Consider the following 119,756-nt stretch of genomic DNA (forward strand, 5'->3'; position numbering starts at 1 on the left):
GGTCCTCTGCAAGAGGACACAGTGCTCCTGTTCTGACAGCTTCCCTCAGCAGCCCAGCGCTGAAATGCTTTGTGCAAGTTTTCCTCTGAGCAAGCTGCTGAGGACAGAGGCAGTCACATCAGCTGCCTGTACATTAACTGGGAGATGTTTCTGTGTTCATCCCTGGTCAACGCCACAGAGGGTTCTTTCTTTAACATCCTTATTATACCTTTGAAACTGAATATAACTGTTTTCTAAAAAGGTTCTCAGCACTACAAACGATGACATTCAAAGCATCTATATGGAATATAGATATTCCAAATGAATTAAAATTAAAAAGAGAGAGAGAGGGAGAGAGAGAGAGAGAGAGACAGGAAGGAAGGAAGGAAGGAAGGAAGGAAGGAAGGAAGGAAGGAAGGAAGGAAGGAAGGAAGGAAGGAAGGAAGGAAGGAAGGAAGGAAGGAAGGAAGGAAGGAAGGAAGGAAGGTGCTTCCTTCAAAAGTCAGAGTATTCTGACAAGGAGAAAACAGCAAAAGTAAGCCTGCCATCACCACGTCATTGCCATCAGAGCTCAAACTTGTTTGTGCCATCCTGGGGCACTAACCCTGCTGGGACAAAATCCTCAGAAGGAGAACAAAGATCTGAAGAGCTATGCCCCGATACCACAGCCCGACACAGATGGATAAGCTGCTTCATTAGCAAGTCCAGCTTTTACAGAGGGGCTGGCAGCAACTGTGCTGTTGTTCACCTGCAGTCAGGAATGTCACACTGCCTTTTTTTCAACCCACATTTACTCTTTCACAAAAGAGCATCAACTTCTGATATTTGTTCTGCAAACTGGGGAAGAGTAACCCGCAGAATGCTAACTGCTGCAGAGGACAGGTTGGAAGACAGCCGCTCCACACGCCCATCGTGCTACGGCAGCTCCTTGCTGGATGTGCCTGGCATAACTGGTTGGCTCCTGACAGCAATCCCTCACAGTGGGGAGGAAAGCAGCACTTGCACAGCTGGTTTTAAGAGCGCTAACCAAGCTCAGCTAAAACGCTCAAGGGAGACTGTCTACAAGCACGGTCACAGGATGTGTTTGTTATACTGAGGACTAAAGGAGATCACTTCAGATTGACATCAGGGAGGAACGGGGTAAAATTCCCCGCTGGCCCACACTGCAGGATTTGTGGCACGTTTTTCTGCTCAGTTGCTGTTTCTAAAGTTGGAAAGAGGCAGTAAAATATGCATGGAAAGAGTTGAGGAGTCAGAGTCTCCACAGCTACAGAAAGATGTTGGATGCCTTCTTTCTGTGGGAACGTTTGTGGAAAAGTGCCTTTACATAGTTTAAATCTCTGTCTTGTGACACAGGAGCAAAATGGAGCCAGGAATGTATTCTTACTTCCATAATAAGAGCGTCAGAAGGAAACACTCTGAGACTTGTTGTAGGGGTGTCCGTCTGCTGTCTGCCAAAAACCAGTCGGGGGAAAGGCACGAGAGGGGTGTGCTCTGCTAGCTCCAGGTCTTAAGACCTTAGAAACCCGGTCTCTCTCAAACAGCTGAGGGTGTTCCATTCTTAGAGCTCAGCCCTGAAGTCTTGCTGGTTCAATTCCTCTCAACGACGCATCTAAAAGATGCAGTGCAGGCGAGCAAAGCTCCACAGCTGTACAGCACAGCATCTAAGGGACAGCTCTTATTGAGCCGGCAGGTGTAACTGCTTCCCGAGGAGCTGTGCAGCCATAAAGGCATTCCAAAGCACCTCTTAGTCTTACATTAACGCATCATTGGCCTCATCTCACTGCCGTGCTGAATTTCCAGTGCTGACAGGTTTGTCCAGCAGCTCTGCTTAGAGAAGCACGATTTGTTTCAGGCACGTGTCCCGAAATCTGGAAAACCCCGCTGTTTCCAGGTGCAGGCAGTGCAGGCAAGGACAGACATCAGATGGCTTTGCACACTTGTGACGGCCTGCCTGAAAAGGAAGGAACGGTACCACGGCGTGGCTAAACTGAGCCCATCGAGCACGTGTGTGTTAGCTGAGTCCTCAGAGTCCAAAGAGAGGGAATTCACTGCAACACTTCAAGCACGATTAGAGCAACAGTTTCAGCGAGTTTAGCATCAGTGAGAGCTTCCTGCCCCAGCAAGTCTACCGAGCACCTGTGTTTTCTTACACCCCTGCACCACGCCGTGCTGCTCAGTGAGTCCAGCGCAGCTCTGCAGGACCCGGGGGACTACAGAACACGTGCCAGCGGTGAGCTGAGCTCGTTCTTCAGGTCCTGCTCCGGGCTGTGCCCTTCTCACGTCCCGTGCACCGAGCCCGGCCGGGCCACCGCTCAGCTCTTCCTTGGAGGAGAAAGCCACCAGAGATGCCGCCGCAGGAGCTGGGAGAGAACCGGGCAGAGATGCGCGCTCGGCTTTCAAGAAGTGCCGGGAGCTCGGGATCGGCCTGGAGAAAGCGATTCTGGGGAAGCCGGAGACACCGCAGGTCTCAACGCAGATCCCGCAGGAGTGGTGCCATTAAATGGTGTTGCCATGGTGACGGCGCGCCCTCCCTCCTCACAGCGCACACAGCCGTCCCCACGGCGATGGCGCATGCGTGACTATGGGGAGATGTTTCCCACAACAGGTTGGGGACCCCATTTTTCAATGATAACTACTAGTACATAATAGGGAGGTCCCACAAATCCTGGAATTTGCCCTGGAATCATTTTATCTAGGGGGGTAGCATTTTCCACCTTGACCCATTTATAGAAATTCCAGAGAAAGGACATGATGTAAATTTTAGTATATTTGACTTGCCTGGCTCGCCAAGTGTATAATCAAAGAATATTAAGATGTTATAATAATGAAATAAACAGGAGAGTTAGGCAAAGCAAGACAAAGGGAACAAATAGGACACTTACCTGTATCCTGGGCTCGCTCAGGAAACTCCAGCGGAGTGAGTCACCAGAAGAGATCCTTCCCCATTGGTAGTCAGCTCTTAAATAGATCTAGGAGAGGTGCAGCCAAAGGTGCAGAGACGTGCAGCCCCTCCAATGGCTGACTCATTGCTCGCCTCAGGTGATCAATCAGAGGTTCAGGCCGTGACTCAGCAGTTCCCATACACCTACCCACACTTAACTCCGGGTGTTTCTCACACTTTACTCTGGGTGTTTCTCACAATTTGCATGGCATTTATTCACTGTTTTCTCCGGGTTTTACACACACTTTGCACTAGGCTTGCACACACTTTGCTCCTGGATTTCTCTTACTCTACTCCGGATGGACTCACATCTTACTCTGCTTTTACTCACCATTTACTCCACGTTTACCTTACAATTTATTCCAGATTTCCCCTCACTTGACTTGGTGTTGCCTCATGCTTTACTCCAAGTTTCCTCTCACTTTACTCTGGGTTTACGCACACTTGACTTGGTGTTACCTCACGCTTTAGTCCATGTTTACTCACACATTACTGTAGGTTTACTTACACTTCTTTTTGGAGTGTCTTTGACTCACTCTTTACTCAAGGTGGACTCCAACTTTGCACCTACTTTACTCACACTTTTCTCCTGGTTTTACTGACACCCTACGCCATGTGTTCGCACTCTCTTCCTGCCCTACCCACACTTTACTCTAGGTGTTTCTCATAGTTTCCTCTGAGGTTATTCACTGTTTTCTCCGGGTTTTACTCACACTTTCCACTACACTTGCACACTCTTTGTTCTGCAATTACTCTTTCCCTACTCCAGGTGGACTCACACCTTACTCTGCTTTTACTCACCATTTACTCCACGTTTACCTTACACTTTAAACTGGGTTTCCCCTCACTTGACTTGGTGTTAACTCCAAGGTTACTCGTTCTTTACTCCAATTTTACTCACACTTTTTTTGGGGGGTGTTTTTGACTCACACTTTACTTGAGCTGAACTCCAACTTTACTCACACTTTACTCCTGCTTTACTCACACTTTTCTCCTGGTTTTACTGACACCCTTCCCCATGCATTTTCGCTCTTCCTTCCTGCCCTACCCACTTTTTACTCCGGGTGTTTCTCACAATTTACTCTGCGTTTATTCACTGTTTTATCCAGGTTTTACTCACACTTTCCACTACACTTGCACACTCTTTGTTCTGCAATTACTCTTTCCCTACTCCAGGTGGACTCACACCTTACTCTGATTTTACTCACCATTTACTCCACGTTTACCTTACAATTTACTCCAGATTTCCCCTCACTTGACTTGGTGTTACCTCATGCTTAACTCCAAGGTTACTCATTCTTTACTCTGGTTTTACTCACACTTCTTTTTTGGTGTGTTTTTGACTTACACTTTACTCAAGGTGGACTCCAACTTTGCTCCTACTTTACTCACACTTTACTCCTGATTTACTCACACTTTTATCCTGGTTTTACTGACACCCTTCTCCGAGTGTGTTTGCTCTGTCTTCCGGGCCTAGCCTCTCTTTACTCCGGGTTGTTAACCCTAATTGTCCAATTGTATGTCTAAAAAGTTGGTCTATCTCCAGCCTCTTTGTTCCTTTCAAAACCTAGAAGACTGCAATGAGGTCCACTGGAGCCTTCCTTCTCTAAGCTAAACCATCCCAGCATCCTTAACCTTTCATCAGAGGAGAGGTACTTCAGACCTCTGAAAATCTTTGTAGCACTCCTCTGTACCCGCTCCAACAGCTCCATGCCTTCCTTGTGCAGGGACTCCAGGCCTGATCTTGATTTTCAGTACGAATACAGACAGTGAAAGCGGGGCCTCACGATCCTTTTGGCTTTTTAGTGCTCCAGATGGCACCTTACAAAGGCAGAGGAGAGGGGAAAATCACCTCCCTCTCATTGCTAGACACCCCTGTGTTGGTGCAGCCCAGGATACCATTGGCCATCCAAGCGAAAGAGCGCAGTGCTGGCTCATGGCCAGCTCTTCATCCATCAGGACCCCCAACCGAATCCACTTTCCACAGTGGAGAACCTCTGAGCAATAGAAAATATCTTCTCGTTGTGTCAAACACAGATTTCACGACCCCCCAAAACACTCACTGCCCATGTACTTTCATTGCTGCTGTTTCATCTCTGACACAGTGAGGCGTATGCTGAAATCTCAAGTTCCATAGAATCAAGGAGGGAAAAGAAGAGACAAATGGAAAGTATTGGAGGGGAACAGAAGAAGCACAAGTAGTTAGAAAATGTTACAGATGTATTAAAGGAAAAAACATACTAATGGAAAACAACCAAGCACAACCTTAGAATGGGACACATTAGAGGTCTCCTGGGGAGAGAGATGGAATCATTACGGTTACTGAAAAACATCCACAATAGCAGTTTCCAAATGGCATCCCTCAGTGCTTGGTTCCTCACGCTGTAGATGAGGGGGTTCACTGCTGGAGGCACCACCGAGTACAGAATTGCCACCGCCACATCCACAGCTGGGGAGGAGATGGACTGAGGCTTCAGGGAGGTAAAGAAGCCAGTGCTGATAAAGAGGGAGACCACAGCCAGGTGAGGGACGCACGTGGAAAAGGCTTTGTGCCGTCCCTGCACAGAGGGCATCCACAGCACGCACTGAAGATCTGCACATAAGAAAGCAGAATGAAAACAAAACAACCAAAAAAGAAAGAACCACTAAACGTTATAAGACTGAGATTCTTGAGGTAGGAGTATGAACAAGAGAGCTTGAGAATGTGAGGAATTTCACAGAAGAACTGGTGCACAGTGTTGCCTCGGCAGAGTGGAAGTGGTATTGGCAGTGTGCAGCAGAGCATGGAGAAGCCCAGTGCCCCAGGCAGCTGCTGCCATGCTGGCACAAGCTCTGCCATCCAGGAGGATGCTGCAGTGCAGGGGCTTGCAGATGGCAACGTAGCGGTCATAGGACAGTGAGAAGGTAAAATTTGGCTGACAACAGGAATGAAAACAGACAGACCTGGGCAGCACATGCAGTGTAGGAGATGGCCCTGGTGTCCCAGAGGGCATTGGCCATGGCTTTGGGGAGAGTGGTGGAGATGCAGCCCAGGTCGAGGAGGGCGAGGTTGAGGAGGAAGAAGTCCATGGGGGCGTGCAGGCGGTGGTGACAGGCTATGCCTGTGCTGATGAGGCCGTTGCCAAGGAGGGCAGCCAGGTAGATGCCCAGTAGGAGCCAGAAGTGCAGGAGCTGCAGCTGCCGCGTGTCTGCCAGCGTCAGGAGGAGGAACTCGCTGATGGAGCTGCTGATGGGCATCTGCTGCTCCTGGACATGGATAATCATCAAAGGAGAAACAAAAGGCAAGTTAGGTGAGACTTCTCTTGGCAACAACCTGTACCATTCCTTGGTGACCTTCCCACTGCTGTATAATCCAATGCGTTTTCTTTCTCTGAGGGAAATGATTGTTCAGATCCAGGACTTGAGACTATTTTCATGAATTTGAATACATAAGGAAGAGGAGAGGCTTCTGCCCGTGGGCTCTTGAGAAAGCAATCCTTACCCACCCAGGTGGGTACTTTGCTAAGAGGCAGGAGTGCTTGGTTTTCCTTGTAGAATGTGACATCTCTCTTTGCATCTCCCCACTTCATCTCCCTGGGCTTTCAGGTATGTGGAGAGCATGATTGAGACCTGGCTTGCTGAGAAAGGCCACATAGACAGTATTCAGCTGATGAGGCGAGAGTAAACAAGACAAGGACACGGCGCCCTTGAGCAATGTAACAGAATGAGAAAAGAAGGGAGCAGAATGTATAGATGAGAAAGACAAATAGCATGGTCTACAAGTAGCTGAAGAGCCTATCAGGAGCTCGGGCTTTGCAATATGTATGAGCTTCATTAGCGCCAACATAAATGCACGCAACCTTCTGATTAAAGTTGAGACTTTCTGATCAATTTTGTGGTCGTGTGTTTGTCTTCCGCTGGGCTCCGACACAGGTAAGGCTTTCAGGGAAAGATTTGCATCCTGCAGGGCAGCTCACAGCTTGGAAAGGCATCTGTCTTAGAGAGAGAGCCAAGTGCCCTAGTGATGGCATCTCATTAAAAGAATGTCAGCTCTTTCCCCAGCCTCACAGACTGCTGTCCACAGCCCCAAGCAGCTGCTCTCAGCCCCCGTGTGCTGCAGAAGGAACTGAGCTCACGCCTGGAGAGATGCAGCTCTGCTTTGCTCTGGCTGCAGACGAGGGGGTTCATGCTTGGACACCACTGCCATGAAGGCAGAGGTATTTCTGGGTGGGAGAGGATGCACGGGGGCTTGCTCAGAAGAAGGAGCCAGCTTGGAAGGGAATCCTATGTGGTTGTCTCTTGAGTTGTCCCTCCTGACAACATTTCTGTTTTTCCTTTCCTCTCATTCCCTGATTACAGCCCAGCTGCCCGGAGATCGTCTTCCCTGCCTGCTGTTTACAAGTCTTGTGTATTTTCCTTCTTTTCCTTTCCGCACTCACATTCACCACCCCAAGGTCAGTGCACCCATCTTTGCCTGTCAGGAAACTGCCTGTTTGCAGGGCAGTACCTGTGTACATGCCTATCTTTGCAGGTATAAACAGACATATCAGAAAGCCTGAATGGGATCAACAAAGCTGATGCTCATTCTGTCCACTGAGTGAGGAAAGGCTAATGGAACATGAGGATGCTGCTCACAAACCTGTTCACCTCCTGAGCTACAGTACAACAATCTCAGCGATGTGTCAGCTTAGACAGCTTCTCTCCCATTTCTCCAGTCATCCCTATCCTAAGGGTAGGAAAATGAAGCCCCATGTTTGGTCCTGGTTCTTATAAGTCCCCTCTGCTGGGTCCTGAGCGTGCAGTGCAGCTGTGAGCCCCCAGCCCCATGCAGCACCCTCAGCAGCAGAAGGCCCCTGTGCTGCTGAGGGGCTCCTTCCTTCCCCCACACATCTTCTTGCAGCTGCCTGGCTCTGCTGGACAGCCCTTTACGCTTCCATAGGGATGGGATTCAGCTGAATCAGTTGAGGCATCTTATCCTGAGGTCGTAGCCCTGGGACCTGGAGGGCAGTCAGCTCCCTCCCGTGCCTCCCACACACCCAGCCAGACCAGCACTGACCACACATTTGGCCACAAGCAACTGGGCCCCCATCATCCCTCCTCTTTCACAGGCCTCTTTCTCCTCCATCTGCATTAATTCCCATCTTGTCTGGTGCAGTCTCTATCCTCTTATCAGCTCTCACTGACTGCATTTCCCTCTTGGATCCCCACAATGCTGGCCCCATGCTGGCTGTACCTCCCTCTCCCTGACGGAGCTGCCATCTGTGTCACAGGGGTTGTGCCGCACTCAGTGACATCTCTGTGTCTGCTGTAATGAAAAATAGCCTTAAATATGACAACCCCTTTTCTGGACAGTGCTCCTTGAAGACTTTGTCTGCAACACTGTGACCTCCCTAATGAACAGTTCAAGCCTTCAGGACTTGAGGGAAATGGCTTGTTAGGTCTTTCTGCACTGTAGTGAGCCCCACAGCGTGTGTGGTGTCCATGAACTTCAGGCACTGAGAGAAGACTGCTGTAACCAAATGATGAAGGTGCATTTAAAATGCTGTCCAGAAATGTTGGAGAGTTTTGGAGTATTAATTGGTCCCTGTGGGGCCATTACCAACAAAGCCTCCCCATAGCTGTGTTAGAGCAGACAATTGGAGGCCATGATCACAGGCAAAGGCCCTGTGCAGGTGCTTTGAGGTTGAGAAAGCCCTTGGTTTGTCTGATGCAACAGAAGGGTAGGGCCATCGCTGCAGCCTCTGGGAAGGGTGGTCCTGTCCCTCACTGATGGCCCAAGGCTCTCTTACGGTCAGTGGGATGTGGGTGTGGAGTGTCCTGTGAGGGAGAATGATAGGACAACTACTGGGCTCCCCATAGGGCTGCAAGGCAGCAAGGAGGCCCCCGTGGCACGAGGACAACACGTGCCCTCTTGAGCCTCAGCAGCAGATACAACTGCCACAGCCTAGAGGACAAAGACCTTGGTTTTCTGTCGGGGCCCTCCAGCATTGCCAGTGCTGTTACACAGAATCACAAAATGGCCTGGGTTGGAAGGGACCTCAAGGACCATCAATCTCCAACCCCTCTGCCACATGAATGGCCACAAACCTCCACATTTCATACTAGATCAGGCTGCCCAGGGCCCCATCCAACCTGGCCTTGAACACCTCCAGGGACGGGGCATCCACAACCTCTCTAGGCAGACAGTTCCGTTTCTGGCACGAGAAACTCAAATCTAACAAGCAGGGACACTGCAGGGGTTGGTGGCACTGTGGGTGTTGGGATCAGATGCCTCACTCTGCTTCGAAGAGAAACGTGCAAATGAAGAGTAGGTACCCATTCGTGTGTGTAAATTCTTTCAGTACACTCGGAGGCGAAGCGATTTGCATTCCTGGTCCACAAAAGAAATCCTGTAGCACAGAAAAGGCACCTTAGCCTTGTGTATGAACCACTCAGCACGCAGCTCTGAGCAGAAATGAAACAAATATCTCACGTCAATCTGAGCAGATCAGATCCTGGCACAGCCCTCAATTTCGGGGAAGCTGGTAACCCATTTACAAGTAAGGCTGTTCTTGAGACACTCCGTAAAAGAATTAAGAATAATTAATTGGTATCGTAGTCCAGGCCGAGTGGCTTATAGTAGACTCCCGCAGTGACGCCCACTTTAGTTCCCTGTCCCTCAATCCATACCCAGAGACTTTCAACCATGTCATTCATTACTAACTGTAAGCTCCATTCCATCCAGCCCACCAGTACACACAGCAACCCCATTCCATCTCACCTGCCCTGCATCTCCGCCCTAGAGAGCCCAGAGCCATCCATCACACACAGCACACTCCTCACAGCACCATTCCCACCATGTCTCACTCATGCTGATGATGCTTCAGCACACAGATCCTCCAACTCTGGATGCCTACATGAAAAACAAGTAACAAATAACAGCCTTGCACATGGGCACCCGGGGGGCTGGTTGTTCCCTCTTAATGCAACTAAACATGACGTGTGACAAACCATGAGGGGAAATCCACCATTAAGATGATTTGTTCAGGATAAAATAATGGACAAACAGCTTCATTGTCTCACCAAAATCAACTCCAATTCCTGCAAGCTGCATTCCAAGCACAGCAAATGAGAAGGCCCTGCTGCAGGAGATGCCAGACACACCTTCCCAAGGACAAAGCAAAAACCTTCAAGCTCAAAAGGGATCACTTGCAAGGCAGGCATGCACTGGAGAGCACTCTGATATCTCTGTGCTCTGGGGATTAGCAGCTTGTGCACCGCGTGGGTTTGCATTGCCTTCTGCTCCCACCACCTCCAGAAACTTGGGATGGTGCACTGAGGAAGAACAAGCTCAGCTTTTTGGAGTTTTATTGCAGACAAACAAGGCTTGGCGTCATACAGCTGCTCTGACCAGCTGATTAAAGCATTCAAGAAGAGCAGCAGAACCAATGTGCAGCACGGTTAGGAAGGATGATGGGGCTGTGTGAAAGAAATGCCCTCCCAAAAGCAAGCACTGGGCTGGAGGAGGCACCAAAACCAAATCCTGCTTGCACCTTTCCCTCTCTTCATTCCACGTGCTGACATTTGTTTTCAGAACAAAAACAAGACCACAGTGAAGAAAGCTTCAGAACAACTCAGCTACTTTATTCACCCCCTTCCCTTTCCACTACAAATGGTTCTCAGAAAACCTCCAAGAATCACATTACTGCTCTCCTGACCCTTCTCCCAGATTCATCAGAGCACTCACAGATCACTGAGAGCAACACATGCACAGACACACAGAACATCCCTACACTGCCGCTTCTCCTTAGGAAATGGCATCAAAAAGCTGCTGGCAGGAAGAGCAGAAGAGGAAAGCGGGCATGGTGAGAGAACTGCTTAGGGCAGCAAGGAAAGGCCATCTGAAGCTCCTGGCTTAAGTCCCTTCTGCAGAGGGTGCCAGTGATGCACCAGAAACACCACCTGCAGGGCCAGCGAGGAGCTCTGCCCTCTGCACAAAGCCCTTCTCACACTTAAGGCAGTTCTAAGGCTTCCAGCCACGTGAACTCACTGGTGCAGGCACAGATTGGACTTCACCCAAGTGCAGACACTCCGGAACCTCAGCAGGTTCCAGCTGTGTCCAAAGCTCTTCTTGCAGGCTGCACATTTGCAGGGTTCCTCACGTGGATACACTGGTGTGCTCCCAGTTGAGCTCCCAGCTCTGGACAGACCTCTTCCTGCAGTCAAGGCACTCACAGGGACTCCCCTGGTTGCTTCTCTGGGGACTACTGACGGTAGAGATCCAGACGAAGCTCTTCCCACACACTCTGCAGACAGGATTTCTTCCTTCCTGGTGACATATCGGCCAGCTGAGGTCTCCTTTGGGTCCTCACCTGCTGCCCCACAGCAGAGGAGTTTCTACAGGGAAGGTAAGAGGTGACTCTCCTTGCACACAGCCCTGGCAGAAATGTGCCACCTGGCAGAGGATTTCCTGTGGTTGTGACACATCCCACCCTGGACTCTGCTTTGTATGACCACTCAGCAAAGCAACTGCAGCTGGAGGAGAGCAATACGCATAATTCTCATGGAAAGAAGGAAAAGAGGATTCAGTTTGGCCACAGAGCTCTTCCTCGACTCAAGGGATTTGTAAGGTCCATCACCACACAAAGCCATAGTTGGTCACCAAGCTGGGGCTCTGGCTGAAGCTCTTCCCACGTTCATGTGTCTGCAGGCTCTGTACCTTGTGTGGCTGTGCTGGTAGGTAACGAGACTGCAACTGCTTTTGAAGGTTCCCAATGTCTTGAGATGCTTCTACAGCCTGCGTGCGCTGTGGATGTGCTGGTGGATGTTGAGACTAGATCTGCGTTTATAGCTCTTCCCACGCTCAGGACACTGAAAAGGTCTCTCCCCTGTGTGGATGCGCTGGTGTTGCTTCAATTCAGAACTGCCCCTGAAGCTCTTCCCACACTCAGGACACCGAAATGGTTTCTCTCCTGTGTGGATGCGTTGGTGGGAGGTGAGGTGGGATCTCCTTTTGAAGCTCTTCCCATAGTCAGAGCACTTGTATGGACTCTTTGTTGAGCGTATGCACTGGTGGTTAATGATGCTGGAATCTTTTTCAAAGCTATTTCCACACTCGGTGCATGGATTCTGCTTTTTCTTCTGGCACACAACCTTGCTCTTCCTGCCCCAAACCTCTTCCCTCCACCACCTCACCTGGGCTGAGGTCTCCTGGCACGGCCTCAGGGCTACGCACATCTGGGATCCAGGGCTCTTCTCCTCCTTCAAGCAGGGAGATCACCACGGGTCTGGGGGCTGCAAGTGGAGCTTCAACGAGAGAAACAGGGGAGATGAGAACATTTCCATCCTTCTGGCACAGTGCCTGTTCAACAGCTCCACTCTGTGTCCCTCCCCAGGGAGAAACCACACTTTGGGCCTGAATGATACTGGCCCACAGCTTCCTTTCGAGCAAAGAATGCTTTCACAACTCTGAAAATTATGAAGGAATGTTTTCTTTAAAATTAAATTGTGAACGGCCTGTTTCTTTTCTGAAAATATATCAATGACCAAGGCATCAAAATGTCTATGGCAACTGAATGCAAAATCCTACATGGTAAAGGAGTAACCAGGGAGTCGTGTATGAGCCGGAGCTGGTAGCACCGTGCAGCGCACTGACAGAAGGGCTGGTTTTCTCCCTCCTGGATGATGCCCGCGTGCCAGCACCAACCCTGGGGCATTTATGAGTCTGCCGTGCATGGTAATCCCTCCTGAAACTCACGCTTCTCAGTATTTCCTTTGTTGCTGTCGTCGTTATCAATATGTAACTGCACAGCTATTATTCTAGGCCCTGCCTGCAGAGGCTCATTCTGCACAGCCAAAGGTGCCCTAACGAGGAGGAAAGGCAGCAAAGCCCTCACCCAGTGAGGCCACGCACTGGTACGTCTCCAGCATCACGTCCCGGTAGAGCGCTCGCTGCGCAGGGTCCAGCAGCGCCCACTCCTCCCTGCTGAAATACACGGCCACCTGCGCAAAGCTCACGGGCTCCTGCAAGCAAAGAGGCTCCTTGCTGGGAACAGCCAAGGCCCAGGGAAGCAGCTCGCACAGGACACAAACTCCCGTCCCAGCCGCTTCTCTGGCCCCAGCACACACGTGCTGCATGAGGGCACCTCCCTCTCCCCCGGCATTCGCATCCCTCGCCCCTCGCCCTCTCCTGCCTGCTTCCCCCAGCCCCTACCTGACACGGATGTGCTGTGGCCATCTGCTGCTCTCCTGCAGGTGAGATGATCACGGCCAGAAGGAAATGTCGAACTGGAGCCTGCAGGGACAAGAGAAATGGCAGGGGAGCTGTAACAGAACGCAGCAGTCCCTGTCCCAGCCCAGCCCTCCACAGCCCATCTGCAGGACACTGCCTGGGCGATGGCACAGCAGGCCTTGCACAGGAACACAAGCAGCAACAGCACGGGCAGCACTCTAGCTACAGCTGATTACAAATCACACAGCTGACTCAAACTGGGGGGCAGAAAGCACTGACACCCGGTTCAACAGCTGAGGGTACATGAACTGTATGCCTAAAGGCAATGCAGAGCAATGAGTTAGTCATCTTACCCCTAAACAGGGAGCAGCCCAAGCGCCCCTTGAGCCCTCCTGCACAGCATTGGGTGCACAACAGGAGCTCCCCACAATCAGGGATGTCTCTTGAGGTCACACCTGTACAGAGATCCCTCTCAGCTTGATGTCAAGACACCTTGCTGACACAGACCTTCTTTAAGAGACCCAACATTAGTTTGGAGCTTCCTGAGCTTCTAAGGGGTTGTGTTACAATGAATATCTGAAGGTAATCATAGAATTATACAAGGGCCTGGGTTGAAAAGGACCACAGTGACCACCTAGATTCAACCCCCTGCTGTGTGCAGGGTTGCCATCCATCAAACCGGGCTGCCCTGAGCCACATCCAGCGTGGCCACGAATGCATCGAGGGATGGGGCATCCACAACCTCCCTGGGCAACCTCTTCCCGTGTGTCACCACCCTCTGGGTGAAAAACTTCCTGCTAATATCCAACCTGAATCTCCCCTGTCTCAACTTAAAACTATTCCCTCTTGTCCTGTCACTATCCACCCGTGTAAGCAGTCGATCTTCCTCCAGTTTATGCGTTTCCCTCAAGTCCTGGAAGGCCACAATGAGGTCTCCCTGGAGCCTTCTCTTCTCCAAGCTGAACGAGCCCCGCTTCCTCCTTGCACCAAGAATGCCTCGGCGGCTGCATTTCCCTCCTCCCCCCCCCCCCCCAAGGGGGCGCTGCTCCCCACTCAGCTCAGCACGCACCCTGCGCTCACTTCCAGGGCCCGTTCTCAGCAGCGTGCGCCCTTTGCACCGGGCAGCCTGGGCTGCGCTTTGCTGACGTGCTGCTCGGGCGGTTCTCCACGCGTGCTCCAGTCAGCCCGCAGGCTGTCAGCTTTCCAGCGTCTATCACACGGCCCAGTGCCGGAGCTGGCGCCGATGCTGGACGTGCTCAGGGCCCGCAGCTGAGCGCTAAAGGCATCTGCGGCTGCCGGGTCAGCCCGAACAAAAGCCTCGGGAAGGGTTTGCACGACCCCAGGTGAGCCATCAGCCCGGCGCCAAGCGCACAGAAGGTAACGCGGAAAGGGCCGCTGGAGGCAGGTGTTGCTGCTGCGTCCCCGAAGGGAAACTGCGGGCTGCCGGGGAGGGCGAGGGGAGCGGAAACTAAGACACTCCAAAGGACTTATCGGGGAGCTGAAAGCTTCCATGGATCCATGCGTGTACAGCTGCGGAGCGAGGTCATCTCGTGCCTCCCGTGGCCCAGAGGGAGAAACACAGTCGCAGCTGGGCTGTTACACAGAGCCAAGCAGGCAGCAGAGCACGCTCAGCTCCTCTGCTCGCTCCCTCTCTGTCCCAGCTCCAACCCCTTCCTGTGGCCCTCGGATCCCAACCCGGGCTGCAACACGCCTGGGAACCGCTGCTCCCGTCCCCTCGGGGTGCTGCTCGCAAGGAGAGGGAGAGCTTCCTGCAGCACGGGGACAGTGCGCGAGGGGACGGGTAAAAAAAAGCACACAGAGCAACGGGAGTAAGGGATACAAGCAACCAAACAACTACTGCTACTGAACAAAATCTAATTAGTATTAATACTGCTTGACGGTAAGAACTCTGTGCCCTGATTTAAAAAGAATCTCTTTCTTGACGTCCCAAAGCTGCAGGTCATCTACTAGTCCTCAAGTAGTGCTGCAGCCCTCCCCAGTCCCTGCCTCGAAACGGCGTTCACCTGGAAGAGAAAAATGCCTGCAGCTCCTCCGCACGAGCCACGAGGGGCACCTACCTCGGGTGCGGAGCAGGCTGCTCCCACCTCTGGCGCAGGCAACCGGGCTCCTGGGAGTCGCGGAGAGCAGAGGATGCCGAGTGCCCGCAGCCCGGAGTTGGCCACAGGACGGCCTTGCTGCACCTCCTGCCGCCGCGGTGCTGCCCGGATGGCTTCCAGCCAGGCTCTGGCCGCTTCGGCACAGCCTCAGGTGCCGGGCAGCAATTCCCACAGCGAGCACGCCCCGAGCCGGCTGCCAGGCCTTGGCAGTTTTGCAGCTCGTTCTCATGGCACATCTGCACCCGGGGGAGGGAGGGGAGGATGGGGGCTGTGTGTTGTCACGCTAATGAAGCGTCGCTTTCTGCTGGGTCCCTTGCTTCCTTTGCTGGGGCCATTCGCACATCCCCACGTTGCTGTCCTGGCGCTCCTTTAACTCCTCTCACCCGTGAGCAGGTCCCAGAAGAGGCAATCTCCGGCTGCCCTGCTCTCGAGGGCAGCATCTCCCTGCAGCTGGCTCACTTCCTCGCTGAGCGCTGCCCATGGCACTCATGGCACGTTTCTCCTCACTGAGCAAGTGACGTCTGTTTCTAACGACTTCCTATCCTGCTTTCTCAGTTCAGTCCTCTCTGCACGGCATGAGCATGGTTAAGCTCTCTGCTGTACGAGGGCCGGCGCTGCTGTTTGCTGCTGTAGATCTACAGACTTTAAGGTCACCCAGAAGGAACCGCCCTCGGGGTAACCGGGGGTTTGTGTCCAGGAAAGACTGCTTCCTGTTCTGCTTCATTTTCTGTGGGGCAAACATGGCCTGCAAATTTCACTTGGCAGTGTTTAAACTCTACGCATCTTTCTGCAGGGGATGTTCCTCTGAACTTTGCTGTGATCACAGCCGCATCTCTTTCCTTTGCGCTGATAACCCAGTTGTACACATGGCCAAAAGTACTTCCTCCGCTCACGTCAGAGCTTTCCAAAAAGAAATGGTTTTGTAACACATTCAAAGGGCCGTTATCCCTAACGCAGAGGGGGTCAATGCATCCTCTTCTGACACTAATTCACTTCACTAGAAATAAACCATCCAATAAAGCTGTGGAAGCCAGAGGGCCTGTCTATAAGGGGGTCATTCCCCGCTTCACTCTTTTCCAAGAAGTTCTCTGTATCCCTGGAGGAGGAGCCGTTCCACTGAAGCACTAAGTCTCCTCCTGCATAATGTCCTTTCTAGTTCTCAGGAAGGGTCTTACATTGAGGCCTGTCTATAGCTGTACATTGAATTTAGGTCCTTTTTCCTATTGTTGCCATTTTATTTGCACACCTACGCCTACTTCCTGCTGCACCCCATAGTGTCCAATTGGTGGAGAAAATCCCACACTGAGGGATTTCCATTCCTCCATCTCTTGGTAAGGCTGTACGTATCCAACAATCAGGGAGCTTTAGGCTAACTGCTATTCCTTTAGTGATGTTTAAATAGGTATTTTCACGCCAGGCTGAAGCAAGTCTTATATAACACGTGCAACATATAAAACACATTCTAAACATATTGTCTCTTAATCCTTAGCTTCAATGGTCTGGTCTTCTTAATAGTTCACTGCGGTTGAGATGTCTTCTTAACTCACGATGTTTACTCCTTCACCTTGATCGCTATATATGATGTTCTGGAACCCCAAATCTTGGAATTATATCTTGTAACAATATTTTAGTTACTCCCTGCACCTTGTTGGTCCTGCAAGGGAAAAGCCTCTGGCCAGCCCGAAAAGGTGTCTGTTAATACCAGCGTACACCTATATATATTTTCTTGGGAATTCAGAGAAATCAATTCACCATTGTTGCCCAGGATAACGTCCCTTCCCTATTTGTCCCATGGCACCCTGGGGCCTGTTCTAGGATTACTCTGTAACCAAATCTCACATTGCTGTGTTACCTGCTTAGAGGCGGTGGATAAATTCCAAGCCACGATCTGTTGGCTCAACTATTCATACAGGGCCTCGGTTCCCCAGTGAGTTTTCCTGAGCTCAGCCATGATTATGGCCCATAACAGGGAGGCGGGAGCTATTATCTTGTTTTGAAGCCTGCACCTCTGTGTCCTCTGTTTCTGAATACTCTCCAAGCCCCTCGATTAGTTTATCCAGGTCCTGTATTTTGTTTCCTTTAATCTCCTCTGAACCAGAAGGAAATAAAGATATTCTTGCTCTGATTCGCAAAAGACCTTTGGAGATATAGACAAGTTCAGCAGACATAGGGGGAAAAACCAAAAGATTGTAACTGTTTGTGCCAGACAGAACCTCTGGACGTGATCACGCGACATCTGGCTTGTACACCTGGCATGGGAGCGAGCAGATGCTATCAAGGTCAAGTTGACCAGTGGCAAACCTGAGGGGGCTGACGGAGGTGAGAGGCAAAGAACCACGGGTTCACGTGTGACAAAGGAGCAGATGGTGGACTGCCAAATGGTGGAAGAGTCCATCACTTCTACGTGGAAGTGCTTTACATTGCCCCAGCCAGGAACAGATGGGGAAGACGACCTGCGCAGAAGGTGAGCTGCATCTCACTCAGGAGCGGTTCCACGGCAGGCTGGCAGCAGGGCGTGGAGAGCAGCACACTGCTGAGTGGCTGCTGACGGAGTACTGCACCGAGATGGGGGCCCTGATGCTCCTTCCTCGTCGGGGAGAGTGAGACTTACATTGGGGACTACGTTCTGTCCTTCTGGCACAGTGAGAAGGTGCGGCACTGCCGCATCCACTGGCGGCAGGACACCAGCATCCACAGGTTCTTTCTAAGTGACAGCCTGGTGTTTGACAGCCTCTATGACCTCATCACCCACTATCGGGAGACGCCACTGAGGTACAGCAGACTTGGGATGAAGCTGACAGAGCCGGTGCCGCGGTCCAACACCCACAGCAACAAAGCCTGCGTGCCACAGGACAGCACAAGAGGGACGAGCCCAGCTCTAGTGCCACCTCCTTCAGGGCAGGATGGAAGATCCAGCACTGCCGCATGCAGCAGGAGGGTCACAATTCATAAGACACTTGACCAAGAGCATATTGTTCAAGTTCACTGTACACAATAAAAGTTTTTGTTCTGCACTAACAACAGATTCTGTGTCTAATTGCCACAGCCTTCATCTGCTTTGCCTTACTCAACTTGTATGATGACCTTTGGATAGGATTTTAAAAGGGCATAGAGAGTTTTTACCAGTATTTCATAGTTGTATATCCATATGCAACACCACCTTGTCATCCCTAGGAAAGTCTGGAGCTCCTTTGCTGTTTGAGGTTCCACAGTCTGGCAAATTGCTTCCTTCCTCGTTGTTCTCCAGGGTTTGGGATCCAGCAGCAACTTCGTAACCCAAATAGGTTACTTGTGGCCATGCCATCTGGGCTTTCTGTGGAGAAACTCAGTAGTCATTAAGTCTGAGAAAGTTTAGCAGACTAATTGTCCTTGCTGTGCATACCTCATTTGTATTGGTAGCTATCAGAAGGTCATCCATGTACTGTAACAGGGCTCCTTGTCCTGGGTCCGTACCTATTGCTCCACTCTTTGGCAAGTGGTTCCTGAAAAGAGTGGGACTTTTTTTTTTTAAAAAAAACATGGAAAAGCACTGTTCATGTAAGTTCTGTTGGGTTGTGTTGTTCTTCCTAAATCAGGATTCTCCCACTCAAAGGTAAACATGAGCTGATTCTCTGGACTCAACGGTAGACAAAAGATGGCATCTTCTAGGTGGAGAATGGTAAACCATGCCAATTCCCCTGATAATTTTGTAAGCAGCATGTATGGGTATGCTACCAATGGGTATAAATCCTACACTATTCTATTGATGGCCCTTAAATCCTGTACTCACACTCCAATAACAACCCTGTCTCCGAAAACTGTCAATTACTGGCCGGATTCTTTTCCTGTCTCCGAATTCGAGGGGGTACTGTTTAATCCAAACAGACTGAGCTTCCTTCTTTATTCTGATTGCTATTGGTGCTGCATTCTTAGCTCTTCCTGGGGTTTCTATTACCCACACCCCAGGACAGACTTGATCACTTCCTTTGTCTGGGATCCTTGTCCCAGCAGGGGTAGTGATCAGTGCTAAATAAGCACTGCTATTAACAGTTCTTCTTTGACCTTAAATTCCGATTCTCCTTTCAACTTGATTTCAGCTTCCAGTTGTTCTACTAAATCTTGCCCTAGTAAAGGCTTTGGTGAATTTGGCACCTTCAAAAATTTGTGTATCCCTACCTGTTTACAAATACGAAGTTGTAAAGACTTAAGAAAGTAAACCTCCTCACTTTTGCCAGTGGCTTCCCTTACGGTTACAAATTCATCACCTAATGGAGTTAGAGAAGGATTTAACACCCAATTAGATGCTCCAGCCTCTTCTACGAATACCACCCTTTGCAGCAATTCCTTCCTTAGCTTAATCTTCTCCACCCTTAACTGTTATTGTATCTATTACCAAATCCAGCGCCTCTTTTCGCACTAAGTGCTTTCCCGTTCCACCAGGGCAGAACCTCCTGGGCCCTTCAGCTCCCCTCCTTCAGCTCTTCCTGAGGAGATCTCTGGGTCCTAGAGCCCTGCTCTCAGCTCCTCCCCTCCTAAGGCTTCCCGTGCTAACACTGGGATATCAAGTTTCCCAGGTCTCTGCAGATGAAGGCTATTCGCTTCCAGCGTCTCATCTCCTGCCTTCGCAAAAACAATATTCACTGCTAAGTGCTCATCACCTTCCAACCACCACTGATTACATTTTTTAATTAAAGTTTTCTTGCTCACGAGGCCCCCAGGATCCCCAGCAATACCTCAAGTGGAATTTGCCTGGGAACTTCCTTTCCCCGTGCTCCTCCATACTAAACTTCACTGATTCTTTATTGTTCCTCAAGCCCACACCTTATAGCTGTACGTTAGTGTGACCAAATACATATTCCTCTTTAAACCCCAGCCCACAACGCCAACCGAAATGCCAATTTCCTCTATTCCACTGTAATTCCTGAAACCAGCGTGGTACGGGCGCTGTGCCATGATTCGTAGTCAGCGGAACGGCAGGGTAGCGGTGCTGCGCTGAGGTCCGAATCATGGAACCGGTAATTAAGGTAATACTTCAGCTGTGCAAAGATTACTGTGACAAGAACATTCCTTCTAAGAAGGAGGTCGCTGCAGTTATCTCCAGGTTAGAGCAGGAGGGGGAGGTTAACGCCCCCCAAGAGATTCTTGACCACTGGAGGTGGGACAATCTCACCTCCGCGCTCACGCAACATATTGTGAGCGCACAGAAGGGTGGATCTGAGCTAAAAACTTGGGGCCTGATACTAGGAGCGTTGAAGGCAGCCAGAGAGGAAAAAAACGTATCGGTGGAGGCTCGGTTGCTTTTGGGTCTCAGCGACGGGGCTGGGACACCGGACCCAGGGGGCTCCGGAGGGGGCTCGGGAGCGGTGGTTGTTTACAGGGACCGAGAGGAGACGGAGCCGCGAGCTGAACCGACAGTGCCCAGTCTGAAAGAAGACAGACAACAAGATAGCAGAGGACGTTCGCTGACTCACCCCCCCCCGCCACCATATCCAGACCGGTTGGGTGAAACGTTGTATCCTTTATCTGAATTGTGTCAGTGCGCCCTGGCTCGAGGGAGCAGAGGAGGGTACGACCCACACGGGCAGGAGCAGCTTACTGCCGGCACAGGGAGGGGGCAGACAAAAGGCCTGCTGTCTCAGATTACACCCAAGGGCAATAGCTCGGGCAATAGCTGGAGCAACAGCTCAGCAGATGAAGGGGAAGTTAGTTCTGGGAGAAATGTTAGGGCATTGTTGCGGGCCGCCCCGGGAACGCTTAACACCCCAGGAGAAATTATCCAGTGCGTCAGCCTGCGACATCAAAAATCTCTGCAGCGACAAGGGCCGTGTTTTCAGTGTGGCCAATATGTGGAGATAGAGCCTGGCAGGGTATCCCAAAGAACCCCCTTGGTGGCCCGTGTTACTTAGGGAAGCTAACAATGCTTGCTCCAAATTATACTGGCTGTCTTAGTGTGTCTCATAGCTTACATCCTAATAGCTGTCACCGCAATATGAGCCTGGAACCTGAGTGTGATGATGCAGTTAAGTTGTGGAGTGTCACAGTATGCATCTTTGTTTCAGCGGTAGCAGCTTTAGTCCAAATAGAAAGACTGGCATGTTGGTCTGCGAAACAAGCCAATATGACAACGCTTATGCTAAATGCAATGCTTGAAAATCTTAGTAGTGTTTGCCATACGCTGTTACAAAGTAGAGCGGCTATTAACTTCTTGCTGTTAGCTCAAGGACATGGATGTGAGGATGTTGAAGGAATGTGCGGCTTTAACCTCAGTGTGTCAATACATAAACAGCTACAATGGATGCAAAAACATATGCAGAAGATTAAAGAAGAGAGTGATCCCTTTGGCAGTTGGCTGGATGGACTGTTCGGGGAAATGGGCTCATGGTTAAAGCAATTGCTTAAGGTTCTCGCAATAGGGCTCGCAATCTTTGCATGTCTTTTGATTTGCTTTCTGTGCTTTATAGGATGTCTGCAAAATAGCCTGCAACAAATGATTGAGAGGACTTTTGACCAACGAGTAGAGTGTCTTAAGCTATGTGAGAGACTGTAAGAAATGCAACATAGGGCTATTAGGCAGTATGCAAATATCGCGCTGTAACGGGGCAAGGCTTTACCGAGCACGGGGAGGGGGAGATGTTGTCATAGGCGCTAACGAGATATCAGGCTGTGATGTGAAAGGACCCCCTGCTGTGTTTTGGTAGGCGATAACGGGGTATCGGGTTGTGACGCGATAGGACCTCCCCCACTCTGTGAGTACGTGTGAGTAACACGTGACGCATGCTTAAGGGGCTTAGGCGATAGGGATGTGTATGTAAGGGGTTGTTGTGCCTTAATAAATTGTCATTTGCTTCTACATCATATTGGTGTCAGTGTTGCTATGGCCCTAGCGAATGCAGATCGCTAGCCCCTAGGCAGTGCGGCCTTTGTCACGGTGGTTGCCGGAGGTAACAGCAGAGGATATGGGGATAGGGGCCACAGGCTGCAGGAGCAGAGTGCTGCTCAGGAGAAGGCAACATGTGAGGTAAAGGTGGCACATACGGGCTTTTGTGGTCACCTTGGGTTATGGCTCGTGGGGTTATGGCTCAGGGCCACACCTTCGGGTCACAGGGCCCCCCGTCCCCTCTCCAGAGGAATTAAAAGCACTCCACCACCACCCCACACCCCCCCTTTTCACCTCAACCCACTCCCCACATCCTCACGTTCCCCTTGTGTCCCTATACGACCCCATATCCCAGTGTCCCACTTGCAGCCCTGTGGGATAAACAAAGTCATTATCTTGCTAACGTGTAAAAAAGCTTAGCAGTAAGTTGAGCCAGACACAAACACACAGGAGACACCTGACTCCTACATGTAACCAGTTGTTTTTGCGCGGGTATAAAAGGTTGTGAGCACCTACAATAAAGGTCCTTCGTTCTGCACCAGCAAGGGAGTCTGCGCCTCTCTCGCCACACCAGCAAGGGAGCTCGGAGCCCTCTTGCCACAAAGAAGAGAGGAGAGGAGAGAAACGATAGAGCAGAACAAAGAAAAAGGGAAGAGAGGAGCTTTTAAGGGGAAGAACAGGAGAGGGATGAGCAAGAGGGGAAGAGAAAGAGGTAAGAAGAGCAGATCTAAAAAGGACAAGAGGAAAAGAGATGGCGGGGAGAACAGAGGGAACAGCAAAAGAGGGAAGGGCAAATGGAAGAAGAAAGGAAGGAATGGGGCAGAGAAAAGAGGGAGAAGAGTGCAGAAAAAAAAAGGAGAGGAGAGAAAGAGAAAAGGCCACAGCAAACTCAGTTACTGAGAAAAGAAAAAAAGAAGGAATATGAATAATTTTTAAGTTCTACTAAAGTCAAAGTCTTATTAAGACAGATTTTTTTTTTTTTTTTTTTTTTTTTTTGCAGTGTTTGTATCTTCTAGACAATTAAAGAATATTCAGGAACATTTTCAGTACATTTTTGTAACGTCTGTTTCATCTCAGCTGCTCTAAAATGCCCAACAGGTGTCGGGGGGGGATCATCTCCTTAAAGGCACTCAGAAAATCCCACTTCTTGTGTCTAACATCGACAAGCTTACCTTCATGAAGGAGTAGAGAGACTTCCCATATACGGTCAGGAATTCTCTTCTGATACCCAGCATATCAATTCCGGAGCGGGACACCACCGCTCTGATCAGAGTGTTGTCATCTGCATCCAGGCCCTAGAAAGCAAAGCAGCCACATGCAGCTAACAGAGAACCTGCTAGAGAATCACCCACAGACACAAAGGTCTCAGTGCCCAGTCTTGTGCAGGAGCTGCTCTTAATTAGAGCATTTTTGCATAATGGAGCGATCCATTAGCAGCTTGCTCCTGACTATTACCCTGATGTGCAGAAAAGCCTGAGCTGTCCTAGAAAAGCCAGTTTCCTGGCTGGCTGCAGCTTCCATCACACAATTGCCACAATGCTGCTGACTCAAGCATGCAAATGCAAGAAAGAAGCAAGCAATCTTACTCCACAATCTGTTTACCTTCATGGATTTATACAGTCTTTCAGCAAAACACGCAAGCTTGTTTCGCGTGCACTTTACTGTAAGGAGAGACAAGAACAAGAGAATTAAGGTCAGGAGAAGCAGGAGCTTTTCCACACCGCTGCAGCACTTTCTTGGTGCAGGTGTTTCTTCTGTCAAGATGCAACTCCAGGCCAACAAACAGCAAACACAGTGCAGGCATCCACAGTCAGTGATGTGCTGTGAGCTGATGTCTCTGCCTGCACACAGCAGTATTTGCATGAAGGCTTTCATGCCTCCTGACAGCAAACCTCTGCTGCCAAAGCTCCCTTTGGCCAGGCACACCATACCATACAGCACAATATACATTTCTCATCTGACTGGGTCTGTAAAGCATACAATCTTAGAACCGTTTGGGTTGGAAGGGACCCCTAAGATTATCTAGTTCCAACCCCCCTGCAATAGGCAGGGACACCTCCCTCTACACCAGGGTGCTCCAAGTCCCACCCAGCCTTGCTCTGTGCCCATAAACAAAGACAAACCTGTACGTAACAGTCACTCAAGGGAAGACACAGCACCTCTAATCATTTCATTTCTTTGTAGACAACATTTAAAAGCAGAGCGCTCACCTACAGGCAGCAAAGCATCTTCCAGGTCTCCTGCCATCTCAGATTTAATGCTGTTATGTCCTTGTTAGCAATGCCTCTGTACCATCAAAAACTAGGGGGAAGAGTCCATGGCGAAAAGTCAAAGAGATTCAAAGGACCGCTTTGCAACAAGCTCTTCATATACTGCATGAACATTCTTTCATCCCTGCAGCACTCAGCTAAATCAGGATCGTCCCACAGAAATAATTCATTTTCACTGCTAACAGTCTTGCAAATTGGCCTACCACAGCTAGTACCATTTTCAAGACCTGCTGCTTTGTGCTGCCAATCAAGTTTCTTAGCTCCTCTCCCCCCTGCCCCAATGGCAGTCACACTTCATGATCTCTGCTTTCCATGCTGGAGCTGCAGCCAGTTGGACTTAGGTTTCTCAAGTCCCTTTCAGTCTCAGGAGGGAATAAAACAGCCTGAATGGAATGGATGCAATGGGGCTCTCTCTAGGACACCTGCTGCCTCAGAAGAGTTCACATCTATTGGACAGCTACAGAGCTCCTACAAAAGCATCACACACAAACAAGGAAGGAAAGAAAAACCCAGGACACTGTGCAGGGGTCCTACCTCTCACTAGGTGATACCTGTTCCGTGTACAGAGGATGGACATAAACTGCACCTCATCTGTTCCCCACTTCTTCTCCCCCGCTTCGTACAGGCACTTCAAGACATTAGGGGTGACAAAGTAAGGCTCATGGAGAAGACTGGGCGTACAGGAGATCTTAAATCCCTTGCAGCTAGAGCACTGCTGGCGCGTACTTGTCTAGATCACGGATATTTTCCAACAAGCACCTACCAGGCACGGCAACCCACAGCCAAAATCTCATTGCCCCTGCCAAGTAGCCAGCCTGTCGAGAGACCTCTCATTAGAGACTTGCAAACAAGGCTAAAAGCATTATTTCCATTTCACAGGCTGGCTTCTCTTCACCATGCATCACCTGCACAAGAATAGATTGGGAAGCACATTACACGCACCTGAGCATCTTGCTGAGCATGGGCATCATCCACATACATTCCTTCATCTCTGTTTCCCTGCAAAGACACAAGGATAGAAGACTCAGTTCACCAGAGCATCTACTGGAAGCAACTCCTGAGAATTCCCCATTCATGAAAAGCTGCTGGGGATGGATAATGGAGTCCTTCAAAGGGAACACTAGCTTACAAATGAAACGCAGCTCAGATGTACTTTGGGCTTCCTTCTGAAACGAGCAGCAACCCACTTTACTGGGACATTTAAAGAAGAGCCCACAGCACTCATGCACACCCAGAGTCAGAGTTCCCTCCCCGGAGAGGCTGGGTTTGAGGAGCAGGCCATGGGACACACAGGGTGAGAAAAAGCCAGCCTGGAGCTCCTCACCACTGAGTGCAGAGCTGTGCCCACAGCTCTGAAGATTCACCCCCTTCTCCCCTCAGCTTGGCTCACTGTAGCGAGGGACACGAGGACCCTTCGAAACATGGGAGATGTGTCAGATACGATGCCATCCTCAAGGGAGCAGCCATATTCCAGCAAGAACACACACACAGCATCCGTTAGGAGCAGGGCCACCACCTGGGTGCTGCCCACATTTGCCAGCTGTAACCTAGCTAAGTACAGAACTGTGCCCAGGGCTCCCAGCAGCATTGCAGCACTCCAGCCATCATCATTAGTGCTACAGCCTCCAATTAAGAAGCGCAGACAGAAGGAAACTGACAAGAGAGCCTTTCGCACTCCTTATGAAGCTTGTAGTTCTCATTAATGCCACAAATCTCTCCATTGGTGCAAGAAGCCAGAATTTCCATCGGGCAACCTTCATCTGCTCCTGCTCCCTAGGGAATCACCAAGGCAAGACTTAAGATACCAGCACCTGCTTGTGACGTGCAACCAGGTTTCTTTAAGAGAGAGAAGACATGCATAACAAAGCAGTAAGTCCTTGGCCAGAACTTAAGCAATACAAAAGGAAGATTTCCAAACCTTCACAGCCCTCCTTAGTTCGTGCACGTCATACATGGTGGTGGGAGTCATCACCCCAATGATCACCCTCTCAAAATTCCCACTCTGCTCCGACTTCAAGTCATCAATCAAATCCTAGAAGGCGAAGAGGAGAAAGGAGTTGGCAGAAGGGACGGCCTTTGAGGACAGAGGAACTGAGCTGTTCAGCACTCCTCTTCAGGCTCCAACCCTCCTTGCATCAACAACTGCTCTGAACTGAACAAGAACAAAACAACCTTGGTCAGGTGAAGTCTCTGCCGACCTTTCTCTTGTAGAGATTGGGTCATTTTTCACTTTGCGCCCAAGTGACACAACCACGCTCGTGCATCTCTGCAGACCACCCACCCTGCCAGTAGTGCTCTTAGAGGTGATCAGAACTTGCTGACGCTGGGAAAAATTTAGTTTGGTCAAGACGTCAGTGATGGCATCTTCATCCGTGCCTGCAAGAAACAAATGGAAGCTAGTCAGGATGCTTGCACAAGGATCAGAAGTGCCCTCTGGTCTTGTGCCACCTCCAGTCCCTCACACAGCCAGATCTCAACAGCTCCAGGACTACATCGATGCACACAAAGCTGCCAGGACCCACGCCACCAGAGCAGCTGCATTTCGGGACACGAAGGGCAGTTCTGTTTCCGTTTTTCAACAATTTTTAGGGCAGCTGTGCAGCAGAGCAGTGCAAGCAGCTATGCTTCCCTCTATCAAACCACCAGAGCAGCCATTCGCAGTGCTGGGGAAAAAATAAAAGTTGACCATGGAGGGAGATCAACTTAGCAAAGCCCTTCATGGCCTTCCTGAGTGCCTGCGCTTCTTGCTCAGCACTGAAACTTGAGACCCCCTCGATTGTTGCCTAAGGCCACAAGAAAAGGATTTAGCAAAGGCAGACCGACGCATGCAGAGTTGAACTGGAAAAAAAAAAGAAGACAAACATAAAAGATGTGAACACAGAGATAGTAAAACTCCACCCACACAACTGATGCTTCTCTCTCACTTCTGTCTCACACGGCAGCCTGTTCTAGTGGGACTTCCCAAGCATATCAGAAAGAAGCCACGGGGGCACAACTGCATGGAGAACATATCTCCATATTGCTGCCCACAGAGTACCTGGTTTCCAGTGAAACAAAAGCTGGACCACCCAGCATCTGTGTTCAGGCCCACCAGGCCTTCTTCCTAGCAGTTCTCCACGTCAATCATAAAGCAATGCGCTCCCATCATAGCCCTAGTCCTGACTTCTCTTGTAGCAGGTAAGGACCAGTATTCTGCACCATTCCTTTTGCTCTGCTCGGCACTGGGGAGGCTGCAGCTGGAGAACAGTGTCCAGCTCTGGGCTCCCAGTACAGGAGACAGCTGGACATGCTGGAAAGAGTCCAACGCAGGGCTACCAAGATGGTGAAGGGACTGGAACACCTCTGCCATGACAAGAGGCTGAGAGAGAGGGGGCTGCTCAGCCTGGAGAAGGGGAGCTCAGGGGGATCCCACCCACGGCTGTAGAAGTTCTGCACAGAAGTTTGTCCTGATATCCAACCTAAACTTACCCCATGCCTGTGTGTCCTGCGGAACCCCACAGATGTGACAGTGGGCTGCTTCTCAAAGGAAACCAGTGCTCGGCGTCGGGAGTGGAGGAGGAAGCAGCTGATCCTGCCAATAACGCTGCCATCGCGCGTCCCTCCCCGGGACTCCCACACCTTCCTCTCCCCAGCCCCGCTCGGCTCCTCGCAGGCTGCAGACACTGCTGAGGCACTCGCGCTCCAGGCCGTCATCTTCTTCCCGTGCTGCCGGACCGCTCTCTGCAGCGCTGCGCTGAGCTCCTGCTGCTGCACCAGAACCGCAGCTCCCGTGCTGACGGACGGCGGAGCTTCGTGCCGGCACCCACAGCACGCGGCCCCCGGGCTGCTGGCGGCACGGCAGGATGCTCCCGTCCCCGCCTCCCTCCCACCGCCCCTCGGCTCCGGCATCCTCCCGTTATCCGCCTGAGGAAACGAAGGCCCCGCACAGGGCTCTGGACGGGCTGACCGACGGCTGATGCCAACGGAACGACGTTCAACACCGCCACGCGCCGGTCCCGCACTTCGGTCACGACGACCCGAGGCATCTCTGCAGGCCGGGGGCAGAGCGGCTGGAAGGCCGCGCGGAGGAAAAGGATCCGGGGGCGCGGGCCCCGGGGCCCCGGAAGCGGAGCGGGCGCGCGGCGCGGGGCAGCGCCGCGGGCAGCCGGGCCGGGGCCACGCGGGACGCGCGCGGTGATGACGCAATGACGGCGCGACCGCGGGCGCAAACGACCCCGCCGGGAGCGCCCGCCCCGTTCCGCGGGCCGACCAATAGGAGAGCGGGAGAGGCGGGGCCGAGCGCGGGCTCTCCGCCAATGGCGGCCGCGGGATTCCGTGCCGGGAAAGCGGCGCTCCGCCGCCCCGCGTCCCCGCCGCCGCCCGCCCCGCGCCTCGGGGCCCCGTCCGTCCCGCGTCAGAACGGAGCCGTCCTCCGGAGTCGGCGTCGCGGCGGGGCGCCGCCGGCTGAGAACCGGCGGCTGACTGCGAGCGGCGGGACGCCCGGTGTCCGGGAGCGGCTCCTGGCCGAGCCGGGCAGCCCCGAAAGAGAGGGACCGACCCCGCCGATCGAGACGCGTTCGAGCCCGGCAGAGTCGGGCGGCCGCCTTCGGTTCCGGCTCGGCTCGGCTCGAACGGTCAGCAGCGCCGTGCTGAGCCGCTGCCCCGCAGGCGGAGGACTCGACTGCCGTTTTCTGTATTCACGTCTGTCCGAGAAGAAAGCTGGCGGCGCTGGCGCTGACCAGGGAGAGGGAGGCCGGGGGCCGGAAAGCTCTCGGGCTGCGGCTCCAGGGCAGGCAGAGGAAGTCACGGCGCCGGTGACATCAGCCGGGCTGCTGGGACCTGCGGTGCTGTCACGCTGCGTTTCCGTGACGACGGCGGGCTCTCCCCGAGGAGCCGAGGGCAGCTTTGCTGCTGAGTTCGTTACCCGACGAAGCCCGACGCGGGGGGGCTGGGCAGACAGTCTTGGCAAAGAGGCCCGTGCTACAGCAAGATTGACAGCACGACGCCTTTTGTTCCCCTTGAGCCCTGGCCAGGCTTCGGGGCGAAAACCAAGAGGAGAAAGAGGGCAGCGGCTGTTCCCCCGGACTGCTCCGTACATTGGTTTACTCCGTGCTAGAAAGGCTGGAGATGCTTGCAGCAGCTCTGGACGCCTCACTCGTGGGATGGATGCATTGCTGTGCAACTTCCCCATGGCTGGGAGAGGTTCTTCAGATCCTCCCTGCAAACGGGGCTCCCCAGTGACTGCGGATCTGGCTGATGGTAAAGTGCTGGGGCAATTGGTCGTGGATCTTTCTTCACCACTGTGCTCACGTGGCAATGAGTAGGCCCACTGCCTTGCTTATTCCCTTTACTGCTAAGCTTCTCTTTTGGCTATAGACGCTGCCAATATTACTGTTGGTTTTATTTTGTCATAGGCAGTAAAATAAGCCTATCCCAAAGACATTGGTGTCTTTGTTGCAGCTGTTGAGCCCACCGATTGGCACAGCAGCATTAACACATGATGGGCACGTAACTTGGACATCAGGAACGTGACTTCAAAGGCTTCAAAGCATCGGGAATGTCTCCTTTGGAGAGAGACTGAGAGGTTTGGGCTTGTTGAGCCCGGAGAACAGAAGGCTCATGGGAGACCGTGTGGCTGCCTTTCAGTACACGGGGCCTCACAGATCACCCTTGCTGAGGGTGAGCACTATTCCCTCATCGAGGACATTGATGAAGATGTTGAACAAGACCGGACCCAGCACCGACCCCTGAGGAACACCGCTGGTTACAGGTCTCCAACCGGACTCTGCACCGCCAACGACGACCCTCTGCGCTCTGCCAGTCAGCCAATTCTCAACCCACCTCACTGTCCACTCATCTGTCCACACTTCCTCAGCTTTGTCATAAGGATGTTGTGGGAGACGGTATCAAATGCCTTGCTGAAATCAAGGTAGACCACATGCACTACATCCACCCAGCCAGTGACAACATCGTAGAAGGCTACCAGTTTGGTCAAGCATGCCCTCCCCCTGGTGAACCCTTGCTGATTACTCCTGATAACCTCCTTTTCTTCCAGTTGTCTGGAGATGGCATCCGGCACAAGCTGTTCCATCACCTTTCCAGGGGCAGAGGTGTGCCCAGGTGGCCAAGAGGGCCAACAGCATCTTGCATTAGAAATAGCGTGGCCAGCAGGAGCAGGGAGGGAATCATCCCCCTGTACTCAGCCCTGGTGAGGCCACGCATTGAGCACTGTGTTCAGTTTTGGGCCGCTCACTACAAAAAAAGACATTGAGGCCCTGGAACGTGTCTACAACTTCCTGAATGGAGGCTGTGATGAGGAGGGGTTTGGCCTCTTCTCCCAGGCAACAAACAGGACCCGAGCAAATGGCCATAAGTTGTACCAGAGGAGGTTTAGGTTGGACATAAGGAAGAACTTGTTCTCTCAGAGAGCAGCCAGGCACTGGAATGGCTGCCCAGGGAGGTGGTGGAGTCGCCGTCCCTGGCAGTGTTCAAGAGGCATCTGGATTAGGAGTTACAGGATATGGTTTAGTGCTTGTGGCAGCAATGGTGATGGAAGGATGGTTTTTTCTCCTTTCCTTTTTCTTCTTTTCTTCCCTTTTTTTCCTTTTTTCATTTTGTTTTCTGTTTTCCATCTTTTCTTTCCCTCTCCCCTTTTCTTTCCCTCTCCCCTTTTCTTTCCCTCTCCCCTTTTCTTTCCCTCTCCCCTTTTCTTTCCCTCTCCCCTTTAGTACTTTCTTACTTTTCATCTTTTAGATTCCTTTCTAAAAGAAAAGATAGAATGGGAGACAATAATTAAAGAAACAAAACCTGCTTTGAAAGCCATGGGGCCGGATGGATTGAACCTTGGGGTGCTGAGGGGGTTGGCAGACGTGGCTGCCAAGCTGCTCTCCATCATCCTTCAGCAGTCCTGGCTAATTGGGGATGTGTCCTGGCTGTCCCTGAACGTGTTTAAAGAGCTCTGGATGTGGTGCTCAGGGACATGATTGAGTGGTGGGTTGTTAGAGTTAGGGGAGTATGGTCAGGTTGCGGTTGGACTCGATGATCTTTCAGGTCTTTTCCAACCTGATCCATTCTATGATTCTATGGATTTAACAGCAGCGTTCTTGTGGGAGCTGCATTGAGACTTGCAGTGTCTCTGGGTCCCCAGAATTACTTTCTCCAAGCTGATTCGTAGGTGCTGGCACTTCTTTAAAGCCAAGAGCAGCTGCTGATGGGAGGAAGGTAGTTCAGGCTCATGAGCTCTGCAGCATCTCCCAGGATGGTACCAGAGGAGGCAGGAATGATATTGCAGAAGATGAGAAGCTCCCCAGCAGGAAGCCAGAAACCCTGCGGGAGAGTCAGAGCACGTGTGGATGCCCAGGAGGTAATGCAGCCCCAGTATTTGAGAAGCGCGTGGCCATGGAGCTGCGGCCCAAGAACAGAGCTATTCCGCCTTTGCAGAATAGCTGGCATCCCAAGAAGGACTCGTCTGTCCTTGTAAAAAGCAGGGGGAGGGCACGTCCAAATGCTTGCTGGTTGCTTGGGAGCTCAAATCCTCCAAGCTGGAGGCAGCCTGGGGGTAACATCTCCTTGGTCCGATCGTGCAGCACCTGAGCAAGAACTGGCTGCACGAGGGTCATCTTAATTTCTCTGTTCTTTTACTTAAATAAACCCGTTGGGAGACCGTGGTGTTGATTTCCTAAAATTTGGATCTGGGAGGTGAGCACGCCCTTTGCTTATGATGGAAGCACAGAAGTGATGCGGGCACTCGCTGAGGTCACAGTCATCGCCGAGGTGGGAGCGTTTGTGGCACAGCCGGTGAGCAGAGCTGGTGCTCTGGTGAGCGTGCTGCACGCAGAGACTGAGCTGTGAGCTTTCCTTGAGAGATCACCCTGCGAGAGCCCGTCGGAAGCACCGCTGCGGCGTGTGCGTGAGCTGGGCACAGCTCAGGCTGAGCAGGCCGAGCAGGTGAGCTGGGTTTGGTGCTGGGTGGTTGCCGGGAGGTGTCTCAGCAGGAAAGCTGGGCTGGGGTGGGCACGCTGCATCAGCCCTCGTCCCGGCTGGCGGTGAGACAGAGGGAGTTTTCTTCAGGACAGCAACACCAGCCATGTGCTTCAAGGCGCGTAACTATTGAGGAGATGGAGAACACTTGCTGTCAGAAATCATGGCAGCTGTACAGGAGCTGGGTGTATTTTGGGGACAGTCCTTGTAACCAGCTGGTTTCGAGACATTGCCCTGCCCAAGAGTCTAAACTGCACAGCAGAAGAATGCTGGGAAAATGCTTCTTCCTCACTGTTTTTCACTTGCAGGTTCTTTCCTTAGGGTTTCTTTTTCCTTTCCAAAAGGAGATTTTGGGGATCGAGGCACTTGAAGAGAGAGTGAAGCCAGCTCTTTCCAACAGTGCAGGCAGTCCCTGTGGAGAGGACCCTGGGAACTTGAGGTTCCCCTGAGACGTTCCCCAGCATGTCTCAGCAGGGAGACGGACGCAGTTACCATCGCTGCTTTGCGCGTGGAAAGGTATGGCTGGGTTTCTTTCGCTTGGGTTTCTCCTTTCTCTGGTTTTGGAGGGGAAGGGGTGGAGCAGGGGGAGCCCTGCTGGTCCTTTGTTAGCTCAGTAAGCGGCTGGGTTGTGCACTTGCAGCAACAGGACGGCATTGCCAGGCTCCTTAACCTGCTGGGGCAGGGTGGGAGCAGAGAGCGGGCACTGCCCTCCTGCCAGCTGCGCCTGGTTATGGTTTGCCAGCTGCCCTGGGTTTCTGCTGAGAAGTTTGTTCTAGCTGCCTGCAGTAGTAAAGGGTGGGGAAGAAATAGTGGTGAAGAGCTAAGGCTGTGTACGGTAATTTTGCATGGGTTGAACTGTGGCACCTGAAGTCACTGTTTCCCTCGGAATAATGCTGGTGTTTGCAGGTGTGTTGGTTTAACCCCCCGAAGTGATGTCTGAGAGCGCCCGTCTTCTCCACCTGAACGATGAGAAAGCTGGATATGCCCAGAAATTGCAGCGCGTGCAGATGTTGTGAATGCGCTCTCAAATGTTTCCGTTAGTGATAACTAACGTCTCAGCACTCTGATACCCATCTCTGGCACCATCTGGAACGCTGCATCTCTTTGCAAACGTTGGGTGCCCGTTTCCATGGCCCTTCCTTTATTTCTCTCCTCAGAAGCAGCGCGGCGCGGTTCCCTGTGCTAGGGAGCAGCACCCAGCAGGCTGCCAGAGATCCAACAGCGCCTTGCAGCGCACAGAGGGACGCGATGGGGACAGACCATCCTTAGCACCACGCAAAAGTGAGTCTCTGCAGTCCTCTGTCATGAAGTATGGAAGAATGCATTTTAAGTATTACTTCTGAGCGGTGCAGCACTGCAGGGATGTCCGGTAACCATGGTGGAAGCATTAGAGAGGCCAACAGCAACAGATGGCAGCAGTGAGACAGAAGTGTGTGTGTAAGTGGTGGTGCTCAGAGCTGAGTGCATTCCCTGTAGGGACAAAAAATCCGTGTCTCGACTTTTGCAGCTGATAGCGTTTTGTGTGCTGACGCAGCTTTGCTCTGCAGCATGCAGAGCTGTCAGGCAGACCAGGGTTCCTCTGCTGCCACCTGAGCGGGAATGAGAGCAGTAGTGCTTTGTGCAAGCGCACTGCAGTTTAAAGATCAGTTTCTGTTCTGGCTGTAGAAGAGTGTCTTTTGGTTTTTGTGGTGGACGTGGGCTAACAGGACAGTGCTGCTCCTGGTGTCTGTGAAATCAACACACAATCTGTTGTTGTAGGGACGGAGCCTGCGCGTCCATGGAATGGTGCTGGGCTTGGGGGGAAACGGAAAGCCTCCCCAGGTAAGAAGCTCTTGTGAGCTGTGGTGTGGGTACCTGCCTCTAAATAGGGCTGCATGAAGGGCTGTGTGGGATGGAGGAGAAAAGAAGGGGCACTGCAGATCTGTGCTGACTGCAGAAATGGCACAGCGTTGTAGCAGCAGAAAGGCCAATTGAAGAAACTACGCTTGAGGAGCAGAAGTTTGTGGTTGGCTGTGCTAAAATGCTCCTCCAAAGAGATGCTCTTCATGTCTTTCTTGTTTCCTTTCTGACAGAAGCTGATGCAAGCAGGCTTGCAGTGAAGCGCAGCCTTGCAGGAAGCCAGGGGAGGAGCATGGAGTGTGGCACAGCCCCCAAGAGAGGTACAGACACACAGCAGCATCTGGGTTTGGTGCACTGTCTTTCTAGTTAGGCTTTCTGTCTGTCCTTTCCTGGAACTGCTGTCGTTGCGTGTTGCTTGAGATCTTAATCCCTGGGGATTACAGTTGCCTTTCCTGTCCCAATTGGAAATGGCCCACAGTTCAGCCAAGATCCCAAGGTCCATTGCTGTGAACACTCGAGAGTTCCTAGCACTGTGGCCCATTTTGCAGACCGAAGGCAGTGTGTGACTCTCTTTTAATCTTGCTGCTTCCCCTTGCTTGATTCAAACAGGGAGAGGTGCTGAGCCAAACGGCAAGATGTACGCAAAAGCTCCTCTCCAGGCTCCAGGAGGGCTTCCTGGAACAGCAGGTCCCAGCAGAGGGGAAAGACCTTCCCCTGCAGTTGACAACCACTCCCTCTACAAGACCTCTGCAAGAAAGCGCAAGGGAGTGGAGGAAGAGGAGCAAAAAGCAGAGCTGTGGCCTGCCAAGAAACAAGTGAAGGTGGAGCGCGATGGGGAGAAGGCTCAGAGCCCACATCAGAGCAGAGGCGGTGTGCCAGCTCCAGCAACACACCCTGGGCCTGCCCCAGCGCCGACTGAGCGGTTCCAGACCTCAAAGCGAAGAGGTAGGAAGGTGCTGCAGCTGCCCTGGTGAGGTGCTTCCCTTATCAGGTGCATGGAGTTTGTTTAGGATTTGCTTTGCTTTCTCCTTCTCTCTGCAGAGAGGGGAAAAGAGTAGAAGGCTGCCGAGTCCAATGGCAAGGAAGTGCCAGAAAGTGTAACCCTCTCTTTTCCCATGAAATCCATGACGGCCTTCTGCTTGTCCCACTGGAAATACCCTTCCCTGAGAGGCTTCCTAACCTGTTTTCATGTACCCATGTTTCCGCGGTTTTGCTGTTGACAAACTGAATTTCTCTCCTCTTTCTCTATAGCAAGACGACAACGACAAAAAGAGAGGAGAGCAGAAATGAAGAAGGCTGCTCTGAGAGCTGCCGCTGCACGTGCAGAGGTGAGTCCTCGGTGAGCACAGACACGGCTCTTGTTGTTCTCTGTCTGTCAGATGTGAAGGGGATTGTAGAATGCTGGGGGAAGCGGTGTCCTACTTTGACGCTCACTTTCTTTCTTTCCAGTCCCCCACAATGAACAGCCTTGTGGAGATGATGGAGAAGCTGCAGCTGAAGGACTGAGTGGAGGAGCATCAGAAGGCAGCGGCTTCGTGGCAGCAGCCCAACTTGGCACTCTGGTTGCAGTCCATCAATAAACAATTGGAGCTTTGTATTCACAAAGAGCGCACGGCCTGATTTGTCCAGTGGCACTCAGTGAGCTGCTGCACCACCTCCTCGTTATTCCACTCGCGGCGCTGGGTCAGAACTCCCACATCTCCATCAGGGGATGCTGCAGGTTATAGAAGCAATGGACGCACCAGTCCTTGGCCCTGCCCATAAACGCACTGCCTGCAAAGCACGTGCACAGAACTGCAAGTAGCACGGCCTGAGCACAGGCGCGCTGAGTTAGAGAACAGCTGTCTCGAGCTGTCTGAGTTTCTCGGGGCAGCACTGAGCAGAAGTGAGCGTGTGCCCCTCACCCTGCAGGCGTCTCTGTTGGGGGAAGAGAGGCTCCGCCGGCTGCCTGATCCCAGAAGGCAGAGGTGTTCTCCTGACTTCTCTGCAGTGCTACCTTGCCTCATTGTCCCCCCTCTCTTCAGCCGTTTTGATGCTACTTTTCATCCTTTGGGCAGAGCTTGAGTCACTCTCATCATCGCACAGCTTTGTACTGAGCGGTGTGGAATTTTCTGGCTTTGCTCTTAAAAGCCTAGGCTGAAAACTGCAGCGTGCATGCTTAGTTTACATGGGGACATGGGGGGGACATCCCCTAACCCCCATTATCGAAAAATAAACCTTAATTGCAAAAGTGAGGGGTGTCAACCCCCGACCCATGGGAACAAAGTGGTCCGTGGGGGTGACACTGTGGGGGTGTCCCCATCTCCAGTACGTGACACCACCAGGGTGCCATGAAGGTGTCCCCAACTTTGGTGGTGTGACAGCATGATGCTGTGTCCCCACTTCTCCAGGAAGTCCTCCAGCTGGTTACAGTGTCCCCAGCTTCGGCTCAACATCCCCAGGGGGTCCTTTTGTCCCCTCTGCATGACGGTGACACCCGATGCTGGCTGCCGAACGTGACACCTGATGACGATGACACCGCGTCACGGCTGTGCCACGCTGGTGTCACACAGTCCCTTCTGGTGGTGGCACAGAGTTCACCACCGTGCGTGTCCCCATCCTCATGTCAGACAATGGTGACAGCACCAGAGGACTCCAGTGTCACCAGGTCCAGCTCTAGGCAGGCCTGGAGGGGTGACAAAGAACAGTGAGAGGCTCAGTGACAGCATGGTGACAACGCAGAGCTGCCTGTGCCTGGCCCCATGCGGTGGTCAGAGTACAGGGAATGGTTCTCACCCGATAGATGGTGGCACACAAGTGATGGTGACACCAGATGACGGTAACAACAGTGACAGCCAGGGATGGGGACACTGCGTCACGGCTGTTCCACATCGAGGTCACCCTGTGTCACGGTGTCACCTGAAGACAGTGACACTCAATGACTCCCAGTGGCATCCAGTGAAGGGAAGAACCAACAATGGTGACACCACCGACCCCATGTCACACCCACAGCAGACCCCACATGTCCCCCGACTGTCCCCAGCTCCCCTCCCTGTACACTCCTCGTCACCTCTTCAATGAGGATGGCACCGCTCTGCAGTTGTGCCAGTCCTCTTCTTGGTTGCAAGTGTTCCATTTGGTTTTGTCATCCAGTATTTTTGGGAGAAAACGTGTGGTAGTTCTAAGAGAAGGGGTATTTCTGGGAGCAAATCTCCTCTTTTTGGAAGAGAAGGTGAAATTTACCACTGAAATGTGGTATTTCTGGGAGAAAATGACATACTTGAGGGAGAGAACTCGGAAATGGTGGGAGAGAATGTCTTCTATTCGAGAGCAACTGTGGTATTTTTGGTGTGACGACTGGTCCTTTGGGGAGAAAATACGGTAAATATGGGAGAAAATGTCCTCTTGAGGAGTGTCAAGTAGTACTTTTGAGAGAAAATGTCAGGTATTTCTCAGAAAACTGCTGTTTCTGGGAGATAGTAGCATCCTTGGTTGGAAAATGACAGGTGTTTGTGAGAAAGCTGGTATTTTGGGAAAAAAGGCCGTATTTTTAAGACGAAGCTGGTATTTCTGGGGGAATATGTCCCATCTTTGGGAGAAAAGTGGTCTATCTTGGAGAAAATGTTGTGTATTTGGGAGAAAACTGGTCTATCTGGAAGAAACTGCCATTTTTCTGGGAGTAAGTGTGATCCTGAGGAGCGTCAAGTAGTATTCTTGGGATGAAACATGAGGTATTTCTAAGAGTAGTGGTATTTCTGGGAGAAAATGTCTTGTTTTGGGGGGAAAAGATCACATGTATGTGAGAAAGCTGGTATTTCTGGGAGTAAACGCCATATTTTTAGGAAAAAATGGGTATTTCCCAGATAATCGGTCACATAGTTGGAGAAAAGTGGTCTATCTGGGAGAAAATGTCCTTGTTTTTTGGTGGAAGAGATCATGTGTAGGGGACTAAAATAGTGTTCCCGGATGAAAATGTCACGTATCTGTGAGAAAAGTGGTATCTGTGGGTCACAGTGCTGTTCCCCAGGGGTCGGTGCTGGGGCCTGTCCTCCTCAAGATCTTTCTTGATGAGCTGAGGGCACTGAGTGCACCCTCGGGAAGTTTGCGGATGACACCAGGCTGGCTGGAAGTGTGGATCTGCCTGGGGGTAGCGAGGCCCCACAGAGGGATCTGGACAGGCTGGAGAGCTGGGCTGAAGCCAATGGGATGAGTTCCAACAAGGCCAAAGGCCGGCTCCTGCGCTTTGGCTGCAACAACCCCAGGCGACGCTACAGGCTGGGGGCGGAGCGGCTGGAAGATGCGTAGAGGAAGTGGACCTGGGGGTGTTGATGGATGCTGGGCTGAAATGAGCCAGCAGTGTGCCCGGGTGGCCAAGAAGGCCAATGGCATCCTGGCCTGCATCGGGAACGGTGTGGCCAGCAGGAACAGGGCAGTGATTGTCCCCCTGTCCTCAGCTCTGGTGAGGCTGCACCTCGAGTGCTGTGTCCACTTTTGGGCCCCTCACTGCCAGAAAGACATCGAGGCCCTGGAGCGGGTTCAAAGAAGGGCGCCAAGGCTGGCGAGGGGTCTGGAGCACAGAGCTCACGAGGAGCGGCTGAAGGAGCTGGGGTTGTTCAGTTGGAGAAGAGGAGGCTCAGGAAGACCTTACTGCTCTCTAGAACTACCTGAAGGGAGCTTGTAGTGAGCTGGGCTTCGGCCTCTTCTCTCGTGTCACTAGTGCCGAAAAACGACGTTATAACCCACAAATATCAGTGTTCTCCCAAATACACGATGTTTTCTTCCGGAAAGATCACTTTTCAATCCTAAATACGACAATTTGTTCCAAAAATGAGATATTTTCTCCCGGAAATACAAGCATTCTCCAAAATCCATGATATTTTCTCCCGGAATGCCAGCTTTATCAGAGATATATGAAATTTTCTTCCAAAAATATGATATTTCCTCCCAGAAATATCAGTTTCCTTAGAAATTCTTCACGTTTCCTCCAAAAAATACAACATTACAATACCCCCCCTTCCCCATAATGTGATACTTTCTCCAGGGAGTCACAGTTTTCTTAGAAATACCTCATGTTTTCTCCAAACAATATGACATTACAATCCTCAGTATGACATTTTCTCCCAAAAATAGGACATTTCCTCCCAGAAATACCAGTTATCTTTACAAAAATATAACGTTTTCTCCCAGAAATACCAGTTTTCTCCCCCAAAATAGGACATATTCACCCAGAAATACCAGTTTTCTCCAAAAATAGGACTGTAGCCATCGGAGATCTGCTGGAAGGACAGACGGCCAGCTCCAGGAGCTCCAGGAGGCTCCTGGAATGCAGCCATGGTCACTTTGTGCTCCGGGCGTTGGGCAGACCGACCAGAGGTGAAGCGTGGCTGGATCTGCTGCTCAGCAGTGCGGAGGAGATGATGAGTGAAAGGCGTTCAGGTTGGGGCAGCCTGGCTGCAGTGAGCACGGCTTGTGGGGTTGGTGATCCGAGGGATGTGGGCATGGCAAGGAGTGGGGCAGGACCTGAGCTTTGGGACAGCGAGCTTTAAGCTTTCACGGGCTGATGGCCCAGATCTCTGGGGATCTGTCTGTAAAAACAAAGATGGTGAGCAAAGCTGGCTGCTCTTCAAGGCTGCCTTCCCTTCTGAGAGCACAAGAGCTCTCCGTCCCTCTGAATAGAAAGCAGAGGACGCAGGAAGCCCATCGGCTCGGCGCAGACCTGCTGGGCAGCTGGGGGCAAAGCAAGGAGCAACGAGCTCTGCTAACAGGCCGTGTCACCTGGAGCAATACAGGGCTAACAAACAGGCCGTGTCACCTGGAGCAATCAATACAGGGCTAACAGGCCGTGTCACCTGGGAAGAATACAGGGATGTCTGGACCTGCAGACGTGGGATCAGGAAACACAAGGCGCAGAACTGAACTTGGAGAGGGACGTGAAAAACAACAGGAAGACTTTCTACACGTGCATTGGCCAGAAGAGACAGGTCAAAGCAAGTGTGCTTCCTTTGTAAATGTAAAAGGAGAACTGCCTGCAACAGATGGAGAGAAGGCTGAGGTACAGAATGAGTTCTGTGCCTCGGTCTACACTGGCAGCCAGGATTCCAGTGTTTGTCACGTCCCTGAGCCCTGCATCCATAAACTTCCAGGTGGGGACCGGGGTGGTAAATACCCCCTGCTGTGAGGGCAGAGCAGAGAGACTGCCTGATGAGATTGAACGTGTGCAAGTCTATGGAGCAGATAGATGGTGAGATGTGAGACTGAACGTGTACAAGTCTATGGGCAGGATGGCGTGCATCTCAGGGCTCTGAAGAAGCTGGCTGCCGAGCCGCTCTCCATCATATTTGAGAAGTCGTGGCTGTCTGGTGAGGTCCCGGATGCCTGGAGGAAGGGTCACGTCACTGCCGTTGGCAAGAAAGGGAGCAAGGAGGACACGGGAACTACAGGCCGGTGAGTCTCACCTCTGTGCCTGGGAAGATGATGGAACAGATCCTCCTGGATGACATGCTTGATCACATGAGGAGTGAGCGTGTGATCCGAGACAGCCAGCACGGCTTCAGCAGGGGAAGTCATGCTTAACCAATCTGGTGGCCTTCTGTGATGGAGTGACGGCATCGGTGGACAAGGGGAGGGTGACCGATGTCATTTCCCCGGACTTGAGCACGGCCTTTGACACGGTCCCCCACCACATCCTGATCTCCAAACCGGAGGGATGTGGATTTGATGGGTGGACCACTGGATGGATAAGGAATTGGTTGTAAGGCCGCAGACAAAGAGTGGTTATTAATGGCTCTATGTCCAGGTGAGGCCAGTAACGAGCGGCGTCCCCCAGGGGTCTGTCTTGGGACTGGTGCTCTTTAGCATCTTTATCAATGACATCGATGGTGAAATCGAGTGCACCCTCAGCAAGTTTGCTGACGACACCAAGCTGAGTGGTGCGGTTGACACGGCTGAAGGAAGGGATGCCATTCGGAGGGACCTCGACAGTTTGGAAAGGCAGACCCGGGTGAACCTGATCAGGTCCTACACAGCACAGTGCAAGGTTTTGCACTTGGGCCGGAGGAATCCCAGGCATCCATACAGACTGGAAGGAGCGGTCCTTGAGAGCAGCCCCGTGGAGAAGGACCTGGGGGTCCTGATAGATGAAAAGCTTAGCATGAGCCAGCAGTGTGCCCTTGCAGGTGGGAAAGCAAATGGGATCCTGGGCTCCATCAGAAGAGGGGTGGCCAGCAGGGACAGGGAGGTGATTGTCCCCCTCTACTCCGCTCTTGTGAGGCCCCATCTGCAGTACTGTGTCCAGATCTGGAGCCCCCAGTACAAGAAAGACAGGGAGCTGTTGGAGAGGGTCCAGAGGAGGGCCACAAAGATGATCAGGGGACTGGAGCACCTCCCTTATGAGGACAGGCTGAGGGAGCTGGGCTTGTTCAGCCTGGAGAAAAGAAGGCTGCGGGGTGACCTCATTGCAGCATTTCAGCACCTAAAGGGAGCCTACAAGCAGGAGGGAAGTCAACTCTTGGAAAGGGTAGAAAACTGCAGGACGAGGGGAAATGGTTTGAAGTTGAGGGAGGGAAGATTTAGGGTGGATGTCAGGGGGAAGTTCTTTACAGAGAGAGTGGTGAGGCGCTGGAACAGCTGCCCAGAGAGACTGTGGATGCCCCATCCATCCCTGGAGGTGTTCAAGGCCAGATTTATGGGAACCTGGGCAGCCTGGTCTAGTGTGAAATGTGGAGGTTGGTGGGCCTGCAAGTGGCAGGGGGGTTGAAGCTTCATGATCCTTGAGGTCCCTTCCAACCCTGGCCATTCTGTGATTCTGCTATTCTTGTAAGTGATATCCTTTAGTCTTCAGTATAACAGACATTCTGTGACTGTGCTTGAAGACAGTCTCCCTTGAGCGTTTTAGTTGTGCTTGTTTAGTGCTCGTAAAACCAACTGTGCAAGTGCTGCTCTCCTTTGTGAGGGGATTGCTGGCAGGAGCTAAGCAGTTACCACAGGCACCTCCAGCAAGGAGCTGCTGTGGCAGATGGGTGGGTGGAGCAGCTGTCTTCCAACCTGTCCACTGCAACAATTAGCATTCTGTAAGCTACTCTTCCCCAGTTTGCAGAACGAGTATCAAAAGTTGATACTCTTTTGTGAAAGAGTAAATGCGGGTTGAAAAAAAAGATGATATGACATTCCTGACTGCAGGTGAACAGCAGCACAGATGCTGGTCACCGCCGCAGAAAAAGCTCGACTTGTTAATGAACATCTGTGTTGGGATTTTGTACAGCTGACCTCACCTGCCTCTCATTCCTTGCCATCACCCCCTTTTTCTTCTAAGGTGAAAAAGACAGCCTTATTCTTTGTGAGTCCGTAATTGTGATCGTTTATTGATTGAGTACAACCAGATAAGACATGGAGTGCCAAGTTGGGAGGCACTCGCAGCGCTGCCCTGTAACACCACACACTGCAGCTGCTGCCTTCTGATGTTCTTCCTCTCAGTCCTTCAGATGCAGATTCTGCATCATTGCCACAGGGCTGTTCATTGTAGAGGACTGGAAAAAAACAAAGTGTAGAAATAGGACAGAAACAATCTAGGGAGACCTCACTAAGAAAGTCTGAACAGTAAACTTCCACAACAGCCCCATGCAGAACAGCAGGTGACTGCCATTCAGATCACTGACATTACTTCCCATAACACACAGCTTCGCTGCTGTCCCCTCCCTTCCCTACCTGAGCTGCATGCCCTTCCTTTTCCCTACCTGAGCTGCTTGCCCCTCGCCTCCTTTTTCTTGGTGCTCTTGCCTTTTCCTGCTACTCACTCCCAATCTCAACACTTGCCTGCTCTGCTTGCTGCTCTGACAAGTGCCTCTTAACTCTGCTCGCAGCTTCTCTCCTTCTGCATGCCCTTCTCTATTCCCTTCTTGTGCCCTTCAGGCTTCTGCTCCCCTTGCTGAGCAAGCCCATGCCCGGTAGCTCCCCTTCAACCTCCTCCGCCCTTTGCCTTTCTCCACACAGATGCTTGCTTCTGGCCAGCACTCCTGCCTGCTGCCTAGCCCACAGCCCGCATCTCTTGGGGAGACAACAAGGTGGCCTGGAGCTACCCACACCTCCTCCCGGGCACGGCTTCTCAGCTTTGCTTCAAGCCCACAAAAAACCCCAAGGAGCTCCTCTTACCTTTGCGCTCAGCTTCTTCTCCTGCCACGCAGCTCCTGTGCCAGGCCGGGGCTCAGCTCTTCCCACACTCCTCCATTCCTGCAAGATTGCTTTCTCTCATTCACTGCCTTCCTTTGCTTTCCTTTGCTCTGCTACCCTTAGCTTCCCTACTTGCTTTCTCTACATTTACGTGCACCGCTTTGTACTTTTGAGTCTCTTCTTTGCCTCTTCTTTCTCTATTTTCCCTTCAACCCTCCCCTCCCCTCACCCCTCCTTCCCATTTTTCCCTTCCTCCCCTCCCCTCTCCCCCCCTCCTTCCCTTCCCCTCCCCTCCCATACCCCCCCTTTTCTCCCTTTCCCCTCCCCTTCCCCCTTGCCTTATGGCAAACTCACTTTTCCTGCTCTTCACTCCCTCCTTCTTCATTCTCCTGCCTTTTGCTGCTACTCTCGCCTTGCTTTCCCTTGCTGTGCTTTGCTTTGCTTTCTCTACACTTGTGGCCATCCAGTCTTTTCTCAGCTGTTATTCTTGACTGTTTACTTGGCTTTTTTCTTCTTTTCTCATTTCTTTTTTTTCTGACCTTTTTTGGCTTTATTCTTTTTCTTCTTTTTTTATGCTTTCATTTCTTTTTTCATTTCATTGCACTTGTTCTTTTTTTTTTTCTCTTTTCGTTTTTTTCTGTTTTCTTCTATTTTTTCTCTTTTGGTTTTCTTTTTTCATTTTCACTCTTTTTTTCTTTTTTTTATTCTTTTTTTCTTTTTTTTCATTGCACTTTTCTTTTTTATTTCATTTTTCTTTCTCTTTTCTCATTTTTTTCTATTTTCATCTTTTTCTTTTTCATCTTGGTTTTCTTTTTTTGTTTTCCATTTTTTTTCTTTTTTCCTTTTTTATTTTTTTCCTTTATTACTCTTTTTTTTTCCTTTCTCTTTTTTCTTTCACCTTTTTTCTTTTTTTTTTTTTTTTTTTTTAATAATCATAGGTACTCCTGAAACCCCCTTTAAGCCCTCCCTACCCTCCCCATTCTTTCTTTTCTCCCTCACCTCCCCCCCTGCCCTATCCTACCATTCCCTTGCCTGCTCTTCTTACCTGAGCTGCTGTCCCTTCCTTTACCTACCTGAGCTGCTTGTTCCAAAAATTACCTAGCTGACCTGCTTGCCCCTCACTTTCCTAGCTGAGCTGCTGTTTTCTCACTTACCTGCCTTAGTAGCTTGCCCCTCACTTTCCCAGCTGAGCTGCTGGCCCCTCTCATTCCCTACCTGAGCTGCTTCCCCCTAACTTACCTAGCTGAGCTCCTTGCCCCTCGCTACGTACTTGAGCAGATGTTTGCTCACTTGGCTTCCTTACTGTTTGTCCCCTCACTTACCTACCTCACCTGCTATCCACTCACTTTGCTAGCTTAGCTGCTGTCCCCTCCCTTCCCTAGCTGAGCTGCATGCCCTTCCTTTTCCCTACCTGAGCTGCTGTCCCCTCCCTTCCCTAGCTGAGCTGCATGCCCTTCCTTTTCCCTACCTGAGCTGCTGTCCCCTCCCTTCCCTACCTGAGCTGCTTGCCCCTCGCCTCCTTTTTCTTGGTGCTCTTGCCTTTTCCTGCTACTCACTCCCAATCTCAACACTTGCCTGCTCTGCTTGCTGCTCTGACAAGTGCCTCTTAACTCTGCTCGCAGCTTCTCTCCTTCTGCATGCCCTTCTCTATTCCCTTCTTGTGCCCTTCAGGCTTCTGCTCCCCTTCCTGAGCAAGCCCATGCCCGGTAGCTCCCCTTCAACCTCCTCCGCCCTTTGCCTTTCTCCACACAGATGCTTGCTTCTGGCCAGCACTCCTGCCTGCTGCCTAGCCCACAGCCCGCATCTCTTGGGGAGACAACAAGGTGGCCTGGAGCTACCCACACCTCCTCCCGGGCACGGCTTCTCAGCTTTGCTTCAAGCCCACAAAAAACCCCAAGGAGCTCCTCTTACCTTTGGGCTCAGCTGCTTCTCCTGCCGTGCAGCTCCTGTGCCAGGCCGGGGCTCAGCTCTTCCCACACTCCTCCATTCCTGCAAGGTTGCTTTCCTTTGCTCTGCTGCAGTTAGCTTTCCTACTTGCTTTCTCTTGATATACATGGATTGCTTTTTACTTTTTCTCCTCCTCTGTGCCTCTTTTTTTCCCTGTTTTCAGCACTTCCATTTTTTTTTTCTTTTTCCATCTTCTTTTTTCTTACTTTTCATTCTCATTTTTCCTTTTGTTTTTTTTTTCCCCGCCCCCTGGAGATTCTCCCCCTGTATCCCCCTCAGCTTGCCTCTATCTGTGTTTCCAAGTGGGTCTTCTCTCTCACATTCCCGTCTAGTGCCTGGTGTCGCCCCACATTACCCTCTATTTCGCTGTGCCCACGCAAGCCCCCTATTGTCTCTCTGCAGCCTTTTATAACCTTACACCTCTCTACTTCCCCCCCAATCCCACCCACAGACCCCTGTCATGCCTGTTTCTCTATACCACGCCTACAGCCCTCCCACTGCTCCCTGTAGCCCCACATCCCCTTCTATCCCACCTCTATTCCCCCTACAGCCACTCATAGAGCCACAGTTTCTTAGGTCCTCCCCCAGCTCCCTATATCCCTCCCCGTAGCTCTCCCCAGCCCCTCCCACCCCCCAATGCTCCCTATAGCACCGTGTCCCCCCGTTACCCCCTTACAGCCCTCTGCTGCCCTAAATCCCCCTGTACCCACCCCTATCGCCCCATGTACCCCGATACCACAGCCGCTGCAGCCCCGCCTGCCTCCCTATCCCCCCCCCCGCCTTCCCAGCCCCTCACCCCACCAGGCTTCCTCCCCTGTCCCGGCGCCGCTCTCTGCCCCTCCCGGCTCCGGCTCTGCTGTGCTCAGCACCGCTCCCGTCGTGCCGCGGTTCCGTCTCGGTGCTGCCCGGACAGCTCCGGCGCGCAGCGGCGGTGCGGGGCGGCCCAGGCTGCGGGAGCGCCGCCGCCTGAGGGGAGAAGAGCTCTGAGCCAGCTGCCAACGGCCGTTCCCGCGCGCCGCGCCTCAGCCAATCGGAGCCAGCGCCGCTGCCGTTGACCAACGAGAGCCCGGGGGCGGAACGGATCGGAACGTGCCCAACGAGAGCCAGGGGGCGGGACGGACCGGCACCTGACCAATGAGAGCCCGGGGGCGGTGCGGCGTTGCGCTGCGCTGTTGGTGGGAGGAGCGCGGCAGGGGGCGGGCCGTGGGTGGGGCCTCGGGGTGCGCCCTACTGCTATAGGGGGTGCGAGATGGGACTGGGATTGACAGGTGGGAGGTGGGGCTTGGATGTGGGGTTGGGATATGAGGTTTGGAACTGGGCTTGGGAGCTGGGGTTGGGATGTTGGATGTGCATTGGGATGTGAAATGTAGGGTTGGGGTGTGGGGATATGGATATGGGGTGAATATGGAATGGGAGATAGGAAAATGGAATATATATGGGATGGGCTTGGGATGGACATGGGACCAACACTGAAGAATGTGGGATGGATTGGGGATGAAATATGGACACTGGATGGGATTGGGATGATAGTGGCATGGGATAAGTAGATGGAATGGACATGGGATGCATGTGGGGATAAGGATTCGGAATGGCTATGGATATAGGGTTAGGGATGGGGATAGGATGTGGGGGTATGGATGTGGGATGGGTTTGAGATGGCTGTGGGGTGGATATGATGGATATGGGATGGGATAACGTTGTGGGATACGGACAAGGGATGGCTACGAGATGGGGCTGTAGTGGTTATGGGGCCATAGGGGCGATGGGGCCAGAATGCTGCAGTCACCTCTGTCCCCAGAGTTCATCCCCAGTGTGACACATGGAGCCCCACAGCCGCTCCTCTGCCCTTTATCACTTACATGGGGAGGACATCCCCCATCCTCCATTATCAAAAATAAACCTTAATTAGAAAAGTGAGGGGTGTCAACCCCGCCCCATGGGAACAATGTTTTCTGTGGGGGAGGGCACAGACGGCGTCTCCAGAGGGCTGTCCCAAACTCTGGGGGGTGTTCACAACTCTAGGATATGACACCACCAGGGTGCCGTGAAGGTGTCCCAAGCTTTGGGGTGTGACACACGGATGTTTCCAATTTTGGTGGTGTGACATTGTCATGTGGTGTTCCCACTTCCCCGGGAAGTCCTCCAGGTGGTCACGGTGTCCCCAGCTTCGGCCCAATGTCCCCAGGGGGTCCTTTTGTCCCCTCTGCATGACGGTGACACCCGGCGCCAGCTGCCAGGAGTGACGCCCAATGGTGATGACACCGCATCACGGCTGTGACACACTGGTGTCACACAGTCCCCTCTGGTGGTGGCACAGAGTTCACCACCGTGCATGTCCCCGTCCTCATGGCAGACGATGGTGACAGCAACAGAGGTTTCCGGTGTCACTGGGTCCTGCGGTAGGCAGGTCTGGAGGGGTGACAAAGAACAGTGAGAGGCTCAGTGACAACATGGTGACAACGTGGTGCCGCCAGTGCCTGCCCCCACATGATGGTCAGAGTACAGGGAATGGTGTCACCCGATAGATGGTGGCACACAAGTGATGGTGACACCAGATGACGGTAACAACAGTGACAGCCAGGGATGGGGACACTGCGTCACGGCTGTTCCACATCGAGGTCACCCTGTGTCACGGCGTCACCTGAAGACAGTGACATTCAGTGACACCCAATGGCATCCAGTGAAGGTGACACTCAATGATGGTGACACCACCAACCCCATGTCACACCTGCACCAGACCCCACGTGTCCCCCAACTTTCCCCTGCCCCCCTCCCTGTACCCCTCCTCGTCACCTCTTCAATGAGGATGGCACCGTGCTGAAGTTGTGCCACCATGGCAGGGGGGACAGCATGGGACAGTCATGGACAGCCAGGGTGACAGCGTCCAGGAGCTGTAGGACGCGGATGGGGCTCTCAAGGTACGTTGGTACAGCCCCAGGTTCCATGGTTACAGTGACGGTGAGAACTTTGGGGACAAGTGGTTGTCCGGTGTCACCCGGTGGCCCTGGGGGGATTGTTTCCGTGGGGCTTTGCACAGGGATTGGTGGGAACCATCCATTTCTGAAAGGAAGTGGCAAAAAATATACAAGAAAAGTGACATAGTATTGATTTTAATGGAAACAGACATTATTGGGGGTGATCCCACGGGGACAAAGAAGAGCGAGAACGTGTCACTATGTGAGGTTGTCCTCAAAATCCCCATTGGAGACCTCTGGAGGACTCCAGGAACGCCTGGGGACCCCAAGACACCCATGGGACATCTCCAGACCCTTCCAGAAGACAATAGGACCCTCTGAACCCACCTCAGGACCCCCCCACATTCCACAGGATCATTCTGGGACGTCTGCAGACCCTTCTGGATGAATCCAAGGACCCCCTGGATCAATTTGAAAACCCCCTGCACCCTCCAAGTCCTCTCTGGGACATCCCCAGAGATGTCTCTGATGACGGGATGACTCCAGGACCACTCAGACCCACATGAGAACTCTCTGGACCCTACCAGACTCTACTGGGACATCTCCAAATCATCCCAGTGGCTCCTCGGAGCTCCTGGACCCATCCTGGGAGCTTCCAGATCCTTCCAGGGACCCCCAGGACCATTCTCGCGAGCCCCTGGACACCCCAGGATCCCTCTGGGACATCTCCAGATCCTTCCGTATGAATCCAAGGACACCTTGGATCCACCTGGGGACCAACTGGATGCCCCAAACCCCTCTACAACATCTCCAGATTCTTCTGCATGCCTCCAGGGCTATATAGGGCGGGGCTCGTGGGGAATCTATGGGCGGAAAGGTGTGAGTGGGGCTTCTGTGAGGTGGAAAGAGGGTCTGGAGGTGGAGAAAGGTTGGAAGGGGAAACTGAGGGATTGTGGAGGGCTTCCGTGGCGTGGAAAGGGGCTCTGAGGATGGAGAGAGGGGGTTGTGAGGGGGAAAAGAGCAGAACAAGGCTTCTGTGAGTGAAAAGGGGGCCTGGGGATGGACAGGTACATTGTGGAGGGGAACTTGAGGGGTGGAAAGGGGGCTTTTGTAGGGCAGAAAGGGGGGTCTGGGATTGGACGGGGGGTTGTGTGGGGGAAAAAAGGGGTGAGTTGGGTCTCTGTTGGGAGGAAAAGGGGTCTAGGAATGGAGAAGGGGTGGCAGAGGAAACCTGGAGGGTTGTGGGGGGCTTCTATGGGGTGGAAGGGGAGTCTGGGGGACACCTTAGGGAAGTATTGGGGGGGAGGAGAGTGGGATGTCTATGGGGTCGAAAAAGAGTCTGGGGGGAAACTTAGTGGCTTGTGGGGGGAAAGGGGTGAACAGAGTTTCTACAAGGCAGGAAGAGCATCTGGGGGTGGAGGGAGGGGTGGGAGGGAAGAGCCAGGGGTTGTGCGAGGCTTCTATGGGGTCTGGCTGAGGGGAATTGGAGGTCAGAATGAGGGAACTGACTCCAGGGGTCAGGGAGGAGCGCACAGGGGGGTACAGGGACCTCTAGGGGTCAGAAAAAAGGGGCCAGGAGGTGGGAGGAGAAGGGAGGACACGGGACCCTGGGGGTCAAATAGAGGGGAATGGGGGGTGGTAGGAGACTCTGGGGATCAGAATGGGGGAATTGGAGTGGGGGCACTCGGGGTGAGGAGAGGGGGTTCGGGGGTCAGATAGAGGAGACTGGGAAAGGGGGGGACTCTAGGGGACAGAATGGGGAGAGCGGTGGGGGGGGGGGGGACACCAGGGATCAGAACGGGGGACTGGGGAGGGATGAGGGATCGGGGGAGGGACCCTGGGGATCAGAATGGGGGAGGCACAGAGAGGAGGGGTGGAAGAGGACTACGGCGATCAGAACGGGGGGACTGGAGGGGAGGGAGACCGGGGGAGGGTGTAACCCCGGGGGGCACACAGAGGGACTGGGGGGTGCGGGCGATCAGCGGCAGGGGGAGAGGGGGGGAGGGCAGCGGAAGACACGGGGTGGGGGAGGCGGCGAGACGCAGGGCAGCCGCCCCCGCCGAGGGAAGCCCCGAGCACAACGGAGACCCCGCGGGGCCGAGGCAGAGCGGCACGCGGCCCCCCCGCCGCCTTCACCCCGGCCCCCGCCCCGGCGCCCCCCGAACACCCACCTGTAGGAGCCGAGGCGGCGCCCGGAGCCCCGAGGCGCCCCGCACCGCTTCCGCACGGCCGCCTCCTCGGGTCGCGGCGTGATGACGTCACTCGGCGGGGACGGCGCGGCGCCGTAGCGACGGACCGGCGCTGAGGCGCTGAGGCGCTGAGGCGCCGTCGCCGTGGCGACGCCGTCGAACGGCACCGCTCCTGCGGGAGCCGCGCTGAGACGTGCGGCGTCTCCGGCTTCCCCAGAATCGCTTTCTCCAGGCCGATTCCGAGCTGCTGGCGCTTCTTGAAAGCCGAGCGCGCATCTCTGCCCGGTTTTCTCACGGCTCCTGCGGCGGCATCTCTGGCCGCTTGCTCCTCCGAGGAAGAACCGAGCGGTGGCCCGGCCGGGCTCGGTGCGTGGGATGTGAGAAGGGCACAGCCCGGAGCAGGACCTGAAGAACGAGCTCAGCTCACCGCTGGCACGTGTTCTGTAGTCCCCCGGGTCCTGCAGAGCTGCGCTGGACTCGCTGAGCAGCACGGCGTGGTGCGGGGATGTAAGAGAACACAGGTGCTCGGTAGACTTGCTGGGGCAGGAAGCTCTCACTGATGCTAAACTCGCTGAAACGAAGTGACTCGTTCAGGACACGTGCCTGAAACAAATGCTGGTTCTCTAGGCAGAGCTGCCAGACAGACCTGTCAGCACTGGGAATTAAGCACGGCAGTGAGATGAAGCCAATGATGCGTTCATGTAAGAGCAAGAGGTGCTTTGGAATGCCTTTATGGCTGCACTGCTCCTCGGGAAGCAGTTACACCTGCCGGCTCAATAAGAGCTGTCCCGTAGATGCTGTACAGCTGTGGAGCCTTTGCCCACCTGCACTGCATCTTTTAGATGCATCATTGAGAGGAATTGAACCAGCAAGGCTTCAGGGCTGAGCTCTAAGAATGGAAACTCCCTCAACTTTTGAAAGAGACCGGGTTTCTAAGGTCTTAAGACCCGGAGCTGGCAGGGCACACCCCTCTTGTGCCTTTCTCCCGACTGGTTTTTGGGAGACAGCAAATGGACACCCCTACAAGAAGTCTCAGGGTGTTTCCTTCTGACACTCTTATTATGGAAGTAAGAATACATTCCTGGCTCCATTTTGCTCCTGTGTCAGAAGGCAGAGATTTAAGCTACCTAAAGTCACTTTTCCACAAACGTTCCCACAGAAAGAAGCATCCAACATCTCTCTGTAGCTGCGGAGACCCTGACTTCTCAACCCTTTCCAGGTATGTTTTACTGTCTCTTTCCAAATTTAGAAACGGCAGCTGTGCAGAAAAACATGCCACAGATCCTGAAGTGTGGGCCAGCGGGGAGTTTTACCCCGTCTCCTCCCTGATGTCAATCTGAAGTGATCTCCTTTAGTCCTCAGTATAACAAACACATCCTGTGACCGTGCTTGAAGACAGTCTCCCTTGAGCGTTTTAGCTGAACTTGGTTAGCGCTCTTAAAACCAGCTGTGCAAGTGCTGCTTTCCTCCCCACTGTGAGGGATTGCTGTCAGGAGCCAACCAGTTATGCCAGGCACATCCAGCAAGGAGCTGCTGTGGCACGATGGGCGTGCGGAGCGGCTGTCTTCCAACCTGTCCTCTGCAGCAGTTAGCATTCTGCGGGTTACTCTTCCCCAGTTTGCAGAACAAATATCAGAAGTTGATGCTCTTTTGTGAAAGAGTAAATGTGGGTTGAAAAAAAGGCAGTGTGACATTCCTGACTGCAGGTGAACAGCAGCACAGATGCTGCCAGCCCCGCTGTAAAAGCTGGACTTGTTAATGAAGCAGCTTATCCATCTGTGTCGGGCTGTGGTATCAGGGCATTGCTCTTCAGATCTTTGTTTTCCATCTGAGGATTTTGTCCCAGCAGGGTTTGTGCCTCAGGATTTTGGGCAGGAGAAGGGCTGGCAGCAGCCCAGGGCAGGACGTGGGTCCCCTGGGGACAGCAGCTACAGCCCCTGCCCCATCTGCACAGTGACCCTGGGCCATCCCTAGGACACCTCGAGACCCTCCTCCTCTGCACAGCCCCACAAAGCACGAGGGAAGGTCTGGGGTGGCACTGGTCCTCCTGGAATGGGGCAGGGATGGTGCCCTCCATCCCATCCATCCCCAGTGCTCAGGGCTCCAGAGATCCCCAGGGTCCCTCAGTGTCCCTGCACCAGTGCCACTCTTATCGTAACAGACTTCTTCCTTATGTCCAGTCTAAAGGAGAAGAGGAAAGGTTGTCAGGGGGTTTCCCCAGTGAGAAGTACAGTTTCAGAAAGGGACGTGTACAGAGAACCCAGAGGGATAACAAGGCAAGCCTAACAATGACTGCTACAAAACCAATGGTACAAAGAGAGAATTCACTGCCAGAAATATCTCACAGTCCAGTGATAAAGATTCACAGCTGCAAGGTTGTCTTCTAATTAAAAACAGTAATTACAAACAATCTGGATTTTTGAGCTGTTATAATAAATATTAGTAGGTGGGGATTGCTAAATGGTGCTGCAGTCTCCTACTCGTAACATCCTTGCTGCTTCATTCTGGGTGCCGTCACTGAGCAGCATCTAATGGAAGTTCTTCCCTGCTCAGCTGGCTGCCTTAGTTGGAGCCCTGATGGCAATGACGTGGTGATGGCAGGCTTAGTTTTGCTGTTTTCTCCTCGTCAGAATACTCCGACTTTTGAAGGAAGCAGCTTCTTGTTTCCTGCCTTCCTGCCTTCCTGCCTTCCGCCCTTCCTCCCTTCCTCCCTTTTAATTTTAATTCATTTGGAATATCTATATTCCATATAGATGTTTTGAATATCATTATTTGTAGTGCTGAAAACTTCTTTAGAAAACAGTCATACTCAGTTAAAAAGGTATAATAAGGATGTTAAAGAAAGAACCCTCTGATGTGTTGACCAGGGATGAACATAAAAACAGCTCCCAGTTAATGTATAGGCAGCTGATGTGACTGCCTCTGTCCTCAGCAGCTTGCTCAAAGGAGCCCCACAAAGCATTTCAGCGCTGGGCTGCTGAGGGAAGCTGTCGGAACAGGAGCACTGTGTCCTCTTGCAGAGGACCGGGATGCTTTTACAGCTGACTGACTGACGGCTGCTTTGGTTGTGGCCACAGCTCCTGAGGAGGGCAGCAGTGCTGAGAGCTGAGAGGAAATGGGGGAATGTTGCACCTCCTGGAGGATGCTGAGAAATTAGTGGCCTAGGGCAGGTGCTGGAGAGGAGCTGCAGGGTGCTATCGTGGCAGCTGGGCACTGCTGGTAGCACAACGGACTGTGCCTCTGCTAAGGCGACTGCAGTCACAGAGTGAGCAGTGAGGCAGCAGGCATACGAGGCTTGCAGCACTGCCTTCCTCCCGTCTCTCTCCACGTTCAGATTCTTGGTCCAGCCCACAAAGCAAAATGAAGTAGAGGAGGGAGGAAATGTGCTCATAGTTCTTGCTTGGTTCCTATTGCAGAGCAAATGATTGCCTGCTGTCTGGTAAAGCTCATGCAGAAGCACTGATGCTTTTGCATAATGAACTGCCACCCTTGTCCCCTGCCCGAGCCGGGACGTAGGGCACCCGCAGCCTCTGGGCAGCCTGGGCCAGGGCCTCGCTGCCTCTGGGGGAGGGATTTCTCTACACATCAACCTCAGTTTCCACTCTTGGAGTTCAAAGCCATTCCCACACGACAGTGGCTGTCTGCCAATGCCAAGTGGCACACAAGGTCTGCTCGTGGGTCAGGTAGTGACATGACAGCAGTACAGCGTGGACAATTGTGATGGTACTTTCTATTTATTGGTACAGCACAGCCTAGAAAGCCCCGGTTGATGCCAGCTGTGGTTCTCTGGCTGTCAGATGATGCCCCCAAACGCACACACGGGGTGCTCCCACCTCCTGACTTATGGTGGAGAAGTGGGAGGGCAGAAGTGATGCTGGGGGGGGAAGGGGCGGGAGTCAGGGGGCTGCTGTGCCTGTCATACTTCCCCCAGACAGTTTTTTTTTTACAGGTGTTACATGATGATCCCCCTGAGGGGGCCGCTCCCACCTCTTGATGGATGGTGGAGAGGAGTGGGAGGGCAGAGGTGGTGTTGGGGGGGCTGGGGGCTGCAGGGCCTGCTTCCCCCTGGCATTCTGGGTGGTTTTCTGGGTGTTGGGCAATGCCCCCAAACTGACAACCTAGGGGGGCCGCTCCCACCTCCTGAAGGATGGTGGAGGGGAGTGGGAGGGTGGTGATGATGCCCAGGGGGACGGGGGGCTGCTGGGCCAGTTGGCTTTCCCCAGGCAGCGGTTGTCTGTCGGTTGGCCAATGTCCCCAAGTCTACACACTGCTGGGCTCGCTTCCATCCCCTGATGGATGCTGGAGGGGAGAGCAAAGGCAGAGGTGGTGCTGGGGGCTGCCAGGCCTCTCAGGCTTCCCTGAGGATGTGGCTGCCCCCAGGCTGACACCCTGAGGGACCACTCCCGACCCCCGAAGGATGGTGGTGGGGGACGGGGGGGTGGTCTTGATGCCCAGGGCGGCTGGGGGGCTGCTGGGCCTGTTGCTTATCCGCCAGGGTGCCGTTGTTTGGGTGCTGGCCAATGAGCACAAGCTTCCAAGCCAAGCGGGTTCCTCCCGTCCCCTAAAAGATGGCGGTGGGGGACGGGAGGTGGTATTGATGCCCCCCAGGCTGCAGAGCCTGGTGGGCTGTGGGGCCCACGGGTGCAGCTGGGCCCGGCTGCTGTCAGGTCTGGCAGGGGCCGCCCTGGTGGTGCCATCCGGCCAGTGGGCAGGTGGTTACGGCTGCTGGCATCATGTCCATCTGCCAGGCCCCTTGAGGAGAGCAGGACGAGGGCAAACTGTGGCCGCAGACATCGTGCTGGGCTCCATCAGCTGCAGCGAGGCGCCTGCGGAGAGAGGAACGTGCTGAGGGCACAGGAGAGCCCCTGCTCTCCTTCCTCAATGGCAAAGAGCCGCCCTCAGCTCTCAGCCTGTCTCAGGCCCAGCACTAAGAACGGGCTGCAGGAACGGCCGTGCCAATTCAAACATCTGATAGTGTAAATCTCAGACCACGTTAGCCAACAACTAACCGGCCTCTGTGCTTCTGGAACTACAAGTGCCTCCTGGCTCACAGCAGCCCTACATTAAAGAGTTGGGCAGGATGGGGGTGGGGGTGAACAACAACTCACTGGTTTCTCTGCCTCCATCGCCGGATAAGCAGACAGCACGTTATCATGGCTGCCAGCATGGAAACCAGGAAAGCTGCAGTCAGTGCCAGGCAGTACTTCAGTAAAACTTGATCTTCTGTGGCGTTTGCACGTCCTTCATCTTCCACACCTGGAGGAACAATGTGCTCACTGCTGTGTCTTGTGCCCTACTGGCAGTCTCACGAGAGGTCTGACATGGCCAAAAATGTTGTCTTTCACTTTGTTGGCCTCCAGGAACATGTGAAAATCCTCGGGCTGCAATGCTTCCCTGATTCCAGCGAAGCAAAGGGAACTCCCTAAGGCACTGCACATCAAGGCAGCGCCATAGGGAACCTCTTTTTGGCCTCTCAGCTTTGTTTACACTCTGGCTCTGCCACGGTCCAGACCTTCCTGGGCCATGGATTTGCTCCTTCTTCTCCATCATGCTCTAAGACTCCTTTTGCACTTGCCCACCCTCGCCTCCTGAGGCTGGGTAGTTGTCTGACTAAACAAATCTCACTAGAGCAGAAGGAGAGCGTGTGGATCTGTTTAATCAGGGTATAGACAGAAATACACTCACCACGTGCTGCCTTCTTCATGATTTTCATTAGTAAATGGGACAGTCTCTTGGAATATTTTCCATCTTCCCATGCCACTTTCCATCCCCCAGGACCTTAACAGAAAGCATTAAGATAAATCTTAGAGAAACAAAGTATTGAACTGAGCGGTCTTTTCGGTGAAGTCAACAAAGACAACAGCCACCCTGGGATGCCTGTGGGGCTCCAGCACAGGAAGGAGCCGAGAATTTGGCACAGCCTTCCCTGGAGGCAATTCTGCAGCCAAAGCATGAGGAGAACTTCCCACCACACACTGCAATCTACACAACTGCACAAGGGCATCACTGAAGAGCAGATGGTGCCAGGGGATCGTGTGAGGACAGGGCACGCACATGCAGCTGTGCATTCTCACTCACGCCTGCAGACATGCCCGGCTGACATTAGGACTGTGAGCTGGCATCTCTCAAAGGAAGCAAAAACTCATGGCATACCAATACGAGTTGCTGGGGCTTCTATCCTTGAGCTCGGCTGGGAAGCTGGAGACCATTCGACTCCACCCGCACCTGTACACAAACACAGAGCAGCTCCTGTCAGACATGGCTAGGTACTCGTTTAGACTGCAATGCCAGCTCCACAGCACTCTTCTCTCCCTGCTACACAGCAGCATCTGGCAAATAGCTGCTGGGTGCCTGCAGCAGCACCGTGCCAGTCCAAGAAGGAACCGTGTGCGGAACTGTCTGCAGAAGGGAAGGGGCTGGAAGAGGAAGGGAAGATCTGAAGGCCCTTTCCTTTGGGATAGCCCCACAGGAGGCTTATGGAGCAGATTATGCTGAGCCTTTGGCAAGACACTGCTTATAGGCGCAGCTGTAAAGAGAAACATTCCCATTGTGTGCTGTGATCTCTCTCTTCCTTAGGGACCTGCAGTGACTGGAAGGGGCTCAGCTGATGACGTGGCACTCAGACTTGGGTCGAAAGTTGCCAAGCTGGAGAGGTGGGCAGTTGGCTGGCACCCAGGCTTCTCGTGCAGGAGAAATCACCGGGCAGTGAAAAGCTGAACCCTTCCTGAACTACCACAACCACATATGAGCAGAGAGTGTGAGATGTAGGCTGGTGACTTACCTCTGGCATCCAGCCCAGGCTCAGGAACAGGACTCTGCTTTGGTAATTCACCAAGAGGACCTGCAGGCACAAATGTGATCAGACACAGGTGAGGAGAGCTTCCACTGCACCTTGGGGCCTGGGGTTTTTTTCTGCAGTGACCTGCGAGGACTGACGGCAGGTCAGGGAATGACATGGCCCAAACAGCAAACGTATAGGTTCTCTCCTCCAAAGAGTGGCAAGGGCTGCCTTCCCACAGATATGTGACAACTCTCCAAATAAAGAAATACTCAGGACAGATCTGTGTACAGCCTTTGAGGCACAAAGAGACTTGAAAGACCCTTGGAGGTTCCTGAGTCCATCTTGTCTGGTGCAGTCTCTATCCTCTTATCAGCTCTCACTGACTGCATTTCCCTCTTGGATCCCCACAATGCTGGCCCCATGCTGGCTGTACCTCCCTCTCCCTGACGGAGCTGCCATCTGTGTCACAGGGGTTGTGCCGCACTCAGTGACATCTCTGTGTCTGCTGTAATGAAAAATAGCCTTAAATATGACAACCCCTTTTCTGGACAGTGCTCCTTGAAGACTTTGTCTGCAACACTGTGACCTCCCTAATGAACAGTTCAAGCCTTCAGGATTTGAGGGAAATGGCTTGTTAGGTCTTTCTGCACTGTAGTGAGCCCCACAGCGTGTGTGGTGTCCATGAACTTCAGGCACTGAGAGAAGACTGCTGTAACCAAATGATGAAGGTGCATTTAAAATGCTGTCCAGAAATGTTGGAGAGTGTTGGAGTATTAATTGGTCCCTGTGGGGCCATTACCAACAAAGCCTCCCCATAGCTGTGTTAGAGCAGACAATTGGAGGCCATGATCATAGGCAAAGGCCCTGTGCATGTGCTTTGAGGTTGAGAAAGCCCTTGGTTTGTCTGATGCAACAGAAGGGTAGGGCCATCGCTGCAGCCTCTGGGAAGGGTGGTCCTGTCCCTCACTGATGGCCCAAGGCTCTCTTACGGTCAGTGGGATGTGGGTGTGGAGTGTCCTGTGAGGGAGAATGATAGGACAACTACTGGGCTCCCCATAGGGCTGCAAGGCAGCAAGGAGGCCCCCGTGGCACGAGGACAACACGTGCCCTCTTGAGCCTCAGCAGCAGATACAACTGCCACAGCCTAGAGGACAAAGACCTTGGTTTTCTGTCGGGGCCCTCCAGCATTGCCAGTGCTGTTACACAGAATCACAAAATGGCCTGGGTTGGAAGGGACCTCAAGGACCATCAATCTCCAACCCCTCTGCCACATGAATGGCCACAAACCTCCACATTTCATACTAGATCAGGCTGCCCAGGGCCCCATCCAACCTGGCCTTGAACACCTCCAGGGACGGGGCATCCACAACCTCTCTAGGCAGACAGTTCCGTTTCTGGCACGAGAAACTCAAATCTAACAAGCAGGGACACTGCAGGGGTTGGTGGCACTGTGGGTGTTGGGATCAGATGCCTCACTCTGCTTCGAGGAGAAACGTGCAAATGAAGAGTAGGTACCCATTCGTGTGTGTAAATTCTTTCAGTACACTCAGAGGCGAAGCGATTTGCATTCCTGGTCCACAAAAGAAATCCTGTAGCACAGAAAAGGCACCTTAGCCTTGCGTATGAACCACTCAGCACTCAGCTCTGAGCAGAAATGAAACAAATATCTCACGTCAATCTGAGCAGATCAGATCCTGGCACAGCCCTCAATTTCGGGGAAGCTGGTAACCCATTTACAAGTAAGGCTGTTCTTGAGACACTCTGTAAAAGAATTAAGAATAATTAATTGGTATCGTAGTCCAGGCCGAGTGGCTTATAGTAGACTCCCGCAGTGACGCCCACTTTAGTTCCCTGTCCCTCAATCCATACCCAGAGACTTTCAACCATGTCATTCATTACTAACTGTAAGCTCCATTCCATCCAGCCCACCAGTACACGCAGCAACCCCATCCCATCTCACCTGCCCTGCATCTCTGCCCTAGAGAGCCCAGAGCCATCCATCACACACAGCACACTCCTCACAGCACCATTCCCACCATGTCTCACTCATGCTGATGATGCTGCAGCACACAGATCCTCCAACTCTGGATGCCTACATGAAAAACAAGTAACAAATAACAGCCTTGCACATGGGCACCCGGGGGGCTGGTTGTTCCCTCTTAATGCAACTAAACATGACGTGTGACAAACCATGAGGGGAAATCCACCATTAAGATGATTTGTTCAGGATAAAATAATGGAAAAACAGCTTCATTGTCTCACCAAAATCAACTCCAATTCCTGCAAGCTGCATTCCAAGCACAGCAAATGAGAAGGCCCTGCTGCAGGAGATGCCAGACACACCTTCCCAAGGACAAAGCAAAAACCTTCAAGCTCAAAAGGGATCACTTGCAAGGCAGGCATGCACTGGAGAGCACTCTGATATCTCTGTGCTCTGGGGATGAGCAGCTTGTGCACCGCGTGGGTTTGCATTGCCTTCTGCTCCCACCACCTCCAGAAACTTGGGATGGTGCACTGAGGAAGAACAAGCTCAGCTTTTTGGAATTTTATTGCAGACAAACAAGGCTTGGCGTCATACAGCCGCTCTGACCAGCTGATTAAAGCATTCAAGAAGAGCAGCAGAACCAATGTGCAGCACAGTTAGGAAGGATGATGGGGCTGTGTGAAAGAAATGCCCTCCCAAAAGCAAGCACTGGGCTGGAGGAGGCACCAAAACCAAATCCTGCTTGCACCTTTCCCTCTCTTCATTCCACGTGCTGACATTTGTTTTCAGAACAAAAACAAGACCACAGTGAAGAAAGCTTCAGAACAACTCAGCTACTTTATTCACCCCCTTCCCTTTCCACTACAAATGGTTCTCAGAAAACCTCCAAGAATCACATTACTGCTCTCCTGACCCTTCTCCCAGATTCATCAGAGCACTCACAGATCACTGAGAGCAACACATGCACAGACACACAGAACATCCCTACACTGCCGCTTCTCCTTAGGAAATGGCATCAAAAAGCTGCTGGCAGGAAGAGCAGAAGAGGAAAGCGGGCATGGTGAGAGAACTGCTTAGGGCAGCAAGGAAAGGCCATCTGAAGCTCCTGGCTTAAGTCCCTTCTGCAGAGGGTGCCAGTGATGCACCAGAAACACCACCTGCAGGGCCAGCGAGGAGCTCTGCCCTCTGCACAAAGCCCTTCTCACACTTAAGGCAGTTCTAAGGCTTCCAGCCACGTGAACTCACTGGTGCAGGCACAGATTGGACTTCACCCAAGTGCAGACACTCCGGAACCTCAGCAGGTTCCAGCTGTGTCCAAAGCTCTTCTTGCAGGCTGCACATTTGCAGGGTTCCTCACGTGGATACACTGGTGTGCTCCCAGTTGAGCTCCCAGCTCTGGACAGACCTCTTCCTGCAGTCAAGGCACTCACAGGGACTCCCCTGGTTGCTTCTCTGGGGACTACTGACGGTAGAGATCCAGACGAAGCTCTTCCCACACACTCTGCAGACAGGATTTCTTCCTTCCTGGTGACATATCGGCCAGCTGAGGTCTCCTTTGGGTCCTCACCTGCTGCCCCACAGCAGAGGAGTTTCTACAGGGAAGGTAAGAGGTGACTCTCCTTGCACACAGCCCTGGCAGAAATGTGCCACCTGGCAGAGGATTTCCTGTGGCTGTGACACATCCCACCCTGGACTCTGCTTTGTATGACCACTCAGCAAAGCAACTGCAGCTGGAGGAGAGCAATATGCATAATTCTCATGGAAAGAAGGAAAAGAGGATACAGTTTGGCCACAGAGCTCTTCCTCGACTCAAGGGATTTGTAAGGTCCATCACCACACAAAGCCATAGTTGGTCACCAAGCTGGGGCTCTGGCTGAAGCTCTTCCCACGTTCATGTGTCTGCAGGCTCTGTACCTTGTGTGGCTGTGCTGGTAGGTAACGAGACTGCAACTGCTTTTGAAGGTTCCCAGCGTCTTGAGATGCTTCTACAGCCTGCGTGCGCTGTGGATGTGCTGGTGGATGTTGAGACTAGACCTGCGTTTATAGCTCTTCCCACGCTCAGGACACTGAAAAGGTCTCTCCCCTGTGTGGATGCGCTGGTGTTGCTTCAATTCAGAACTGCCCCTGAAGCTCTTCCCACACTCAGGACACCGAAATGGTTTCTCTCCTGTGTGGATGCGTTGGTGGGAGGTGAGGTGGGATCTCCTTTTGAAGCTCTTCCCACAGTCAGAGCACTTGTATGGACTCTTTGTTGAGCGTATGCACTGGTGGTTAATGATGCTGGAATCTTTTTCAAAGCTATTTCCACACTCGGTGCATGGATTCTGCTTTTTCTTCTGGCACACAACCTTGCTCCTGGGTTCTTTGGGCTCCTCTTGACCTATGTTGAAGTCCAGTGGGATGCTTCCTGTCTTTCGCAGACACTTTCCCTGTGACTTCTTGATGTGCTCACCCTGACCTTGCTCCAGGCCTCCTTGGACATCCCTTCTGATTTCTTCCACACAGGCACTACTGCATCGCCTTTCAGCCACACCACTTTCCTGCTGATCCTCCAGTATATCTGTAATCCCGATTCCTGCTGGATGAAAGAGGAAATCCAGAAATAGCACACAGCGCCCAAAATAAAACACAGAGATGGCTCTTCCTGCCCCAAACCTCTTCCCTCCACCACCTCACCTGGGCTGAGGTCTCCTGGCACGGCCTCAGGGCTACGCACATCTGGGATCCAGGGCTCTTCTCCTCCTTCAAGCAGGGAGATCACCACGGGTCTGGGGGCTGCAAGTGGAGCTTCAACGAGAGAAACAGGGGAGATGAGAACATTTCCATCCTTCTGGCACAGTGCCTGTTCAACAGCTCCACTCTGTGTCCCTCCCCAGGGAGAAACCACACTTTGGGCCTGAATGATACTGGCCCACAGCTTCCTTTCGAGCAAAGAATGCTTTCACAACTCTGAAAATTATGAAGGAATGTTTTCTTTAAAATTAAATTGTGAACGGCCTGTTTCTTTTCTGAAAATATATCAATGACCAAGGCATCAAAATGTCTATGGCAACTGAATGCAAAATCCTACATGGTAAAGGAGTAACCAGGGAGTCGTGTATGAGCCGGAGCTGGTAGCACCGTGCAGCGCACCGACAGAAGGGCTGGTTTTCTCCCTCCTGGATGATGCCCGCGTGCCAGCACCGACCCTGGGGCGTTTATGAGTCTGCCGTGCATGGTAATCCCTCCTGAAACTCACGCTTCTCAGTATTTCCTTTGTTGCTGTCGTCGTTATCAATATGTAACTGCACAGCTATTATTCTAGGCCCTGCCTGCAGAGGCTCATTCTGCACAGCCAAAGGTGCCCTAACGAGGAGGAAAGGCAGCAAAGCCCTCACCCAGCGAGGCCACGCACTGGTACGTCTCCAGCATCACGTCCCGGTAGAGCGCTCGCTGCGCAGGGTCCAGCAGTGCCCACTCCTCCCTGCTGAAATACACGGCCACCTGCGCAAAGCTCACGGGCTCCTGCAAGCAAAGAGGCTCCTTGCTGGGAACAGCCAAGGCCCAGGGAAGCAGCTCGCACAGGACACAAACTCCTGTCCCAGCCGCTTCTCTGGCCCCAGCACACACGTGCTGCATGAGGGCACCTCCCTCTCCCCCGGCATTCGCATCCCTCGCCCCTCGCCCTCTCCTGCCTGCTGCCCCCAGCCCCTACCTGACACGGATGTGCTGCGGCCATCTGCTGCTCTCCTGCAGGTGAGATGATCACGGCCAGAAGGAAATGTCGAACTGGAGCCTGCAGGGACAAGAGAAATGGCAGGGGAGCTGTGACGGAACGCAGCAGTCCCTGTCCCAGCCCAGCCCTCCACAGCCCATCTGCAGGACACTGCCTGGGCGATGGCACAGCAGGCCTTGCACAGGAACACAAGCAGCAACAGCACGGGCAGCACTCTAGCTACAGCTGATTACAAATCACACAGCTGACTCAAACTGGGGGGCAGAAAGCACTGACACCCGGTTCAACAGCTGAGGGTACATGAACTGTATGCCTAAAGGCAATGCAGAGCAATGAGTCAGTCATCTTACCCCTAAACAGGGAGCAGCCCAAGCGCCCCTTGAGCCCTCCTGCACAGCATTGGGTGCACAACAGGAGCTCCCCACAATCAGGGATGTCTCTTGAGGTCACACCTGTACAGAGATCCCTCTCAGCTTGATGTCAAGACACCTTGCTGACACAGACCTTCTTTAAGAGACCCAACATTAGTTTGGAGCTTCCTGAGCTTCTAAGGGGTTGTGTTACAATGAATATCTGAAGGTAATCATAGAACTATACAAGGGCCTGGGTTGAAAAGGACCACAGTGACCACCTAGATTCAACCCCCTGCTGTGTGCAGGGTTGCCATCCATCAAACCGGGCTGCCCTGAGCCACATCCAGCGTGGCCACGAATGCATCGAGGGATGGGGCATCCACAACCTCCCTGGGCAACCTCTTCCCGTGTGTCACCACCCTCTGGGTGAAAAACTTCCTGCTAATATCCAACCTGAATCTCCCCTGTCTCAACTTAAAACTATTCCCTCTTGTCCCGTCACTATCCACCCGTGTAAGCAGTCGATCCTCCTCCAGTTTATGCGTTTCCCTCAAGTCCTGGAAGGCCACAATGAGGTCTCCCTGGAGCCTTCTCTTCTCCAAGCTGAACGAGCCCCGCTTCCTCCTTGCACCAAGAATGCCTCGGCGGCTGCATTTCCCTCCTCTCCCCCCCCACCAGGGGGCGCTGCTCCCCACTCAGCTCAGCACGCACCCTGCGCTCGCTTCCAGGGCCCGTTCTCAGCACCGGGTGCCCTTTGCACGAGGCAGCCTGGGCTGCGCTTTGCTGACGTGCTGCTCGGGCGGTTCTCCACGCGTGCTCCAGTCAGCCCGCAGGCTGTCAGCTTTCCAGCGTCTATCACACGGCCCAGTGCCGGAGCTGGCGCCGATGCTGGACGTGCTCAGGGCCCGCAGCTGAGCGCTAAAGGCATCTGCGGCTGCCCGGTCAGCCCGAACAAAAGCCTCGGGAAGGGTTTGCACGACCCCAGGTGAGCCATCAGCCCGGCGCCAAGCGCACAAAAGGTAACGCGGAAAGGGCCGCTGGAGGCAGGTGTTGCTGCTGCGTCCCCGAAGGGAAACTGCGGGCTGCCGGGGAGGGCGAGGGGAGCGGAAACTAAGACACTCCAAAGGACTTATCGGGGAGCTGAAAGCTTCCATGGATCCATGCGTGTACAGCTGCGGAGCGAGGTCATCTCGTGCCTCCCGTGGCCCAGAGGGAGAAACACAGTCGCAGCTGGGCTGTTACACAGAGCCAAGCAGGCAGCAGAGCACGCTCAGCTCCTCTGCTCGCTCCCTCTCTGTCCCAGCTCCAACCCCTTCCTGTGGCCCTCGGATCCCAACCCGGGCTGCAACACGCCTGGGAACCGCTGCTCCCGTCCCCTCGGGGTGCTGCTCGCAAGGAGAGGGAGAGCTTCCTGCAGCACGGGGACAGTGCGCGAGGGGATGGGTAAAAAAAAGCACACAGAGCAACGGGAGTAAGGGATACAAGCAACCAAACAACTACTGCTACTGAACAAAATCTAATTAGTATTAATACTGCTTGACGGTAAGAACTCTGTGCCCTGATTTAAAAAGAATCTCTTTCTTGACGTCCCAAAGCTGCAGGTCATCTACTAGTCCTCAAGTAGTGCTGCAGCCCTCCCCAGTCCCTGCCTCGAAACGGCGTTCACCTGGAAGAGAAAAATGCCTGCAGCTCCTCCGCACGAGCCACGAGGGGCACCTACCTCGGGTGCGGAGCAGGCTGCTCCCACCTCTGGCGCAGGCAACCGGGCTCCTGGGAGTCGCGGAGAGCAGAGGATGCCGAGTGCCCGCAGCCCGGAGCTGGCCGCAGGACGGCCTTGCTGCACCTCCTGCCGCCGCGGTGCTGCCCGGATGGCTTCCAGCCAGGCTCTGGCCGCTTCGGCACAGCCTCAGGTGCCGGGCAGCAATTCCCACAGCGAGCACGCCCCGAGCCGGCTGCCAGGCCTTGGCAGTTTTGCAGCTCGTTCTCATGGCACGTCTGCACCCGGGGGAGGGAGGGGGGATGGGGGCTGTGTGTTGTCACGCTAATGAAGCGTCGCTTTCTGCTGGGTCCCTTGCTGCCTTTGCTGGGGCCATTCGCACATCCTTGGGGTCACACATCCCCACGTTGCTGTCCTGGCGCTCCTTTAACTCCTCTCACCCGTGAGCAGGTCCCAGAAGAGGCAATCTCCGGCTGCCCTGCTCTCGAGGGCAGCATCTCCCTGCAGCTGGCTCACTTCCTCGCTGAGCGCTGCCCATGGCACTCATGGCACGTTTCTCCTCACTGAGCAAGTGACGTCTGTTTCTAACGACTTCCTATCCTGCTTTCTCAGTTCAGTCCTCTCTGCACGGCATGAGCATGGTTAAGCTCTCTGCTGTACGAGGGCCGGCGCTGCTGTTTGCTGCTGTAGATCTACAGACTTTAAGGTCACCCAGAAGGAACCGCCCTCGGGGTAACCGGGGGTTTGTGTCCAGGAAAGACTGCTTCCTGTTCTGCTTCATTTTCTGTGGGGCAAACATGGCCTGCAAATTTCACTTGGCAGTGTTTAAACTCTACGCATCTTTCTGCAGGGGATGTTCCTCTGAACTTTGCTGTGATCACAGCCGCATCTCTTTCCTTTGCGCTGATAACCCAGTTGTACACATGGCCAAAAGTACTTCCTCCGCTCACGTCAGAGCTTTCCAAAAAGAAATGGTTTTGTAACACATTCAAAGGGCCGTTATCCCTAACGCAGAGGGGGTCAATGCATCCTCTTCTGACACTAATTCACTTCACTAGAAATAAACCATCCAATAAAGCTGTGGAAGCCAGAGGGCCTGTCTATAAGGGGGTCATTCCCCGCTTCACTCTTTTCCAAGAAGTTCTCTGTATCCCTGGAGGAGGAGCCGTTCCACTGAAGCACTAAGTCTCCTCCTGCATAATGTCCTTTCTAGTTCTCAGGAAGGGTCTTACATTGAGGCCTGTCTATAGCTGTACATTGAATTTAGGTCCTTTTTCCTATTGTTGCCATTTTATTTGCACACCTACGCCTACTTCCTGCTGCACCCCATAGTGTCCAATTGGTGGAGAGAATCCCACACTGAGGGATTTCCATTCCTCCATCTCTTGGCAAGGCTGTACGTATCCAACAATCAGGGAGCTTTAGGCTAACTGCTATTCCTTTAGTGATGTTTAAATAGGTATTTTCACGCCAGGCTGAAGCAAGTCTTATATAACACGTGCAACGTATAAAACACATTCTAAACATATTGTCTCTTAATCCTTAGCTTCAATGGTCTGGTCTTCTTAATAGTTCACTGCGGTTGAGATGTCTTCTTAACTCACGATGTTTACTCCTTCACCTTGATCGCTATATATGATGTTCTGGAACCCCAAATCTTGGAATTATATCTTGTAACAATATTTTAGTTACTCCCTGCACCTTGTTGGTCCTGCAAGGGAAAAGCCTCTGGCCAGCCCGAAAAGGTGTCTGTTAATACCAGCGTACACCTATATATATTTTCTTGGGAATTCAGAGAAATCAATTCACCATTGTTGCCCAGGATAACGTCCCTTCCCTATTTGTCCCATGGCACCCTGGGGCCTGTTCTAGGATTACTCTGTAACCAAATCTCACATTGCTGTGTTACCTGCTTAGAGGCGGTGGATAAATTCCAAGCCACGATCTGTTGGCTCAACTATTCATACAGGGCCTCGGTTCCCCAGTGAGTTTTCCTGAGCTCAGCCATGATTATGGCCCATAACAGGGAGGCGGGAGCTATTATCTTGTTTTGAAGCCTGCACCTCTGTGTCCTCTGTTTCTGAATACTCTCCAAGCCCCTCGATTAGTTTATCCAGGTCCTGTATTTTGTTTCCTTTAATCTCCTCTGAACCAGAAGGAAATAAAGATATTCTTGCTCTGATTCGCAAAAGACCTTTGGAGATATAGACAAGTTCAGCAGACATAGGGGGAAAAACCAAAAGATTGTAACTGTTTGTGCCAGACAGAACCTCTGGACGTGATCACGCGACATCTGGCTTGTACACCTGGCATGGGAGCGAGCAGATGCTATCAAGGTCAAGTTGACCAGTGGCAAACCTGAGGGGGCTGACGGAGGTGAGAGGCAAAGAACCACGGGTTCACGTGTGACAAAGGAGCAGATGGTGGACTGCCAAATGGTGGAAGAGTCCATCACTTCTACGTGGAAGTGCTTTACGTTGCCCCAGCCAGGAACAGATGGGGAAGACGACCTGCGCAGAAGGTCGAGCTGCATCTCACTCAGGAGCGGTTCCACGGCAGGCTGGCAGCAGGGCGTGGAGAGCAGCACACTGCTGAGTGGCTGCTGACGGAGTACTGCACCGAGATGGGGGCCCTGATGCTCCTTCCTCGTCAGGGAGAGTGAGACTTACATTGGGGACTACGTTCTGTCCTTCTGGCACAGTGAGAAGGTGCAGCACTGCCGCATCCACTGGCGGCAGGACACCAGCATCCACAGGTTCTTTCTAAGTGACAGCCTGGTGTTTGACAGCCTCTATGACCTCATCACCCACTATCGGGAGACGCCACTGAGGTACAGCAGACTTGGGATGAAGCTGACAGAGCCGGTGCCGCGGTCCAACACCCACAGCAACAAAGCCTGCGTGCCACAGGACAGCACAAGAGGGACGAGCCCAGCTCTAGTGCCACCTCCTTCAGGGCAGGATGGAAGATCCAGCACTGCCGCATGCAGCAGGAGGGTCACAATTCATAAGACACTTGACCAAGAGCATATTGTTCAAGTTCACTGTACACAATAAAAGTTTTTGTTCTGCACTAACAACAGATTCTGTGTCTAATTGCCACAGCCTTCATCTGCTTTGCCTTCCTCAACTTGTATGATGACCTTTGGATAGGATTTTAAAAGGGCATAGAGAGTTTTTACCAGTATTTCATAGTTGTATATCCATATGCAACACCACCTTGTCATCCCTAGGAAAGTCTGGAGCTCCTTTGCTGTTTGAGGTTCCACAGTCTGGCAAATTGCTTCCTTCCTCGTTGTTCTCCAGGGTTTGGGATCCAGCAGCAACTTCGTAACCCAAATAGGTTACTTGTGGCCATGCCATCTGGGCTTTCTGTGGAGAAACTCAGTAGTCATTAAGTCTGAGAAAGTTTAGCAGACTAATTGTCCTTGCTGTGCATACCTCATTTGTATTGGTAGCTATCAGAAGGTCATCCATGTACTGTAACAGGGCTCCTTGTCCTGGGTCCGTACCTATTGCTCCACTCTTTGGCAAGTGGTTCCTGAAAAGAGTGGGACTTTTTTTTTTTTAAAAAAACATGGAAAAGCACTGTTCATGTAAGTTCTGTTGGGTTGTGTTGTTCTTCCTAAATCAGGATTCTCCCACTCAAAGGTAAACATGAGCTGATTCTCTGGACTCAACGGTAGACAAAAGATGGCATCTTCTAGGTGGAGAATGGTAAACCATGCCAATTCCCCTGATAATTTTGTAAGCAGCATGTATGGGTATGCTACCAATGGGTATAAATCCTACACTATTCTATTGATGGCCCTTAAATCCTGTACTCACACTCCAATAACAACCCTGTCTCCAAAAACTGTCAATTACTGGCCGGATTCTTTTCCTGTCTCCGAATTCGAGGGGGTACTGTTTAATCCAAACAGACTGAGCTTCCTTCTTTATTCTGATTGCTATTGGTGCTGCATTCTTAGCTCTTCCTGGGGTTTCTATTACCCACACCCCAGGACAGACTTGATCACTTCCTTTGTCTGGGATCCTTGTCCCAGCAGGGGTAGTGATCAGTGCTAAATAAGCACTGCTATTAACAGTTCTTCTTTGACCTTAAATTCCGATTCTCCTTTCAACTTGATTTCAGCTTCCAGTTGTTCTACTAAATCTTGCCCTAGTAAAGGCTTTGGTGAATTTGGCACCTTCAAAAATTTGTGTATCCCTACCTGTTTACAAATACGAAGTTGTAAAGACTTAAGAAAGTAAACCTCCTCACTTTTGCCAGTGGCTTCCCTTACGGTTACAAATTCATCACCTAATGGAGTTAGAGAAGGATTTAACACCCAATTAGATGCTCCAGCCTCTTCTACGAATACCACCCTTTGCAGCAATTCCTTCCTTAGCTTAATCTTCTCCACCCTTAACTGTTATTGTATCTATTACCAAATCCAGCGCCTCTTTTCGCACTAAGTGCTTTCCCGTTCCACCAGGGCAGAACCTCCTGGGCCCTTCAGCTCCCCTCCTTCAGCTCTTCCTGAGGAGATCTCTGGGTCCTAGAGCCCTGCTCTCAGCTCCTCCCCTCCTAAGGCTTCCCGTGCTAACACTGGGATATCAAGTTTCCCAGGTCTCTGCAGATGAAGGCTATTCGCTTCCAGCGTCTCATCTCCTGCCTTCGCAAAAACAATATTCACTGCTAAGTGCTCATCACCTTCCAACCACCACTGATTACATTTTTTAATTAAAGTTTTCTTGCTCACGAGGCCCCCAGGATCCCCAGCAATACCTCAAGTGGAATTTGCCTGGGAACTTCCTTTCCCCGTGCTCCTCCATACTAAACTTCACTGATTCTTTATTGTTCCTCAAGCCCACACCTTATAGCTGTACGTTAGTGTGACCAAATACATATTCCTCTTTAAACCCCAGCCCACAACGCCAACCGAAATGCCAATTTCCTCTATTCCACTGTAATTCCTGAAACCAGCGTGGTACGGGCGCTGTGCCATGATTCGTAGTCAGCGGAACGGCAGGGTAGCGGTGCTGCGCTGAGGTCCGAATCATGGAACCGGTAATTAAGGTAATACTTCAGCTGTGCAAAGATTACTGTGACAAGAACATTCCTTCTAAGAAGGAGGTCGCTGCAGTTATCTCCAGGTTAGAGCAGGAGGGGGAGGTTAACGCCCCCCAAGAGATTCTTGACCACTGGAGGTGGGACAATCTCACCTCCGCGCTCACGCAACATATTGTGAGCGCACAGAAGGGTGGATCTGAGCTAAAAACTTGGGGCCTGATACTAGGAGCGTTGAAGGCAGCCAGAGAGGAAAAAAACGTATCGGTGGAGGCTCGGTTGCTTTTGGGTCTCAGCGACGGGGCTGGGACACCGGACCCAGGGGGCTCCGGAGGGGGCTCGGGAGCGGTGGTTGTTTACAGGGACCGAGAGGAGACGGAGCCGCGAGCTGAACCGACAGTGCCCAGTCTGAAAGAAGACAGACAACAAGATAGCAGAGGACGTTCGCTGACTCACCCCCCCCCGCCACCATATCCAGACCGGTTGGGTGAAACGTTGTATCCTTTATCTGAATTGTGTCAGTGCGCCCTGGCTCGAGGGAGCAGAGGAGGGTACGACCCACACGGGCAGGAGCAGCTTACTGCCGGCACAGGGAGGGGGCAGACAAAAGGCCTGCTGTCTCAGATTACACCCAAGGGCAATAGCTCGGGCAATAGCTGGAGCAACAGCTCAGCAGATGAAGGGGAAGTTAGTTCTGGGAGAAATGTTAGGGCATTGTTGCGGGCCGCCCCGGGAACGCTTAACACCCCAGGAGAAATTATCCAGTGCGTCAGCCTGCGACATCAAAAATCTCTGCAGCGACAAGGGCCGTGTTTTCAGTGTGGCCAATATGTGGAGATAGAGCCTGGCAGGGTATCCCAAAGAACCCCCTTGGTGGCCCGTGTTACTTAGGGAAGCTAACAATGCTTGCTCCAAATTATACTGGCTGTCTTAGTGTGTCTCATAGCTTACATCCTAATAGCTGTCACCGCAATATGAGCCTGGAACCTGAGTGTGATGATGCAGTTAAGTTGTGGAGTGTCACAGTATGCATCTTTGTTTCAGCGGTAGCAGCTTTAGTCCAAATAGAAAGACTGGCATGTTGGTCTGCAAAACAAGCCAATATGACAACGCTTATGCTAAATGCAATGCTTGAAAATCTTAGTAGTGTTTGCCATACGCTGTTACAAAGTAGAGCGGCTATTAACTTCTTGCTGTTAGCTCAAGGACATGGATGTGAGGATGTTGAAGGAAGGTGCGGCTTTAACCTCAGTGTGTCAATACATAAACAGCTACAATGGATGCAAAAACATATGCAGAAGATTAAAGAAGAGAGTGATCCCTTTGGCAGTTGGCTGGATGGACTGTTCGGGGAAATGGGCTCATGGTTAAAGCAATTGCTTAAGGTTCTCGCAATAGGGCTCGCAATCTTTGCATGTCTTTTGATTTGCTTTCTGTGCTTTATAGGATGTCTGCAAAATAGCCTGCAACAAATGATTGAGAGGACTTTTGACCAACGAGTAGAGTGTCTTAAGCTATGTGAGAGACTGTAAGAAATGCAACATAGGGCTATTAGGCAGTATGCAAATATCGCGCTGTAACGGGGCAAGGCTTTACCGAGCACGGGGAGGGGGAGATGTTGTCATAGGCGCTAACGAGATATCAGGCTGTGATGTGAAAGGACCCCCTGCTGTGTTTTGGTAGGCGATAACGGGGTATCGGGTTGTGACGCGATAGGACCTCCCCCACTCTGTGAGTACGTGTGAGTAACACGTGACGCATGCTTAAGGGGCTTAGGCGATAGGGATGTGTATTTAAGGGGTTGTTGTGCCTTAATAAATTGTCATTTGCTTCTACATCATATTGGTGTCAGTGTTGCTATGGCCCTAGCGAATGCAGATCGCTAGCCCCTAGGCAGTGCGGCCTTTGTCACGGTGGTTGCCGGAGGTAACAGCAGAGGATATGGGGATAGGGGCCACAGGCTGCAGGAGCAGAGTGCTGCTCAGGAGAAGGCAACGTGTGAGGTAAAGGTGGCACATACGGGCTTTTGTGGTCACCTTGGGTTATGGCTCGTGGGGTTATGGCTCAGGGCCACACCTTCGGGTCACAGGGCCCCCCGTCCCCTCTCCAGAGGAATTAAAAGCACTCCACCACCACCCCACACCCCCCCTTTTCACCTCAACCCACTCCCCACATCCTCACGTTCCCCTTGTGTCCCTATACGACCCCATATCCCAGTGTCCCACTTGCAGCCCTGTGGGATAAACAAAGTCATTATCTTGCTAACGTGTAAAAAAGCTTAGCAGTAAGTTGAGTCAGACACAAACACACAGGAGACACCTGACTCCTACATGTAACCAGTTGTTTTTGCGCGGGTATAAAAGGTTGTGAGCACCTACAATAAAGGTCCTTCGTTCTGCACCAGCAAGGGAGTCTGCGCCTCTCTCGCCACACCAGCAAGGGAGCTCGGAGCCCTCTTGCCACAAAGAAGAGAGGAGAGGAGAGAAACGATAGAGCAGAACAAAGAAAAAGGGAAGAGAGGAGCTTTTAAGGGGAAGAACAGGAGAGGGATGAGCAAGAGGGGAAGAGAAAGAGGTAAGAAGAGCAGATCTAAAAAGGACAAGAGGAAAAGAGATGGCGGGGAGAACAGAGGGAACAGCAAAAGAGGGAAGGGCAAATGGAAGAAGAAAGGAAGGAATGGGGCAGAGAAAAGAGGGAGAAGAGTGCAGAAAAAAAAAGGAGAGGAGAGAAAGAGAAAAGGCCACAGCAAACTGAGTTACTGAGAAAAGAAAAAAAGAAGGAATATGAATAATTTTTAAGTTCTACTAAAGTCAAAGTCTTATTAAGACAGATTTTTTTTTTTTTTTTTTTTTTTTAGTGTTTGTATCTTCTAGACAATTAAAGAATATTCAGGAACATTTTCAGTACATTTTTGTAACGTCTGTTTCATCTCAGCTGCTCTAAAATGCCCAACAGGTGTCGGGGGGGGATCATCTCCTTAAAGGCACTCAGAAAATCCCACTTCTTGTGTCTAACATCGACAAGCTTACCTTCATGAAGGAGTAGAGAGACTTCCCATATATGGTCAGGAATTCTCTTCTGATACCCAGCATATCAATTCCGGAGCGGGACACCACCGCTCCGATCAGAGTGTTGTCATCTGCATCCAGGCCCTGGAAAGCAAAGCAGCCACATGCAGCTAACAGAGAACCTGCTGGAGAATCACCCACAGACACAAAGGTCTCAGTGCCCAGTCTTGTGCAGGAGCTGCTCTTAATTAGAGCATTTTTGCATAATGGAGCGATCCATTAGCAGCTTGCTCCTGACTATTACCCTGATGTGCAGAAAAGCCTGAGCTGTCCTAGAAAAGCCAGTTTCCTGGCTGGCTGCAGCTTCCATCACACAATTGCCACAATGCTGCTGACTCAAGCATGCAAATGCAAGAAAGAAGCAAGCAATCTTACTCCACAATCTGTTTACCTTCATGGATTTATACAGTCTTTCAGCAAAACACGCAAGCTTGTTTCACATGCACTTTACTGTAAGGAGAGACAAGAACAAGAGAATTAAGGTCAGGAGAAGCAGGAGCTTTTCCACACCGCTGCAGCACTTTCTTGGTGCAGGTGTTTCTTCTGTCAAGATGCAACTCCAGGCCAACAAACAGCAAACGCAGTGCAGGCATCCACAGTCAGTGATGTGCTGTGAGCTGATGTCTCTGCCTGCACACAGCAGTATTTGCATGAAGGCTTTCATGCCTCCTGACAGCAAACCTCTGCTGCCAAAGCTCCCTTTGGCCAGGCACACCATACCATACAGCACAATATACATTTCTCATCTGACTGGGTCTGTAAAGCATACAATCTTAGAACCGTTTGGGTTGGAAGGGACCCCTAAGATTATCTAGTTCCAACCCCCCTGCAATAGGCAGGGACACCTCCCTCTACACCAGGGTGCTCCAAGTCCCACCCAGCCTTGCTCTGTGCCCATAAACAAAGACAAACCCGTACGTAACAGTCACTCAAGGGAAGACACAGCACCTCTAATCATTTCATTTCTTTGTAGACAACATTTAAAAGCAGAGCGCTCACCTACAGGCAGCAAAGCATCTTCCAGGTCTCCTGCCATCTCAGATTTAATGCTGTTATGTCCTTGTTAGCAATGCCTCTGTACCATCAAAAACTAGGGGGAAGAGTCCATGGCGAAAAGTCAAAGAGATTCAAAGGACCGCTTTGCAACAAGCTCTTCATATACTGCATGAACATTCTTTCATCCCTGCAGCACTCTCAGCTAAATCAGGATCGTCCCACAGAAATAATTCATTTTCACTGCTAACAGTCTTGCTAATTGGCCTACCACAGCTAGTACCATTTTCAAGACCTGCTGCTTTGTGCTGCCAATCAAGTTTCTTAGCTCCTCTCCCCCCTGCCCCAATGGCAGTCACACTTCATGATCTCTGCTTTCCATGCTGGAGCTGCAGCCAGTTGGACTTAGGTTTCTCAAGTCCCTTTCAGTCTCAGGAGGGAATAAAACAGCCTGAATGGAATGGATGCAATGGGGCTCTCTCTAGGACACCTGCTGCCTCAGAAGAGTTCACATCTATTGGACAGCTACAGAGCTCCTACAAAAGCATCACACACAAACAAGGAAGGAAAGAAAAACCCAGGACACTGTGCAGGGGTCCTACCTCTCACTAGGTGATACCTGTTCCGTGTACAGAGGATGGACATAAACTGCACCTCATCTGTTCCCCACTTCTTCTCCCCCGCTTCGTACAGGCACTTCAAGACATTAGGGGTGACAAAGTAAGGCTCATGGAGAAGACTGGGCGTACAGGAGATCTTAAATCCCTTGCAGCTAGAGCACTGCTGGCGCGTACTTGTCTAGATCACGGATATTTTCCAACAAGTACCTACCAGGCACGGCAACCCACAGCCAAAATCTCATTGCCCCTGCCAAGTAGCCAGCCTGTCGAGAGACCTCTCATTAGAGACTTGCAAACAAGGCTAAAAGCATTATTTCCATTTCACAGGCTGGCTTCTCTTCACCATGCATCACCTGCACAAGAATAGATTGGGAAGCACATTACACGCACCTGAGCATCTTGCTGAGCATGGGCATCATCCACATACATTCCTTCATCTCTGTTTCCCTGCAAAGACACAAGGATAGAAGACTCAGTTCACCAGAGCATCTACTGGAAGCAACTCCTGAGAATTCCCCATTCATGAAAAGCTGCTGGGGATGGATAATGGAGTCCTTCAAAGGGAACACTAGCTTACAAATGAAACGCAGCTCAGATGTACTTTGGGCTTCCTTCTGAAACGAGCAGCAACCCACTTTACTGGGACATTTAAAGAAGAGCCCACAGCACTCATGCACACCCAGAGTCAGAGTTCCCTCCCCGGAGAGGCTGGGTTTGAGGAGCAGGTCATGGGACACACAGGGTGAGAAAAAGCCAGCCTGGAGCTCCTCACCACTGAGTGCAGAGCTGTGCCCACAGCTCTGAAGATTCACCCCCTTCTCCCCTCAGCTTGGCTCACTGTAGCGAGGGACACGAGGACCCTTCGAAACATGGGAGATGTGTCAGATACGATGCCATCCTCAAGGGAGCAGCCATATTCCAGCAAGAACACACACACAGCATCCATTAGGAGCAGGGCCACCACCTGGGTGCTGCCCACATTTGCCAGCTGTAACCTAGCTAAGTACAGAACTGTGCCCAGGGCTCCCAGCAGCATTGCAGCACTCCAGCCATCATCATTAGTGCTACAGCCTCCAATTAAGAAGCGCAGACAGAAGGAAACTGACAAGAGAGCCTTTCGCACTCCTTATGAAGCTTGTAGTTCTCATTAATGCCACAAATCTCTCCATTGGTGCAAGAAGCCAGAATTTCCATCGGGCAACCTTCATCTGCTCCTGCTCCCTAGGGAATCACCAAGGCAAGACTTAAGATACCAGCACCTGCTTGTGACGTGCAACCAGGTTTCTTTAAGAGAGAGAAGACATGCATAACAAAGCAGTAAGTCCTTGGCCAGAACTTAAGCAATACAAAAGGAAGATTTCCAAACCTTCACAGCCCTCCTTAGTTCGTGCACGTCATACATGGTGGTGGGAGTCATCACCCCAATGATCACCCTCTCAAAATTCCCACTCTGCTCCGACTTCAAGTCATCAATCAAATCCTAGAAGGCGAAGAGGAGAAAGGAGTTGGCAGAAGGGACGGCCTTTGAGGACAGAGGAACTGAGCTGTTCAGCACTCCTCTTCAGGCTCCAACCCTCCTTGCATCAACAACTGCTCTGAACTGAACAACAAAACAACCTTGGTCAGGTGAAGTCTCTGCCGACCTTTCTCTTGTAGAGATTGGGTCATTTTTCACTTTGCGCCCAAGTGACACAACCACGTTCGTGCATCTCTGCAGACCACCCACCCTGCCAGTAGTGCTCTTAGAGGTGATCAGAACTTGCTGACGCTGGGAAAAATTTAGTTTGGTCAAGACGTCAGTGATGGCATCTTCATCCGTGCCTGCAAGAAACAAATGGAAGCTAGTCAGGATGCTTGCACAAGGATCAGAAGTGCCCTCTGGTCTTGTGCCACCTCCAGTCCCTCACACAGCCAGATCTCAACAGCTCCAGGACTACATCGATGCACACAAAGCTGCCAGGACCCACGCCACCAGAGCAGCTGCATTTCGGGACACGAAGGGCAGTTCTGTTTCCGTTTTTCAACAATTTTTAGGGCAGCTGTGCAGCAGAGCAGTGCAAGCAGCTATGCTTCCCTCTATCAAACCACCAGAGCAGCCATTCGCAGTGCTGGGGAAAAAATAAAAGTTGACCATGGAGGGAGATCAACTTAGCAAAGCCCTTCATGGCCTTCCTGAGTGCCTGCGCTTCTTGCTCAGCGCTGAAACTTGAGACCCCCTCGATTGTTGCCTAAGGCCACAAGAAAAGGATTTAGCAAAGGCAGACCGACGCACGCAGAGTTGAACTGGAAAAAAAAAAGAAGACAAACATAAAAGATGTGAACACAGAGATAGTAAAACTCCACCCACACAACTGATGCTTCTCTCTCACTTCTGTCTCACACGGCAGCCTGTTCTAGTGGGACTTCCCAAGCATATCAGAAAGAAGCCACGGGGGCACAACTGCATGGAGAACATATCTCCATATTGCTGCCCACAGAGTACCTGGTTTCCAGTGAAACAAAAGCTGGACCACCCAGCATCTGTGTTCAGGCCCACCAGGCCTTCTTCCTAGCAGTTCTCCACGTCAATCATAAAGCAATGCGCTCCCATCATAGCCCTAGTCCTGACTTCTCTTGTAGCAGGTAAGGACCAGTATTCTGCACCATTCCTTTTGCTCTGCTCAGCACTGGGGAGGCTGCAGCTGGAGAACAGTGTCCAGCTCTGGGCTCCCAGTACAGGAGACAGCTGGACATGCTGGAAAGAGTCCAACGCAGGGCTACCAAGATGGTGAAGGGACTGGAACACCTCTGCCATGACAAGAGGCTGAGAGAGAGGGGGCTGCTCAGCCTGGAGAAGGGGAGCTCAGGGGGATCCCACCCACGGCTGTAGAAGTTCTGCACAGAAGTTTGTCCTGATATCCAACCTAAACTTACCCCATGCCTGTGTGTCCTGCGGAACCCCACAGATGTGACAGTGGGCTGCTTCTCAAAGGAAACCAGTGCTCGGCGTCGGGAGTGGAGGAGGAAGCAGCTGATCCTGCCAATAACGCTGCCATCGCGCGTCCCTCCCCGGGACTCCCACACCTTCCTCTCCCCAGCCCCGCTCGGCTCCTCGCAGGCTGCAGACACTGCTGAGGCACTCGCGCTCCAGGCCGTCATCTTCTTCCCGTGCTGCCGGACCGCTCTCTGCAGCGCTGCGCTGAGCTCCTGCTGCTGCACCAGAACCGCAGCTCCCGTGCTGACGGACGGCGGAGCTTCGTGCCGGCACCCACAGCACGCGGCCCCCGGGCTGCTGGCGGCACGGCAGGATGCTCCCGTCCCCGCCTCCCTCCCACCGCCCCTCGGCTCCGGCATCCTCCCGTTATCCGCCTGAGGAAACGAAGGCCCCGCACAGGGCTCTGGACGGGCTGACCGACGGCTGATGCCAACGGAACGACGTTCAACACCGCCACGCGCCGGTCCCGCACTTCGGTCACGACGACCCGAGGCATCTCTGCAGGCCGGGGGCAGAGCGGCTGGAAGGCCGCGCGGAGGAAAAGGATCCGGGGGCGCGGGCCCCGGGGCCCCGGAAGCGGAGCGGGCGCGCGGCGCGGGGCAGCGCCGCGGGCAGCCGGGCCGGGGCCACGCGGGACGCGCGCGGTGATGACGCAATGACGGCGCGACCGCGGGCGCAAACGACCCCGCCGGGAGCGCCCGCCCCGTTCCGCGGGCCGACCAATAGGAGAGCGGGAGAGGCGGGGCCGAGCGCGGGCTCTCCGCCAATGGCGGCCGCGGGATTCCGTGCCGGGAAAGCGGCGCTCCGCCGCCCCGCGTCCCCGCCGCCGCCCGCCCCGCGCCTCGGGGCCCCGTCCGTCCCGCGTCAGAACGGAGCCGTCCTCCGGAGTCGGCGTCGCGGCGGGGCGCCGCCGGCTGAGAACCGGCGGCTGACTGCGAGCGGCGGGACGCCCGGTGTCCGGGAGCGGCTCCTGGCCGAGCCGGGCAGCCCCGAAAGAGAGGGACCGACCCCGCCGATCGAGACGCGTTCGAGCCCGGCAGAGTCGGGCGGCCGCCTTCGGTTCCGGCTCGGCTCGGCTCGAACGGTCAGCAGCGCCGTGCTGAGCCGCTGCCCCGCAGGCGGAGGACTCGACTGCCGTTTTCTGTATTCACGTCTGTCCGAGAAGAAAGCTGGCGGCGCTGGCGCTGACCAGGGAGAGGGAGGCCGGGGGCCGGAAAGCTCTCGGGCTGCGGCTCCAGGGCAGGCAGAGGAAGTCACGGCGCCGGTGACATCAGCCGGGCTGCTGGGACCTGCGGTGCTGTCACGCTGCGTTTCCGTGACGACGGCGGGCTCTCCCCGAGGAGCCGAGGGCAGCTTTGCTGCTGAGTTCGTTACCCGACGAAGCCCGACGCGGGGGGGCTGGGCAGACAGTCTTGGCAAAGAGGCCCGTGCTACAGCAAGATTGACAGCACGACGCCTTTTGTTCCCCTTGAGCCCTGGCCAGGCTTCGGGGCGAAAACCAAGAGGAGAAAGAGGGCAGCGGCTGTTCCCCCGGACTGCTCCGTACATTGGTTTACTCCGTGCTAGAAAGGCTGGAGATGCTTGCAGCAGCTCTGGACGCCTCACTCGTGGGATGGATGCATTGCTGTGCAACTTCCCCATGGCTGGGAGAGGTTCTTCAGATCCTCCCTGCAAACGGGGCTCCCCAGTGACTGCGGATCTGGCTGATGGTAAAGTGCTGGGGCAATTGGTCGTGGATCTTTCTTCACCACTGTGCTCACGTGGCAATGAGTAGGCCCACTGCCTTGCTTATTCCCTTTACTGCTAAGCTTCTCTTTTGGCTATAGACGCTGCCAATATTACTGTTGGTTTTATTTTGTCATAGGCAGTAAAATAAGCCTATCCCAAAGACATTGGTGTCTTTGTTGCAGCTGTTGAGCCCACCGATTGGCACAGCAGCATTAACACATGATGGGCACGTAACTTGGACATCAGGAACGTGACTTCAAAGGCTTCAAAGCATCGGGAATGTCTCCTTTGGAGAGAGACTGAGAGGTTTGGGCTTGTTGAGCCCGGAGAACAGAAGGCTCATGGGAGACCGTGTGGCTGCCTTTCAGTACACGGGGCCTCACAGATCACCCTTGCTGAGGGTGAGCACTATTCCCTCATCGAGGACATTGATGAAGATGTTGAACAAGACCGGACCCAGCACCGACCCCTGAGGAACACCGCTGGTTACAGGTCTCCAACCGGACTCTGCACCGCCAACGACGACCCTCTGCGCTCTGCCAGTCAGCCAATTCTCAACCCACCTCACTGTCCACTCATCTGTCCACACTTCCTCAGCTTTGTCATAAGGATGTTGTGGGAGACGGTATCAAATGCCTTGCTGAAATCAAGGTAGACCACATGCACTACATCCACCCAGCCAGTGACAACATCGTAGAAGGCTACCAGTTTGGTCAAGCATGCCCTCCCCCTGGTGAACCCTTGCTGATTACTCCTGATAACCTCCTTTTCTTCCAGTTGTCTGGAGATGGCATCCGGCACAAGCTGTTCCATCACCTTTCCAGGGACAGAGGTGTGCCCAGGTGGCCAAGAGGGCCAACAGCATCTTGCATTAGAAATAGCGTGGCCAGCAGGAGCAGGGAGGGAATCATCCCCCTGTACTCAGCCCTGGTGAGGCCACGCATTGAGCACTGTGTTCAGTTTTGGGCCGCTCACTACAAAAAAAGACATTGAGGCCCTGGAACGTGTCTACAACTTCCTGAATGGAGGCTGTGATGAGGAGGGGTTTGGCCTCTTCTCCCAGGCAACAAACAGGACCCGAGCAAATGGCCATAAGTTGTACCAGAGGAGGTTTAGGTTGGACATAAGGAAGAACTTGTTCTCTCAGAGAGCAGCCAGGCACTGGAATGGCTGCCCAGGGAGGTGGTGGAGTCGCCGTCCCTGGCAGTGTTCAAGAGGCATCTGGATTAGGAGTTACAGGATATGGTTTAGTGCTTGTGGCAGCAATGGTGATGGAAGGATGGTTTTTTCTCCTTTCCTTTTTCTTCTTTTCTTCCCTTTTTTTCCTTTTTTCATTTTGTTTTCTGTTTTCCATCTTTTCTTTCCCTCTCCCCTTTTCTTTCCCTCTCCCCTTTTCTTTCCCTCTCCCCTTTTCTTTCCCTCTCCCCTTTTCTTTCCCTCTCCCCTTTTCTTTCCCTCTCCCCTTTTCTTTCCCTCTCCCCTTTTCTTTCCCTCTCCCCTTTAGTACTTTCTTACTTTTCATCTTTTAGATTCCTTTCTAAAAGAAAAGATAGAATGGGAGACAATAATTAAAGAAACAAAACCTGCTTTGAAAGCCATGGGGCCGGATGGATTGAACCTTGGGGTGCTGAGGGGGTTGGCAGACGTGGCTGCCAAGCTGCTCTCCATCATCCTTCAGCAGTCCTGGCTAATTGGGGATGTGTCCTGGCTGTCCCTGAACGTGTTTAAAGAGCTCTGGATGTGGTGCTCAGGGACATGATTGAGTGGTGGGTTGTTAGAGTTAGGGGAGTATGGTCAGGTTGCGGTTGGACTCGATGATCTTTCAGGTCTTTTCCAACCTGATCCATTCTATGATTCTATGGATTTAACAGCAGCGTTCTTGTGGGAGCTGCACTGAGACTTGCAGTGTCTCTGGGTCCCCAGAATTACTTTCTCCAAGCTGATTCGTAGGTGCTGGCACTTCTTTAAAGCAAGAGCAGCTGCTGATGGGAGGAAGGTAGTTCAGGCTCATGAGCTCTGCAGCATCTCCCAGGATGGTACCAGAGGAGGCAGGAATGATATTGCAGAAGATGAGAAGCTCCCCAGCAGGAAGCCAGAAACCCTGCGGGAGAGTCAGAGCACGTGTGGATGCCCAGGAGGTAATGCAGCCCCAGTATTTGAGAAGCGCGTGGCCATGGAGCTGCGGCCCAAGAACAGAGCTATTCCGCCTTTGCAGAATAGCTGGCATCCCAAGAAGGACTCGTCTGTCCTTGTAAAAAGCAGGGGGAGGGCACATCCAAATGCTTGCTAGTTGCTTGGGAGCTCAAATCCTCCAAGCTGGAGGCAGCCTGGGGGTAACATCTCCTTGGTCCGATCGTGCAGCACCTGAGCAAGAACTGGCTGCACGAGGGTCATCTTAATTTCTCTGTTCTTTTACTTAAATAAACCCGTTGGGAGACCGTGGTGTTGATTTCCTAAAATTTGGATCTGGGAGGTGAGCACGCCCTTTGCTTATGATGGAAGCACAGAAGTGATGCGGGCACTCGCTGAGGTCACAGTCATCGCCGAGGTGGGAGCGTTTGTGGCACAGCCGGTGAGCAGAGCTGGTGCTCTGGTGAGCGTGCTGCACGCAGAGACTGAGCTGTGAGCTTTCCTTGAGAGATCACCCTGCGAGAGCCCGTCGGAAGCACCGCTGCGGCGTGTGCGTGAGCTGGGCACAGCTCAGGCTGAGCAGGCCGAGCAGGTGAGCTGGGTTTGGTGCTGGGTGGTTGCTGGGAGGTGTCTCAGCAGGAAAGCTGGGCTGGGGTGGGCACGCTGCATCAGCCCTCGTCCTGGCTGGCGGTGAGACAGAGGGAGTTTTCTTCAGGACAGCAACACCAGCCATGTGCTTCAAGGTGCGTAACTATTGAGGAGATGGAGAACACTTGCTGTCAGAAATCATGGCAGCTGTACAGGAGCTGGGTGTATTTTGGGGACAGTCCTTGTAACCAGCTGGTTTCGAGACATTGCCCTGCCCAAGAGTCTAAACTGCACAGCAGAAGAATGCTGGGAAAATGCTTCTTCCTCACTGTTTTTCACTTGCAGGTTCTTTCCTTAGGGTTTCTTTTTCCTTTCCAAAAGGAGATTTTGGGGATCGAGGCACTTGAAGAGAGAGTGAAGCCAGCTCTTTCCAACAGTGCAGGCAGTCCCTGTGGAGAGGACCCTGGGAACTTGAGGTTCCCCTGAGACGTTACCCAGCATGTCTCAGCAGGGAGACGGACGCAGTTCCCATCGCTGCTTTGCACGTGGAAAGGTATGGCTGGGTTTCTTTCGCTTGGGTTTCTCCTTTCTCTGGTTTTGGAGGGGAAGGGATGGAGCAGGGGGAGCCCTGCTGGTCCTTTGTTAGCTCAGTAAGCGGCTGGGTTGTGCACTTGCAGCAACAGGACAGCATTGCCAGGCTCCTTAACCTGCTGGGGCAGGGTGGGAGCAGAGAGCGGGCACTGCCCTCCTGCCAGCTGCGCCTGGTTATGGTTTGCCAGCTGCCCTGGGTTTCTGCTGAGAAGTTTGTTCTAGCTGCCTGCAGTAGTAAAGGGTGGGGAAGAAATAGTGGTGAAGAGCTAAGGCTGTGTACGGTAATTTTGCATGGGTTGAACTGTGGCACCTGAAGTCACTGTTTCCCTCGGAATAATGCTGGTGTTTGCAGGTGTGTTGGTTTAACCCCCCGAAGTGATGTCTGAGAGCGCCCGTCTTCTCCACCTGAACGATGAGAAAGCTGGATATGCCCAGAAATTGCAGCGCGTGCAGATGTTGTGAATGCGCTCTCAAATGTTTCCGTTAGTGATAACTAACGTCTCAGCACTCTGATACCCATCTCTGGCACCATCTGGAACGCTGCATCTCTTTGCAAACGTTGGGTGCCCGTTTCCATGGCCCTTCCTTTATTTCTCTCCTCAGAAGCAGCGCGGCGCGGTTCCCTGTGCTAGGGAGCAGCACCCAGCAGGCTGCCAGAGATCCAACAGCGCCTTGCAGCGCACAGAGGGACGCGATGGGGACAGACCATCCTTAGCACCACGCAAAAGTGAGTCTCTGCAGTCCTCTGTCATGAAGTATGGAAGAATGCATTTTAAGTATTACTTCTGAGCGGTGCAGCACTGCAGGGATGTCCGGTAACCATGGTGGAAGCATTAGAGAGGCCAACAGCAACAGATGGCAGCAGTGAGACAGAAGTGTGTGTGTAAGTGGTGGTGCTCAGAGCTGAGTGCATTCCCTGTAGGGACAAAAAATCCGTGTCTCGACTTTTGCAGCTGATAGCGTTTTGTGTGCTGACGCAGCTTTGCTCTGCAGCATGCAGAGCTGTCAGGCAGACCAGGGTTCCTCTGCTGCCACCTGAGCGGGAATGAGAGCAGTAGTGCTTTGTGCAAGCGCACTGCAGTTTAAAGATCAGTTTCTGTTCTGGCTGTAGAAGAGTGTCTTTTGGTTTTTGTGGTGGACGTGGGCTAACAGGACAGTGCTGCTCCTGGTGTCTGTGAAATCAACACACAATCTGTTGTTGTAGGGACGGAGCCTGCGCGTCCATGGAATGGTGCTGGGCTTGGGGGGAAACGGAAAGCCTCCCCAGGTAAGAAGCTCTTGTGAGCTGTGGTGTGGGTACCTGCCTCTAAATAGGGCTGCATGAAGGGCTGTGTGGGATGGAGGAGAAAAGAAGGGGCACTGCAGATCTGTGCTGACTGCAGAAATGGCACAGCGTTGTAGCAGCAGAAAGGCCAATTGAAGAAACTACGCTTGAGGAGCAGAAGTTTGTGGTTGGCTGTGCTAAAATGCTCCTCCAAAGAGATGCTCTTCATGTCTTTCTTGTTTCCTTTCTGACAGAAGCTGATGCAAGCAGGCTTGCAGTGAAGCGCAGCCTTGCAGGAAGCCAGGGGAGGAGCATGGAGTGTGGCACAGCCCCCAAGAGAGGTACAGACACACAGCAGCATCTGGGTTTGGTGCACTGTCTTTCTAGTTAGGCTTTCTGTCTGTCCTTTCCTGGGACTGCTGTCGTTGCGTGTTGCTTGAGATCTTAATCCCTGGGGATTACAGTTGCCTTTCCTGTCCCAATTGGAAATGGCCCACAGTTCAGCCAAGATCCCAAGGTCCATTGCTGTGAACACTCGAGAGTTCCTAGCACTGTGGCCCATTTTGCAGACCGAAGGCAGTGTGTGACTCTCTTTTAATCTTGCTGCTTCCCCTTGCTTGATTCAAACAGGGAGAGGTGCTGAGCCAAACGGCAAGATGTACGCGAAAGCTCCTCTCCAGGCTCCAGGAGGGCTTCCTGGAACAGCAGGTCCCAGCAGAGGGGAAAGACCTTCCCCTGCAGTTGACAACCACTCCCTCTACAAGACCTCTGCAAGAAAGCGCAAGGGAGTGGAGGAAGAGGAGCAAAAAGCAGAGCTGTGGCCTGCCAAGAAACAAGTGAAGGTGGAGCGCGATGGGGAGAAGGCTCAGAGCCCACATCAGAGCAGAGGCGGTGTGCCAGCTCCAGCAACACACCCTGGGCCTGCCCCAGCGCCGACTGAGCGGTTCCAGACCTCAAAGCGAAGAGGTAGGAAGGTGCTGCAGCTGCCCTGGTGAGGTGCTTCCCTTATCAGGTGCATGGAGTTTGTTTAGGATTTGCTTTGCTTTCTCCTTCTCTCTGCAGAGAGGGGAAAAGAGTAGAAGGCTGCCGAGTCCAATGGCAAGGAAGTGCCAGAAAGTGTAACCCTCTCTTTTCCCATGAAATCCATGACGGCCTTCTGCTTGTCCCACTGGAAATACCCTTCCCTGAGAGGCTTCCTAACCTGTTTTCATGTACCCATGTTTCCGCGGTTTTGCTGTTGACAAACTGAATTTCTCTCCTCTTTCTCTATAGCAAGACGACAACGACAAAAAGAGAGGAGAGCAGAAATGAAGAAGGCTGCTCTGAGAGCTGCCGCTGCACGTGCAGAGGTGAGTCCTCGGTGAGCACAGACACGGCTCTTGTTGTTCTCTGTCTGTCAGATGTGAAGGGGATTGTAGAATGCTGGGGGAAGCGGTGTCCTACTTTGACGCTCACTTTCTTTCTTTCCAGTCCCCCACAATGAACAGCCTTGTGGAGATGATGGAGAAGCTGCAGCTGAAGGACTGAGTGGAGGAGCATCAGAAGGCAGCGGCTTCGTGGCAGCAGCCCAACTTGGCACTCTGGTTGCAGTCCATCAATAAACAATTGGAGCTTTGTATTCACAAAGAGCGCACGGCCTGATTTGTCCAGTGGCACTCAGTGAGCTGCTGCACCACCTCCTCGTTATTCCACTCGCGGCGCTGGGTCAGAACTCCCACATCTCCATCAGGGGATGCTGCAGGTTATAGAAGCAATGGACGCACCAGTCCTTGGCCCTGCCCATAAACGCACTGCCTGCAAAGCACGTGCACAGAACTGCAAGTAGCACGGCCTGAGCACAGGCGCGCTGAGTTAGAGAACAGCTGTCTCGAGCTGTCTGAGTTTCTCGGGGCAGCACTGAGCAGAAGTGAGCGTGTGCCCCTCACCCTGCAGGCGTCTCTGTTGGGGGAAGAGAGGCTCCGCCGGCTGCCTGATCCCAGAAGGCAGAGGTGTTCTCCTGACTTCTCTGCAGTGCTACCTTGCCTCATTGTCCCCCCTCTCTTCAGCCGTTTTGATGCTACTTTTCATCCTTTGGGCAGAGCTTGAGTCACTCTCATCATCGCACAGCTTTGTACTGAGCGGTGTGGAATTTTCTGGCTTTGCTCTTAAAAGCCTAGGCTGAAAACTGCAGCGTGCATGCTTAGTTTACATGGGGACATGGGGGGGACATCCCCTAACCCCCATTATCGAAAAATAAACCTTAATTGCAAAAGTGAGGGGTGTTAACCCCCGACCCATGGGAACAAAGTGGTCCGTGGGGGTGACACTGTGGGGGTGTCCCCATCTCCAGTACGTGACACCACCAGGGTGCCATGAAGGTGTCCCCAACTTTGGTGGTGTGACAGCATGATGCTGTGTCCCCACTTCTCCAGGAAGTCCTCCAGCTGGTTACAGTGTCCCCAGCTTCGGCTCAACATCCCCAGGGGGTCCTTTTGTCCCCTCTGCATGACGGTGACACCCGATGCTGGCTGCCGAACGTGACACCTGATGACGATGACACCGCGTCACGGCTGTGCCACGCTGGTGTCACACAGTCCCTTCTGGTGGTGGCACAGAGTTCACCACCGTGCGTGTCCCCATCCTCATGTCAGACAATGGTGACAGCACCAGAGGACTCCAGTGTCACCAGGTCCAGCTCTAGGCAGGCCTGGAGGGGTGACAAAGAACAGTGAGAGGCTCAGTGACAGCATGGTGACAACGCAGAGCTGCCTGTGCCTGGCCCCATGCGGTGGTCAGAGTACAGGGAATGGTTCTCACCCGATAGATGGTGGCACACAAGTGATGGTGACACCAGATGATGGTAACAACAGTGACAGCCAGGGATGGGGACACTGCGTCACGGCTGTTCCACATCGAGGTCACCCTGTGTCACGGTGTCACCTGAAGACAGTGACACTCAATGACTCCCAGTGGCATCCAGTGAAGGGAAGAACCAACAATGGTGACACCACCGACCCCATGTCACACCCACAGCAGACCCCACATGTCCCCCGACTGTCCCCAGCTCCCCTCCCTGTACACTCCTCGTCACCTCTTCAATGAGGATGGCACCGCTCTGCAGTTGTGCCAGTCCTCTTCTTGGTTGCAAGTGTTCCATTTGGTTTTGTCATCCAGTATTTTTGGGAGAAAACGTGTGGTAGTTCTAAGAGAAGGGGTATTTCTGGGAGAAAATATCCTCTTTTTGGAAGAGAAGGTGAAATTTACCACTGAAATGTGGTATTTCTGGGAGAAAATGACATACTTGAGGGAGAGAACTCGGAAATGGTGGGAGAGAATGTCTTCTATTCGAGAGCAACTGTGGTATTTTTGGTGTGACGACTGGTCCTTTGGGGAGAAAATACGGTAAATATGGGAGAAAATGTCCTCTTGAGGAGTGTCAAGTAGTACTTTTGAGAGAAAATGTCAGGTATTTCTCAGAAAACTGCTGTTTCTGGGAGATAGTAGCATCCTTGGTTGGAAAATGACAGGTGTTTGTGAGAAAGCTGGTATTTTGGGAAAAAAGGCCGTATTTTTAAGACGAAGCTGGTATTTCTGGGGGAATATGTCCCATCTTTGGGAGAAAAGTGGTCTATCTTGGAGAAAATGTTGTGTATTTGGGAGAAAACTGGTCTATCTGGAAGAAACTGCCATTTTTCTGGGAGTAAGTGTGATCCTGAGGAGCGTCAAGTAGTATTCTTGGGATGAAACATGAGGTATTTCTAAGAGTAGTGGTATTTCTGGGAGAAAATGTCTTGTTTTGGGGGGAAAAGATCACATGTATGTGAGAAAGCTGGTATTTCTGGGAGTAAACGCCATATTTTTAGGAAAAAATGGGTATTTCCCAGATAATCGGTCACATAGTTGGAGAAAAGTGGTCTATCTGGGAGAAAATGTCCTTGTTTTTTGGTGGAAGAGATCATGTGTAGGGGACTAAAATAGTGTTCCCGGATGAAAATGTCACGTATCTGTGAGAAAAGTGGTATCTGTGGGTCACAGTGCTGTTCCCCAGGGGTCGGTGCTGGGGCCTGTCCTCCTCAAGATCTTTCTTGATGAGCTGAGGGCACTGAGTGCACCCTCGGGAAGTTTGCGGATGACACCAGGCTGGCTGGAAGTGTGGATCTGCCTGGGGGTAGCGAGGCCCCACAGAGGGATCTGGACAGGCTGGAGAGCTGGGCTGAAGCCAATGGGATGAGTTCCAACAAGGCCAAAGGCCAGGTCCTGCGCTTTGGCTGCAACAACCCCAGGCGACGCTACAGGCTGGGGGCGGAGCGGCTGGAAGATGCGTAGAGGAAGTGGACCTGGGGGTGTTGATGGATGCTGGGCTGAAATGAGCCAGCAGTGTGCCCGGGTGGCCAAGAAGGCCAATGGCATCCTGGCCTGCATCGGGAACGGTGTGGCCAGCAGGAACAGGGCAGTGATTGTCCCCCTGTCCTCAGCTCTGGTGAGGCTGCACCTCGAGTGCTGTGTCCACTTTTGGGCCCCTCACTGCCAGAAAGACATCGAGGCCCTGGAGCGGGTTCAAAGAAGGGCGCCAAGGCTGGCGAGGGGTCTGGAGCACAGAGCTCACGAGGAGCGGCTGAAGGAGCTGGGGTTGTTCAGTTGGAGAAGAGGAGGCTCAGGAAGACCTTACTGCTCTCTAGAACTACCTGAAGGGAGCTTGTAGTGAGCTGGGCTTCAGCCTCTTCTCTCGTGTCACTAGTGCCGAAAAACGACGTTATAACCCACAAATATCAGTGTTCTCCCAAATACACGATGTTTTCTTCCGGAAAGATCACTTTTCAATCCTAAATACGACAATTTGTTCCAAAAATGAGATATTTTCTCCCGGAAATACAAGCATTCTCCAAAATCCATGATATTTTCTCCCGGAATGCCAGCTTTATCAGAGATATATGAAATTTTCTTCCAAAATTATGATATTTCCTCCCAGAAATATCAGTTTCCTTAGAAATTCTTCACGTTTCCTCCAAAAAATACAACATTACAATACCCCCCCTTCCCCATAATGTGATACTTTCTCCAGGGAGTCACAGTTTTCTTAGAAATACCTCATGTTTTCTCCAAACAATATGACATTACAATCCTCAGTATGACATTTTCTCCCAAAAATAGGACATTTCCTCCCAGAAATACCAGTTATCTTTACAAAAATATAACGTTTTCTCCCAGAAATACCAGTTTTCTCCCCCAAAATAGGACATATTCACCCAGAAATACCAGTTTTCTCCAAAAATAGGACTGTAGCCATCGGAGATCTGCTGGAAGGACAGACGGCCAGCTCCAGGAGCTCCAGGAGGCTCCTGGAATGCAGCCATGGTCACTTTGTGCTCCGGGCGTTGGGCAGACCGACCAGAGGTGAAGCGTGGCTGGATCTGCTGCTCAGCAGTGCGGAGGAGATGATGAGTGAAAGGCGTTCAGGTTGGGGCAGCCTGGCTGCAGTGAGCACGGCTTGTGGGGTTGGTGATCCGAGGGATGTGGGCATGGCAAGGAGTGGGGCAGGACCTGAGCTTTGGGACGGCGAGCTTTAAGCTTTCACGGGCTGATGGCCCAGATCTCTGGGGATCTGTCTGTAAAAACAAAGATGGTGAGCAAAGCTGGCTGCTCTTCAAGGCTGCCTTCCCTTCTGAGAGCACAAGAGCTCTCCGTCCCTCTGAATAGAAAGCAGAGGACGCAGGAAGCCCATCGGCTCGGCGCAGACCTGCTGGGCAGCTGGGGGCAAAGCAAGGAGCAACGAGCTCTGCTAACAGGCCGTGTCACCTGGAGCAATACAGGGCTAACAAACAGGCCGTGTCACCTGGAGCAATCAATACAGGGCTAACAGGCCGTGTCACCTGGGAAGAATACAGGGATGTCTGGACCTGCAGACGTGGGATCAGGAAACACAAGGCGCAGAACTGAACTTGGAGAGGGACGTGAAAAACAACAGGAAGACTTTCTACACGTGCATTGGCCAGAAGAGACAGGTCAAAGCAAGTGTGCCTCCTTTGTAAATGTAAAAGGAGAACTGCCTGCAACAGATGGAGAGAAGGCTGAGGTACAGAATGAGTTCTGTGCCTCGGTCTTCACTGGCAGCCAGGATTCCAGAGTTTGTCACGTCCCTGAGCCCTGCATCCATAAACCTCCAGGTGGGGACCGGGGTGGTAAATACCCCCTGCTGTGAGGGCAGAGCAGAGAGACTGCCTGATGAGATTGAACGTGTGCAAGTCTATGGAGCAGATAGATGGTGAGATGTGAGACTGAACGTGTACAAGTCTATGGGCAGGATGGCGTGCATCTCAGGGCTCTGAAGAAGCTGGCTGCCGAGCCGCTCTCCATCATATTTGAGAAGTCGTGGCTGTCTGGTGAGGTCCCGGATGCCTGGAGGAAGGGTCACGTCACTGCCGTTGGCAAGAAAGGGAGCAAGGAGGACACGGGAACTACAGGCCGGTGAGTCTCACCTCTGTGCCTGGGAAGATGATGGAACAGATCCTCCTGGATGACATGCTTGATCACATGAGGAGTGAGCGTGTGATCCGAGACAGCCAGCACGGCTTCAGCAGGGGAAGTCATGCTTAACCAATCTGGTGGCCTTCTGTGATGGAGTGACGGCATCGGTGGACAAGGGGAGGGTGACCGATGTCATTTCCCCGGACTTGAGCACGGCCTTTGACACGGTCCCCCACCACATCCTGATCTCCAAACCGGAGGGATGTGGATTTGATGGGTGGACCACTGGATGGATAAGGAATTGGTTGTAAGGCCGCAGACAAAGAGTGGTTATTAATGGCTCTATGTCCAGGTGAGGCCAGTAACGAGCGGCGTCCCCCAGGGGTCTGTCTTGGGACTGGTGCTCTTTAGCATCTTTATCAATGACATCGATGGTGAAATCGAGTGCACCCTCAGCAAGTTTGCTGACGACACCAAGCTGAGTGGTGCGGTTGACACGGCTGAAGGAAGGGATGCCATTCGGAGGGACCTCGACAGTTTGGAAAGGCAGACCCGGGTGAACCTGATCAGGTCCTACACAGCACAGTGCAAGGTTTTGCACTTGGGCCGGAGGAATCCCAGGCATCCATACAGACTGGAAGGAGCGGTCCTTGAGAGCAGCCCCGTGGAGAAGGACCTGGGGGTCCTGATAGATGAAAAGCTTAGCATGAGCCAGCAGTGTGCCCTTGCAGGTGGGAAAGCAAATGGGATCCTGGGCTCCATCAGAAGAGGGGTGGCCAGCAGGGACAGGGAGGTGATTGTCCCCCTCTACTCCGCTCTTGTGAGGCCCCATCTGCAGTACTGTGTCCAGATCTGGAGCCCCCAGTACAAGAAAGACAGGGAGCTGTTGGAGAGGGTCCAGAGGAGGGCCACAAAGATGATCAGGGGACTGGAGCACCTCCCTTATGAGGACAGGCTGAGGGAGCTGGGCTTGTTCAGCCTGGAGAAAAGAAGGCTGCGGGGTGACCTCATTGCAGCATTTCAGCACCTAAAGGGAGCCTACAAGCAGGAGGGAAGTCAACTCTTGGAAAGGGTAGAAAACTGCAGGACGAGGGGAAATGGTTTGAAGTTGAGGGAGGGAAGATTTAGGGTGGATGTCAGGGGGAAGTTCTTTACAGAGAGAGTGGTGAGGCGCTGGAACAGCTGCCCAGAGAGACTGTGGATGCCCCATCCATCCCTGGAGGTGTTCAAGGCCAGATTTATGGGAACCTGGGCAGCCTGGTCTAGTGTGAAATGTGGAGGTTGGTGGGCCTGCAAGTGGCAGGGGGGTTGAAGCTTCATGATCCTTGAGGTCCCTTCCAACCCTGGCCATTCTGTGATTCTGCTATTCTTGTAAGTGATATCCTTTAGTCTTCAGTATAACAGACATTCTGTGACTGTGCTTGAAGACAGTCTCCCTTGAGCGTTTTAGTTGTGCTTGTTTAGTGCTCGTAAAACCAACTGTGCAAGTGCTGCTCTCCTTTGTGAGGGGATTGCTGGCAGGAGCTAAGCAGTTACCACAGGCACCTCCAGCAAGGAGCTGCTGTGGCAGATGGGTGGGTGGAGCAGCTGTCTTCCAACCTGTCCACTGCAACAATTAGCATTCTGTAAGCTACTCTTCCCCAGTTTGCAGAACGAGTATCAAAAGTTGATACTCTTTTGTGAAAGAGTAAATGCGGGTTGAAAAAAAAGATGATATGACATTCCTGACTGCAGGTGAACAGCAGCACAGATGCTGGTCACCGCCGCAGAAAAAGCTCGACTTGTTAATGAACATCTGTGTTGGGATTTTGTACAGCTGACCTCACCTGCCTCTCATTCCTTGCCATCACCCCCTTTTTCTTCTAAGGTGAAAAAGACAGCCTTATTCTTTGTGAGTCCGTAATTGTGATCGTTTATTGATTGAGTACAACCAGATAAGACATGGAGTGCCAAGTTGGGAGGCACTCGCAGCGCTGCCCTGTAACACCACACACTGCAGCTGCTGCCTTCTGATGTTCTTCCTCTCAGTCCTTCAGATGCAGATTCTGCATCATTGCCACAGGGCTGTTCATTGTAGAGGACTGGAAAAAAACAAAGTGTAGAAATAGGACAGAAACAATCTAGGGAGACCTCACTAAGAAAGTCTGAACAGTAAACTTCCACAACAGCCCCATGCAGAACAGCAGGTGACTGCCATTCAGATCACTGACATTACTTCCCATAACACACAGCTTCGCTGCTGTCCCCTCCCTTCCCTACCTGAGCTGCATGCCCTTCCTTTTCCCTACCTGAGCTGCTGTCCCCTCGCCTCCTTTTTCTTGGTGCTCTTGCCTTTTCCTGCTACTCACTCCCAATCTCAACACTTGCCTGCTCTGCTTGCTGCTCTGACAAGTGCCTCTTAACTCTGCTCGCAGCTTCTCTCCTTCTGCATGCCCTTCTCTATTCCCTTCTTGTGCCCTTCAGGCTTCTGCTCCCCTTGCTGAGCAAGCCCATGCCCGGTAGCTCCCCTTCAACCTCCTCCGCCCTTTGCCTTTCTCCACACAGATGCTTGCTTCTGGCCAGCACTCCTGCCCGCTGCCTAGCCCACAGCCCGCATCTCTTGGGGAGACAGCAAGGTGGCCTGGAGCTACCCACACCTCCTCCCGGGCACGGCTTCTCAGCTTTGCTTCAAGCCCACAAAAAACCCCAAGGAGCTCCTCTTACCTTTGGGCTCAGCTTCTTCTCCTGCCACGCAGCTCCTGTGCCAGGCCGGGGCTCAGCTCTTCCCACACTCCTCCATTCCTGCAAGATTGCTTTCTCTCATTCACTGCCTTCCTTTGCTTTCCTTTGCTCTGCTACCCTTAGCTTCCCTACTTGCTTTCTCTACATTTACGTGCACCGCTTTGTACTTTTGAGTCTCTTCTTTGCCTCTTCTTTCTCTATTTTCCCTTCAACCCTCCCCTCCCCTCACCCCTCCTTCCCATTTTTCCCTTCCTCCCCTCCCCTCTCCCCCCTCCTTCCCTTCCCCTCCCCTCCCATACCCCCCCTTTTCTCCCTTTCCCCTCCCCTTCCCCCTTGCCTTATGGCAAACTCACTTTTCCTGCTCTTCACTCCCTCCTTCTTCATTCTCCTGCCTTTTGCTGCTACTCTCGCCTTGCTTTCCCTTGCTGTGCTTTGCTTTGCTTTCTCTACATTTGTGGCCATCCAGTCTTTTCTCAGCTGTTATTCTTGACTGTTTACTTGGCTTTTTTCTTCTTTTCTCATTTCTTTTTTTTCTGACCTTTTTTGGCTTTATTCTTTTTCTTCTTTTTTTATGCTTTCATTTCTTTTTTCATTTCATTGCACTTGTTCTTTTTTTTTTTCTCTTTTCGTTTTTTTCTGTTTTCTTCTATTTTTTCTCTTTTGGTTTTCTTTTTTCATTTTCACTCTTTTTTTCTTTTTTTTATTCTTTTTTTCTTTTTTTTCATTGCACTTTTCTTTTTTATTTCATTTTTCTTTCTCTTTTCTCATTTTTTTCTATTTTCATCTTTTTCTTTTTCATCTTGGTTTTCTTTTTTTGTTTTCCATTTTTTTTCTTTTTTCCTTTTTTATTTTTTTCCTTTATTACTCTTTTTTTTCCTTTCTCTTTTTTCTTTCACCTTTTTTCTTGTTTTTCTTTTTTTTTTTTTTTTTTTTTTTAATAATCATAGGTACTCCTGAAACCCCCTTTAAGCCCTCCCTACCCTCCCCATTCTTTCTTTTCTCCCTCACCTCCCCCCCTGCCCTATCCTACCATTCCCTTGCCTGCTCTTCTTACCTGAGCTGCTGTCCCTTCCTTTACCTACCTGAGCTGCTTGTTCCAAAAATTACCTAGCTGACCTGCTTGCCCCTCACTTTCCTAGCTGAGCTGCTGTTTTCTCACTTACCTGCCTTAGTAGCTTGCCCCTCACTTTCCCAGCTGAGCTGCTGGCCCCTCTCATTCCCTACCTGAGCTGCTTCCCCCTAACTTACCTAGCTGAGCTCCTTGCCCCTCGCTACGTACTTGAGCAGATGTTTGCTCACTTGGCTTCCTTACTGTTTGTCCCCTCACTTACCTACCTCACCTGCTATCCACTCACTTTGCTAGCTTAGCTGCTGTCCCCTCCCTTCCCTAGCTGAGCTGCATGCCCTTCCTTTTCCCTACCTGAGCTGCTGTCCCCTCCCTTCCCTAGCTGAGCTGCATGCCCTTCCTTTTCCCTACCTGAGCTGCTGTCCCCTCCCTTCCCTACCTGAGCTGCTTGCCCCTCGCCTCCTTTTTCTTGGTGCTCTTGCCTTTTCCTGCTACTCACTCCCAATCTCAACACTTGCCTGCTCTGCTTGCTGCTCTGACAAGTGCCTCTTAACTCTGCTCGCAGCTTCTCTCCTTCTGCATGCCCTTCTCTATTCCCTTCTTGTGCCCTTCAGGCTTCTGCTCCCCTTGCTGAGCAAGCCCATGCCCGGTAGCTCCCCTTCAACCTCCTCCGCCCTTTGCCTTTCTCCACACAGATGCTTGCTTCTGGCCAGCACTCCTGCCCGCTGCCTAGCCCACAGCCCGCATCTCTTGGGGAGACAACAAGGTGGCCTGGAGCTACCCACACCTCCTCCCGGGCACGGCTTCTCAGCTTTGCTTCAAGCCCACAAAAAACCCCAAGGAGCTCCTCTTACCTTTGGGCTCAGCTGCTTCTCCTGCCGTGCAGCTCCTGTGCCAGGCCGGGGCTCAGCTCTTCCCACACTCCTCCATTCCTGCAAGGTTGCTTTCCTTTGCTCTGCTGCAGTTAGCTTTCCTACTTGCTTTCTCTTGATATACATGGATTGCTTTTTACTTTTTCTCCTCCTCTGTGCCTCTTTTTTTCCCTGTTTTCAGCACTTCCATTTTTTTTTTCTTTTTCCATCTTCTTTTTTCTTACTTTTCATTCTCATTTTTCCTTTTGTTTTTTTTTTCCCCGCCCCCTGGAGATTCTCCCCCTGTATCCCCCTCAGCTTGCCTCTATCTGTGTTTCCAAGTGGGTCTTCTCTCTCACATTCCCGTCTAGTGCCTGGTGTCGCCCCACATTACCCTCTATTTCGCTGTGCCCATGCAAGCCCCCTATTGTCTCTCTGCAGCCTTTTATAACCTTACACCTCTCTACTTCCCCCCCAATCCCACCCACAGACCCCTGTCATACCTGTTTCTCTATACTACGCCTACAGCCCTCCCACTGCTCCCTGTAGCCCCACATCCCCTTCTATCCCACCTCTATTCCCCCTACAGCCACTCATAGAGCCACAGTTTCTTAGGTCCTCCCCCAGCTCCCTATATCCCTCCCCGTAGCTCTCCCCAGCCCCTCCCACCCCCCAATGCTCCCTATAGCACCGTGTCCCCCCGTTACCCCCTTACAGCCCTCTGCTGCCCTAAATCCCCCTGTACCCACCCCTATCGCCCCATGTACCCCGATACCACAGCCGCTGCAGCCCCGCCTGCCTCCCTATCCCCCCCCCCGCCTTCCCAGCCCCTCACCCCACCAGGCTTCCTCCCCTGTCCCGGCGCCGCTCTCTGTCCCTCCCGGCTCCGGCTCTGCTGTGCTCAGCACCGCTCCCGTCGTGCCGCGGTTCCGTCTCGGTGCTGCCCGGACAGCTCCGGCGCGCAGCGGCGGTGCGGGGCGGCCCAGGCTGCGGGAGCGCCGCCGCCTGAGGGGAGAAGAGCTCTGAGCCAGCTGCCAACGGCCGTTCCCGCGCGCCGCGCCTCAGCCAATCGGAGCCAGCGCCGCTGCCGTTGACCAACGAGAGCCCGGGGGCGGAACGGATCGGAACGTGCCCAACGAGAGCCAGGGGGCGGGACGGACCGGCACCTGACCAATGAGAGCCCGGGAGCGGGACGGACCGGCTCCTGCCCAATGAGAGCCCGGGGGCGGTGCGGCGTTGCGCTGCGCTGTTGGTGGGAGGAGCGCGGCAGGGGGCGGGCCGTGGGTGGGGCCTCGGGGTGCGCCCTACTGCTATAGGGGGTGCGAGATGGGACTGGGATTGACAGGTGGGAGGTGGGGCTTGGATGTGGGGTTGGGATATGAGGTTTGGAACTGGGCTTGGGAGCTGGGGTTGGGATGTTGGATGTGCATTGGGATGTGAAATGTAGGGTTGGGGTGTGGGGATATGGATATGGGGTGAATATGGAATGGGAGATAGGAAAATGGAATATATATGGGATGGGCTTGGGATGGACATGGGACCAACACTGAAGAATGTGGGATGGATTGGGGATGAAATATGGACACTGGATGGGATTGGGATGATAGTGGCATGGGATAAGTAGATGGAATGGACATGGGATGCATGTGGGGATAAGGATTCGGAATGGCTATGGATATAGGGTTAGGGATGGGGATAGGATGTGGGGGTATGGATGTGGGATGGGTTTGAGATGGCTGTGGGGTGGATATGATGGATATGGGATGGGATAACGTTGTGGGATACGGACAAGGGATGGCTACGAGATGGGGCTGTAGTGGTTATGGGGCCATAGGGGCGATAGGGCCAGAATGCTGCAGTCACCTCTGTCCCCAGAGTTCATCCCCAGTGTGACACATGGAGCCCCACAGCCGCTCCTCTGCCCTTTATCACTTACATGGGGAGGACATCCCCCATCCTCCATTATCAAAAATAAACCTTAATTAGAAAAGTGAGGGGTGTCAACCCCGCCCCATGGGAACAATGTTTTCTGTGGGGGAGGGCACAGACAGCGTCTCCAGAGGGCTGTCCCAAACTCTGGGGGGTGTTCACAACTCTAGGATATGACACCACCAGGGTGCCGTGAAGGTGTCCCAAGCTTTGGGGTGTGACACACGGATGTTTCCAATTTTGGTGGTGTGACATTGTCATGTGGTGTTCCCACTTCCCCGGGAAGTCCTCCAGGTGGTCACGGTGTCCCCAGCTTCGGCCCAATGTCCCCAGGGGGTCCTTTTGTCCCCTCTGCATGACGGTGACACCCGGCGCCAGCTGCCAGGAGTGACGCCCAATGGTGATGACACCGCATCACGGCTGTGACACACTGGTGTCACACAGTCCCCTCTGGTGGTGGCACAGAGTTCACCACCGTGCATGTCCCCGTCCTCATGGCAGACGATGGTGACAGCAACAGAGGTTTCCGGTGTCACCGGGTCCTGCGGTAGGCAGGTCTGGAGGGGTGACAAAGAACAGTGAGAGGCTCAGTGACAACATGGTGACAACGTGGTGCCGCCAGTGCCTGCCCCCACATGATGGTCAGAGTACAGGGAATGGTGTCACCCGATAGATGGTGGCACACAAGTGATGGTGACACCAGATGACGGTAACAACAGTGACAGCCAGGGATGGGGACACTGCGTCACGGCTGTTCCACATCGAGGTCACCCTGTGTCACGGCGTCACCTGAAGACAGTGACATTCAGTGACACCCAATGGCATCCAGTGAAGGTGACACTCAATGATGGTGACACCACCAACCCCATGTCACACCTGCACCAGACCCCACGTGTCCCCCAACTTTCCCCTGCCCCCCTCCCTGTACCCCTCCTCGTCACCTCTTCAATGAGGATGGCACCGTGCTGAAGTTGTGCCACCATGGCAGGGGGGACAGCATGGGACAGTCATGGACAGCCAGGGTGACAGCGTCCAGGAGCTGTAGGACGCGGATGGGGCTCTCAAGGTACGTTGGTACGGCCCCAGGTTCCATGGTTACAGTGACGGTGAGAACTTTGGGGACAAGTGGTTGTCCGGTGTCACCCGGTGGCCCTGGGGGGATTGTTTCCGTGGGGCTTTGCACAGGGATTGGTGGGAACCATCCATTTCTGAAAGGAAGTGGCAAAAAATATACAAGAAAAGTGACATAGTATTGATTTTAATGGAAACAGACATTATTGGGGGTGATCCCACGGGGACAAAGAAGAGCGAGAACGTGTCACTATGTGAGGTTGTCCTCAAAATCCCCATTGGAGACCTCTGGAGGACTCCAGGAACGCCTGGGGACCCCAAGACACCCATGGGACATCTCCAGACCCTTCCAGAAGACAATAGGACCCTCTGAACCCACCTCAGGACCCCCCCACATTCCACAGGATCATTCTGGGACGTCTGCAGACCCTTCTGGATGAATCCAAGGACCCCCTGGATCAATTTGAAAACCCCCTGCACCCTCCAAGTCCTCTCTGGGACATCCCCAGAGATGTCTCTGATGACGGGATGACTCCAGGACCACTCAGACCCACATGAGAACTCTCTGGACCCTACCAGACTCTACTGGGACATCTCCAAATCATCCCAGTGGCTCCTCGGAGCTCCTGGACCCATCCTGGGAGCTTCCAGATCCTTCCAGGGACCCCCAGGACCATTCTCGCGAGCCCCTGGACACCCCAGGATCCCTCTGGGACATCTCCAGATCCTTCCGTATGAATCCAAGGACACCTTGGATCCACCTGGGGACCAACTGGATGCCCCAAACCCCTCTACAACATCTCCAGATTCTTCTGCATGCCTCCAGGGCTATATAGGGCGGGGCTCGTGGGGAATCTATGGGCGGAAAGGTGTGAGTGGGGCTTCTGTGAGGTGGAAAGAGGGTCTGGAGGTGGAGAAAGGTTGGAAGGGGAAACTGAGGGATTGTGGAGGGCTTCCGTGGCGTGGAAAGGGGCTCTGAGGATGGAGAGAGGGGGTTGTGAGGGGGAAAAGAGCAGAACAAGGCTTCTGTGAGTGAAAAGGGGGCCTGGGGATGGACAGGTACATTGTGGAGGGGAACTTGAGGGGTGGAAAGGGGGCTTTTGTAGGGCAGAAAGGGGGGTCTGGGATTGGACGGGGGGTTGTGTGGGGGAAAAAAGGGGTGAGTTGGGTCTCTGTTGGGAGGAAAAGGGGTCTAGGAATGGAGAAGGGGTGGCAGAGGAAACCTGGAGGGTTATGGGGGGCTTCTATGGGGTGGAAGGGGAGTCTGGGGGACACCTTAGGGAAGTATTGGGGGGGAGGAGAGTGGGATGTCTATGGGGTCGAAAAAGAGTCTGGGGGGAAACTTAGTGGCTTGTGGGGGGAAAGGGGTGAACAGAGTTTCTACAAGGCAGGAAGAGCATCTGGGGGTGGAGGGAGGGGTGGGAGGGAAGAGCCAGGGGTTGTGCGAGGCTTCTATGGGGTCTGGCTGAGGGGAATTGGAGGTCAGAATGAGGGAACTGACTCCAGGGGTCAGGGAGGAGCGCACAGGGGGGTACAGGGACCTCTAGGGGTCAGAAAAAAGGGGCCAGGAGGTGGGAGGAGAAGGGAGGACACGGGACCCTGGGGGTCAAATAGAGGGGAATGGGGGGTGGTAGGAGACTCTGGGGATCAGAATGGGGGAATTGGAGTGGGGGCACTCGGGGTGAGGAGAGGGGGTTCGGGGGTCAGATAGAGGAGACTGGGAAAGGGGGGGACTCTAGGGGACAGAATGGGGAGAGCGGTGGGGGGGGGGGGGGGACACCAGGGATCAGAACGGGGGACTGGGGAGGGATGAGGGATCGGGGGGGGGACCCTGGGGATCAGAATGGGGGAGGCACAGAGGGGAGGGGTGGAAGAGGACTACGGCGATCAGAACGGGGGGACTGGAGGGGAGGGAGACCGGGGGAGGGTGTAACCCCGGGGGGCACATAGAGGGACTGGGGGGTGCGGGCGATCAGCGGCAGGGGGAGAGGGGGGGAGGGCAGCGAAAGACACGGGGTGGGGGAGGCGGCGAGACGCAGGGCAGCCGCCCCCGCCGAGGGAAGCCCCGAGCACAACGGAGACCCCGCGGGGCCGAGGCAGAGCGGCACGCGGCCCCCCCGCCGCCTTCACCCCGGCCCCCGCCCCGGCGCCCCCCGAACACCCACCTGTAGGAGCCGAGGCGGCGCCCGGAGCCCCGAGGCGCCCCGCACCGCTTCCGCACGGCCGCCTCCTCGGGTCGCGGCGTGATGACGTCACTCGGCGGGGACGGCGCGGCGCCGTAGCGACGGACCGGCGCTGAGGCGCTGAGGCGCCGTCGCCGTGGCGACGCCGTCGAACGGCACCGCTCCTGCGGGAGCCGCGCTGAGACGTGCGGCGTCTCCGGCTTCCCCAGAATCGCTTTCTCCAGGCCGATTCCGAGCTGCTGGCGCTTCTTGAAAGCCGAGCGCGCATCTCTGCCCGGTTTTCTCACGGCTCCTGCGGCGGCATCTCTGGCCGCTTGCTCCTCCGAGGAAGAACCGAGCGGTGGCCCGGCCGGGCTCGGTGCGTGGGATGTGAGAAGGGCACACCCCGGAGCAGGACCTGAAGAACGAGCTCAGCTCACCGCTGGCACGTGTTCTGTAGTCCCCCGGGTCCTGCAGAGCTGCGCTGGACTCGCTGAGCAGCACGGCGTGGTGCGGGGATGTAAGAGCACACAGGTGCTCGGTAGACTTGCTGGGGCAGGGAGCTCTCACTGATGCTAAACTCGCTGAAACGAAGTGACTCGTTCAGGACACGTGCCTGAAACAAATGCTGGTTCTCTAGGCAGAGCTGCCAGACAGACCTGTCAGCACTGGGAATTAAGCACGGCAGTGAGATGAAGCCAATGATGCGTTCATGTAAGAGCAAGAGGTGCTTTGGAATGCCTTTATGGCTGCACTGCTCCTCGGGAAGCAGTTACACCTGCCGGCTCAATAAGAGCTGTCCCGTAGATGCTGTACAGCTGTGGAGCCTTTGCCCACCTGCACTGCATCTTTTAGATGCATCATTGAGAGGAATTGAACCAGCAAGGCTTCAGGGCTGAGCTCTAAGAATGGAAACTCCCTCAACTTTTGAAAGAGACTGGGTTTCTAAGGTCTTAAGACCCGGAGCTGGCAGGGCACACCCCTCTTGTGCCTTTCTCCCGACTGGTTTTTGGGAGACAGCAAATGGACACCCCTACAAGAAGTCTCAGGGTGTTTCCTTCTGACACTCTTATTATGGAAGTAAGAATACATTCCTGGCTCCATTTTGCTCCTGTGTCAGAAGGCAGAGATTTAAGCTACCTAAAGTCACTTTTCCACAAACGTTCCCACAGAAAGAAGCATCCAACATCTCTCTGTAGCTGCGGAGACCCTGACTTCTCAACCCTTTCCAGGTATGTTTTACTGTCTCTTTCCAAATTTAGAAACGGCAGCTGTGCAGAAAAACATGCCACAGATCCTGAAGTGTGGGCCAGCGGGGAGTTTTACCCCGTCTCCTCCCTGATGTCAATCTGAAGTGATCTCCTTTAGTCCTCAGTATAACAAACACATCCTGTGACCGTGCTTGAAGACAGTCTCCCTTGAGCGTTTTAGCTGAACTTGGTTAGCGCTCTTAAAACCAGCTGTGCAAGTGCTGCTTTCCTCCCCACTGTGAGGGATTGCTGTCAGGAGCCAACCAGTTATGCCAGGCACATCCAGCAAGGAGCTGCTGTGGCACGATGGGCGTGCGGAGCGGCTGTCTTCCAACCTGTCCTCTGCAGCAGTTAGCATTCTGCGGGTTACTCTTCCCCAGTTTGCAGAACAAATATCAGAAGTTGATGCTCTTTTGTGAAAGAGTAAATGTGGGTTGAAAAAAAGGCAGTGTGACATTCCTGACTGCAGGTGAACAGCAGCACAGATGCTGCCAGCCCCGCTGTAAAAGCTGGACTTGTTAATGAAGCAGCTTATCCATCTGTGTCGGGCTGTGGTATCAGGGCATTGCTCTTCAGATCTTTGTTTTCCATCTGAGGATTTTGTCCCAGCAGGGTTTGTGCCTCAGGATTTTGGGCAGGAGAAGGGCTGGCAGCAGCCCAGGGCAGGACGTGGGTCCCCTGGGGACAGCAGCTACAGCCCCTGCCCCATCTGCACAGTGACCCTGGGCCATCCCTAGGACACCTCGAGACCCTCCTCCTCTGCACAGCCCCACAAAGCACGAGGGAAGGTCTGGGGTGGCACTGGTCCTCCTGGAATGGGGCAGGGATGGTGCCCTCCATCCCATCCATCCCCAGTGCTCAGGGCTCCAGAGATCCCCAGGGTCCCTCAGTGTCCCTGCACCAGTGCCACTCTTATCGTAACAGACTTCTTCCTTATGTCCAGTCTAAAGGAGAAGAGGAAAGGTTGTCAGGGGGTTTCCCCAGTGAGAAGTACAGTTTCAGAAAGGGACGTGTACAGAGAACCCAGAGGGATAACAAGGCAAGCCTAACAATGACTGCTACAAAACCAATGGTACAAAGAGAGAATTCACTGCCAGAAATATCTCACAGTCCAGTGATAAAGATTCACAGCTGCAAGGTTGTCTTCTAATTAAAAACAGTAATTACAAACAATCTGGATTTTTGAGCTGTTATAATAAATATTAGTAGGTGGGGATTGCTAAATGGTGCTGCAGTCTCCTACTCGTAACATCCTTGCTGCTTCATTCTGGGTGCCGTCACTGAGCAGCATCTAATGGAAGTTCTTCCCTGCTCAGCTGGCTGCCTTAGTTGGAGCCCTGATGGCAATGACGTGGTGATGGCAGGCTTAGTTTTGCTGTTTTCTCCTCGTCAGAATACTCCGACTTTTGAAGGAAGCAGCTTCTTGTTTCCTGCCTTCCTGCCTTCCGCCCTTCCTCCCTTCCTCCCTTTTAATTTTAATTCATTTGGAATATCTATATTCCATATAGATGTTTTGAATATCATTATTTGTAGTGCTGAAAACTTCTTTAGAAAACAGTCATACTCAGTTAAAAAGGTATAATAAGGATGTTAAAGAAAGAACCCTCTGATGTGTTGACCAGGGATGAACATAAAAACAGCTCCCAGTTAATGTATAGGCAGCTGATGTGACTGCCTCTGTCCTCAGCAGCTTGCTCAAAGGAGCCCCACAAAGCATTTCAGCGCTGGGCTGCTGAGGGAAGCTGTCGGAACAGGAGCACTGTGTCCTCTTGCAGAGGACCGGGATGCTTTTACAGCTGACTGACTGACGGCTGCTTTGGTTGTGGCCACAGCTCCTGAGGAGGGCAGCAGTGCTGAGAGCTGAGAGGAAATGGGGGAATGTTGTACCTCCTGGAGGATGCTGAGAAATTAGTGGCCTAGGGCAGGTGCTGGAGAGGAGCTGCAGGGTGCTATCGTGGCAGCTGGGCACTGCTGGTAGCACAACGGACTGTGCCTCTGCTAAGGCGACTGCAGTCACAGAGCGAGCAGTGAGGCAGCAGGCATACGAGGCTTGCAGCACTGCCTTCCTCCCGTCTCTCTCCACGTTCAGATTCTTGGTCCAGCCCACAAAGCAAAACGAAGTAGAGGAGGGAGGAAATGTGCTCATAGTTCTTGCTTGGTTCCTATTGCAGAGCAAATGATTGCCTGCTGTCTGGTAAAGCTCATGCAGAAGCACTGATGCTTTTGCATAATGAACTGCCACCCTTGTCCCCTGCCCGAGCCGGGACGTAGGGCACCCGCAGCCTCTGGGCAGCCTGGGCCAGGGCCTCGCTGCCTCTGGGGGAGGGATTTCTCTACACATCAACCTCAGTTTCCACTCTTGGAGTTCAAAGCCATTCCCACACGACAGTGGCTGTCTGCCAATGCCAAGTGGCACACAAGGTCTGCTCGTGGGTCAGGTAGTGACATGACAGCAGTACAGCGTGGACAATTGTGATGGTACTTTCTATTTATTGGTACAGCACAGCCTAGAAAGCCCCGGTTGATGCCAGCTGTGGTTCTCTGGCTGTCAGATGATGCCCCCAAACGCACACACGGGGTGCTCCCACCTCCTGACTTATGGTGGAGAAGTGGGAGGGCAGAAGTGATGCTGGGGGGGGAAGGGGCGGGAGTCAGGGGGCTGCTGTGCCTGTCATACTTCCCCCAGACAGTTTTTTTTTTACAGGTGTTACATGATGATCCCCCTGAGGGGGCCGCTCCCACCTCTTGATGGATGGTGGAGAGGAGTGGGAGGGCAGAGGTGGTGTTGGGGGGGCTGGGGGCTGCAGGGCCTGCTTCCCCCTGGCATTCTGGGTGGTTTTCTGGGTGTTGGGCAATGCCCCCAAACTGACAACCTAGGGGGGCCGCTCCCACCTCCTGAAGGATGGTGGAGGGGAGTGGGAGGGTGGTGATGATGCCCAGGGGGACGGGGGGCTGCTGGGCCAGTTGGCTTTCCCCAGGCAGCGGTTGTCTGTCGGTTGGACAATGTCCCCAAGTCTACACACTGCTGGGCTCGCTTCCATCCCCTGATGGATGCTGGAGGGGAGAGCAAAGGCAGAGGTGGTGCTGGGGGCTGCCAGGCCTCTCAGGCTTCCCTGAGGATGTGGCTGCCCCCAGGCTGACACTCTGAGGGACCACTCCCGACCCCCGAAGGATGGTGGTGGGGGACGGGGGGGTGGTCTTGATGCCCAGGGCGGCTGGGGGGCTGCTGGGCCTGTTGCTTATCCGCCAGGGTGCCGTTGTTTGGGTGCTGGCCGATGAGCACAAGCTTCCAAGCCAAGCGGGTTCCTCCCGTCCCCTAAAAGATGGCGGTGGGGGACGGGAGGTGGTATTGATGCCCCCCAGGCTGCAGAGCCTGGTGGGCTGTGGGGCCCACGGGTGCAGCTGGGCCCGGCTGCTGTCAGGTCTGGCAGGGGCTGCCCTGGTGGTGCCATCCGGCCAGTGGGCAGGTGGTTACGGCTGCTGGCATCATGTCCATCTGCCAGGCCCCTTGAGGAGAGCAGGACGAGCGCAAACTGTGGCCGCAGACATCGTGCTGGGCTCCATCAGCTGCAGCGAGGCGCCTGCGGAGAGAGGAACGTGCTGAGGGCACAGGAGAGCCCCTGCTCTCCTTCCTCAATGGCAAAGAGCCGCCCTCAGCTCTCAGCCTGTCTCAGGCCCAGCACTAAGAACGGGCTGCAGGAACGGCCGTGCCAATTCAAACATCTGATAGCGTAAATCTCAGACCACGTTAGCCAACAACTAACCGGCCTCTGTGCTTCTGGAACTACAAGTGCCTCCTGGCTCACAGCAGCCCTACATTAAAGAGTTGGGCAGGATGGGGGTGGGGGTGAACAACAACTCACTGGTTTCTCTGCCTCCATCGCCGGATAAGCAGACAGCACGTTATCATGGCTGCCAGCATGGAAACCAGGAAAGCTGCAGTCAGTGCCAGGCAGTACTTCAGTAAAACTTGATCTTCTGTGGCGTTTGCACGTCCTTCATCTTCCACACCTGGAGGAACAATGTGCTCACTGCTGTGTCTTGTGCCCTACTGGCAGTCTCACGAGAGGTCTGACATGGCCAAAAATGTTGTCTTTCACTTTGTTATCCTCCAGGAACATGTGAAAATCCTCGGGCTGCAATGCTTCCCTGATTCCAGCGAAGCAAAGGGAACTCCCTAAGGCACTGCACATCAAGGCAGCGCCATAGGGAACCTCTTTTTGGCCTCTCAGCTTTGTTTACACTCTGGCTCTGCCACGGTCCAGACCTTCCTGGGCCATGGATTTGCTCCTTCTTCTCCATCATGCTCTAAGACTCCTTTTGCACTTGCCCACCCTCGCCTCCTGAGGCTGGGTAGTTGTCTGACTAAATCTCACTAGAGCAGAAGGAGAGCGTGTGGATCTATTTAATCAGGGTATAGACAGAAATACACTCACCACGTGCTGCCTTCTTCATGATTTTCATTAGTAAATGGGACAGTCTCTTGGAATATTTTCCATCTTCCCATGCCACTTTCCATCCCCCAGGACCTTAACAGAAAGCATTAAGATAAATCTTAGAGAAACAAAGTATTGAACTGAGCGGTCTTTTCGGTGAAGTCAACAAAGACAACAGCCACCCTGGGATGCCTGTGGGGCTCCAGCACAGGAAGGAGCCGAGAATTTGGCACAGCCTTCCCTGGAGGCAATTCTGCAGCCAAAGCATGAGGAGAACTTCCCACCACACACTGCAATCTACACAACTGCACAAGGGCATCACTGAAGAGCAGATGGTGCCAGGGGATCGTGTGAGGACAGGGCACGCACATGCAGCTGTGCATTCTCACTCACGCCTGCAGACATGCCCGGCTGACATTAGGACTGTGAGCTGGCATCTCTCAAAGGAAGCAAAAACTCATGGCATACCAATACGAGTTGCTGGGGCTTCTGTCCTTGAGCTCGGCTGGGAAGCTGGAGACCATTCGACTCCACCCGCACCTGTACACAAACACAGAGCAGCTCCTGTCAGACATGGCTAGGTACTCGTTTAGACTGCAATGCCAGCTCCACAGCACTCTTCTCTCCCTGCTACACAGCAGCATCTGGCAAATAGCTGCTGGGTGCCTGCAGCAGCACCGTGCCAGTCCAAGAAGGAACCGTGTGCGGAACTGTCTGCAGAAGGGAAGGGGCTGGAAGAGGAAGGGAAGATCTGAAGGCCCTTTCCTTTGGGATAGCCCCACAGGAGGCTTATGGAGCAGATTATGCTGAGCCTTTGGCAAGACACTGCTTATAGGCGCAGCTGTAAAGAGAAACATTCCCATTGTGTGCTGTGATCTCTCTCTTCCTTAGGGACCTGCAGTGACTGGAAGGGGCTCAGCTGATGACGTGGCACTCAGACTTGGGTCGAAAGTTGCCAAGCTGGAGAGGTGGGCAGTTGGCTGGCACCCAGGCTTCTCGTGCAGGAGAAATCACCGGGCAGTGAAAAGCTGAACCCTTCCTGAACTACCACAACCACATACGAGCAGAGAGTGTGAGATGTAGGCTGGTGACTTACCTCTGGCATCCAGCCCAGGCTCAGGAACAGGACTCTGCTTTGGTAATTCACCAAGAGGACCTGCAGGCACAAATGTGATCAGACACAGGTGAGGAGAGCTTCCACTGCACCTTGGGGCCTGGGGTTTTTTTCTGCAGTGACCTGCGAGGACTGACGGCAGGTCAGGGAATGACATGGCCCAAACAGCAAACGTATAGGTTCTCTCCTCCAAAGAGTGGCAAGGGCTGCCTTCCCACAGATATGTGACAACTCTCCAAATAAAGAAATACTCAGGACAGATCTGTGTACAGCCTTTGAGGCACAAAGAGACTTGAAAGACCCTTGGAGGTTCCTGAGTCCATCTTGTCTGGTGCAGTCTCTATCCTCTTATCAGCTCTCACTGACTGCATTTCCCTCTTGGATCCCCACAATGCTGGCCCCATGCTGGCTGTACCTCCCTCTCCCTGACGGAGCTGCCATTTGTGTCACAGGGGTTGTGCCGCACTCAGTGACATCTCTGTGTCTGCTGTAATGAAAAATAGCCTTAAATATGACAACCCCTTTTCTGGACAGTGCTCCTTGAAGACTTTGTCTGCAACACTGTGACCTCCCTAATGAACAGTTCAAGCCTTCAGGACTTGAGGGAAATGGCTTGTTAGGTCTTTCTGCACTGTAGTGAGCCCCACAGCGTGTGTGGTGTCCATGAACTTCAGGCACTGAGAGAAGACTGCTGTAACCAAATGATGAAGGTGCATTTAAAATGCTGTCCAGAAATGTTGGAGAGTGTTGGAGTATTAATTGGTCCCTGTGGGGCCATTACCAACAAAGCCTCCCCATAGCTGTGTTAGAGCAGACAATTGGAGGCCATGATCATAGGCAAAGGCCCTGTGCATGTGCTTTGAGGTTGAGAAAGCCCTTGGTTTGTCTGATGCAACAGAAGGGTAGGGCCATCGCTGCAGCCTCTGGGAAGGGTGGTCCTGTCCCTCACTGATGGCCCAAGGCTCTCTTACGGTCAGTGGGATGTGGGTGTGGAGTGTCCTGTGAGGGAGAATGATAGGACAACTACTGGGCTCCCCATAGGGCTGCAAGGCAGCAAGGAGGCCCCCGTGGCACGAGGACAACACGTGCCCTCTTGAGCCTCAGCAGCAGATACAACTGCCACAGCCTAGAGGACAAAGACCTTGGTTTTCTGTCGGGGCCCTCCAGCATTGCCAGTGCTGTTACACAGAATCACAAAATGGCCTGGGTTGGAAGGGACCTCAAGGACCATCAATCTCCAACCCCTCTGCCACATGAATGGCCACAAACCTCCACATTTCATACTAGATCAGGCTGCCCAGGGCCCCATCCAACCTGGCCTTGAACACCTCCAGGGACGGGGCATCCACAACCTCTCTAGGCAGACAGTTCCGTTTCTGGCACGAGAAACTCAAATCTAACAAGCAGGGACACTGCAGGGGTTGGTGGCACTGTGGGTGTTGGGATCAGATGCCTCACTCTGCTTCGAGGAGAAACGTGCAAATGAAGAGTAGGTACCCATTCGTGTGTGTAAATTCTTTCAGTACACTCGGAGGCGAAGCGATTTGCATTCCTGGTCCACAAAAGAAATCCTGTAGCACAGAAAAGGCACCTTAGCCTTGCGTATGAACCACTCAGCACTCAGCTCTGAGCAGAAATGAAACAAATATCTCACGTCAATCTGAGCAGATCAGATCCTGGCACAGCCCTCAATTTCGGGGAAGCTGGTAACCCATTTACAAGTAAGGCTGTTCTTGAGACACTCTGTAAAAGAATTAAGAATAATTAATTGGTATCGTAGTCCAGGCCGAGTGGCTTATAGTAGACTCCCGCAGTGACGCCCACTTTAGTTCCCTGTCCCTCAATCCATACCCAGAGACTTTCAACCATGTCATTCATTACTAACTGTAAGCTCCATTCCATCCAGCCCACCAGTACACGCAGCAACCCCATCCCATCTCACCTGCCCTGCATCTCCGCCCTAGAGAGCCCAGAGCCATCCATCACACACAGCACACTCCTCACAGCACCATTCCCACCATGTCTCACTCATGCTGATGATGCTGCAGCACACAGATCCTCCAACTCTGGATGCCTACATGAAAAACAAGTAACAAATAACAGCCTTGCACATGGGCACCCGGGGGGCTGGTTGTTCCCTCTTAATGCAACTAAACATGACGTGTGACAAACCATGAGGGGAAATCCACCATTAAGATGATTTGTTCAGGATAAAATAATGGACAAACAGCTTCATTGTCTCACCAAAATCAACTCCAATTCCTGCAAGCTGCATTCCAAGCACAGCAAATGAGAAGGCCCTGCTGCAGGAGATGCCAGACACACCTTCCCAAGGACAAAGCAAAAACCTTCAAGCTCAAAAGGGATCACTTGCAAGGCAGGCATGCACTGGAGAGCACTCTGATATCTCTGTGCTCTGGGGATGAGCAGCTTGTGCACCGCGTGGGTTTGCATTGCCTTCTGCTCCCACCACCTCCAGAAACTTGGGATGGTGCACTGAGGAAGAACAAGCTCAGCTTTTTGGAGTTTTATTGCAGACAAACAAGGCTTGGCGTCATACAGCCGCTCTGACCAGCTGATTAAAGCATTCAAGAAGAGCAGCAGAACCAATGTGCAGCACAGTTAGGAAGGATGATGGGGCTGTGTGAAAGAAATGCCCTCCCAAAAGCAAGCACTGGGCTGGAGGAGGCACCAAAACCAAATCCTGCTTGCACCTTTCCCTCTCTTCATTCCACGTGCTGACATTTGTTTTCAGAACAAAAACAAGACCACAGTGAAGAAAGCTTCAGAACAACTCAGCTACTTTATTCACCCCCTTCCCTTTCCACTACAAATGGTTCTCAGAAAACCTCCAAGAATCACATTACTGCTCTCCTGACCCTTCTCCCAGATTCATCAGAGCACTCACAGATCACTGAGAGCAACACATGCACAGACACACAGAACATCCCTACACTGCCGCTTCTCCTTAGGAAATGGCATCAAAAAGCTGCTGGCAGGAAGAGCAGAAGAGGAAAGCGGGCATGGTGAGAGAACTGCTTAGGGCAGCAAGGAAAGGCCATCTGAAGCTCCTGGCTTAAGTCCCTTCTGCAGAGGGTGCCAGTGATGCACCAGAAACACCACCTGCAGGGCCAGCGAGGAGCTCTGCCCTCTGCACAAAGCCCTTCTCACACTTAAGGCAGTTCTAAGGCTTCCAGCCACGTGAACTCACTGGTGCAGGCACAGATTGGACTTCACCCAAGTGCAGACACTCCGGAACCTCAGCAGGTTCCAGCTGTGTCCAAAGCTCTTCTTGCAGGCTGCACATTTGCAGGGTTCCTCACGTGGATACACTGGTGTGCTCCCAGTTGAGCTCCCAGCTCTGGACAGACCTCTTCCTGCAGTCAAGGCACTCACAGGGACTCCCCTGGTTGCTTCTCTGGGGACTACTGACGGTAGAGATCCAGACGAAGCTCTTCCCACACACTCTGCAGACAGGATTTCTTCCTTCCTGGTGACATATCGGCCAGCTGAGGTCTCCTTTGGGTCCTCACCTGCTGCCCCACAGCAGAGGAGTTTCTACAGGGAAGGTAAGAGGTGACTCTCCTTGCACACAGCCCTGGCAGAAATGTGCCACCTGGCAGAGGATTTCCTGTGGCTGTGACACATCCCACCCTGGACTCTGCTTTGTATGACCACTCAGCAAAGCAACTGCAGCTGGAGGAGAGCAATATGCATAATTCTCATGGAAAGAAGGAAAAGAGGATACAGTTTGGCCACAGAGCTCTTCCTCGACTCAAGGGATTTGTAAGGTCCATCACCACACAAAGCCATAGTTGGTCACCAAGCTGGGGCTCTGGCTGAAGCTCTTCCCACGTTCATGTGTCTGCAGGCTCTGTACCTTGTGTGGCTGTGCTGGTAGGTAACGAGACTGCAACTGCTTTTGAAGGTTCCCAGCGTCTTGAGATGCTTCTACAGCCTGCGTGCGCTGTGGATGTGCTGGTGGATGTTGAGACTAGACCTGCGTTTATAGCTCTTCCCACGCTCAGGACACTGAAAAGGTCTCTCCCCTGTGTGGATGCGCTGGTGTTGCTTCAATTCAGAACTGCCCCTGAAGCTCTTCCCACACTCAGGACACCGAAATGGTTTCTCTCCTGTGTGGATGCGTTGGTGGGAGGTGAGGTGGGATCTCCTTTTGAAGCTCTTCCCACAGTCAGAGCACTTGTATGGACTCTTTGTTGAGCGTATGCACTGGTGGTTAATGATGCTGGAATCTTTTTCAAAGCTATTTCCACACTCGGTGCATGGATTCTGCTTTTTCTTCTGGCACACAACCTTGCTCCTGGGTTCTTCAAGCTCCTCTTGACCTATGTTGAAGTCCAGTGGGATGCTTCCTGTCTTTCGCAGACACTTTCCCTGTGACTTCTTGATGTGCTCACCCTGACCTTGCTCCAGGCCTCCTTGGACATCCCTTCTGATTTCTTCCACACAGGCACTACTGCATCGCCTTTCAGCCACACCACTTTCCTGCTGATCCTCCAATATATCTGTAATCCCGATTCCTGCTGGATGAAAGAGGAAATCCAGAAATAGCACACAGTGCCCAAAATAAAACACAGAGATGGCTCTTCCTGCCCCAAACCTCTTCCCTCCACCACCTCACCTGGGCTGAGGTCTCCTGGCACGGCCTCAGGGCTACGCACATCTGGGATCCAGGGCTCTTCTCCTCCTTCAAGCAGGGAGATCACCACGGGTCTGGGGGCTGCAAGTGGAGCTTCAACGAGAGAAACAGGGGAGATGAGAACATTTCCATCCTTCTGGCACAGTGCCTGTTCAACAGCTCCACTCTGTGTCCCTCCCCAGGGAGAAACCACACTTTGGGCCTGAATGATACTGGCCCACAGCTTCCTTTCGAGCAAAGAATGCTTTCACAACTCTGAAAATTATGAAGGAATGTTTTCTTTAAAATTAAATTGTGAACGGCCTGTTTCTTTTCTGAAAATATATCAATGACCAAGGCATCAAAATGTCTATGGCAACTGAATGCAAAATCCTACATGGTAAAGGAGTAACCAGGGAGTCGTGTATGAGCCGGAGCTGGTAGCACCGTGCAGCGCACCGACAGAAGGGCTGGTTTTCTCCCTCCTGGATGATGCCCGCGTGCCAGCACCGACCCTGGGGCATTTATGAGTCTGCCGTGCATGGTAATCCCTCCTGAAACTCACGCTTCTCAGTATTTCCTTTGTTGCTGTCGTCGTTATCAATATGTAACTGCACAGCTATTATTCTAGGCCCTGCCTGCAGAGGCTCATTCTGCACAGCCAAAGGTGCCCTAACGAGGAGGAAAGGCAGCAAAGCCCTCACCCAGCGAGGCCACGCACTGGTACGTCTCCAGCATCACGTCCCGGTAGAGCGCTCGCTGCGCAGGGTCCAGCAGCGCCCACTCCTCCCTGCTGAAATACACGGCCACCTGCGCAAAGCTCACGGGCTCCTGCAAGCAAAGAGGCTCCTTGCTGGGAACAGCCAAGGCCCAGGGAAGCAGCTCGCACAGGACACAAACTCCCGTCCCAGCCACTTCTCTGGCCCCAGCACACACGTGCTGCATGAGGGCACCTCCCTCTCCCCCGGCATTCGCATCCCTCGCCCCTCGCCCTCTCCTGCCTGCTTCCCCCAGCCCCTACCTGACACGGATGTGCTGTGGCCATCTGCTGCTCTCCTGCAGGTGAGATGATCACGGCCAGAAGGAAATGTCGAACTGGAGCCTGCAGGGACAAGAGAAATGGCAGGGGAGCTGTGACGGAACGCAGCAGTCCCTGTCCCAGCCCAGCCCTCCACAGCCCATCTGCAGGACACTGCCTGGGCGATGGCACAGCAGGCCTTGCACAGGAACACAAGCAGCAACAGCACGGGCAGCACTCTAGCTACAGCTGATTACAAATCACACAGCTGACTCAAACTGGGGGGCAGAAAGCACTGACACCCGGTTCAACAGCTGAGGGTACATGAACTGTATGCCTAAAGGCAATGCAGAGCAATGAGTCAGTCATCTTACCCCTAAACAGGGAGCAGCCCAAGCGCCCCTTGAGCCCTCCTGCACAGCATTGGGTGCACAACAGGAGCTCCCCACAATCAGGGATGTCTCTTGAGGTCACACCTGTACAGAGATCCCTCTCAGCTTGATGTCAAGACACCTTGCTGACACAGACCTTCTTTAAGAGACCCAACATTAGTTTGGAGCTTCCTGAGCTTCTAAGGGGTTGTGTTACAATGAATATCTGAAGGTAATCATAGAATTATACAAGGGCCTGGGTTGAAAAGGACCACAGTGACCACCTAGATTCAACCCCCTTCTGTGTGCAGGGTTGCCATCCATCAAACCGGGCTGCCCTGAGCCACATCCAGCGTGGCCACGAATGCATCGAGGGATGGGGCATCCACAACCTCCCTGGGCAACCTCTTCCCGTGTGTCACCACCCTCTGGGTGAAAAACTTCCTGCTAATATCCAACCTGAATCTCCCCTGTCTCAACTTAAAACTATTCCCTCTTGTCCCGTCACTATCCACCCGTGTAAGCAGTCGATCCTCCTCCAGTTTATGCGTTTCCCTCAAGTCCTGGAAGGCCACAATGAGGTCTCCCTGGAGCCTTCTCTTCTCCAAGCTGAACGAGCCCCGCTTCCTCCTTGCACCAAGAATGCCTCGGCGGCTGCATTTCCCTCCTCTCCCCCCCACCAGGGGGCGCTGCTCCCCACTCAGCTCAGCACGCACCCTGCGCTCACTTCCAGGGCCCGTTCTCAGCAGCGTGCGCCCTTTGCACCGGGCAGCCTGGGCTGCGCTTTGCTGACGTGCTGCTCGGGCGGTTCTCCACGCGTGCTCCAGTCAGCCCGCAGGCTGTCAGCTTTCCAGCGTCTATCACACGGCCCAGTGCCGGAGCTGGCGCCGATGCTGGACGTGCTCAGGGCCCGCAGCTGAGCGCTAAAGGCATCTGCGGCTGCCGGGACAGCCCGAACAAAAGCCTCGGGAAGGGTTTGCACGAGTGCTGCAGCCCTCCCCAGTCCCTGCCTCGAAACGGCGTTCACCTGGAAGAGAAAAATGCCTGCAGCTCCTCTGCACGAGCCACGAGGGGCACCTACCTCGGGTGCGGAGCAGGCTGCTCCCACCTCTGGTGCAGGCAACCGGGCTCCTGGGAGTCGCTCCTGGGAGAGCAGAGGATGCCGAGTGCCCGCAGCCCGGAGCTGGCCACAGGACGGCCTTGCTGCACCTCCTGCCATCGCGGTGCTGCCCGGATGGCTTCCAGCCAGGCTCTGGCCGCTTCGGCACAGCCTCAGGTGCCGGGCAGCAATTCCCACAGCGAGCACGCCCCGAGCCGGCTGCCAGGCCGTGGGCAGTTTCACAGCTCGTTCTCGTGGCACATCTGCAGCCGTGGGAGAGAGGGGAGGATGGGGGCTGTTTTGTCACGCTAATGAAGCGTCGCTCTCTGCTCCGTCCCTTTGCTGCCTTTGCTGGGGACATTCGCACATCCTTGGGGTCACACATTCCCACGTTGCTGTCCTGGCGCTCCTTTAACTCCTCTCACCCGTGAGCAGGTCCCAGAAGAGGCAATCTCCGGCTGCCCTGCTCTCGAGGGCAGCATCTCCCTGCAGCTGGCTCACTTCCTCACTGAGCGCTGCCCATGGCACTCATGGCACGTTTCTACTCACTGAGCGAGTGACTTCTATTGCTAACAACTTCCTATCCTGCTTTCTCAATTCGGTCTTCTCTGCAAGGCATGAGCATGGTTAAGCTCTCTGTGTACGAGGGCCAGCTCTGCTGTTCACTTATGTAGATCTACTGACTTTAAGGTCACCCAGAAGGAACCGCCCTCGGGGTAACCGGGGGTTTGTGTCCGGAGAAGACTGCTTCCTTTTCTATTGCATTTTCTGTGGGGCAAAAGTGGGCTCCAAGTTTCACTTGGCAATGTTTAAACTCTACACATCTTTCTGCAGGGGATGTTCCTCTGAACTTTGCCGTGATCACAGCCGCATCTCTTTCCTTTGTGCTGGTAACCCAGCTGCACGCATGAGCAAAATTATTTCCTCCGCTCACATCAAAATTTTCTAGGAAGCAATGGTTTTGTAACAAAAGGGCCAGTATCCCTATGGCAGAGGAGGTTAACACATCCTCTTCTGACTCTGCTCTTGAGAAGAAAAAAAAAAAAGAAAAAGAAAAAGAAAAAGAAAAAGAAAACAAACAAGGAAGCTAACAAAGAAGCCCACCCTAGTCTAGTCTGGGACATGGTTCACCAGATTCTTCCAAGTGTTCTCACTTCTGTCTCACTCAAGGCTAAACAGAACTTCCATATGTGTGGAAGAACACAGATCATGGCCTGAACAGGATGACTTGTGGAAAATCAAACTCCATAACCACAAAGTGGTTATAAAGCAGGTATATTTTGAGTTACAGCACTGCACACACACGCTGGGTACTGAGGGAGTAGCCTCTCCTAACATGCACACCGTAAAAGGACAGTTTAAGGATATCTATAGAGACAAGTTACACATATGCAAGAATAGGAGAGGATATTACGATTGATTCTAAGAAAGGAGGCGTAGATTATTCTGATATTACCCTTAGTATAGGAGGAGATATTCACTGGTTCCAAGAAGTTATAATATTCTCCACCCCAACTGCTGAGTTACTGTGGCTTGCAGCTCTTATTCCTTGCTGTAGTGGCACAGCAAGGAACCAGTAAGTGAGCACGAGTGCCTGGAGCGGTGCGAGAGATGCGTTCCTCGGCTCACCTCCCCCTTCTCCAGGCTGCTGCTAGGAAGGGTGAGTCAACCCCCCCTCTGACATCCCCCCCGAAGCGTCTGCGTCACTTTTTCTGCTCTACACCTCCTTACCTAGTACATAATTCCGAAACAATTCTAAAGAAATAGTCCCACATCAATTCCCCCCTTTTCTACAATCTAGCAATTGTCACGTCGCTAGATGACACCATTCTCACCTCAGGATTTATGAAGAACGCCCTGCTTTCCATCTTTTAGTGTATCTTATGCTGTTTCCATTAAACATACTCAAGAAACAATGTAACAACACATACGAATATTCCAAGAAAGAGTAAGACTACACAAGCCTTGAAGAGTTGCTTTAGCCAGGCAAAGCTCGGTAACCAACTGGTTAATCAGCTCCACAGTTCTGTAAATCCAAATGAGGTGTTATCCAAAATAACTTGGTGGATCACCTGAATTTATTCCCATAGTTTAGTGTGCACATCTGTTTCTTTTCTTTGAGTTTCATCAGTTTTGATTGATTATAGCGTACACCCCTCCTTCTTTGGCCGTCAGGAGATCAAGAGCCATTCCTTTCTGCAGTACTACTTGACTAAGAGAAGATACCTCTGTCTGCAATCCAAGTATAGCATCCATAGTTGAGTTCTTGATTTCCCTAATGTAGCTGCTATACTGATAATTGCCTTTTCTGATTCACTTACTCCTAGTCTAGGAATAAACCATCCAATAAAACTACGGAACCCAGAGGGCCTGTCTATATGGGGGTTATTACCTGCTTCACCCTTTTCCAAGAGGTTCTCAGTATCCCTGGAGGAGGCGCTGTTCCATTGAAGCACTAAGTATCCTCCTCATAATGTCCTTTCTAGTTCTCAGGAAGGGTCTCACATTGAGGCCTGTCTATAGTTGTATACTGAATTTAGGTCCTTTTTCCTATTGTCGTGATTTTATTTGCACACCTACGCCTACTTCCTGCTCCACCCATAGTGTCCAATTGGTGGAGGGAATCCCACACTGAGGGATTTCCATTCCTCCATCTCTTGGTAAGGCTGTACATATCCAACAATCAGTGAGCTTTAGGCTAACCGCTAGTGATATTTGAATAGGTGATTTCACACCAGGCTAAAGCAAGTGCAATCTATAAACACATTCTAAACTTACTGTCTCTTAATCCTTAGCTCCAATGGTCCAGTCTTCTTAATATTCCACTGGGTTTGAAATGTCTTCTTAACTCACGTGTAGCTCCACAAGCTTGCTCTTTCACCTTGATTGCTGTATATAATATGATATGATATGTTCCGGAACCCCAAATCCTGGAATTATCTCTTGTAACAGTACTTTAGTTACTCCCTGCACCTTGTTGGTCCTGCAAGGGAAAAACCTCTGGCCAACCTGAAAAGGTGTCTGTTAATACCAGCATATACCAATACCCCCCTTTTCTTGGGAGTTCAGAGAAATCAATTCACCATTGTTGCCCAGGATAAATTCCCTTCCCTGTTTGTCCCAGGGCACCCTGGGGCCTGTTCTAGGATTACTCTGTAAACAGATCTCACATTGCTGTGTTACCTGCTTAGTGGTGGTGTATAAATTCCAAGCCACAACCCGTTGGCTCAAGTATTTATACAGGGTCTCGGTTCCCCAGTGAGTTTTCCTGTGCTCAGCCATGATTATGGCCCATAATAGGGAGGTGGGAACTATTATCTTGTTTTGAAGCCTGCACCTCTGTGTCCTCTGTTTCTGAATGCTCTCCAAGCCCCCTCGATTAGTTTATCCAGGTCCTGTATTTTGCTTCCTTTACTCTGTGTATCGCCGGGAGAAAAGAAGGACATTCTTGCTCTGATTAGCAAAAGACCTTGGGAGATGTAAACAAGTTCAGCAGAATGAAGGGAGAAAGCCGAAAGATTGTAACTATCTGTGCCAGACCGAGCCTCTCGACATGATCACAAGGCGTCCAGCTTGTGCACCTGGCACGGGAGTGAGCAGATGCTATCAAGGTCAAGCTGACCAGTGGCAAACCTGAGGTGGCTGACAGAGGTGAGTGGCCTGTGTGCCACGGGATGGCACAAGAGGGACGAGCCCAGCTCTAGTGCCATCTCCTTCAGGGCAGGATGGAAGATCCAGCACTGCCGCATGCAGCAGGAGGGTCACAATTCATAAGACACTTGACCAAGAGCATATTGTTCAAGTTCACTGTACACAATAAAAGTTTTTGTTCTGCACGAACAACAGAGTCTGTGTCTAATTGCCACAGGTAAACCTTAGTCTGCTTTGCCCTCCTCAACCTGAATGAGGACCTCTGGATAGGATTTAAAAAGGGCATAGAGAGTTTTTACCAGTATTCCATAGTTGTATATCCATACGCAACACCACCTTGTCATCCCTAGGAAAGTCCGGAGCGCCTTTGCTGCTTGAGGTTCCACAGTCTGGCAAATCGCTTCCTTCCTTGTTGTTCTCTAGGGTTTGGAATCCAGCAGCAATTTCGTAACCCAAGGTTACTTGTGGCCACGCCATCTGGGCTTTCTGTGGAGAAACTCAATAGCCATCAAGTCCGAGAAAGTTTAGCAGACTAATTGTCCTTGCTATGCATACCTCCTTTGTTGTGGTAGCTATCAGAAGGCCATCCATGTGCTGTGACAGGGTTCCTTGTCCTGGGGCCGTACCCATTGCTCCAGTCTTTGGCAAGTTGGTTCCTGACTTTTCAGTGGGACTTTTGTTTGTTTGTTTGTTTGTTTTAACCTCTGGAAAAGTGCTGTGCATGTAAGTTGTGTTGCTCTTCCTGAATCAGGATTCTCCCACTCAAAGGTAAACATGAGCTGATTCTCTGGACTCAATGGTGGACAAAAAATGGCATCTTTTAGGTCCAGAACGGCAAACCATGCCAATTCACCTGATAATTTTGAAAGCAGCGTGTATGGGTATGCTACCAATGGGTATAAATCCTACACTATTCTATTGATGGCCCTTAAATCTTGTGCTCACACTCCAGTAACAACCCGAATTTCTGAAAACTGTCAATTATTGGCTGGATTCCTTTCCCATCTCCGAATTTGAGGGGGTACAGTTTAATCCAAACCAGCCGAGCTCCCTGCTTTATTCCGATTGCTAGTGGTGCTGCATTCTTAGCTCTTCCTGGGGTCTCTACTACCCACACCCCAGGATAGACTTGATCACTTCCTTTGTCTGGGATCCTGGTCCCAGCAGGGGTAGTGATCAATGCTAAACTAAGCACCTCCATTAACTGTTCTTCTTGTACCTTACATTCCAATTTTCCTTTCAACTTGATTTCAAGATTCCAGTTGTTCTGATAAATCTCGCCCTAGTAAAGGCTTTGGTGAATTTGGCACCTACAAACATTTGTGTATCCCTACCTGTTCACCTACACTAAGTTAAGGGTTAAGAAAGTAAACTTCCTCACTTTTGCCAGTGTCTTCCCTTACGGTTACAAATTCACCACTCACTGGAGTATTTAACACCCAATTAGATGCTCCAGTTACTACAAATTCCACACTTTGCTGCAATTCCTTCCTCAGCTTAATCTTCTCTACCCTTGACTGTTACTGCATCTGTTACCAAATCCAGCGCCTCTTTTTGCACTAACTGCTTTCCCGTTCAACGGGGGCAGAACCCTCTTGGGCCCTTCCAGCTCTCCCCCTTCAGCTCTTCCTGAGGAGATCTCTGGGTCCTAGAGCCCTGCTCTCAGCTCCTCCCTTCCTAAGGCTTCCTGTGCTAACACTGGGATATCAAGTTTCCCAGGTCTCTGCAGATGAAGGCTATTTGTTCCCAGCATCTCATCTCCTGACTTCGCAAAAACAATATTAACTGCTAAATGGTCATCGCCTTCCAACCACCACTGATTACAATTTTTAATTAAAGTTTTCTTGCTCACGGGGCCCCCAGGCTCTCCAGCAATATCTCAGGTGGAATTTGCCTGGGAACTTCCTTTCCCTGTGTTCCTCCATACTTAATTTCATTGATTCTTTATTGTTCCCCAAAGTCCACACCTTATAGCTCGTAAGTTACTGTGACCAAATACATACTCCTCTTTAAACCCCAGTCCACAAC

The 119,756-nt window shown here is 52.7% G+C and overlaps 10 protein-coding genes and 2 pseudogenes across 21 annotated transcripts; 5 read left to right on the top strand and 7 right to left on the bottom strand.

The window, feature by feature from the left end:
* Positions 1-1,382: 1,382 nt before the first annotated feature.
* LOC149915200 (uncharacterized) lies at positions 1,383-24,476 on the bottom strand. The gene is made up of 8 exons (XM_090123317.1): positions 24,296-24,476; positions 23,688-23,746; positions 23,258-23,380; positions 13,095-13,175; positions 12,778-12,904; positions 12,077-12,187; positions 5,305-5,372; positions 1,383-1,430 (listed from the first exon to the last, which is right to left on the bottom strand). The coding sequence occupies exons 1-8, from the start codon at positions 24,330-24,332 to the stop codon at positions 1,383-1,385; spliced, it is 654 nt and encodes a 217-aa protein (XP_089979443.1). The 5' UTR covers positions 24,333-24,476.
* LOC149915201 (1-phosphatidylinositol 4,5-bisphosphate phosphodiesterase gamma-2-like) lies at positions 17,455-18,284 on the top strand (annotated as a pseudogene).
* On the top strand, positions 18,316-21,123 carry LOC149915202 (uncharacterized). The gene has a single exon (XM_090123074.1). It carries the CDS (start codon positions 20,215-20,217, stop codon positions 21,112-21,114), a length of 900 nt encoding a protein of 299 aa, XP_089979200.1. The 5' UTR covers positions 18,316-20,214; the 3' UTR covers positions 21,115-21,123.
* Positions 24,477-24,517: 41 nt separating the features above from the next.
* Positions 24,518-28,503, bottom strand: LOC149915203 (annexin A4-like). Of its 2 annotated transcripts, none has more exons than XM_090123084.1 (4): positions 26,818-28,503; positions 26,637-26,731; positions 26,274-26,387; positions 24,518-25,354 (listed from the first exon to the last, which is right to left on the bottom strand). In XM_090123084.1, exons 1-4 carry the CDS (start codon positions 26,894-26,896, stop codon positions 25,247-25,249), a joined length of 396 nt encoding a protein of 131 aa, XP_089979210.1. In that variant the 5' UTR covers positions 26,897-28,503; the 3' UTR covers positions 24,518-25,246. The 2 variants fall into 2 exon arrangements, with proteins under 2 accessions (XP_089979210.1, XP_089979209.1); XM_090123083.1 differs by having other exon boundaries at positions 24,518-26,128.
* Positions 28,504-31,031: 2,528 nt separating this feature from the next.
* LOC149915204 (zinc finger CCCH domain-containing protein 11A-like) lies at positions 31,032-35,758 on the top strand. Of its 3 annotated transcripts, none has more exons than XM_090123079.1 (8): positions 31,032-32,281; positions 32,623-32,830; positions 33,472-33,595; positions 34,073-34,135; positions 34,387-34,473; positions 34,763-35,098; positions 35,405-35,481; positions 35,603-35,758. In XM_090123079.1, exons 2-8 carry the CDS (start codon positions 32,777-32,779, stop codon positions 35,657-35,659), a joined length of 798 nt encoding a protein of 265 aa, XP_089979205.1. In that variant the 5' UTR covers positions 31,032-32,281; positions 32,623-32,776; the 3' UTR covers positions 35,660-35,758. The 3 variants fall into 3 exon arrangements, with proteins under 3 accessions (XP_089979205.1, XP_089979206.1, XP_089979207.1); XM_090123080.1 differs by having other exon boundaries at positions 32,659-32,830; XM_090123081.1 differs by having other exon boundaries at positions 32,715-32,830.
* Positions 35,759-42,663: 6,905 nt separating this feature from the next.
* LOC149915205 (uncharacterized) lies at positions 42,664-96,792 on the bottom strand. 6 transcript variants are annotated; one of them, XR_016459411.1, is made up of 4 exons: positions 95,829-96,792; positions 94,992-95,123; positions 92,610-93,131; positions 42,664-42,864 (listed from the first exon to the last, which is right to left on the bottom strand). XR_016459411.1 is itself a non-coding variant. In XM_090123073.1 (3 exons), the coding sequence occupies exons 1-3, from the start codon at positions 96,522-96,524 to the stop codon at positions 93,018-93,020; spliced, it is 942 nt and encodes a 313-aa protein (XP_089979199.1). In that variant the 5' UTR covers positions 96,525-96,792; the 3' UTR covers positions 92,438-93,017. The 6 variants fall into 6 exon arrangements, 1 of the variants encoding a protein (XP_089979199.1); XR_016459410.1 differs by lacking the exon at positions 42,664-42,864 and adding an exon at positions 44,262-44,765; XR_016459413.1 differs by lacking the exons at positions 42,664-42,864; positions 95,829-96,792 and adding an exon at positions 91,369-92,431 and having other exon boundaries at positions 93,054-93,131; positions 94,992-95,811.
* Positions 59,932-63,792, bottom strand: LOC149915206 (zinc finger protein 75A-like). Of its 2 annotated transcripts, none has more exons than XM_090123071.1 (3): positions 62,491-63,792; positions 61,790-61,900; positions 59,932-61,688 (listed from the first exon to the last, which is right to left on the bottom strand). In XM_090123071.1, exons 1-3 carry the CDS (start codon positions 62,729-62,731, stop codon positions 61,099-61,101), a joined length of 942 nt encoding a protein of 313 aa, XP_089979197.1. In that variant the 5' UTR covers positions 62,732-63,792; the 3' UTR covers positions 59,932-61,098. The 2 variants fall into 2 exon arrangements, with proteins under 2 accessions (XP_089979197.1, XP_089979196.1); XM_090123070.1 differs by having other exon boundaries at positions 59,932-61,691.
* LOC149915207 (1-phosphatidylinositol 4,5-bisphosphate phosphodiesterase gamma-2-like) lies at positions 67,181-68,491 on the top strand (annotated as a pseudogene).
* Positions 68,775-70,850, top strand: LOC149915208 (uncharacterized). Its single transcript, XM_090123075.1, has one exon. It carries the CDS (start codon positions 69,942-69,944, stop codon positions 70,839-70,841), a length of 900 nt encoding a protein of 299 aa, XP_089979201.1. The 5' UTR covers positions 68,775-69,941; the 3' UTR covers positions 70,842-70,850.
* LOC149915209 (annexin A4-like) lies at positions 73,467-78,224 on the bottom strand. 2 transcript variants are annotated; one of them, XM_090123082.1, is made up of 6 exons: positions 77,545-78,224; positions 76,539-76,739; positions 76,358-76,452; positions 75,998-76,111; positions 75,022-75,078; positions 73,467-74,707 (listed from the first exon to the last, which is right to left on the bottom strand). In XM_090123082.1, exons 2-6 carry the CDS (start codon positions 76,615-76,617, stop codon positions 74,537-74,539), a joined length of 516 nt encoding a protein of 171 aa, XP_089979208.1. In that variant the 5' UTR covers positions 76,618-76,739; positions 77,545-78,224; the 3' UTR covers positions 73,467-74,536. The 2 variants fall into 2 exon arrangements, 1 of the variants encoding a protein (XP_089979208.1); XR_016459415.1 differs by having other exon boundaries at positions 75,022-75,852; positions 76,539-78,224.
* A 265-nt stretch (positions 96,793-97,057) lies between the features above and the next one.
* Positions 97,058-107,374, bottom strand: LOC149915210 (uncharacterized). Its single transcript, XM_090123318.1, has 8 exons — positions 106,933-107,374; positions 106,305-106,376; positions 105,837-105,929; positions 105,264-105,411; positions 104,876-104,981; positions 104,542-104,716; positions 100,154-100,568; positions 97,058-98,125 (listed from the first exon to the last, which is right to left on the bottom strand). The coding sequence occupies exons 1-8, from the start codon at positions 107,105-107,107 to the stop codon at positions 97,855-97,857; spliced, it is 1,455 nt and encodes a 484-aa protein (XP_089979444.1). The 5' UTR covers positions 107,108-107,374; the 3' UTR covers positions 97,058-97,854.
* Positions 107,375-109,734: 2,360 nt separating this feature from the next.
* On the bottom strand, positions 109,735-113,869 carry LOC149915211 (zinc finger protein 621-like). 2 transcript variants are annotated; one of them, XM_090123076.1, is made up of 4 exons: positions 112,611-113,869; positions 112,294-112,420; positions 111,593-111,703; positions 109,735-111,494 (listed from the first exon to the last, which is right to left on the bottom strand). In XM_090123076.1, the coding sequence occupies exons 1-4, from the start codon at positions 112,632-112,634 to the stop codon at positions 110,902-110,904; spliced, it is 855 nt and encodes a 284-aa protein (XP_089979202.1). In that variant the 5' UTR covers positions 112,635-113,869; the 3' UTR covers positions 109,735-110,901. The 2 variants fall into 2 exon arrangements, with proteins under 2 accessions (XP_089979202.1, XP_089979203.1); XM_090123077.1 differs by having other exon boundaries at positions 109,735-111,491; positions 112,611-113,868.
* Between the last annotated feature and the right edge of the window lie 5,887 nt (positions 113,870-119,756).

This window comes from Phasianus colchicus, chromosome 22 (genome assembly GCF_987193195.1).
Source record: "Phasianus colchicus chromosome 22, bPhaCol1.hap1.1, whole genome shotgun sequence".
In the NCBI taxonomy this organism is placed as follows: domain Eukaryota; kingdom Metazoa; phylum Chordata; class Aves; order Galliformes; family Phasianidae; genus Phasianus; species Phasianus colchicus.

Bases quoted from the DNA above. Each gene is read 5' to 3' on its own strand.
- LOC149915205 (XM_090123073.1), bottom strand. From the start codon at position 96,524: ATGTCCATCCCAAGCCCATCCCATATATATTCCATTTTCCTATCTCCC. The intron at 95,124-95,828 runs GTGGGGTGAGGG...ATGTATATCAAG, and splicing joins GGGACAGGGGAGGAAGCCTG to AGAAAGCAAGTAGGAAAGCT. The intron at 93,132-94,991 runs GTAAGAGGAGCT...GCAATCTTGCAG, and splicing joins AGAAGCAGCTGAGCCCAAAG to GAATGGAGGAGTGTGGGAAG.
- LOC149915208 (XM_090123075.1), top strand. From the start codon at position 69,942: ATGGAACCGGTAATTAAGGTAATACTTCAGCTGTGCAAAGATTACTGT.
- LOC149915210 (XM_090123318.1), bottom strand. From the start codon at position 107,107: ATGTCATTCCCTGACCTGCCGTCAGTCCTCGCAGGTCACTGCAGAAAA. The intron at 104,982-105,263 runs GTGAGTTGTTGT...CTCTCTCCGCAG, and splicing joins CGATGGAGGCAGAGAAACCA to GCGCCTCGCTGCAGCTGATG. The intron at 104,717-104,875 runs GTAACCACCTGC...GCCATCTTTTAG, and splicing joins TGGACATGATGCCAGCAGCC to GGGACGGGAGGAACCCGCTT.
- LOC149915211 (XM_090123076.1), bottom strand. From the start codon at position 112,634: ATGGCCACAGCACATCCGTGTCAG. The intron at 112,421-112,610 runs GTAGGGGCTGGG...CTTTGCTTGCAG, and splicing joins CCACAGCACATCCGTGTCAG to GAGCCCGTGAGCTTTGCGCA. The intron at 111,704-112,293 runs GTGAGGGCTTTG...CTCTCGTTGAAG, and splicing joins CCAGTGCGTGGCCTCGCTGG to CTCCACTTGCAGCCCCCAGA.
- LOC149915209 (XM_090123082.1), bottom strand. From the start codon at position 76,617: ATGCAGCTGCTCTGGTGGCGTGGGTCCTGGCAGCTTTGTGTGCATCGA. The intron at 75,079-75,997 runs GTTTGGAAATCT...GTGTCTTTGCAG, and splicing joins AACTAAGGAGGGCTGTGAAG to GGAAACAGAGATGAAGGAAT. The intron at 74,708-75,021 runs GTGCGTGTAATG...AATGTCTTGAAG, and splicing joins ATGCTCAGCAAGATGCTCAG to TGCCTGTACGAAGCGGGGGA.
- LOC149915200 (XM_090123317.1), bottom strand. From the start codon at position 24,332: ATGGCAGGAGACCTGGAAGATGCTTTGCTGCCTGTAG. The intron at 23,747-24,295 runs GTGAGCGCTCTG...CTCTCCTTACAG, and splicing joins AGATGCTTTGCTGCCTGTAG to TAAAGTGCACGCGAAACAAG. The intron at 5,373-12,076 runs GTGAGGTGGTGG...TCTCCTCCCCAG, and splicing joins GCCAGGAGACCTCAGCCCAG to CTGTGGATGTGGCGGTGGCA.
- LOC149915203 (XM_090123083.1), bottom strand. From the start codon at position 26,896: ATGCAGCTGCTCTGGTGGCGTGGGTCCTGGCAGCTTTGTGTGCATCGA. The intron at 26,732-26,817 runs GTGAGGGACTGG...TGTTTCTTGCAG, and splicing joins AGCTGTTGAGATCTGGCTGT to GCACGGATGAAGATGCCATC. The intron at 26,388-26,636 runs GTGGGTGGTCTG...TTCGCCTTCTAG, and splicing joins CTAAGAGCACTACTGGCAGG to GATTTGATTGATGACTTGAA.
- LOC149915206 (XM_090123070.1), bottom strand. From the start codon at position 62,731: ATGCAGCACGTGTGTGCTGGGGCCAGAGAAGCGGCTGGGACAGGAGTT. The intron at 61,901-62,490 runs GTGAGGGCTTTG...CTCTCGTTGAAG, and splicing joins CCAGTGCGTGGCCTCGCTGG to CTCCACTTGCAGCCCCCAGA. The intron at 61,692-61,789 runs GTGAGGTGGTGG...TCTTTCATCCAG, and splicing joins GCCAGGAGACCTCAGCCCAG to CAGGAATCGGGATTACAGAT.
- LOC149915202 (XM_090123074.1), top strand. From the start codon at position 20,215: ATGGAACCGGTAATTAAGGTAATACTTCAGCTGTGCAAAGATTACTGT.
- LOC149915204 (XM_090123079.1), top strand. From the start codon at position 32,777: ATGTCTCAGCAGGGAGACGGACGCAGTTACCATCGCTGCTTTGCGCGT. The intron at 33,596-34,072 runs GTGAGTCTCTGC...CTGTTGTTGTAG, and splicing joins ATCCTTAGCACCACGCAAAA to GGACGGAGCCTGCGCGTCCA. The intron at 34,474-34,762 runs GTACAGACACAC...TGATTCAAACAG, and splicing joins TGGCACAGCCCCCAAGAGAG to GGAGAGGTGCTGAGCCAAAC.